Genomic DNA, 144,179 nt, shown 5'->3' on the forward strand with positions numbered 1-144,179 from the left:
GATATCTTATAATTTAAGAACATACCCCATTAACCTGGGGAAGAACTACATATAGCTGCGTATGATCATGACTATTTTGGTGTGAGTTTATTGGTTAAAAACAACTTATTTTCGGTGTTTGTCGCTTAAATATTTTTTTCTGAAATGTCTTACAGTTTTTATTGATTGATTTATCACCACTTTTTTTTTTTGTGACTCAATGAGCCGTGTTTTTATTGCCAATTGAGGTTTTAGCATATTTTAAGAGGCTGTGTCTCGGAAACAATATGGGGTATGGATTTAATTTTTGGTGTGTGTTCATTTTAGCCATAGTGGAACAGTTTCATGTAAATCTGAGCTGATTTGACTGCCGGTTAATTTCAATCCATAGGTTTGTACGGTAAATATTTGGGGGAGGGGGTGTCTGGCAGGCCTAATGCAGCAGACAATTTGTCTGGCGGTTGATATTTTTTACTAAGTATCATGTTAATGACCATTTCCACTTGGTTTCATGTGGTACCTAGAATGTTTGAGACCTGCCCCCTTCGATAAAATGGAATAACCCCATTGAGGATATCAATGAATATGACTCCCGAACCCCAGGTCATTTAAAGCCCGGCATCAACCCCTGCGAAACTTTCGCAGCGAAAACAGGGCTGTGACGTCATTATTCGTATCGCATTTGCATTCGCAGGAAGTATAAACTTGGCTTCACACTAAACGGAGAAATGGCTGAATTAGTCATAACAGGATTAATAGGGAGGTTTAGCTGCACATTACTCGAGCAAAAACGTGAACGTACAAGTCAAACAAATTGCTGTAAAAATCTCATGTTTTAAACATACGTAAAAGTATCATTCCTCAACTCAGGTATGTACTTGCAGACGTCATACATGAGCATGAAATAAGCCCAAAGTGGTGACGTCACCTAGATACGACACAACTTTCTGACGCTCACGTAACGTGCAGCTAAACCTATAGTGGTCTACTGTATACATGGGTCTAAGCGCACACAAAAAAAACAGTTGACTTGGTAGTTCCTGCACTATAAATAGCACAGTGCATACAGAACGTTTGCACTTATTTATTCGCTAGTTCACAGAGCCGGTGTGGCAGGAGATTCGGTGCCCCCCCCCCCCATCCCATACGGCAAACTGTGTACAAACTTCGTCTGAAAGCGCCCTCTTTTGAGTCCTCCTCCTCTAGCCAATGTTAATTTTCCATAATTATATGGGGTACAGAATCTCCAGTGGATAGATTTCCCCAGGGACACATGTCCTTAGATGCCATGTCTTTATCCGCAAGGTTAAAGGGAGGTACTTGCTTTTCAGAACCAGTGATTTTATTGGACGATCACTTCATTGGATAAACGTGCAGTGACGTAACCTTTCTATATCTGTGTTTTTATTGGTCCGAGGTGACGTAGGCAGCCGCACTTCGTCTGCATTATGAATCTAGGTGAAAAGGTGCAAATGGACGGGGATTGACCGAGGCTATAGAGGACTAACCCTAACCTTAACCCTTACCCTAACCCTAACCCACTCTCTGGCGTTATTCACGAGCTTCGAAGTCTGACGTCGTGTTCAGGCAAACCTTTCCCTAGCCTGAACGTCTGACGTCATTCTTCGAGGCACGTTGCGGATAAAGACAGGGGCCCAGTCTAACCTTTCCTTAAAGTTTAAGGAGGGTGAATCAAAAGAGGGCGCTTTCCCAGATGACTACACAGTTTGAAATGGGGGGAGAAGGAACATAATCTGTGAGGGGGAGACAATCATGTCCTTAGGCAGAAACAGTGTGAGAAGCCGTTGCCCAGAAAATTCTGCCCGCCGAAGATTCTGTCCCATATATGAGAAATTAACATGGGATGATGATTCACAAGAGGGCGCTATCAGAAGAGGTTTGCACACACAGCTCGCCATATGGTGTGGGGATGGGGGGGGGGGGGGGGGGGGCGACACCGAATCTCCAGGGGACAGAATCTCCAGCCGGGTTGGTTGGAGATTTGAAGGGTTTGGGTTGTTTAAGAGTTCAAGGGTCAGGGTTAGGGTTAAGTTAGTGTGGAGGGTCGAGGTTGGTTATGGTTTGTTTGAAAGGATCGGTGTTGCTTAGGGTTAATTTTGAAGTTTCAGGTTGGTTAGAGTTAATATTAAGGGACTGGGGCGAGGGGTCAGGGTTGGTAAGTTTTGATGTTTTTGATGTTTAAGTATTGGGGTCGGTTATAACTTCGCACAAGTCATTTGAGAAGTTGAGTAAAATATAGTTGTTTGTGCATAATATAGTTTATTGTAAACTTGCAGTGCTGAGAAATAATTTTAAAGCATAAATATCATAAATATTACATATAATTATATTTTTACATCAATTAATTATTACTAGTCCATTTTGGCTGACGGATACCCTATGTAATTGTCTCTTCTTGGAAACTTGAGGTGATGGCTCTGCGAGAGCCGGTTGGTTTATTCAATGTATAGTGTGCTCTAAAGCAGTCGTTATAGGAGACAGTGACAACGACGAGAGTACAGTTGTCGAAATGTTGAGACTAAACCAACTGGCTTTTCCAGGGCCATCAAATTGTTTAACTTGGGTACCCGTAAGATTAAACTAATTTGCGCATTCTTGTGTAAAGATTCAAATTTCACATAATTAACCCCGTTCGAATATTTATAATGCAATATAATACATCTAGATTATCTTAACTTATCTTAACATTTGAAACGTTTTCAGTTCATCGTTGAATTTCAACACATAACATCCCCATTAGGTCCGCATTCACTTATTATTTACTTTTCGCTCCCTCTTCCCGTTTGGGAATTTGTCTTTTGTGTTCCCAACCTCCTGTGATAAAAACAATCCCCTTCCCGACCCCGCCTCTGTTGTTACCCTCCCCTGCTTTCATTTCCTTCGTCGCTATTGTCGAATTCCACTTACAATGACTGTTTTTGTTGAAGCCATTATACACTTTCAGAACAGAAAAAAAAGTTCACAGATTTACAAATAGGGTTTACAGAAGATAGTGGTGAAAGACTTCTCTTGAAATATTATTCCATGAAACGCTTTACTTTTTGAGAAAACATTGAAACAATTATCAATTCTCGATATCGAGAATTCCGTTTTTTTATTAAACACATGCTCATGACACGGCGAAACGTGCGGAAACAAGGGTGGGTTTTCCCGTTATTTTCTTCCGACTCTGATGACCAATTGAGCCTAAATTTTCACAGGTTTGTAAGCTGTGATACACAAAGTGTGGGCCTTTGGACAAAACTGTTAACCGAAAGTGTCCAATGGCTTTAAACCAGTATACCTGGGCCCAATTTCATGGCTCTGCTTACCATAAGCGAATGTTGTGAAGACGGTAATTCGCCATCGATTTTCATAAAAAGCATTGGTAAGCCATTTGTACTGTTGGTAAAACATGGTTAAACGTGCGTATTGTGCAGTATTGTATATTGGTAAAAAGGCGTTTATGCTACTCTCACACTAGGGAAAATATGCTAGCAAATGGGCTTACGAATGGAATTATTTGACAATCGCTCAAACTTCGCAACATTCGCCGTGTTTCGTGAGCGTTGGTAACAATTTCGGAACGTTCACTAGTCATTCTCCACCTCTTTTCGAAGATCACTCAATCAAAATGTGGCAAATATTCTTGCGATTATGAATAAATTATTGCGAATAAAAATGTTTACATTCGCGGTGAATTCGCCAAACAATTGCGATTGGATGGTGAATATTTTCATCTTGGTCACCCCTCGGTTGTCCCTCGACCTCTCCTTAACAATATGTGACGAATGCTTACCAACGCTCGACAATGATAGCCAATGCCTTACAAATAGGCAACGAACGTTGCGCACGTCGCGACTGAGCTTACCAACAATTTCAAACAAATGAAGCGACTGCTAGCGAATGTTACGAATGCTTGCGAATGCTTACGAAAGGGCTTACAAACGTTAATAATGCACTTAGGAATGTTACGAATGTCTTACCATCTTTGCCAATGTCTTGCCATTTTCTGACTAATTTCCGAACGATGGATTACGCGGCCGCGATTGCTATAAATACCGGGGCGAATCTCGCTCTGGCCACTTGTTCGTTTGACAAACAGCAACACCACATTTGTAAGAAAGGGGACCCGCGAAGGTTACAAACGCCTTACAGGTGCCTTTACGAACGTTGCCAACGCTTACGTATGCTAAAGCAATGGCTTACCAATGCTAACGAATGTCGAGGCGAATGACCGTCTTCGCAGCATTCGCTGAAATTAACAAACCGGCTTGTAAATTGACCGATCTTCGTAAGGAGATTGGGCGTGACGGGTAACCGCTCCGAATTTGTTACGAACGCTTACGAAGACACGGCGAATATTGCAAAGTATGAGCGATTGTCAAATATTTTCATTCGTAAGCACATTCACTCTAATATTATTCGCAACAGTGTGAAACAGCATTGGAAAGCGCTTTTTAATTTCAGCGAATGTTGCGAAGACAGTCATTCGCCGTAGATTTTCGTAAGTATTGTTAGCCATTAATAACGTTGGTAAAGCGTGCGTACGCGTTGGCAACTTTCGTAAGCTATTGTAAGGCATTGGCAATCATTGGCTAGCATTGTTAAGCATTCGTAAAAATTCGTAACACATTGGTATGGACAGGTCGAGGGGTGACCGAGGGCGAACGTGAAATTATTCACCATCAAATCGCAAGTTTTTGGCGAATTCATCGCGAATTTCAATAATCATATTCGCAAGAATATTCGCCCAAGTGTGAGAGTAGCATTAGCAAAGAATTGGCGCTTGCGGAAGCATGGAATTCTGAACTTATGTCAAGGGTATTTCATGTGTTAGTGGAGAATTTTGGCTTGAGGCGTGCGTACTCCACGTTACTAAACATTACTAAATACGCTTACACATCTAAGGCAGAAATTTGGCGCTTGCACCACAGTAAGCGGATAACGGTGATCGTAAGCGGAGAATTCAGCGGTAAGCAGAGCCATGATGTTGGGCTCTGTTCCTGTTTGTGTGTTGTCATTAGATTTCGAGAAAGACTCTGCTTTAGGGTTGAAATTACCTTTTTTGAAAGATGGTAGCTGGAGAAAAAAAGTCGTAAACAAATCATTTGCAAAAACTTAGCATTTTTAACAAGTTTTTTAACAACTTCCAAAAGTGACCTTTATATGGGCCTAACTTTGAAAAAATTGGTGCTCCTTTGAATCAAAAAAAAAGTTGTCATATTTCATACTAAAAGTTGATCATGAGAATGCTTAAACGTTTGTGTCAACGTTTGACGCCATATCAGTTTATCAGTTAGTAACATGAACTTAATTACAACTAAAATGTTGTGCACTTGTTCTGCATCTTCTGCACTTGACGAGCCGAAATCCCAGAAAGGAGGCTATTGCAAAAATCAAGATGACACACTACAAAAGCATGAATCAAGCGTTCTGTAGTGTGTTTATCTGTCAGATTGCGAATTTTTCACAATTTTGTGAAGTGCAAAAGATGCTGATCTACGAATCGACTGAGCAATTAGCAGCAAACTTTCAAGAGATTTTAGGGCAATGTGCCCGAATAATCTTCATAGAAGTAGTTTGGCCAGAATATTGAGCAACCTTTAAAATTCTGGAGCTACGGGACGCTGACATATTAACGTGCGTGTTGCTCCACAGCCCCAATCGTGCCAGCCACCAGCCGAGCCTTCTGCACAACCTTCATCACCGCCGTTCGGCTCACCATCCTGCCATCTCTTGTCTTGCACGTCAATAGTACCTTCACCAAAACACACCCAGGTACCTGGACAAAGTCAATCAGAAACGAAAAGTCTCATAACATAAATGTATTAAAAAATATTTTAGCTTGACTTCAGAGTAAAAAATTCCCAATCATTATCTTCAAACTGTGTGAGTTTGTTACATCAAACTCACACAGTTTGAAGATATTGGTGGTAGAAAGCTTCCCTTAAAGGGACACACCGGCTCACCGTTTACGCAATTTAGGGGTGTAGAATCATAAATAATGTTTTTATAGATGGTTGATGTAAAAAAAAATCATCAAAATGTCACGTATTTAGCGAAAAATGGAGAAAAAAAAAAGCGGCCATATAACAAGCTTCCGTTACACGGACTCTTTGAATGTGAATCTTACGTTAGATTTTTCACCATTATTTAAATTTTGTAGCGATAATTTGAATACATGATCTTTTTCGTCAATTATTCGTAAATAGTTTTGTAAAAGAAATATTTAAATTTGGTTAAGTAAGTTACTTTTAGACGGCTGAAAGTAAAACTAGCCCGGAAGGTCACGTGATTGTTTGTACCACTTTTTGGTTAGAACAATCACGCGACCTGCGTTTTTGTCTTAAAATGCTCAAAACCGGCTAAATTTGATGATTGTTTTTAAGGACTGTTCTTCTTCATTCCTGGAAGACCGTTGAAGTCATATCTTAGTCTATTTTGTAGCCCAAATAGCCCAATTCGGCCGGTGTGCCCCTTTAAAATATTACTTGCTGAGGTGCTTTAGTTTTTAAGAAACGAGAAAACAAGTAACGACAATAATTTTCTTCTCAGGAGACGAACATTATTTTAGCATGCAAAACATGACATTCACTCATTTTTACTCATTGGTACCTCAGCAAGTAATATTTTAAGGGAAGCCTTCAACTGTCATAATCTTCAAACCGTGTAAGTTTAATGTAAATCTATGGATAATGTGTTTTGTGTTACAAAAAGTACCCCAATCCTTGAATCAAGTCTAGAAATGTAACAGTTACGTTGCGTCCCTCGACCCCGGAAATGGTTTCCGATTTGAAAAAAATAAACGTTGTGGGTGTTTTGCAAAACAGTTTTATTTCAATGATACATTAGAACAAATGTTTGTATCATTGGCAAATCAAAATTATACTTGAAACAATTTGCTGTGAGCAGGGTAGCATTGAGTATGTTATTTTTGAGAACTTTGAAATAAAATCTTTAAAAGAAAAATTTATTATTTGCAAAATATAGTATTCGTTCAAGTTTTTGTTTCATTTTCGAGACACACAAGACTTCCAGAGTCTCTTTATACAGTTTCCTGTAGCTATATCCACATTCCATCTTCTTTTAACACAGATTCACGCCTCTTGTAGGCCAACCGCTACACTTTAACTCACTGCCTTCAATTTTCCGCCTACTCTGTCCAAGTTCAAGAGAAAAGTCAACAGATAGTTACTCTTACCTTTGATATGTCCTTATTTTCCTTGTAGCCCCCATCCTGGGTAGCATTTTGGCCTTTTGCTGGCAATTTGTTATAAAGATATGTTTATAGAGCTGTGTACAATTACCTTCAGCGTCAAGGTCGTTACAACCAATCCAGAAATCACTGCGACGGAACATGATGAGGATGTGTTGTAAATCTTCTTTGGATTGAGGGACAACCATCACCCCACCCAACTCAACACAAATCTGCTTGCCCTCTTCCCATGTAACGTCGGCACCATGCATCTTGTAGCATTTGTCTCGCCACTGGCTCCAAGTAGGAGGGCATGGCTTCCAACACCGCCCGTTTACAGCAGCGTAGTCTGCCATCATAAGTACACCAACAACACCCAGCAGTTTGCTCGCCAACATTTTGCAGACCATCTCTTGACAAACTGAAACTGCCAGGTGTTAACCAAGAAGGTGTAACCGTCACAGAACGGAACCGTGCCAAGATCCTAAATTTCCCAATAAAAACATGGCTCACTGGGTCACAAAGAAACAGCGCAACAGTGAGTTTCTCAAAAACCACGATAATTCAACCCAAATATAGTATATAAAATGTGTAGGGAAAAAACTCGTCTTATTATAATTTTGAGTTGTGCATAATAAGCTGTGCCGTATAAGTCATTTAGATGAAACCAAAAATCAAATTGTCATGGAAATTTTCTTGCAAAATGTTTTCTTGAGGACTTAAAATTTATTTCACTGACTGAAGATATTGGCGCGAGTCCGAGTGCCCACTTGGATATGGCGCACGCGGCGGCGGCACCCCAAGATATCACGCCCGCAAAAAAGACATGCACGAGCGGCGAAGCCGCTAAGCGCCTTTAGCAACTCGTTTATCTAATTAGTTATTCATATGAGCCTTCTATGTTGACCTCAGCACGTGACTTTTTAGTGCACCATTATGTGTGTGTGGGTCATGGGGCGTGCATGCGGCGTGTGATCTATGACATTGCGTCTTCTTATTAGCCAACATTTATCACGCACATGCATTATGCATTAAATTTCTTCAACCAAAGAACTGTGGCAAAAAGTTTTTTTAAACACTTTAAAAAAATATAAGGCCCCAAAACGAGTTGCTATTAAAGGTGCTTCGTGGCTGGGGTCGTGCTTGACATCTGGGGATGCCGCGTGCGCCTTGACTAAAGGCTACTAGGACCCCGGTTCGAATCCTGCTAGGGGCACTATGTGTGTTAGGTTTCAGTCCATACTGGTAAAAATTTCAAATTGTCAAGAGATGGTTTGCAAAAAGGCGGCCAGCAATTTATTGACTGTCGTTTGTATACTTATTAGGCACAACCTTCACAGAACGGAACCGTGCCAAGATCCATAAATTGGCAATAAAAACACGGCTCATTGAGTCACAAAAAAAAAACAGCCCAGCGTAGAGTTCTCTAAAAGTGGTGATAAATCAATCAATAAAAACTATAGGACATTTAAGAAAAAATAATAAAATATATAGAATTTGAAGAAAAAAATGTACATGTAGACTTGTTAAGATGTTGAGTTTGCATAAAAAGCTGTGGCGTAGTACGTAATTGAGTTGAGATGGAAATTAAGAATTGCAGGGAAATAACTTATTTGTTTTCTCAAAGACTTGAAATTTATTTGAGCGACAAACACAGAAAAAAAAGTGTTTTTAACCAATGATTTTACAACCAATTAACAATTGGGTGGCCTGGTGGGTGTAGTGGTATCTCTTCTCGCCTTCCTTCTTTAAGACCCTATCCTGTTTGAATCATGTTCGAATCCTGCTGGGGGAACTATGCGGATTGGGTTTTCAGTCAAAACTGATAAAAATTTCAATTTGTCAAGAAATGGCCTGCAAAATGGCGGCCAGCAAGCTATTGACTGTTGTTTGAAGCACAATCGTCACAGAAACACGGCTCATTGGGTCACAAAAAAAAAGAAACAGCGCAGCGTGGAGTACTCCAGTAGTGGTGATAAATCAATCAATACAAACTGTAAGACATTAAGAAAAACATATTTGAGCAACAAACACAAAAAATGAATATTTTTAACCAATAAACTCACACACCAAAATAGTCATGATCATACACAGATATATGTAGTCCTTCCCCATGTTAATGGGGGTATGTTCTTTTTGGATAAAATAATAAATCAATTATTGTTTTTATCACATTGAAACCAATGTGCTTTATACATGCTAATAAACTCTGATGATTTGGGGTTGAACAAAAAAAAATTACTACAGCGGGGTTTGAATCAACGACCATTTGACTCATTGTTCCTATATTAGCAGAATTCGCACTTGCATCTTAAAGGCAGTAAACGCAATTGGTAATTACTAAAACTTTTTTTTAGCATAACAACTTATTTTGTAACAATGAATGGAGAGCTGTTAATGTAGGTTTTCTCGGTCAAATTCGACAAATGAGCAGCCAATTCCATTTTCATGCGTTCGAATTAAAGCTATTTTGCCTCTCCGGTTTTTACTGCGTTTGAAATTCAGAATTCGGCCATTCAATTTCGTTTTGAGTCGAGTCAAATTCCTTTAGCACTCTGTTCAGTTTAGCATACCGTCATTCTTTTTCGTGACACATATGCCCCAAGAAGCGTCTGCGAATTTGAATGCTGCTTTGATTGAAGGTTAAATTAAATGATTATTTTGTTAAATTGAATGACGCAACATTACATTTGACTAAATCATAAAACGAAATCGAATCATCCTTTTCAGTAGCATTCGATTTCATGCGAAATAGAATAGGCTGGTGGTTAAATTGGCTGCTCATTTTCTGAAAACCTATAGTATAAAACATTGCGAGAAACAGCTCCCTATGAAGTAACATAGTGCGAATTTCTGCTAAGTAACAATGAGTCAAATGGTCGTTGATTCAAACCCCGCTGTAAATTTTCTTTACCCCAAATCGTCAGAATTTATTAGCATTTATAAAGCACATTGGTTTCAATGTGATAAAAACAATGATTGATATCTTATAATTTAAGAACATACCCCATTAACCTGGGGGAAGGACTACATATAGCTGTGTGTGGTCATGACTATTTTGGTGTGTGAGTTTATTGGTTAAAAACAACTTATTTTCTGTGTTTGTCGCTCAAATTTTTTGTTCAGGGTTGGTAAGTTTTTTTCAAGGCTCTGGGTTGCCTAGGGTGGATGTTTAAGTGTTGGGGTTGGTTATAACTTCGCACAAGTCATTTGAGAATGTAAGTAAAATATAGTTTTTTTGTGCATAATATAATTTATTATAAACTTTCAGTGCTGAGAAATCATTTTAAAACATAAAAATCATAAATATTACATAAAATTATATTTTTACATCAATTAATTATTACTAATCAATTTAGTCTGACGGATACCCTATGTAATTGTCTTTTCTTGGAAACTTGAGCTGATGTCTCTGTGAGAGCCGGTTGGTTTATCCAATGTAGTGTGCTCTAAAGCAGTCGTTATAGGAGACAGTGACAACGACGAGATTACAGTTGTCGAAATGTTGAGACTTAACTTCCTGATTTTCCTAGGGCCATCCATTTGTTCAAATTGTGTACCCGTAGGTTAATGATACTGCCTTCATGAACCCCGTTCAAATAGTTATAATACAATACATCTAGATTATCTTAACCTACATTTGAAACGTTTTCAGTTCACCATTGAATTTGAAAACATATTGCAATGCGAAATCAAAAAAGTTATTTATGATAGAAATGCGTTATAAGTTTTGTCTTTGCATTCTCCTTTTAACAACATAATTTTGGTCTTCCGCAATCAGTAACTAATTACTTTTCGCTCCCTCTTTTCAGTTTGGGAATTTGTCTTTTGTGTTCCCAACCTCCTGTGATAAAACACTCCCCTTCCCGACCAAGCCTCTGTTGTTAATGCCGAAACGGAAAAAAGACGGACAACGTTTTCACAATGAAAGATTCGTCTTAACTTAGGATGGGTGGTTTGCCACAGTGGTTTGTATTGTGACTCTGCCCAGTCACTTTAACCCTCCCCTGTACACAACGTACACTTGGAGAATTTTATACGTAGAGTTTTCGAGCGGACTTGCCGCGCGCAGCGCGGCATCCCGCTAGTAAATATTAAGAGGGGCGTATACGCTTACAAAGCTAGCGCAGAAATTCGGCGCTTGCACAGTAAGCGGATTACTGTGATCGTAAGCGGAAAATTCGGCGGTAAGCAGAACCATGCAATTGGGCTATGTTCCTGTTTGTGTGTTGTCATTAGCCTTCAAGAAAGACTCTGCTTTAGGGTTGAAATTCCCTCTTTTTTTAAGATGGCGGATAGAAAAAAGATGTACACATAATATTTGCAAAACCTTAGCTTTATAAAAAGTGAATTTCCAAAAGCGACTTTTATATAACTTTGAAATAAATAGGTGCTCCTTTCAATTAAATTAAATAAAATAAAATTGTCATATTTTATACTTTTGACGGTCATAGAAATTGCACCCCCCCCCCCCCCATTATTTTTGTTGCACTTACTTATTACGTAACATTTAATTATTCAAGAGTAGCGCCCTCTCTCGAGAAGCGTTTCAATTTCGCGCACTTCCGCCACCCTCATAATGATTCCAGCGAAGACGTAACAACATGTATTTGTCTTCGTCTGCTTATACAGGTAATAATCTTTTGCTTTATTTTCATACATGTTCCATTTAAAATCATCATTCATTGTACATTATTGTAAACTGGTATTTATCTTCAACAACTATTGATTCTATTTTTATAGACTAAAGATTTATCCCGGTTTAGTTTTCTGAAGACAAGTTCATTTATTTATTTATTGAATTATACCCTTGTATACTTATTTTACAAGTATTTGTTAAAATTTCCGATCAGGACATCGGCCAAGTTTTATTTGCATTTTGTTGTACTCCATTGATTATCTAAGATGGCGCATGATGTTAAAGTCAAATGTCAAGATCTAGAGCAAAGCTGTTTATTTCAAGCATTTACGATTTCCTTTAATATTCTTTGTACATAAATATTGTTCTGTGATTATTTGTTTTGAAAGTTAATTAATATAATGATTCCAGCGAAGACCTAACAACATGTATTTGTCTTCGTCTGCTTACAGGTAATAAAATGGTACACCGTGTAATGAAAACAACTTGCCGTCAGCCTCCATCCTTAAAGGCAGTGGACACTATTGGTAATTGTCAAAGACTAGCCTTCACAGTTGGTGTATCTCAACATATGCATAAAATAACAAACCTGTGAAAATTTGAGCTCAATCGGTCATCGAAGTTGCGAGATAATAATGAAAGAAAAATAACCATTGTCACACGAAGTTGTGTGCGTTTAGATGGTTGATTTCGAGACCTAAATCTGAGGTATCGCTGACAGATTGTCTTGCGTGTTGCTCCACAGCCCCCATCGTGCCAGCCATCAGCCCAGCCTTCGGCGCAATCGTCTCCGCCGTCTGGCTGACCATCCTGCCATCTCTTGTCCTGCACGTCAATAGCACCTTCATCATCCAGACACACCCAGGTACCTGAACAAAGTCAATCCCAAATAAAAAGTTTCATTACATAAATGTATTAACAAATATTTCAGCTTCACTTCAGGGTAAGAAATTCCCAATCATTATCTTCAAAATGTGTGAGTTTGTTGCATCAAACTCACACAGTTTGAAGATATAGATGGTAGAAAACTTCTCTTGAAATGTTACTTGACTGATGTGCTGTAGTTTCTTAGAAATGAGTAAAACAAGTAACAATATTTTTCTCTCAGGAGACGAAATTTGTTTTAGAAGTAAAACGTATTTTCTTGACATTGTTTTACTCATTGCTAAAACAAAAACAGCACCTCAGCTTGTAAAGGAAGCTTTCTACTATCATTTACTACTTTGTGTTTTGTGTAATAATAAGTAACCCAATCCTTCAATCAAGGCTAGAATTGTAATCGGTTGTGCTCCTCGACCCGGATATGCAACGAAGGTGATCATAACTTACTTTTCCGATTTGATAAAAATAGCGTTGTGGGTTCTTTACAAAATAGTTTTATTTCAATGATAAACTAGAACAAATTATTGCATCATTGGCAAATTAAACTAAAATAGTCATAAACACCTTAGACAGTGTCCCTAGTCCTATTGGTGGAGAGCGCGTCACGTGGGGGTGTATAAACCTTTGCTAGTAGACTGTGCAAGTCTCGCGCGCACGAAGCGAGAAAACACGACAACAGAAGAACTTTATTTTTTTATGAATCAAATCTTTGCTTTAATTTATTCTCAATACTGAATCTGAACAACAAAAATACTCTATAGAGCTTGTTTAAATTAGTTCTAGCTTTTTAAACAAATACACAATTATCGGTTAAAGTCTATGTATAGACAAAAGTAAATCTCTGGGACAAGGATGTTTATTTGATCATAAATTTTGTGAAACCCCTTTTGTAAATCTACGCCCGAATGTGAAACAACTCAAAGTTGGTTTATACGCGGACGCACGATGGTCGCCAGGGCGTTAGATAAACGCGTGACGCAGTTTAAAGAGGAAGCCGACACCTAAACGACCAATGAAAAAGCTTTTAACCCCGCGCGACCAAAACAAGCGTCTGTGTACGTTTTGTGATCGGAGATGGGCACAAATTCTTAATTTTTACCAAGTAACCTGACCTAAGGTCAAGTTTAATTATTGGTTTTTCTTCGTTATTATGTTGACTTTATTTTTTACTTTTATACATTATGTTAATTAGTATTACATTTTTAACAACATACGTCATTTTTATGGTCATAAACTACATTAAACTAAAGTAATGGACGAAACAAAATCTCCCCAACGTAAAACTCATTATAAGGTTGGGACCACAATGGTCCCGCAAGTTCAAATCCGCGAAAGACTTTCACAGTCTATGACCTGGGGTGGATTTCACAAAGGTAGTCCTAACTTAGGACTAGTCCTAAGCAATGCTAAGAGATAGGACCAGTCCTAAGTTAGGATGAGTTACTGGTCCTAATTTAGGACTGGTCCTATCTCTTAGCATTGCCTAGGACTAGTCCTAAGTTAGGACTACCTTTGTGAAATCCACCCCAGTATTTATAACCAGCTGGCTTCCGCGTGTCGGGCGCGCAAGATTATCACGCGGAACGCAATTCATAGCTATAGTAACCAAATATATATAATTAAATTCTATAGTAACAGCGCGTAGTATTCTCTTGGCAAATTGAGTTGTTGTCTGGTATTGTAACAAAAAGGTGCAACCTTCGCAGAACGGAACCGTGCCAAGATCCTGCTATCGCCAATAATACACGGCTCTTTGGGCCTCAAAGAACAAGGCGCAACAGGGCGTTTTGCAATTAAACAGCGATAATTTAATTAAAAACAAGTAATAAACTTAAATACTATATATAGGCCTAGCATTTTTAGAAGAAACAAAACAGACTTATTATAATTTTGAGTTGTGCATAATAAGCTGTGGCGTAGTCACAAAAGTAGATGAGACGAAAATTACAAAAAACAGTGCAAATTGTTTCTAAAAGACTTGAAATTTATTTCAGCGACACTACAAGATATGCCCAGCATTTAAGACACTTATATATCGTTAAATATCATTTTACTATTTCTTCTTTGTTTTGTAATTTTTTTGTAAAATCACACGGGGTCTATCTTAGACATGGCGGCCTTACACTTTTGTATTACATACACTGTTCACATAATATGCATCTAGAATATCTCAACTTACATTCGAAACATTTTCAGCTCATCGTTGAACTTGAAACCATAATCATAATGTGAAATCACAAAACTTTATTAGAAATGACTAATACTTCTTTGTCTTTGCCTTCTCTTTTTACCTCAGATACCCGCCCCCCCCCCCCCCCCATTCAGTCTGCCTAGTTCAATATTTAATAATTTGCCTCTTCCTCATCCGATCGTTAACTTTGTATGTTCATGTTCCCTTTGCCTCCTGTGGTAAAGCAAGCCGCCCCCTAACCTTCACCCTCCTCTTCAAACTAATAAACAATCTGGTTTATAGCGCCCTCTAGTTGAAACACCTTCGGCCCTTCAACATTTGCATACCGCCCTCTATCAACAACAAAAAGATTCTTAAATTATGAATAAAACGACTTGAAAAATAGGCCTAACGCCCTCGTGTTAAAAGCACTTTCGGAGATTAAAAATCTGCTAGCATGCTGAGCTGAAACATCTGACGTCACACTTCGAGGCTTATCGTTTACTTCAGAAAGCTCCCTTGAGCCTACGTCAGGATCCTTCCAAATGCACCTTTGACCTCGCATTCATTTCACATTGAGATTCGCAGTCAAATCACAGTACGTACAAATATACACCAAAACAACATCCCATACCATACAGTCTAAACTTGGTGTTGGTTGATCACTAGCCATTGCAAAAACAAATACAGGTCCAATGATATCAATTGATAAACTTGCAGTGACGATGGCTTTCCGAATTATACTATGCGGTAGATAGAAAAGTCTCCAAACTCAAAAAATCTGCTCCGCAGTAGTAAAATATAAAGCAACACACTGAACACTCAAATTAATAGACTTCAACATCTTCAGAATTGGGCTTCTAAACATGATCATGCAACTCCTTTTCTCAAAAAGCTACATTGGCTCCCGGTGAAAGAGCGCATTCAATTCAAAATATTGGTGCATGTGTATAAATGCTTAAATGGACTTGCACCAGCATATCTTTCATCTTGTTTTTCTTTTCACATTCAAACCAGGGCTGGGCTTCGCTCAGCATCAGACAAAACCTGTCTTGCTGAAAATAAACTAAGCAGCAAATCTCTTCAATCCGCTGCATATAAATCATTTTCCTTAGCCGCTCCAGGACTGTGGAACCATCTTCCCATTACACTACGCACCTCAATTTACTGCCTATTTTCAAGAAAGCACTTAAAAAACATCTTTTTCCTAAGTGTCTGTTTATTGCTTTATTGTTCATTTGTTGTATTATCTGCATTGCTATTGTTCGTCTAAAGCGCTGTGGTCTAAATGAAATGGCGCTATATAAAAACCCATTGTAGTGTATTGTATTGTATTGTATTGAACAAATTCTATACCTGGCACGTAGTTACTCACATGGGGTTACCAAAAAGCAAATAATATCTGTTCTAATCCCACCCGAGTACCATGCCTGTGATATTTTTTCACAGGACTCGGGAAAGTACTGAGTAGGCCTATACAGTGCTAACACACATCGATGTATGGGCAAACAACCCAAATTAATCGAATTGCCTCGAGCTACCGGGCAACCTCGGTAGTCTAGTAAGCTCTAGAATTGCAAAGTTCGTGTGTTCGAATCCCACCCGAGTAACATGCCTGCGATATTTTTTTCACAGGACTCGGGAAAGTACTGAGTATACAGTGCTAACACACATCGGTGTACAATGTATGTGTAAACAACCAAAATTGATATTCTTTATCTCCGATGCAAATTTAACATCTCTTATAATATTTGTTTGGATTATCAATTTATATTATAAATTGATAAATATGCAATGCCTTAAATCCTATATATAAAAATTCTTGTTTTTATATTACTGGTATGTGATGGTAACGTCTGTAAACACAGAGCATAGTTGTTGTTGTATCTTATAGGTTTACGGCGCATGACTATTTTACTGTAAACATGATCACGTGGTGTATCTATTTTAGATCTTTCCCAAGGTTCCATTGTTACATAACTTTACCCAAAAGACTCTAAAATCGATACATCACTCCTCGTGATATCGACTACCAATAATCATGACCCGTGTACCCCTTGCAACACGGCAAACTGCCTCCCTTTTTCGCCAACGTTACACCAGAAAACACTTAATCCCCTATTAAGAGGTCTGTCCCGCTTTGTAACCCCCAATCTAGGATCGATAAAATAGCGGCCCTTCTTAAGAAAGATACAACTCTCACTCAGTTCTCACTAGAGTAATATTCTCTTGACGCCATTTTGGATAAACTCACCAAAATATCTCCTTATTTCCTAAGTAGGCTTATTCGGAAGTAGTTCTAAAACTAATTTCATCTTCATGTATGCCGAGTTGGAATTGCAACCGGGGTTGCTTGCCGTCAGTGGGAGACTAAACCAAATCGTGGATTGTGTTTTAGCTGAGCTTGGTTGCAAGGATGAATAAAAAAGCAACTTTGCGGCTGATCGGACTGGTAAGCAAACATTATAGGTTTTCTCTGTCAATTTCGGCAAATGACCAGCCAATTTAACCACCAGCCTATTCTATTTCGCACGAAATCGAATGCTACTGAAAAGGGTCACTCGATGTGTTTTATGATTAGTCAAATGTAATGTGACGTCATTCGATTTAACAAAATAATAATTCAATTTCGCAATTCATCAAAGCAGCATTCAAATTCGCAGACGCTTCTTGAGGCGTGTCTGTCATGGAAAAGAACGGCGATACCCTAAATTGAACAGAGAGCTAAAGGAATTTGATTTGACTCAAAACGAATTTGAATTGCCGAATTCTTGAAGGCAAAACAACTTTAATTCGAACGCTTGAAAATAAAATTGGCTGCTCATTTGCTTGCCGAATTTGACCGAGAAATTAGTTTTCAACAAACTGTATGCTATTTTATTATTGTATGGAGAAATTTAATTCAAGATTTTTGAACCTATAGTATAGGTTTTCTCGGTCAAATTCGGTAAATGAGCAGCCAATTTCATTTCCATGCGTTCGAATTAAAGCTGTTTTGCCTCTCCAGTTGTTACTGCGTTTCAAGTTCAGAATTCGGCCATTCAATTTCGTTTTGAGTCGAGTCAAATTCCTTTAACACTCTGTTCAATTTAGCGTATCGACATATTTTTTCGTGACACACACGCATCAAGAAGCGTCTGCGAATTTGAATGCTGCTTTGATGATTTGTTAAATTGAATGATCAATTTGTTAAATCGAATGACGCAACATTACATTTGACTATCATAAAACGAAATCGAACTACCCTTTGGAGTACCATTCGATTTCGCGCGAAATAGAATAGCTTTGACCGAGAAATCCTGTATAACTACAACCCGATATACTTGTTATTGGGATGTTTTCCCCCGACATTTACTCCATTTACAGAATTTTGCATAAAGAACATTTTACCTCTATGGTTGTTTCTTTATTTTTTAATTCGTGCTTATAAACTTAATGATAATAAGGTGTGCTTTACACATTTACGCAAATTGACAGATTAAAGTTAAATTATACAAAGACAACTTTGAACAAATTAATAAATACGTCATGGCCATCGTTTTTGAGAGTTCGGCTTACGTAACCTCATGAAGTCTAAATTAAAATCACCTCCAAGTGTGCAATTCTTGCGCTTGTATCTTTCTTGTATATTCTACACTGAGTATGAACCAAATATTAGCATCTTTCCTAAAACTTGTGTTAAAATTGTTTTACCTGTATATGATCAACCACAGCTTCTTTCATATATTTAATTAATACATTGTAAAGCAGATTAAGCTTTTAGACTCTTCAATTTCACAGTCAATGACATGATGTATGTTTGCTTTCTCCATTGCAGGTTCTTTGCATGACGTTTGGCGAATCCACGGGTAAGCTTTCATAGGTTTTTTTCTCATTAAAGGCACAGGGGTGGATTTCACAAAGGTAGTCCTAACTTAGGGCGAGTCCTAGGCAATGCTAAGAGATAGGACCAGTCCTAAGTTAGGATGAGTTACTGGTCTTAACTTAGGACCAGTCCTATCTCTTAGCATTGCCTAGGACTAGTCCTAAGTTAGGACTACCTTTGTGAAATCCACCCCAGGATATCCTGGTATTGTCAAAGACCAGTATTCTCACTTGGCATATCCCAACATATTGCATTAAATAACAATGACATTTTGAACTCAATTTGTCATCGAAGTTGTGAGAGAATAATGAAAGAAAAGAATCCCTTGTTGCACAATTTGTGTTCTTTCATACGCCAATAATAACAGCTTTTAAGGCCTGAAGTCTTTTATTATTTGAGAAAGAAATTACCTCTCTCTCAAAAACTACGGTACTTCAGAGGTAGCCGTTTCTCTTAATGTTTTATACTATCAACGGCTCTTCATAGACCTTTAGCATGCTGCCTCCATCTTGATCATGTTCCTCGCATCGAAAAACAATAATGATTGCTAATAATCATTTTGCAAATAGGAACCAGACCATTTTGTTCTTCCAGCCTCGGTTTGGTAACATTGACATCAATAGGAGAAAGTCAAGATGGCTGTCTATTGCCCGTTACCAAATTTGTTTATGCTAACAATTGTTAGTTTGAGTAATTACCAGCAGTGTCCAGTGCCTTTAACGAAACGCATGTCTATTATGTAGTTCTAAACACATAGTCATAAACAGAAACCTATTATAGGCATCTCGGTTGAATTCGAACTCGCGGCATTTCAATTCTAAAGCGTATAATGTTAGACTATTCCCACGAGGTGACAGCAATATGAATACACAATTAGCATTTTTATTATAAATCACCTTTTCCCCTTTTCCATCAGCGTCGGGCAAAGTTAATACAGCTTGACCTCTTCATCCTTAAAGCCATTCGACACTTTCGGTAAACAGTATTGTCCAAGGCCCACACTTTGTGTATCACAACTTATATATAAAATAACAAACCTGTGAAAATTAAGGCTCAATCGGTCATCAGAGTCGGGAGAAAATAACGGGAAAACTCACCCTTGTTTCCGCACGTTTCGCCGTGCCATGACATGTGTTTAAAATAAATCCGTAATTCTCGCTATCGAGATTTGATATTGTTTTAATGTTTTCTCAAAAAGTAAAGCATTTCAAGGAATAATATTTCAAGAGAAGTCTTTCATCATTTCCTTCTGTAAACGCTGTAAATTATTTGTCAATCTGTGAACTTTTTTTTCTGTACCGATTAAAGTGTACAATGGCTTTTATGAAATATTAATGTTTAAATTGCCGATAGTAGAACTGATATATATATATTTCAGCTACTTTTAAATAATAAATAGACAGGGGGAACAAAAAGAGAGTATCTATGGTGACAATTTGTTGATTATTCTAAAGTATGAAGATTACCAACTGTAAATAATTTAACAATCTCCCGGGTTAGGAAACAATGTATTTCAATCAGGGGCATAGTCATTTGGCTGCTTCTCTGTACAAAATCAGATAAGCACAACAGAAGTGATTTTTGGGGTTGAACAAATAATTGACTAGAGTGGGATTCGAACCAACAACCTCCGGATTAACGTGCCGGCGCTCTACCAACTGAGCAATCTAGCCCTATATTGGCGGTGTCCCTATTTTGTCAATATCTTTGTTCGGGGGTGCCAGTCGGAAGCCATACAACCGTTAACTGCCGTGTAGCCAGGGATCACACCCAAATTACGATACAACCTGGGAAGCGGCAGCTAGGGGATCATCTTAAGGGGATGCGACTTTTTGTTTCAGATATCAATATAAACCACAAAGGAAACTGACTGGGTAGATTTTGGGGGTTGAACAAAGAATTAACTAAAGTGGGATTCGAACCAACGACCTCCGGATTAACGTGCCGGCGCTCTACCAACTGAGCTATCTAGCCCTAGAACAGAAGTGCTTACCAGAAAATGATAAACAGTAAAAATACAAGGTTATTTGTGTACAGTCTGTGACTGATATCTTGCTACAAATGCTAAGCAGAAATTCACTGAGGGATTCATGTCATGGCAAACAAATCTACAGAAGGTATAATCAAAACCCTTTAAACACAAAGTAGCCAAGCACAAAACAATAAATAATGTTACTAATGAAATGCCATGTATTGTCTATGACTGGCTTCCTGCAAATGATTGGCCTTCAAAAAGCTAGTAAACAAAATTTTAATTAAAGGCAGTGGACACTATTGGTAATTACTCACAATAGTTATTAGCGTAAAACCTTACTTGGTAACGAGTAATAAGGAGCTGTTGACAGTATAACACATTTTGAGAAACGGTTCCCTCTGAAGGAAGTATTTTTCCACGAATTTGATTTCGAGACCTTAGAATTAGAATTTGAGGTCTCGAAATCAAGCATCTGAAAGCACACTGTTTCGTGGTGACAAGGGTGTTGTTTTTTTTTGTTTTTTAATTATTGACGACCAATATTGAGCTTTAAAAAAATCACAAGTTTGTTATTATATGCATATTGAGATACACCAAGTGAGAAGGCTGTTCTTAGAGTGTCTTTAACAAATAGTGACAATGAAAACGTACTCTGTAAAAATTAATGCAGTTGTTGACAATGTACAGTATTTTGAGAAACAATTCACTTTCGATGTGGTTATACAGCGAGTTATTTAAAAACATTTCTAATATGAGAAACGTTTCTGCATGAAACGTTTCTCAGATTGTGTATTCCAATGGGAGGCTTTTCGGACGCTTGGTGGCAGCAGACTTAACAGGTAAGTTCCATTGTTCTCGGTCATGAGCGCATGCTCAGATCTACGTAAACAATTGAAATTTACCTGTTAAGTCTGCTACCACCTAGCGTTCCAAAGTCTCCCATTACGGATTATTCTTCATACATGCCTGGACATCACCGCTCTAGATTGTCAGCAATATCTTAAAAACGTTAATTCTCCTTTTAGAAATGAAACTTTCACAGGTTGTTTTATTGTATAATCTACTTCAGGATTAAAGACACTGCACACTATTGGTAAGTGTCAAAGACCAGTCTTCTCACTTGGTGTATCTCAACATATGCATAAAATAACAAACCTGTGAAAATTTGAACTCAATAGAATGTCGCAGTTGCAAGATATGGAAGAAACAAACACTCTTGACACACGAAGTTGTGTGCTTTCAGATGTTTGATTTCGAGACCTCAAAATCTTATTCTGAGGTCTCAAAATCAAATTCAAATAATTTAGTGGAAAATTTCTTCTTTCTTGAAAACTACTTACTTTAGAGGGAACCGTTTCTCACAATGTTTTACAGCTCTACATTACTTGTTACAAAATAAGTTTTTATGCTAACAATTTGTTTTTGAGTAATTATCAATAGTGTCCATGTGCCTTTAAAGGCCTGGACACCTTTGGTAATTGTCAAAGACCAGTCTTCCCCTTGGTGTGTCTCAACGTATGCATAAAAAAACTATGAAAATTTGAACTCAATTGGTCATCGAAGTCGCGAGATAATAATGGAAGAAAAAATACCCTTGTCACATGAAGCTGTGTGCTTTCAGATGCTTGACTTGAATTATATGGTCTCGAAATCAAATTCGTGGACAATTCATTCTTTCTAGAAAACTACATCTCTTCAGAGGGGGCCGTTTCTCACAGTGTTTTATACTATCAACAGCTCTCCATTGCTTGTTACCAAGTACGTTTTCGTGCTACAAATTATTTTAAGTGATTACCAATAGTGTCCACTGCCTTTAAACCAATCAACAAAAACGGTTCAAAAAATCAAAGGCACTGAACACGTTTGGTAATTGTCAAAGACCAGGTATTCTCTCCAGTATAGGTGCATCCCAACATATGCATAAAACAACAAACCCTGGAAAAATTTGGTTTCAATTGGTCATCGAAGTTGCAAGAGAATAATGAAAGAAAAAACCTGGTTGCACACGTTAATTGTGGTGTGCTTTCAGATGCTTAATAAAAGGCTTCATGTATGAAGTCTTTTACAATTTGAGTTAGAAAAAATATCTTCCTCAAAAACTACGTTACTTCAGAGGGAGTCGTTTCTCACAATATTTTAGACCAACAGCTCTCCATTACTCCTTACCATGCAAGTACATTTTTATGCTAACAATTATTTTGAGTAATTACCAACAGTGTCCGTGCAGCAACTTCTCTTAATTACGCCCTCGTGTAAATCAATGTAAAACACCATTTGCCTGGTCAATTTGTAAGTATTGCGATGCAATGTTAAAGAAGTTTTTACTCACGATACGGGATTGTGTCCAAAGTGATTTTGTAAATGTCCATCTAGAGGTGTCCTTTAATTCTATGTTCAGTCTTAGAGCAAATACATGGTTCAATTGGAGAAATCTTGAGATATCTGCTTCGCCTGTTCATAGTTTTTTTCTAGAATTGTTGGTGTTTAGTGTTGGGTTTTGTCAAAAACCTCTCAGCCATTTGAAACTACAAGTCAAAGTAGTAACAATTTCCCATCGAAGAGTTGGTTGTGTCACCAGATACTTCTCCACGTGTTGCGTTGTTCAATTGGCAAATGTGTTTGCCCCGTCCTTGCATCAAGAGATTGAAGGAGTTGCAGAGTGGCTCTGCCCAGCACGCCTTACCACACTGAGTAACACCTTGGACTGCCATGCTGCTTATGGTGTGACCGATGAGGCACTGTGACTGAAGGTGCCCATCTGCACCCATTGGCAAGCAATATACCGGCTCCGTGTAGCGCAGCTCACACATTGCAAACAGCAAACCAAGGCAATTGAGATTACCCCAATTACCAGCATTCACATGCAATCTGACACATCGTTGGTCTCTACTCTGTGTCGGTTCATTTCCAGACCAGTTGGTGTAATTTGGTGCTTTGCTCTCCTCACCAAAGCATTCCCACGAGCCATATTGGCTAAGATCGTTACACCCAATCCATACTTTAGATGTCGGTATAGCATCTTTGTAATTCTCCAGCAATCCTCTGATGAGGTTGTTTTCATCTTCGGAGTCTGGTATCACTAAGTGACTACCGGGACGACGGCAGGTTTTGTAGGCTGTATCCCATTCCATCTTACCGTCAAGGATGTAGTAACAAGACCCCATCCATTGATGCCAACGTCTTGGGCAAACATCAAGTGAAACCTCATGTATCCAAACCATCATCAAGATCAATATGTTCATGTTTAGCTTAGCCATCACCAAAACTAATATTAATGTCTCTCTTAAGTTTTCGCACAATTCTCAAAATTTAACAAACTTTGGAGATAAAATTTGCCACGTTTAGTCGACTGATTTAACAGTTTGCAGGTAACTATTTGAAAAAAATGTTGCCGCACTGTGTGGGCAAACTTTCAGTTATGATGGATGCATTTATATCAGCGACTGCCCAAAACTGACTGAACCACCGTAGTTCGTCTTCTACACGTCTAGTCAAATTCCATGGAAAATAAGAATTCCTTCAGCTAAATTTTACAGGAAGATGCGTCGATTGTAAACTAAAGGGGCGCAAGGAATATCGTAAAGGGGGTGAGATTGTATCCTTAAAAAAAAAGCTTTTTCAGGCTCCGAGAGAAAGTCATAACATTTCTTTCGTTTAGCATTCAATTGAAAAATAAGATCATTCGATTTCAAAAGGTTGTTTGGATCCATGTGATGTATTTTGTAAATTTTAATGTAGTTTTTGTTTTCATAACGAATCCAACCGAATAAGGTTGTAAATAAAATAATATTCACCTTGACCTTGCAAACCGTTGAGCGAGAATGCTGACATATTGTAGTTAATGTTTTGTGTATGGGATCTGAGGCATTGCATGATGATGAATCAATACATGTGTGTTTATCTGTTAGATTTTGATGTTCGTATAGAAAGTGTATTGCTTTATATTCTAATACCGCGGATAGATTTTTTTAATGTAAGAGTTTTCTCAGTTCTGAATTGAACTTTCCTGCTAAATTATATGTAAAAACACAAATTTATAAATGGAGAAAGCAAAATGACTGTCTACATATTAATTGTGTAACGACAAAACACAGTTATAGGTATTACATTTTCAAAACAGCACCTTTGATGTTGTTCAACCCAATACTTCCACTTCCCTGAACTACCTGTTGTTTTATATTAAGCTTATAACAACTTGATTAAAGGTACTGGACACCTTTGGTAATTAATAAAGACCAGTCTTCTCACACGGTGTATCTCAAGATATATGCATTACATAACAAACCTGTGAAAATTTGAGCTCATTTGGTCGTCTCCATTGCTCGTTATACCAAGTAAGTTTTTATGTTAACAAATATTTTGAGTAATTACCAATAGTGTCCAGTGCCTTTAAGATAGAATCCTTGCACGAATGCTCGCCTAATATACCCCTTCCATATACCACAACACTGCAGTATCGATTACCAGTACGCTACCGTTGATTATATTAAGATTCGATGAATCTCGGAGTATACGTGTGACTTTTTCTCACCATTATCTTATGTCACAGGTTTTCAAGGACTAATTTTGGTTGTGTCTGTTTTTCATTGTTCTGTTTTTGTTTTGTTTTGTTTTGTTTGTTGTTGGTTTAACTGCACCAGCATGTTTTAAATTGGGTTTCCCTATTTTTATTGAATGGTATTTTTTTCTGTGTCTTCTTCGTCTCACCGAACCTTCTCCAGACGAATTCGCAACAAGTAAAATCTCTTGAAGTGTTGTACAAAATTATTTTCATCTCATAATTTTTCATCTTAATTGCGTCTGCAGAAAGTCCCCACTAAGACCGTAAATTGTACAAGAGTGTTTCGTAGAGCGAAGATGGTTTTTCACAAATCCATCCCGGACACCGAACCTAATTCCAGTATGATTTTAATTATGATTTTTGTATACATATTATTTTGTGAGTTGTTGATACCATAGTTATTCCTTGAAATAAATGGAATGTGAAATGCTTTGTCTTCGCTCGTAGAAGCAGACAATGTTCATTATCGGATATATGCCAAACTGCAGCTTATTTTGAAACTGCATACAAACAATTATAAATTCAGAATTGTTGCTGTTTATTTAGCCTTGTTTATTTTGGTAATGTTGGTAACTGTGGCTGAATACATGTGTGAATTTCTACTACATATATGCAGCGAGTAGTAGACTTGTGGACAAGTCGTTAAGTGTATGTCGCGGTGATAGCGTTCCGGCTCTCCCAGCGATTCCCGCGGTGTTTTCGCGAGACTGCTGGCCCCGCGAGACTACTGCTCTTACGACTACGGTCCTATTAAACGAGGAGTAGAAGTCGGCAACCAGCAGTTGCGCTAGAGCAGTGATCTCGCGAGAGCACCGCCACAATCTCACCGCGTGTGACCATTAACGACTTGTCCACAAGTCTAAGCGAGTAGTGGAGACACGAATTTCTAACCGTACACCCGATTCCTCCATGACCCGATGGGGTGTCCCTGGGCGCATCAATAGCACTCGTGGTTATGATTAATTATCCATACTTGGAAAAGGGACAGTACCGGTATGTACGGAGGCCTAGAGATGCCATTCGACATGTTGAGATCCTCTTTTATTCCATGATGAATTACATCATAAACGTTGGATGACGACATTTGAGATGATTTATCTTGGGATGACGACATCCAAAAGTAAGATGTTGCCTTCCATCGGGATTATTTTTTTTTTTTTTTTATGCAAGTCGCCAGACACACAAGGCCTGAAGGCCACTTCAAGGTGTGGGCTACATTTGTTTGGGTTTTTTCAGAGGCCGTTGCCACTTCCTAGGGCTGATACAGGGTAACCCCTTTTAGAGTTTATACGGATGTGACTTTGGTATCACACCAATCCGAAGATCATCTTGAAAATGCCGAGAACCCTAAGTATCTTTGGAAGACATCATTCTATCTTCAGGATGTTTTCATCCACAGTTGAATTATCTCAGTAATTCGTAATCTCACCATAATGACGTCACCATCCTGCCTCGATTGACGTCACAAAAGGGGTAGGCGGAGTCACCCCACACAACTTTTTTTGTTCACATATTATCGTTAAAAGCAATTACTAAAAAAATTATTTTATTGTCCAGACACTCTAATGTTTAAAGAAAGAACAAATTGTTTTCAGGTCACTTTAAATGACAATACTCGGGCCAATTGTCGGAGGTGTTCAATGCATTTAAATGAATCGTCTGTATGGTTTTATCGGCAGCAAATAATTTCAAATGTTCGGTTAACAAATTATTTTGGACATCAAGTTTATTCCAAGTTTTGTTTCTTTTCATTCTATAACATGTATGATATAGTTCACCTATCATTCCGATAATCAAAAACTGAACTTTATCATGTAATTATAGGCAAAGTAGATAACATTGGTTGGTATACGAAAACCTAACATGCACTGTGAACATTTAAATTTCAATAGCTTGTCGCGTTTTTTAGATACTACCGAATCTCTGAACGTCCACGTAAGAAGAAGAATTCCTTTCGGAAAACATAATATGAGAAGCGTTACTTAAGTAACGATTCTCAAATTCATTTATAAAGCCACATTACTTCGAAATGAAATGTTTCAGCTGATGTGTAGGCTTCCAACCCGAAGTTGTTTTTGCCATTAATTGCACTGGACCCTATTGGGAATTACTCAAAACCAGTATTAGCATAAAACTTACTTGGTAGCTAGCAATGGAGAGCTGTTGATAGTATATAACAGTGTGAGAAACGGCTCCCTCTGAAGTAACTTAGTTTGAGAAAAACAAAGTAGTTTTCCACGAATTTGATTTCGAGACCTTAGAATTAGATTTTTAGGTCTCGAAATCAAGCGTCTGAAAGAACACAACTTCGTGTGACAAAGGGTGTTTTTTATTTTATTCATATCTCGCAACTTTGACGACCAATTGAGCTCAAATTTTCACAGGTTCGTAATATTTAATCCATATATTATTGAGATACACCAAGTGGGAAGACTGGTCTTTGACAATTGCCAATCGTGCCCAGTGTCTTTAAGAGTGATTATGCCATAACTATGTCGTGGCCGAGCGGGTCCGAGCACCGAACTCCAGCAGAGTGTTGGTTCGAGTCACAGTCGTTAACTTGTGTCCTTGGGCAAGGCAATTGCTTCTTTCCACCCATGGGAGGATGGTACTTGCGAGTGATTAGCTTAATATTGGGTGCGTTCGTTTAGCTTTCCTGGGTCGTCCCTGGACTGCCCCGGTGCGTTCGAATAGCTTTGACGTCATTCCGGGGGCTCACCAAGGGGCCAATTTCATAGAGCTGTTGAAGCAACATAATTGCTTAAGCACGAAAATAGCTTTCTTATTGTATACATGTTACTGGCCCAACAATTATGTCGTATGTAATGCTTGTGACTGGTTTTTAGCTGTTGTTTTACTTAGCATAACAATTGAGTGGAGTCTTGGCCGATAATCTGATTTTACTAAGCAAGGATTTTTTGCTTAAGCAAAATTAAGTGCTTAAGCAGCTCCATGAAATTGGACCCATGTCAGCCCACATTGCCCTGCTTGTGGAGTGGGTCACTTGGGGGCTGGCTCCAGGTAAATGACGTCAATACGAGAGCGGTGAGTGGTCGTTCGTTTAGCTCTTGTCAGGGGCTCACCCGAGCGAGCACCGCGGAGTAGACCAAGGGCAGCTAACGAAAGCACCCATTATTTGGCAGTGCGGTACTCCCAGGGGAGCTGAGATGGTTCAAGGAATGAGTTAAATGACCCATCAGTGACCAGTGGTAGTAGAGTTGGAAGTGCTTTGAGACGCCCTTGGGGGAGCGCTTTTATACAAACCGATTAGCAATATTATTACTACAATTAGCGATTATGTTCCAATAGTAGCCGTAAGAAAGCAATGAGCCGCAAACGTTTGAGGACAAGCATCAGACATAAAGCAACCTTGAAATGAAGTAATTGGCATTTCCAATGGAAAGATGTGTTTTATTACCGGTAGTGACGATAGTAGGGACTTTTCGTTTTCGACGACGGATGGTTCTGCGACGGTTGTTCAGCTAAACGTTGTCGTTTTCAGCACAGCGAAGATTCATCCTAAGTACTGTCGTAGAAATTGAGGGACGACCGTCCTCAAAGCCGACGCATGCGCAGATGACGCCAAATGTCATCTTTACCGTCGCAGAACCATCCGTCGTCGAAAACGAAAAGTCCCTATTGTCGTGTTGATACAACATACCTTTTTTTATAGTGCAGCCATCTTGATATACAATGTTACCAAATAGGCTGGAAAAACAAAATAGCCTGGTTCCTATTTGCAAAACGATAGCATTTATTATTGTTATTCGATATAAGGAACATGACCAAGATGGAGGCAGCATGATAAAGGTATAGACCTTTCTTTTGTTGATAAACAAATCGCCTTGGTTGGCATGGTCAGCCAAAAGTTAGTAAAACACTTAATCGTGTAAACAGATGTTTTAACCAAATTCAACATTTTCTGCAAACTTCCAATACCTCTCATAATTAGTTGTTTTGTTTTAACAAATTCAACAAATTTGGTTACATTGTTACCAAAAATAGCGATATATTCTTGATTTGCACTTATGGTTTTCCATAGTTTTCCAATCTGGGTTGGCAAAAACTCGGGCTGTGACGTTGCAAAAGAAACGTCTATATAGATCCATCTGCCAGAGAACGGGGAAACATAGACTTTGTACACAAAATTTCTTGTGGAGCACCGAGGTCTTTAGAATTTCCCTATAATGGAGTCCTTTTATTCTCCCTTTGTTGTTGTTTTCCTTGGTCTCCAGAACAAACAAACAAATATATACATGCGCAGTGCAATGGTGATTGCCCGAAATTTTGCACATAATGAGTAACCAACTCACTTCAGTTTTTCCTTCTCGCACCGATTTGTTTCATTTATTTTGGCAATTTCCTCCCCGCCAAACTGAAAGGCCCTGTGCGCACATTCTCCGTGCTTCTAAAACAATCTGTGCTGGTACCAAATTCATCGAAATGGCATACAAGCTCTACCCAAGTTTTTAACTTTAAATTGATTAAAATTCTGTAAAAAAAAAATGGAGCTGCCTGTCTCCCTGATGACTATGTTTTATTTACCGTAACAGTTATTATTTCTTTCTTTTACAATTTGGTGCAGTTTATCCTGTTTTGTTTTGTATAATTGCAACCGGCATATCAATCACAAGCCTCGGCTTCTAGGATGATACCTCCATGTTCAAATGAGGTATGTTCTAATTGAATTGAATTGAATTGAATTGATGATATTTGTTTGCCTGTTGTTGTCATAGTTACAGATACTGTCCCCACTACAGTTGATTTTGGTGGATTGTCCGTCACCCAAGATGCTTCCACAGCTAGCCCTGGTACTGATCCCGAAGTGACGACCGTGGATGATGGCTTTACATTATTCAGCAGCCAAAACTCCAGTATTGGTGAGTCTCAATTCAAGTAGAGAGGTTTCGCAAGCGTGCAGATACAGATACAGATACGGATATTATAACCTTATCCGGAGCCGCGTGTTTGGATTTTGTTTCGCAAACTATAGGTATATGTTTCACTTGAGTGTGCTCGTATTTCATCATGAGTGTTTTTCTGACAAACATGACCATATATATAGAGAGAGAGACCCCGTGTTTTATACACTGTATTTTCTCATCTCTTTCTTGCAAATGGCTAACAGTTTTCCATATTATATCAAGCACGATACCAGTGAAAGCAATTCACTGGTAAATGTTTTTGATCTGGGACAAAAATAAAAATAAAAGTCTGCAAAACCGTATCCGTTTATCTAAGACGTGTATGAGCTCCCGTATCCGTTGCTAACGTGAATATGCAAAATACGATAGTCGCGGATACGCGTCACGTGAACACACAAAGTGTTGACGTATCGGTATCTGTATGTGTATCCGTACACTTGCGAAACCTCTCAAGTTCCAACCTTCAAACTTCAGAATACCAACTATTTTTCTGTAAAAGGCCTAAAGGTAGGATTTTAATAAAATAATAATAATAATTTGGGGGGCTAATCATCCTTACTCGCAGCTAAGAGCTGAATTGCGAAGGGTGCGGCTTCAACGTGTTCGAGAAGCAGGCATGCAAGGGCGCATTCAGCTGCCAGCCACATCAACCCATTCATTATGACCACGGAGCACAGCCAAAGATCGAAAATGTTTGGTTTTTCCCGAGGGAGGAAAACCGGATGTCTGGAAAACCCTCGTGGCACAGCAGAGAACCAACACACAACTCAACTCACAAATGTCCCTGGCCGGGAATCGAACGGGGTCACCTTGGTGAGAGGCGAGCGCTTTACGCACAAGTCAACCATGCCACCCATAGCATTTGAAAAGACAAATAAGTTATAATGTTTTGGCTAATTAATTTGCTAATTACAGCCTGCAAGTGTAATGATATATATGTAAAAATGTGTTTTATCTTGAAGTGGACGGATCTTGGTCAGAATGGGGTGCGTGGGGAGCCTGCCTTCAGTCTTGTGCAGGGGGGATGCACGGTCGATTCCGTAAATGCAATAACCCCGCCCCTTCAGGAGGAGGTTTAAATTGCACTGGGTATGCGTTCCAGTCAGCTGCCTGCAACACTCAACCATGTCCTGGTAAGTCGAGAGAAAATGGTTTCAAATCTTGTCTTCGCTGTTACCATTTATTTTTGTACAATACATTGTTGTATGATCAATTATGTTTTTATTTCAGTTCACACTACGGGTGCGTTCGTTTAGCTTCCCTGGGTCGACCCTGGTGTGTGGCGGGTTTTTTTTCCAGGACGTGGGTAATTATCTGCACACGTTTGTCCTGGAAAAAAAACACGCCACACACCGGGGTCGACCCAGGGAAGCTAAACGAACGCACCCATTATTCTGCGACTGGTAACGGGCCGACTTCACTCTGTAAACGTCTGGGTCAGAAAATAGACTGGTCCCCTGTCTTTATTGTGCAAAGACTGCCCCCAGTTGTTACTAACCGTAGCCCATATAGAGCACCCATTATCACCTTGAAATTGGGCACGCTCACTTTGTTAGAAAAGTTTCGGGGCTGGTAATCGCTCAATATCGTTTTATGTGTGCCTGTCGGAGTCTGGATTGGTTGGGGTTTATTTTCAGAGGTCGGGTTAGTTAGGGGTTATTTTGAGGGGTTGGGGTTGTGAACGGTCGGGGTTTATTTCAAAGAGATGGTGTTGGTTCGGGTTAATTTTTCACACTATTCATTTACAAGGTTGAGTAAAACATGTTTTTGTGCATAATGTAATTTATTTTGAGCTTACAGTGCTGAGAGAGTAATGTAAAACATAAATATCACGAATATTATTCAATTAAGTATCACTTATCAGTTTTGTCTGAGGGATAGGCTACGTTACGTAATTTTCTCTTCTTGAAAACTTGAGATGATGGCTCTGTGAGAGCTGGGCCCAATTTCATGGCTCTGCTTACCGCGGAATTCTGCGCTTACGATCACGATTCCCCGCTTACGTGCAAGCGCCGAATTTCTGCATTAGCCTTGTAAGCGTAGAATCCCTAGTAACGCGGAGTACGCACGCGCAGAAGCCAAAATTCGCCGCTAACCCGTTAAAAACGTTTGCCGTAAGCACGGATATCCCTGCTTCTCCATAAGCACCGATTCTGTGCTTACGGTAAGCAGAGCCATGAAATTGGGCCCTGGTTTGTTTATTCAATGTAGTGTACTCTTAAGTAGTCAGTTGCTGAAATATTGAGACTAAACCAACTTGCTCTTTCAGGCAGGATGAACACATTTTCAAAAGTGTTTTCCCCGTAAGATTTAACTGGGCCCAATTTCATGGCTCTGCTTACCGCCGAATTCTGCGCTTGCGATCATTATTCTTCGGAAATTCCATGCTAACCCGTTAAGTAAGCTTGCCGTAAGCGCGGAATCCCTGTTTCCGTAAGCGCCGATTATTTCCTTACGATAAGCAGTGCCAGGAAATAGGCCCTCATAAAGATGTTAAGCAAGGAATTATGCTTAACAAATTGTTTGGCTAAATGCAAGCAATGACTTGGGTACCAGCGTAATGGTAACTGTATTGTGTTCTGGCTGGTAGCCTATTTTTGCTTAGTAAAGTTGTTTTTGTGTGCTTTCAGTTGGGCCCTGCGAAGCACAGATTAAAATCTCACACGATCAAAGCTATTAACTTAGGACATTATTTACAAAACAAAAAGAATGTCTCAACTTATATTTGAAACATTTTCAGAATATTTAATGTAAAAAGATAACCTTAATGCGAAATCACAAAACCAAACGTCATTCGAGACCATTATCAAGGTACGGCCATCTTTATGTCCTCCCGTCCATATACCAATGTAACCAAACCGAGACTAGAAGGAGAAATAATCTGGTTTCTTTTTGTACAGTGAATATTAGCATTTAGTACTGTTATTGTATACTAGGAACATGACCAAGACGTTGGCAGTATGATAATGGTCAGAAACTTTAAACCTAAAGTAGTTAAGGAAGTCATTCATTCCTGTGATTTTAATTAGAATGTTGGGCGTTTAGAAATACAGAATACCTTCAATAATGTATGTCATTATTTTTTTCTTTTTTGGGGGTTGAACAAAGAAACCAAGCGTCTTAATTCTTTGACCAACAAGGGACTTGTTCAGGAGTTTCCTTTTTGATGACGTGGAGTAGATTCTGACAAATGAAATCATTTTAGCTTTGGCTTTCCAACCGAATTAATATTATTGTTTCAAAACGTTTCTGAACAACGTCAAGTGTTTCCAGTACACGGCGTATACATGGAATGCATATGCTCCATGTTAGAAGAAGTATTTTATTCGTTATGGAGTTTCCGGAAAAAAAATTAAGATGGCAGCCGGAGAAAAGAGTTTCCGGAAAAGATTAATACAATAATCTGCAAAACCTTCACATAATAAGTGAGCTTCCAAAAGCAACTTTTAAATTATTATTTTCAAATTCATAGGCTTTCTTTCAAGAAAGGAAAACAAAGTTGTAGTAATATTTTATTCTAAAATTTGAATATAAAACAAACATTAGAAAACTGCCTTCTTGTTGAACTTCTTTTAAACAATGACGTCATTTCATTCTATCAAAATTGTAACTTTATCAACTGCTAAAGTTATCTTTTACACAATCATAAAGTTATTATTATAACCAAATCTAACAGTTTGTTAGCTCTTACTGCACAATGAACTTTATAGCAAGATTCAAAAAGGTAATAAGCGAAATTGTTCTGAGAGAAACTGGACTTTAAATAGTGTTTTGTGCATGAACAACTCTTAAAAAAAAAATGAACAATTTAATCCAAACTGCAACATTTTGAGAAATTTGAAGGCAATGTGTCCTTTCAACAAAAAAAATACTTGCCCAGAATAGAATATTGGGCAACCCTTCGTGGGAGCTACAGTGTTGCTCATACGGAACGCTGACATATTAAACTGCGTCTTATGTCACAAGGAATATCATTCCAGCCTGCAGCCCAGCCTTCAGCGCAATCTTCGTTGCCGCCGTCATTATTTGGCTCACCTTCCGCCCATATCTTGTCCTGCACATCATTAGTACCTTCACCATCCAAACACACCCATGTACCTGCAGCAAGTCAATCACAAATAAAAAGTTTCGTTACAGCAAACGCTTGTAAAGGAAAGTACACATTGTTTTTGTTCAGCAATAGATTCAAGTTTCCACCCCACTAGTAAACTATTTGCATCGCCGCCATCGCACAGTGCTCTAGATTCCACATGGGTTTAGGTATGGGTATAAGCGATTTGCCTCCTAACCCCGGTACCTCCCACATGATACGGCTACTATCACCCCAATACTTGCCCCATATCTCACCCATCCCTCACCCAAATACACCCTCTAGCTACTCCAATACTGGGTCCAGCTGCGATGGGGAAGCCCTCACCGCTCTAACAAAACACGCCAGATCAGCCGTTGGGGATTTGAGTCTTTCCTCGTCACCGCGTCGCGAAGCAGCTTCACGGTGCCCTGCAACCATGACACATTTTCCACCTCCGGGTAGTGTCTGAATGATTTTGAGAGGCACACCTGCAGAGGTCCGTGACCTGCGGTTTAGTAGCGCCCATGGTTTTTAAGGTGGCTGCCACACCAGCCCTGTTTCCATGTGACCCAATTACATTGGCTCCCAGTTAAAGGCACCTGGAAATAGGATTTTTTGTCTTCTTTTAAACATAAGAGTATATGTTTATTAACAATAAAACAATTTTTTGAGTAATTGTTTGTCACGATTTATATGTTAAAAAAATGAATTAAGTGCTTGGGGGGGTCGACTCCGCCTACCCCTTTTCGATCAAACATAGACCCCCCTCGATGCGTAGATAAACACACGTGCAAAAGTACATGTAATTCTAAGACGTGAGTTTGTACGCTGCGAACAAGTTTTTTTTTCTGGCATTTTTCCGGCAATGCCGACCAGGTGTATTGCTGCTGGATGCAGCAAAACAACTAAAGATGGGGTCAGTCTTCATCTGTTTCCTGCAGATCCCAAGTATAGGCGGTTGTGGGCTGCGAAAGTCAGATTAACTAGAGCAAAGTGGTCCGGTCCGACGTCTTTTTCAGCACTATGCAGCGAACACTTCGAGCCGTCGTGCTTCGAATCCGGGATACACCACTCATTTGACATGACGAGAAGAGCCATTCTTAAACACGACGCCGTCCCAACAATTTTTCCAGCTAGTGGGAAGTCGAAGAAGGTATCTGAAAGACGTGACGAACCCAGAGGAGCATTTGCTAAACGTAAAAAAATTCGGGTAAGTTTGAACTTTGAGGGTATGTTTTTAGCTTTTACCAAGTGACACGATTTTTTGTTGGTACCGCATGCGATTCACCGTGCGTGCAGGTCCTATGTGACCGTCCGCACATTATACAGCAGCCATAGTGCGTGCGTGCAGTCTGCTCCGTGGCCGTATTTCTATAATAATACGTAGGCAGACCATGGGCAGACCCACATCTTACAACCCATTTGGTCACTAAAAAGTCGCATAGTTAAATAAAAATAGCAGCAATAGCTTTTGTAAAAACCACTAGGCGTTCAACATGTTCAAGTTTCAATGTACGTATGTGTGTAAAATCGTGTCTAAATTTGTTTTGATGTGCCATGTTCCCAGACGTAATGTACGGGGGCCTGACTACAAATTTTCTCTTCAAATATCGCGCCTTGAATTACGTCACGAACAGCGCCCTCTCGGGTCGGGGCCTACTCGTAAACTTGTAAATACAATCAAAACTAATATTTTTAAACCTTAGTTAACTTTTTATTCACATTCCTCTCATAAAAACACATATTTTAGTGACAAAAGCTTTATTTAAAAAAAATACCACTTCCACGTGACTTTAAGTTTCGTTCAGTTTACACAATTCTTTGTTAACTTTCAAGGCTGAAACATGTCAAACTCCTGCTTATTTATCTCAACTTGTCACCATAATTCACCTACTCTGACGATCATCTCAACAGTCATTGCTATCAACTAATTAATAGAGATTATTCTATTTTTTGTATAGCCGCAGATGTGGTACATATGCCGTACCGTTGCTTAAACATTTTCAGTGGGACAACCTTGAGCCTTCCCTACGCTCTGCAGGTACAACATTAAACATTGCCATTTTAAGGACCTTGGCAGATTATTCAACATTATTTTATGTGAGTTCCCCAACCTTGAGCCACACGCTCGGCAATTACAACATTAAAAATCGTCATTTTTATGACCTTTACAAATTATTCAAACATTCTTTCATTTCGGACCTTTAAAAATTTATTCAAACAAACATTCTTTCATTTGAGCAACCCCGAGCCATCCGCTCGGCAGGAACAACATTAATTTTTTAACATTGTCATTTTATGACCTTTGCAAATTAAACCAACATTCTTTCATTTTAGCAACCTAGAGCCATTCGCTCGCCAGGTACAACATTAAACATTGTCATTTTATGACATTTGCAAATTAAACCAACATTCTTTCGTTTGAGCAACCCAGAGCCAGTCGCTCGCCAGGTACAACATTAAACATTGTCATTTTATGACATTTGCAAATTAAACCAACATTCTTTCGTTTGAGCAACCCAGAGCCAGTCGCTCGCCAGGTACAACATTAAACATTGTCATTTTATGACATTTGCAAACTATTCAAACATTCTTACACAGACCAACCTTGAGCCAACCGCTGCTAATGAGGCACAGCATTTAACATATTCAATTTTATGACCGTTGCAAATTATTTAAATATTCTTACAAATGACCAACCTTGAGCCATCCGCTCCGCAGGTAAAACATTAAACGTTGTCATTTTCATGACCTTTGCAAATTATACAACCATTCTTAAATTTCAGCAACCATAAAGCCACCCGCTCATCAGGTACAACGTTAAACATTGTCATTTTAATGACCTTTGCAAACTATTCAACTGTTCTTTCATCAACCTTGAGCCATCCGCTCATCTGGTACAACTTTAAACATTGTCATTTTTATGACCTGAAAATTATTCAACCATTTTACATTTGAGCCATCCATGAGCCATCCGTTCCGCAGGTAAAACATTAAACATTGTCATGTTTTATGACCTTTGCAATTTATTCAAACACTCTTTCATTTCAGCAACCTTGAGCCATCCGCTCATCAGGTACAACTTTAAACATTGTCATTTTTTATGACCTTTGCAAATTATTCAAACATTCTTTCATTTCAGCAACCTCGGGCCATCCGCTCATTAGGTACAACTTTAAACATTGTCATTTTTATGACCTTTGCAAACTATTCAAATATTCTTTCATTTCAGCAACCTTGAGCCATCCGCTCATCTGATACAACATTAAACATTTTCATTTTTATGACCGTTGCAAATAATTTCAAACATTCTTTCATTTCAGCAACCTTGAGCCATCCGCTCATCAGGTACAACTTTAGACATTGTAATTTTTTATGACTTTTGCAATTTATTCAAACATTCTTTCATTTCAGCAACCTTGAGCCATCCGCTCATCAGGTACAACTTTTAACATTGTCATTTTTTATGACTTTTGCCATTTACTCAAACATTCTTTCATTTCAGCAACCTTGAGCCATCCGCTCAGGAGGTACAACTTTAAACATTGTCATTTTTTATGACCTTTGCAAATTATTCAAACATTCTTTCATTTCAGCAACCTCGGGCCATCCGCTCATTAGGTACAACTTTAAACATTGTCATTTTTATGACCTTTGCAAACTATTCAAATATTCTTTCATTTCAGCAACCTTGAGCCATCCGCTCATCTGATACAACATTAAACATTTTCATTTTTATGACCGTTGCAAATTATTTCAAACATTCTTTCATTTCAGCAACCTTGAGCCATCCGCTCATCAGGTACAACTTTAAACATTGTCATTTTTTATGACCTTTGCAAATTATTCAAACAATCTTTCATTTGAGCAACCTTGAGCCATCCGCTCAGCAGGTACAACATTAAAAATCAATATTTTTAAGACCTTTGCTAATTATTCAAGCATTCTTTCATTTTAAGCAACAAAAGAGCCAACCGCTCGGCAGGTATATCATTAAACATTGCCATAATTATGTTTTATGACCTTTTGCAAATATTTTAACACACTTTCATTTGAGCAACCTAAAGCCACCCGTCCATTATGTACAACATTAAACATCGTAATTTTCTGACCTTTGCGCAAATTATTCAAACATACTTTCATTATTGCAAACCGCTCTTTGCAAATATTATTCAAAACGTCTTACATTTGAGCAACCTACATTTGAGCCCCATACGCCCGGCACAAACATACTTATTGATTTTAGGGCAACATGTGGTTTCCCCACACATGTCTTTGAACTGTGTTTGAACGTCACCCCTTGTAAAGCATCTGTTGTTTTAGAAATCTTGTAATTGTCGTTGTGCAGAGGCCCCGTAAAACCTTTGAGGATGATTCCCAACGTCGCCGTAAACCCGTTCATGCTCTTCTATGATTGCATTTTGGCCCCTCATCATAGATGAAAATTGCTTTTGAGCTAGCCTAAGTTGAAAATGTGCAAAAGTCGACAAGAGCATTGTACCAAAGACAAAATGCAAGGCCTGTATGGTTTCATAACGGCATTGCACAACTGTGCGTAGGCCTATACATTCTTTAAGAAAGCTAAAGGCCGAAAGTCCTTTATTTTGAAAGAAGGTACTGGAATAATTGAAAGCCGGGCTCTATGGCTTTTGACCGCGATCACTCGGGTAGGACGAGTATCACGCAAACTCACCCTGGGGTTGCCACTGCAACATTAAAACTGACAAAATACAGGCATTATCTATACTAAACCTTATGCTGATATACTTATACGTATACTGATATCGAACCTAAAATCTAGGCAACAAAACAGTTTTGTAACTCTTGGTACGCATTTGAAATTTCTCAGCGGTCCACCCTGCTGCCGTGAGTAATAATTGACAACTGTGTATTCCGTATAGACCAAAGATAATATAGCGCCGAAAGGCGCAAGATGCGGAACTCGGGCTGGAATGTGAAATCCCACTGGACGCCATTTCGGCAAGTAACTACTTTGTATGGTGGCCCTGAAGGGACATCGCATATCGCGAACGTGTGCGCATACGTATGCAATGTCGTGAACCAATTCGCGAATATGTGCGCACACGTATGCAATGTCGTGAAACAATTCGCGAGTATGTGCGCACACGTATGCAATGTCGTGGAACAATTCGCGAATATGTGCGCACACGTATGCAATGTCGTGAAACAATTCGCGAATATGTGCGCACATATGCAATGTCGTGAAACAATTTGCGAATATGTGCGCACACGTATGCAATGTCGAGAAACAATTCGCGAATATATGTGCGCACATGAATGCAATGTCGTGAAACAATTCGCGAATATGTGCGCAGACGTATGCGAATTTGTTTGCAATGTCGTGAATTTTATTGAATACCTTCATGGATCCGGAGGAGAATTCCGACTCTTGCAAATCGATGGTGGGTTATTTAAACAAAACTAACGTTGACGTATGGCCCTTACGGTAGGCCTACGAGGCCTGACGTTATAGTTTTACTAGTACTTTAGTAGGAGTAGGCTATCCTATGTTAGGCAATAAACGTTGGCACTTTCACTCTTCAGATAAAACATAACGTTATATGTCACCCGAGGTAAATTTTACAAACAACCCAATGATAAGTTTAATTATAATGTGTTGACAATTTCAGCAAATAAATTTGACAATTTTTACCTGAAATGTTAGAGCAATTTGCGTTCTTATTTCCAACTTTGTTTTTTCGAACTTCGATAACAATTCTACTGGATAAAACATGGGCCCCATACACATAGCTGAGTGGCTACAATCTTCATAGCTTGGCTCTCTACGCGTGCCGTGTAAGAATTACACACTCAAGCTACTGAAAAAATATTTACGACTAGTCGCGAATTTATTCACGACTAGTCGCAGAATTATTCACGACGTCGTAAAAAAATTTTGCAACTAGTCGTGAAAATATTCGCGACTAGTCGTGAAAATATTCGCGACGTCGCGAAAATATTCGCGACTTGTCGTGAATAAATATACGACGTCGCGAAAATATTCGCGACTTGTCGTGAATAAATATACGACGTCGCGAAAATATTCACGACTGGCTGTGTCCCTTCAGGGCCACCATAAAATAGCCTATAGTTTTCAATGAACATTGTTCAGTGAACGTTTTATTTAAAAAAAAAAATGAATTTATGATCATGATTCAGTGAAAACAAACAAAACCAAGGTTATTTGTGCACATTAATAAATACCTTTGACAGTTTCTAGACTCTGATTGGTCAAAACCCGATCACGTGGGTATGTATTAACGGATATTACTATACCTCATACATATTCACGGTCCGAGCCGGAGGTCCATGCGCTGTTATTTCCTTCTAATTCATCGTGGTTTATAATGATTGTGGCTATCAAAACACAAGACGATCATACCGTGGATCTTCAAAACACAATGTCTTCAACTTTGAATTGTCTTGACACCTTTTCAGGTGTTTTTTATGGAAGGACTTTCTAATTAATGGTTTAAAGTTTTCATTTGAATATAATCTTCTTATTTTGGTGAACACCAATTATTTACTTTAAAAGTAAATAATTATTTCAACATTTAGGCAAGCATTTTCCCATTATACTTCGTTTCTCTTAAATTTTTAGTTGAATTGTAATATCGTTAGTTGGATGATCATGTGTCCCTCGAAAGAAGATTAAGATTTCATTGAAACAATTAGTCTTCGTTCCAGTTGTTTTCTCGTTTTCGATACACACAAGTCTTTCAAGATTTGAACGCAGATTTACGTCTCTTGTTAACAATACAATATGCCAAAAGCCGCTGCACTTTGGAACTCCCAAACAAAGGAATGCCAACTATTTCCTCTTACTTTAGATTGTCCTTATTTTACCTGTAGCCCTGAACCGTGTGTGGCATTTTAGCATTGTATTGTTAATTTGTCAACAAATAAAGTAAACATAAGGACTACATCATAATTGAACATTATTTCTAGAATTGTGAACAAACCTTCAGTTTGAATGTCGTTGCAACCAATCCACAACCAGGAGCAACTGCACATGTTGATGAGGTGTTGTACCTCTCCTTCGAATCGGGGGACAACCATCACCCCACCCAACGCAACACAAATCTGCTTTCCCTCTTCCCATGTTACGTCGGCACCATGCATCTTGTAGCATTTGTCTTGCCACTGGCTCCAAGTAGGAGGGCATAGCGGTGTCCCTCCGGTGGGTGTCCCTCCGGTGGGTGTCCCTCCGGTGGGTGTCCCTCCGGTGGGTGTCCCTCCGGTGGGTGTCCCTCCGGTGGGTGTCCCTCCGGTGGGTGTCCCTCCGGTGGGTGTCCCTCCGGTGGGTGTCCCTCCGGTGGGTGTCCCTCCGGTGGGTGTCCCTCCGGTGGGTGTCCCTCCGGTGGGTGTCCCTCCGGTGGGTGTCCCTCCGGTGGGTGTCCCTCCGGTGGGTGTCCCTCCGGTGGGTGTCCCTCCAGTAGGGGCCTTCTTCCAACACCGTCCGTTTACAGCAGCGTAGTCTGCCATCATAAATATACCAACAACACACAGCAGTTTGCTCGCCAACATTTTGCAGACCATCTCAAAAATACTGTATTACTGCCAGCCAAGCGAGGTACCCAAAAACTAAATAATTATGACAATATGTAACCTTTTTGTTGTATTTGAGTACAAACAGATTACTTCACATTCGAAGGTGATAATTTCCAAAGGAAAAATAAGTGCCTCATATTAACGGCTACCAATTTTTTTTATGGTGATTGTTTTTCATCATGTTAAAATGAACACAATAGGTTTGAAGTCTTTTAACCTGGCACCAATTGCTCATACTGATTAATTGCCAAGGCGATAGTTTCGGACAGTATCATCTTTGGGCTAGTCATTTATATGAAAGAAATGACAGGTTTATCGGTTACAAATGGGCGTGGTCTTGGTAAGAGCTCAACAATGCAACCCCCATCTCTCAAAGAATCATCTTCAAAGTTATTATCCTAAAGTATAAAGCGTACCATAAGCAAGCTCCTGGGCCCAATTTCATAGAGCTGCTTAAGCACAAACTGCTTAAGCAAAACAATCCTTGCTTAGTAAAATCAGATTACCGGCCAAGACTCCACTCAATTGTTATGCTAAGTGAACAACAGCTAAATACCAGTCACAATCAATGTATTATGACATAAAAATGTTGCCAGTAACATGTGTAAAATAGGCGAACTGTTGTCGTGCTTAAGCATATGCCCCTGGATATATCACGGACATGCTCGAATTGAGATCTCAACAAAGACATCTTCGTTCGTCTACCTCTTGCTCCCTTTCTGTTGTGCCAAGAACTCACTATTCAACTTTTGCAGAGAGAACATATTTTGTATATGGCCCCAATATGTGGAATAAGCTTTCTACCTAGATCAGAAACGCCATCTCACTCACCTCATTCAAGCCTTCAAGGCAGTGGAAACTATTGGTAATTACTCCAAATAATTATTAGCATAAAACCTTACTTGATTACGAGTAATGGGGAGAGGTTGGTGGTATAAAACATTGTGAGAAACTGCTCCCTCTGAAGTGACACAGTTTTCGAGAAAGAAGTAATTTTCCACGAATTTGATTTCGAGACCTCAGATTTAGAACTTGAGGTCTCGAAATCAACCATCTAAACGTACACAACTTCGTGTGACAAGGGTGTTTTTTCTTTCATTATTATCTCGCAACTTCGATGACCGATTGAGCTCAAATTTTTACAGGTTTGTTATTTTATGCATATGTTGAGATACACCAAGTGAGAAGACTGGTCTTTGACAATTAACAAAGGTGTCCAGGGCCTTTAAAGCTCACCTGATCCATAAGCAGGTTTACTAACCATTCAACTGTGCCTCAGCGCCTTAGAACTAAATACAAATCATTATCAATTTTCCCCTCCACAGAGATGACTTGTTAAACGTTAACGATGATGACATAAGCGCAGTGTCAAAAACTAATGACTTAGCAATCAATCAGTTTGACCATTATGTCAAGTAAAAGCCTTCAAAACTATTGTGTTCATTCTTGTAAAAAATAATCACAATCCATTGAAACCGTTGTCTATCCGTTAACGAGAGACATGTATTGTTCCCTTATAGTGACTGATCTATGAAACCTGAAACAATCTGTCATTGACAACATTAACGAAAAGGACGATTATACATAAATAACAAGCCATGGGTATCTATGATTCTAGCAATTTACTGCAAGAGTCTCGAAATTTAAACATCTTTTCAGCGAACTAGAGCGTTAGAGATGGAGTCGAAATAATCAGCAGACCTTATTCGGACATTGATTGAGTGAGCATTAGGTTGACTATGTACTGTGTGGTCACATTCAATGATGGGAGAATGGACCAGTAGGCCTAACCTTGCATTTATCTATAATGCAAGTCAAACAACCCGTAACTATGGAAGTTTTGCACCACCGAACACACCCCAAGCAATACGTTATACAGACCTTTGTCACGCTGCCACCATCTTGGTCATGTTCCCTGTATCCAATAACAACAACGGGTGTTGTAATTCATTGTGCAAAAAGGAACCATACCAATTCTCCTTCCAGCCTCAGTTTGGTTGCATTGACTTAAATGAGAGAAAATCAAAATGGCGGCACAAAGGTCTTTAGGACTCTTCCTCTGTGTGTTTCCATGAAAGTTTTGGGGGTCGGGTTGGTAAGGGTTAATTTTGAGGGGTCGGGGTTGGTTAAATTTTGAGGGGTCGGGGTTGGTTAGGGTTAATTTTGAGGATTCGGGTAGATTAAGAACTACCAGTTAATATTCCACCCAAGACCTTGCCTTCAATTCTGCAAAAAAAAAACTGTTATTAATTTGTGAAAACTACCAGGTCAGAACTGACATGGATTCATCGGCCCCAGGGGACTGAAAATTTTTCATCATCCCGCCCCCAAAAGGGAAATAATATGCATTGGTGTCTCTCCGTGTGATTCTGTGCTTGAAAAAATCCATGCACCCCGCCTTGCGAAAGAAAATTCTCATGGTTTGGCTCGGGCCTTTATCGCACGGCCACGCCCTGCCGGTTTTAAACGGCAGTTCCCAGTTGATGGAGCATTCATGCATGGATGTATTTCTGACTATAATTTGTTGATTATCTTGTAGTCGGACCTTGCTGGTGATACTTTGTTGATCTTGTAGTTGATGGGAGATATTTGTGATTGTATCTTATTATCTTGCATCGGAGGTATTTTTGATTATACCTTGTCATGATCTTGTTGATGGGTGATACTTTGTTGATATTGTAGTTGGTGGGAGGTATTTCTGATTGTATCTTGCAGCGGGGGTATTTCTGATTATACTTTGTTATGATTGTCTTGTAGTTGATGTATTTTTGCTGATGTTTAGTTGATTATCTTGTATGAAGGTATATTTCTGATTATACTTCGTTGATTATATTGTGTAGTATGATGAAGGTATCTGATTATAATTTGTTGATAATAATTATTCTTGTTGATGGAGGTATTTCTGATTATTGTTGATTATCTTGTAGTTGATGATCGGTATTTCTGATTATACGTTGTTGAATTTCTTGTTGATGAAGGTATTTCTGATTATACTTTGTTCTTGATAATATTGTAGTTGACGAGGTATTTCTGAATATACTTTGTTGATTATCTTGTAGTTGATGGAGGGTGGACAGACTTTGGTTCGTGGGAGCCCTGTAGCGTCTCTTGTGGAGGTGGTATAACATACAGAAGGAAGAATTGCACTAACCCAACTCCGGCACATGGTGGCGCTAACTGCACCGGTATAAGTGTAGAAAATGCAACATGTGGAGATGTCATCTGTCCTGGTGAGTGATTTTGTGCAGTGCATTTATATTATTGTAGTCTCACAGGTTATAGTGCGTTAATAATGAGCACTAATAAGCTAAATTATTTATCTCATTTATCATAATCTCTCAGTCACTGAAGAACCGTATTGGTAGGACCATACATGATGTAGGTATCACGGAATTATGAGCAGGAGAGCCCCACGTTCCCCCAGTGCAATTGACTTTGTTGAGTTGAATTAGATTTATTAGAGCGCCATATTATCACTGATCAGCAGCGGAACAAACCTCATGAGTAGAGCATGGAGGATGAGAGTAGGAAAGGCATACAATTATGGGCACAATATAAAATGATCACTAAATCTTTAGTTAAACTGTGATGAGAGGGAATTAGGATTCTACATTTATTCAACAATTACACAATTTGACGACAAGTCCATGCCATGTACTATACCCTGTAGTATAGAGTACTTATTGTTTTGGAATACCATGATCCACATTTGCGATCTAAGCATGGCAATTACCAATGGCCTTGTGAGTGAAAGAGCCCATAATCAAGTCATTTTTTAACCTGTGTAAAGTGTGGCCAAATGATACTCATAGACCTAGCTAGACCAAGACATTTTACAACTATGATGTTCGTTCCGTTATTGCCTCCATGAACAGTGCTTGAGGGCAACATGTTCTCTTGATTTATGAATAATTATTAGGCATACCTTTTCAAGTTCCTTGATCAATTCCAATAATTATTCAAATTTTGTGCAGGTAATTATAAGTTATATATAATAATTGTGCCGGCAAATATGTAGCGCACTATAAGCTTAATCAATCACAAGAAACATCTTCTTCCTTGTCGTGTGCAGCCTTCAATTGATTGAAGCGCATGGGTTCACTTTGGCAACAGGAATTTGTGTCAGATGCAGATAGAATTATGTACAGGTGCGGGTAAAAAAGCTGGAGATGAGGTTACTTCAGTCGGGGGTCCCTTAACACCAGTTTGAAGGCGTCAAGGGACGGGTACGCCGCAGGATCAACTGGGAGGTTGTTCCAGTCCCGGATGGTGCGTGAGAAGTAAGAGCTGGCGTACGCTGAAGAGCTGGTATATACGTGGGGTTGTGAATCAGGAGCCATGACCTCTTGTTGATGTGGTTGAATGTGTCAGATGGGTGCTCCAGGGCATGTCGACCAGGTTAAATCTTATTTTGTACACCATTTGAAGGCGACTTTGATGACGACGTTCCTGTAGAGAAGGCCATTCGAGGTGATCTAGCATGGCGGTAACACTGCTTGTTCTTCTGTAATCTCCCATGACAAATCGAGCTGAGCTTCGTTGGACTTGCTCTAGCTTCTTGATGTTACGTTGCGTGTGGGGATCCCATGAAGTTGCTGCATATTCTACGGATGGTTGAGTAAAGGTGGTACAGACAGCTTGTACTGTGGCTCAGATTACGGGAGAAGAAGGCCTTTGTGCAAGTGGCTCTTTTTGTGATGTTGTCAACAGGGTGTTGAAGTTTAACCTCGGGTCAAGGTGGACTCCCAGGTATTTAGCAGAGTTGACAGCCACCAAGGTATGCCCGTGAATGGTGTAAGAGGTAGGGACACTGTTCCGCTGTTGGTAACGCCAACAACTTGACACTTTAATGCATTGCAGCGTATCAGCCATTTCATTTCCCAGTCTTGGAAGGCGTCGATATCCTTCTGGAGGCTGATGGCATCGTTGGTTGTAGAGATGTATCTGTAAACAACACTGTTGTCTGCAAATAGCCTGCACGTAGTTGTTGAGCTTGAGAGACAGTCAGGCAGGTCATTAATGTACACTAGGAAGAGTAGAGGGCAGAGTAAGCTGCCTTTTGGGACTCAAGATGTGACGCTAGTTTCGCTGCTCTTCTGACCATCGACGAGAACATTGACTGCGGGAGTGGAGGAAGCCTGTAATCCATTCCAGTGTCTTGTCTCTCTAACACCGTAATGATGGACTTTCTTCAGCAGGTGCCGATGAGACACTTTGTCGAATGCCTTCTCGAAGTCCAGCAGTACCACATCGATTTGCGACTTGGTGTCCGACCCCTTAGCAAGGTCGTCCAGCATGCAGATTACCCATTTACCCATATTGGTGGAGAGAAGCAATTATACTAGTTAAGTGTCTTGAACCCACACTCTGCTGAGCAGAAAGCAGCAGACCTTGAGTTCGGTGCTCTTAACCACTCGGTCACTTCTTACTAAGCACGTTTTTAACGTCTTCCCTTTAACAAACTCAGCTCATCCAGAGCCATTTATTTTCTTTACTGACAGTTGATGGTGGTTGGGGAGCCTGGGGAGGATGGACTCTATGTAATACAGATTGTTATAAGTATCGGTATCGTACATGTGACAACCCTGTACCCAAGTATGGTGGTAAGGAGTGCCCTGGAGACAGCCGTAAAACTGCAGCATGCAGCCTCGTGGTGTGCCCTGGTAAGTCAAGTCTTGGTCTTTGTATGTTTTGTCGTGTTGTCATTGGGTGCGTTCGATAAACTTCCCTGGGTCAAACCTGCCGTGCTCACATGGGTGAGCCTCTGACAAGAGCTAATCGAACGATCACACTCACCCTCTCGTGGTGACGTCATACACCTCCGGCCAGCCCCAAGTGACCCACTCCACAAGCAGGGCACTGGGGGCTGACCCGGGTGAGCCCCTGGAATTATGTCAAAGCTATTTGAACGCACCGGGGGCAGACCGGGGTCGACCCAGGTAAGCTAATTGAACGCATCCTTTATTAGAGAGGTTTCGCAAGTCTACGGATACACATACAGATACAGATACCTCGACAACTATTGAATTTTGCACACACGTTAGCTACGGATACAGGAGCTCATACACGTCATCGTACACATCATACTGTTTTGCAGCCTTTTAGCTGTCTTTTTGTCCTAGATCAAAAACATTTCCCATGGAATTGCTTTCACTGGTATCGTGCTTCAATTATGTATGGCAAAATTATGTCATTAGGCTAGTTGTGATGATTGTAACCCTCCATCCTCTGGACGATCGTAGACCAGGGCCCAATTTCATAGAGCTGCTAAGCATGAAAATTTGCGTAGCATGAAATTTCTTCCTTGAAAAAAACAGGATTAACAACCAAATTTCCTTTTCTTGCATATCGTTTATTACTGGTGTTCAGCCATTGTTTGCTTATCCTGAAAACCATATGGAAATTTGTTTGGTAATCCTGTTTTTTATCAAGGCAACAATTTCATGCTAAGATAATTTGTGTGCTTAGCAGCTCTATGAAATTGGGCCCAGAGGGTTACAACGGTGGAGTATGCACAAGATTGTACCACATCCCGACACACTGTGCAGTTTCTACCAATGTTGACAGACTAGTTACAGATTTGACAAATTTTTACCAATTTCGAAAATCATGACACAAAGACTTGATCTTCAATGTCTAATGAATCTTTTCGTAACACTCAAAACATCATTGAGGAAATATTTTGAAGAAAAAGGACAGAAACTTACCAGAGCCCAGACTAATAAGCTAACGAATTGAACACAGACCATGGCTTGTCCATTTGTAAAGTGTTGCCATAATAGTACTAAGTACTTCTTTTAGTTATTGAGTAGACTTGTTGACAAGTTGTGTAATAAAACGCTGGAATTTAAGTCCAGGTGGGAATGCGCATGGTAGAATTACACCAAAGCCAGTCCTGGTTACTTTCCACGTGGCAGCAGAAGAAAACGCCCAATGGGAACATGGCTTAAAGGAACACGTTGCCTCGGATCGGACGAGTTGGTCTATGAAAAGCGTTTGAAACCGTTTGTTATGAAATGCATATGGTTAGAAAGATGTTTTCAAAGTAGAATATAATGATCAACACAAGTATCTCTCAAAATTGCACGGTTTCATTTTACGTCGTGAACTAACACGGTCGGCCATTTATGGGAGTCAAATTTTTGACTCCCATAAATGGCCGACCGTGTTTGTCGACGAGGTAAAACGAAAACCACGCAATTTCGAGGCATATTTGTGTAGAGCATTGTATTCTACTTTTACAACATCTTTCTAACCATATCGATTCTATAACAAACGGTTACAGAACGCTTTTCAAAGACCAACTCGACCGATCCAAGGCAACGTGTTCCTTTAAGTTAAGAGTTATGACTCCCCATTGGACTTGTCAAGTTTGTACGATACCAAGTCTTTTTCTTCCTTGTTCTGTTATAGTTGATGGGCAGTGGAGTGCATGGAATGAGCATTCCTGTGATCAGACATGCAGGGGGCGAAAAACCAGACGCTGCACCAATCCTCCACCGGTAAGAGGAGGCCAGCCATGTGAAGGCGCTCATGAAGAGATATATGGGACCTGCAGAGGCTTTGACTGCGTGCACAATGGTACGATCAATCAATGAGGCAATACTACATTAAACCCTGACACTAAACCCAACACTAACACTAACCCTCCACCAGTCCTTAGGTAACAAGCCATGTGAGGGGGTTCATAAGGAGATATATTGGACCTGCTGAGGCTTTGACTGCATGAACAATGGTACGATCATTCCTTGAGGCAATACTACATCCCGGTTCATACTTTCTGTGTATGCGAATTCAATACAATGTCACAAATTCCCAATAATTAATTCAGAGGAGTAGAGATGTTCTCATATTCTGCGAAACATCCGCAGCGAAAATAGCCCTGTGACATCAAAATTCGCTTTGCATTTCGCAGGAAGTATGAACCAGGCTTAAAGAGAGTGGACACTATTGGTTATTGTCAAAGACCAGTCTTCTCACTTGATGTATTTTAACATACATGTATGCATAAAATAACAAACCTTTGAAAATTTGAGCTCAAGTGGTCGTTGAAGTTCAGAGATAATAATGAAAGAAAAAACACCCTTGTCCTATGAAGTTGTGTGCTTTCAGATACTTGATTTCGAGACTTCATACATGTAATCTAATTTTGAGGTCTCAAAATCAAGTTCAGGGAAAACTATGTTACTTCAGTGGGAGCCGTTTCTCACAAGGCTCTATACTATTAACAGCTCTCCATTACTCATTACCAAGTAAGGTTTTATGCTAATAATTATTTTGAGTTAACCAATAGTGTCCACTGTCTTTAATACTAACGTTCCACTAGTCTCGACACCCTGAATTGTTGATAAATTGTATAAAATTGATTTGATGTATTGATTTATCTTGAAGGTGAGTGGTCCGACTGGACACCTTGGAGTGAATGTAGTAAGACATGTTCCAGAGGGAATCAGACAAGAGTCAGGACGTGTACCAATCCAAGACCAAGAAATGGTGGTAAACCCTGCCCAGAAGATGACGAGACGGAACAGTTCCAAAGCTGCTTCAAACAAACATGTCCAGGTAAAACTTTTCGGCATCAAGTGGAAAGGGAAGCTTTACAATTTGTGTGTTATGTGTCACATAAAATGTATCAACGGGTGTGTTCGACAGCGTACTGAGTTAGACCCAAACTGGTTTAACTTTCGAGGTGGTTGTTGAAAGTTGTTCCCCATGCGTTCAGACAGCACTAAGTTAAACCCAATACGGTTTATCTTTGGTTTGAAGAGGTCAAAGCAAACGCGACCCCGTTACTCTAACATCCGATGTCTGAACGACGTCAAAAAGGTCGTTCAGCTCTTTGAGTAAATTCCTACTGGAGCATATCAAGGGCACCAAGGCAATGGCCAGGGGGCATCGAGGCAATTACCTCCGTTGCTCATGTGAAATATCAGGCCTGTTTTAGTTTTGAGGGAGAAGTGTATCCAACATTACTCCGATTGTTCTTTGGTTGTGTTAACAACCAATTCCCTAAAGGAACACGTTGCCTCAGATTGGACGAGTTGGCAGTATAAAAAGCGTTTGTAAATGCATATGGTTGGAAAAAAAATGTTTAAAAGTAGAATGCAATGATCCACACGAAATTGCGTGGTTTTTCGACCGTGTTAGTCGACAAGGTAAAAGGAAAACCAAGCAATTTTTCCAACCATGCATTTTATAACAAAGGGTTACCATGCATCTTACAACAAAGGGTTACAAACGCTTTTTATACTGCCAACTCATCCAATCTGAGGCAATGTGTTCCTTTAAAAGGAATAAATCTAGAATAAATAGATTCGGCCTAGAAATATTCAATGTAGGTCTTTATAAGTCAAGATTTTTTAATTATCTACTTCGCGGTAGTAGAATAAAGAGAAACTCTACCTGGCAAGTAGATACACATATGGTGTTACTGCAAACCAAACATATATCAAGTTTGTTTATGTTTACAATATTTATTTACAGAGAACAAACCAATAAATTGGCTTTTCGTTTTATTTTCAGTTCCTTTGGGCTATGTCCGTAAGGTGGTACGACCAAGCATGAACATCCCTTTCGGTACAATCCTTGGTATTGTGTTTGGCTCAATGGGAGGCTTTACATTACTCTTGTTGATTGGTTTAGGTATTCGTAAACAACAGCTCCTCAGGAAGCGCAACAAACTCATGGTAAGCTCATTATTCACCATTAAAGACACTGGACACGTTTGGTAATTATCAAAGACCAGTATTCTCACTTGGTGTATCTCAACATAATACAATAAATAACAGCTATGTGAACATTTGAATTCAGTTGGTCATTGAAGTTGCAAGAAAATGATGAAAGAGGCTTCTGGCCAGAAGTCTTTTATTATTTTCGTTAGAAATAATTTGCCACAATGTACAATACACAGGAACACACATGGGCTTCTGATTTAGGGCTTATCCAATGTTGTGTAGTTCCATTGCCGTCCTCAAACATATACCTGTTCTGTAAAAATGTTCCTGTACATGTATAGTAATAATATTTATGATATATTTTTGTTATCACAATCAGTTTGGATGATATTTTTGTTTCCAACAGGAAGAGCGTGAGAAATCTAAGCTTTACAAAGATGCTGCTGACATGAGCATTATTCCGGTAAGTGGAACTTCTGTAATAGTACTCTGTATATTAGAGAAACAAGATAAAAACAACTGATGCAGGCACAACTCGGTGGATCAAAAGAAGGTAGATAGCTCATCAGACAGTGAGTTCTGGCACAGACTCGCTCATGAGAGATGAGACCAATTCTTGCAGTGATTTGTCGTCCACATAAATGACATGAGAGTGTCTTTGGCCTTGTGCACCCTTCATTTATTCATAAAGAAACCATATCATTTTTGTACCACATAATTTGCCTAATTATTGTGTTATGTTGTAGGAAGGGAAGAAGAGTGCTCTAAATAAGCAACGTCGTCAGCAGTTGAAGGCAAGACTGAAGAAGAATGGACGCTTTAGTGAGACGGAACCCTTGCTGGACTATGGAGTAAGTCAGTTATCAAAACATATTGTGAATAGTGTTCGAAGCTTTGCATGGTGTGGATAATAAGAACAACTATAAATATGAATAGTTGACTTGCAGGTACAACTATGAGTGAAATCTTTTTTGAGGGAGTGCTGGCTCTGAAAAGAGCCAGTTTGGTCTCGACGTTTCGAACAGTATACTCTGCTCCTCTTCAGGAGAGTGTAACATTACCTAATAGATGTTAAATTTGCAATGGGGATAAAGAATATTATTTTTGTTTTTCATCTTATACACTGATCATGATATGTGTTAGCACTGTATACTTAGTACTTTTCCAGGTTTTCCAGGTCATAATTTCCCGAGTGGGAACCTTGCATACGGCATGCCCTACAATTATGGCCGCTTTCATAACAACAAAGGGGTTGTTTGACATGGTCTATAGTAGAAATGAAATGAAATTGATTGAGGTCGTCTGTGGTCACTAAGAGAGGTTATAGGTTTAGGATCTCCTCCAGAGGGATCTTATCCTGCTTGTCTGAGTTCCAAATCATAATTTGATTCACTTTGCAAATAGCTATAATCTCATTATTATTATGGTTGCGTTCGATCAGCTTCCCTGGGTCGACCCCGGTCTGCCCCCAGTATGTTAGAATAGCTTTGAAGTCATTCCAGGGGCTCACCCGGGTCAGCCCCAAGTGCCCTGCTTGTGGAGTGGGTCACTTGGGGCCGGCCCGAGTTGCATGACGCCATCACGAGAGAGTGAGTGTGATCGTTCGATTAGCTCTTGTCAGGGGCTCACCAGAATGAGCAGTGCGGGGTCGACACGGGGAAGCTAATTGAACGCATCCAATAAAGTGTTGTTTTGTAATATGTATCTATATGTATGCACACTTAATCCAGTTTTGAAACTTGAGTATGTTTGTTTTTGTAAATAGTTTGAACTGGACGACCGTGCCTTTTCGTCCATGTCGTCTCGCCCCGGCAGTTCCATTTCCCGCCCCGGTAGTGCAGTCTCTCGCCCCGGTAGTGCCGTCTCACGCCCTGGTAGTGCAGTCTCACGCCCCGGTAGCGCTGTCTCACGTCCAGGAAGCGCTGTGTCCCACCCCGAGTCTTCAGTCTCCCGCCCAGGTAGTGCCATCCGAACCCCGACATCACCAAGCTCCACAGGCAGACCGGGGACGGCTGAGAGTAGACGTCTCAGCAGTGAAGCTGCAGCTACTCCTGATAACTTCGCTAGAGTACCTGAAATTACAGCAGCTGGCAGAGAGAACTCTTCGGTCGGAGTGAACGCTGCAACTAAATCCAATCAGGGTCTTGATGTACCTGGACAGCAGGTAGCCGGTGCACAGCGCTCTTCATTGCTGCGTACACCACGACCAGAGAGTACCAGGCCAGACACTTCTCTGAGAGTTGATACACCGATGATGATGGCAGGCCTCAAACAGGTACAAATGAAAGCAGCTTGGAGGAATAGATAGATTGCACATGACGTCGTTGACCACCATCTTTGATAAAACTTACCCGGAAAGGCTATCATTTGCTGAGAGCTGTGTGCAGCGCGTACTTGCGTGCACTTTTCTACTGTTTATCGTCAAATATGGCGGTCGTTGACACTATGTGCAATCCATCTATTAAGTCTAGCTCAATATATGGTACATTTTTCCATCAACAATGTGTACCTTTTGATTGCCAAAACCTCTGTGCAATGAGCAGCCATGATGGTGATTTTGGTCGGAAAAAAAACAGAAGCGTGAAATCTTGACGTGTACTTTTCTCATAATGGCGACCCCCTATACAATACATACCATTGCAATGCTTGGTAAACAAGCAACCTGTCTATATAAACAACAGAGGGCGCCAAACAAAAATAATACAATCTCTCAAAGGCAAGGCTTTTTTCTGTCGAGTTTTCTCGACATTGGGACGGAGCAACTACACGACGCACGGTCGAGTAAACTCGACTTTGGTAAGGAAGCGCTTGCATTGCGCGGTACTCGACAATGGTATTGAAAGGGTTAACCACTCGGCCATGACACTCTAAAAATTGAAGGATGTTTTATGACATTGAACGTTGATTTGATGTATCTTTGATTGCAGCTTGATGCCCAGTTGAGAGAGATGGCCGGTTGTCAAGCTGAGTACAGTAAGGGCGGAGTAGCCGATGGTGGTTTTGACGCTTTAGGTCAATTGATTGGAACGGCTGGTGATGCAGTAGCCACTGGTAACCCTGAAGCTGCATTAGCTGCACTCACACAGGAAGCTATGATGGCACAGCAAAAGACAGGTAAAACATCATCAAATACTAAAACAAAATGTGACCCACTCTGAAAATGAGTCAGATGTCGCCCAATGCATTATTATGTAATGGCCAGTATAATGTGGAAAATATCAGAACAATTATTTTTAGGCAATAAAGCTTTGAATACAACATTTTTGTGATAATACTTTAGTCTAATTTTCATCCTTTTGCGCGAAATGGTAGTTTAAAACATCATTTAAAAAAAAGATAAACTGTCTAATTTCAAATGGGAGTAACTCAGCAACACGATACACCCCAATACTTAGACATATTCCAAATAACTGCTGCTGGTACGTTCTTTCCTGCCAATTCTTTAAATTGTCAACATCTGACTCATTTTCACAGAGCGGGTCACAAACGTCTTGAAGGCACTGCACACCTGTGGTGATTGTCACTTGGTGTACCCCAACATTTGCATCAAATGTAACATGAATCACTGTGGATCACCTGATATCATTTTCTTTAAAGGCACATGACACAATTGGTAATTACTCAAAATAATTGTTAGCATAAAAGCTTACTTGATAACGAGCAATGGAGAGCTGTTGATAGTATAAAACATTGTGAGAAACAGATCCCTCTGAAGTAACGTAGTTTTCGAGAAAGAGGCAATTTTTCACCCAAATACTAATTGTCTTTAGTCTCGAAGCCCTTCTGAAAGCACAACAATTTGTGTTACAAGGTTTTACTTACTTTCATTGTTCTCTTGCAACCTCGACGACCAATTGAGTCCAAATTTTCACAGGTTTGTTATTTTATGCATATGTTGGGATACACAAAGTGAAAATACTGGTCTTTGACAATAACCAAAAGCCTTTAAGCACTATTTGTATTATTTGTGGCATGTGATGGCCTAGCGACTATTAAGAGCACCAAATTCAAGCTCTGGTGTTTGATCAGCAGAGTGTGGGTTGGAGTCACGATTGTGGTACTTTTGTCCTTTTAAAGACATTGGACACTATTGGTAATTGTCAAAGACCAGTCTTCTCACTTGGTGTATCTCAACATATGCATAAAATGACAAACCTGTATAAATTTGAGCACAACTGGTCGTCGAAGTTGCGAGATAACAATGAACGAAAAAACACCCTTGTCACACAAGGTTGTGTGCTTTTAGATGCTTGATTTCGAGACCTAAAAATCTAATTCCGAGGTCTTGAAATCAAATTTGTGGAAAATGACTTCTTTCTCAAAAATTACGTCATTTCAGAGGAATCTGTTTCTCACAATGTTTTATACTATCAACCTCTCCCAATTACTCGTTACCAAGTAAGGTTTAATGCTAATAATTATTTTGAGTAATTACCAATAGTGTCCACTGCCTTTAAGCAAGACACTTACTTATTACCATGATTTGCTTTGTAAATGTTGGGGAGGTATTGCTTTCTGATCTACCAACCAGGCTTCTGATGGATGATACCAAAGCCTACATCCGTATGGACTATAAAGGGGTAACCCTGTTTTAGCCCCGGGAGTAGGTGGCAACGGCCCCTGGAAAATAGTTGATTTGAAGCCAACACCTTAAAGTGGCCTTCAGGCCTTGTGTGTCAGGCAACTTGCAAAAAAAACGTGAAACCCTGTATTGACCAACATTGATTGTTTACCACTAGGCCTAGCACCAGGAGCTCACAGAGCTACTGGGGGAGGTGTCGCATCACTCAATGATGCCATGAGGAGTAAGAAACCATCGACCAATGCTCCTCAACCTGGTGCTGCTGGTGGTCAATCACTTAATGAAGCAATGGCTAGCAGGAAACAAGGAGCTAGACCTAAAGACAAAGGACAACCTACTGGTGCAGGTAAGAGTCTTCACTCGTGACTAGCGCCTTGCATTAACCATGGAGGAAGGAAGAGAAGGAGCTTAAACGAAGGGACTTCAAAAGTCGAACCTGTGGTACCGCGTTCGTTTATTGACGCCTCATAATCACCCACATACCTTATACAGACAATTGGCGACCTGGCGTATGTGAGTTTGCGCGTGCGCACTTGGTTTTTCACTCAACTATGGTGTCGTATGTTGTATGAATATATTTTGAGACCTGATAAAAATTGTGTACACTTTCGCCCACCAAATCGAAAAACACAATTGAATACCAACCACCCTCGTGTGTTAATACCCAAATTTTGAACCACTGCTAGTGACCGGAAAGTCACAGAAAAATGTAAAAACATGCCATTATGTTTCCGTGAAACACCACAAACGGTAAATGAAAACGTGTATATTCACAATTCTTGTCTCCAATGATTGAACTTTACGCGAAGACAACGGTGCAGAGCAGCGGTATCACGGGTTCTGTACAAAGAGATCTAATCCTGCTCGTTAATCTGTCGTCCAGCTGCAGGTCTCCTATCTTTTTCGACTGGTCAGACAGGGGCATTGTCAGGGTATTCTTTTGTTACTCTGCGGTTTTCCGGGTCGTTCGAGGTCCTTCTCTTCCTTCCTCCATGCATTAACCAAAGGCACTAAGATGGGCAAAGGTATTAAGTACGCTCATTGGTTAAGGCAAGGCCCTGCTCAGTCCCATCATGCATCCCACTCACACTGCATCATATTTCTATGCACTGCATATATGACATACTTCCTGAACAAAAATCTGTGCAAGCTGATTAGCCCATCCCAGCAGTCCTGGATAGACTGGCCGCTGGGGCCGAGAGAAGTAAGAGTCTAGAATGCTAAAATTAAATCCAATGGGGACGCATGGTAAACTGACCTCCCTGTCAACTTACTGCGACTGTGATGTAAAACCTTAAGGCCGAAATAGGTGCCGGAAGACTTCCGCGCAGCCACGGTAACTTCTGATGGGAACAGCTCGGCGCTGTAAACCTACCTGAATGAGCAACGCGGGGTCAACACAGAGAAGCTTTGAACGCACCCAATATAAATAAATATAAATGTGTTTCATTATATAGTAGAAGGTGTAACAATGCAGCAAGCCACAGCAGGCAAAGGAGCACGACCTCCACCCCAGAGGAGTCCAGCAGCTGGGGTAACAGTACAACAAGCTATGGGCGGTAAACCCTCGGCTAAACCTCACGGCCCTCAACCCAATACTGGGGCAGTTACTCTACAACAAGCCATGACAGGGGGCAAAGGGGCAACTAGGCAGGCTGCTGCCGGTGGTGGTGTCACTGTGCAACAAGCTATGGGTGGTAAGGGAGCTGCTGCTGCACAGCAACATGGAGCGGCTGGAGGAAAGACTATTGATCAAGTGATGGCAGGGAAGGGTGCCCAAGCAGCGGCTGGTAGAGGAGGCTACAACACATTAGAGCAGGCAGCAGCGGGCAAGAACAAGGGAGCTGTTCCTCGGTCCCAACCACAACCCACACTCAAGCGTGAGGTATGAAGCTTTCATTTATTTGTCCTATCCAAACCTTGCCATTAGACACGTTGTACCAGTCTCTCCAGCTCTACTCAAGATACCTGAGTCCCATCAAGACCACTTATGTAATATAGAGCATAGAAATAGAACCCGGAGAACACTGAGTGCGTTATTGTGCATGGGATTTCTTTGTGAGACCATTATTACGGACGCGCATATGCCACACGTGTGTCGTGGATGGAGCCTAATGGATTGATGTACTGAACAAACTTATGATTATTGGTTTTTGATTGTACCTTGGTTGTCATCCTACCCTCTTGCAGAGATCTAAAGTGGAGCAAATTGATGACAATTTCTGGGAGGTGCCCAAAGAGAGTGTTCAATTAGTGACTATGATTGCTAATGGTACATATGGCGCAGTGTGGCGTGGTAAAGCTTGGGACATCAGCGGCAAAGATGGCATGACAGTGGTGGCTGTCAAGGAACTTAAAAGTAAGTCATAAACTATGTTCTTATAATTAACAAATCCTGTCATACCAACCGGTCAAAGTCCAATGAACAAAAAATTTAAGAAGAACAAATCTTACATTACGCAGTAAAATAATGTCAGCGACGACAATGCTGTATACAATGTACAGTACATGTACTGAACTACAAGCTCATGCACAAGCATGCAGTTTTAGGGAATAACCATTTTTCCCATGCATGCGCAGACACATCAAGTCTGTTCTGGCGTTTGTTGCTGGTTCAAGTAATTTGACCAATAGAGAGTGTTTAATCTCACGCTATCGCATTGTTCCGAAACTCCCCCTAGCGTTTGAACAGTGTAAATTCTCTTAAATTCACCTGTTTTCAAACACTTCAAATTGAATTGACCAAAAGGCTTTGCTTTAAATGATTATTTTTACTCTCTTAATAATTTATATAATTCCTACATGTAGAAGAAAAAGGAAATGCTTGGAGATAAAGCCCCATGGCTCAAAACAGTAATAGACCATTATCAATTAACATTGATGGCATGTTTTGAATTCTTTACCCAGTCTTAAATTGCTGTTTAAGACACAGCTTGAGCTCTTTAAAACAGGTTGTTTTAGGACCTTGCCTTCGACTCGGGCCATATCCCTGCAGAGACCACTCTCAGGCCTCGAAATTACCGACGGCACCGACGGCAATTGCCGTCGGTGCCCTGTGCCATTGCCGTGATGCCCTCAAAATTACCGACAATTCACGGCAATATATTGCCGTGCCCTTTTTATCCAACTGCCGTCGGTTGCCTTTTATTAAATTGTAAAATTTACATGCATATATTAAATGTCAAAAGACTCGTTTCGAAAGACGCAATTAGGCGAGAAAAAACAATCTTTTCGCTGTTGTCAAACATTTAAAAAATCTACCCGAGTTGATTTCGCTAACACTACAGTCACACTATACACATAAAAGACGTGCGCATAAGATCCTGGCCCCAAGATCGACAAGAAAATTGGCTTATCGTTGGTGCCCGTAACATCATGATATTAATTTTAGTAAAATCGGTTCACAGGTCCCCACGTTGCAACCTACGTAGCAGCTTAGTGCACACTGCATTGCACTGCATTGAAAAAAACCTAAAATTAAACCGCCGGTGTCCACGGTGTGTGTTGAAGTGCACGTTCAATGGTACCCGTACAGTAGAAGTTGGCCAACACACATACACATGAACAAGATGGCGGCGCACCATCTGTGTGTTTAGTAGCAAGTTTGACAGTCCCTCACGTGCGTTTGTTGATGCACGGCTCGATGCCTCCATGATGTGGGCGATCGACGAAGAGTGATTTAAAATGAAGTTAGTGTCACTTTCATCACGAAGTGCAGCGTGGAATCAGAAAATCCTTAGGTAACGTAAAGCATGCGTATACATGTAGCAAATAAATGAAGATGATGATTTGTACAGCATTTAAGTGCTAATTAATTTTCGTCATCGAGAGGAAGCACAAAGTTTTAGCCTCAACTTTTGTCTTTCATGTAGTTTCTCACCTGTCTTGGTAAATTAAGTTTTTGCCATGGTGCCCCCCAAATTCAACAAAATTGCCGTGGTGCCCTTTTTACACTTACAAAATTGCTGTGATGCCCTTCAAACTCTAGAAAAAGCAAGGCAATTATTGCCGTGCCCTTTTGAACACGAAGTTCGAGGCCTGCACTCTTTTCTTCCTGCGTTGATACATCAAGATAAAGCTTTACAATAATTTGCCTATTCGTTGAAACTTTGTGTGTTTCCTTCACTTATGTAGAAACAGCAGGGAATGTAGCCAAGCAAGCATTTATGAAGGAACTTGAGGTCATGAAGTCACTTCAGAAACATCCATATGTACTCAACCTATTGGGCTGCTGTACATTCTATGGTAAGATAATAATAATAATAATCGTTTTTTTTATCTAGACCTTTATACACACGAAGGGCGTCTCAAAGCCTTTCCAACATTACTGCCCCTGGTCACTGGGCCATTTAATTCATTCCTAAAACCGTCTCAGCTCCCTGGGAGTATACAGCCTGTGCAACAAATGAGCTAAATCAATCACAAGAACCATCTCTTCCCTCATCACAGGTGCCCATTTATCCCTGGGTGGAGAGAGGCAATTATAGTAAAATGTTTTGCCCAGGCCACAAGTGTCAGGACCGGGACTCGAACCCACATTCTGCTGAACAGAAACACCAGAGCTTGGGTTCGGTGCTCTTATCGGCTCGGCCATGACACCCCAATATAACCCGAAGATCACAGTCTTACAGCATGTCACCCAAAAGGGTGTTCTGGGCGTCACTTTAACAACAACAACAGGAAAGAAAGTGTCAACTTAAGTGGGAACAACTAAAACATCGGAGGGCCATCCAATGTTTGTCACTCCTTTACAAATCTGTTCACTAACTCATTACCATAGACACTGATTCATACCAGACCAAATCGCACACGGGAAAGGTTGGAACTAGACAACAGGCTGCAACTGCCGTCATCAAGCCTTCTGCAAACAAAGACTGTTACAAATTCTCCTTCCTCCCAAGATCATTTGCAGAATGGTACAAATTACCTCAGGATATTCGCCAAGCACCAACTATTAGACAATCTGCCTTTAGCACCAACTATTAGACAATCTGCTTTTAGCACCAACTATTAGACAATCTGTGGACAGTTCTGCCTTTGATTTGGGTGTCCCTGTGTCTTTCTATAATTTCCTCAATTCCACATTGCTCCCCTCCAACGTATACAGAACTCAGCAGCTCATCTAGTTTCTTGCACAAAGAAATCAGATCACATCACTCCTGTTCTGTGCTCCTTACACTGGCTCCCTGTGTCTCAAAGGATCCAATTTAAAGTTCTCACTCTTGCCTACAAAGTTAAACATGGTCTGGCCCCTAAATATATCTCAGAATTACTTATTCCCGTCTCGTGTTCTCCGATCATCATCCACCGCCCACCTGGAATTCAACTCTGGTCTTATCCCCTGCACTCGCTATGGAAACCGCTCCTTCTCAATCGCCACTCCAACTCTTTAGAACAATCTTCCCGTTCACATCCGTGCCTCATCTACACTGGACTCATTTAAAACCGCTCTAAAAACACACTTATTTAAATCCATCTACCTATTCAGTTTCTGCTATTTCATTCCACTTTTAATTGTAATTTTTTTTTATCTTACACTTCCTGTTCAGCGCTTAGAAACCTTGTATTATGCGCTTTACAAATGCATGTTATTATTTCTAATTTGTGTATGTCATTGCTGTTTAGATCCAGTGACTATGGTTCTAGAATATGCTCCTCATGGTTGTTTGTTGAACCACCTGAGGAAGAATCGTCCACATACACCAGGAGGTAAACCACCATCGTCCCCTGAGCTAGTCACTTATGCAATGCAGGTTGCTAAAGGAATGGCTTACCTCAGCAGACAAAAGGTTAGTAATACCCCTCACTCTATGGTGGTGTGGGTTTGGTGTATCTGTGGTGCATTTTTGGTGCAGGTCTCTGGTGTACACCACATACAGTGGTGTAGTTGTGGTGTACCCCTGCCTGAAAATAAGGTGTGCTTAAATTAGCACCAGAGCTACACTACTAGTGTCCTTCTGGTGTATACTATAATCTGGTGTACTTCTGTGTATACAATAATCTCGTGTACTTCTGTGTATACTATAATCTGGTGTACTTCTGCTGTATACTATAATCTGGTGTCCTTCTGGTGTATACTATAATCTGGTGTTCGTCTGGTGTACACTATAATCTGGTGTCCTTCTGGTGTATACTACATATAATCTGGTGTACTTCTGTGTATACTATAATCTGGTGAACTTCTGTGTATACTATAATCTGGTTTACTTCTGGTGTATACTATAATCTGGTGTACTTCTGGTGTATACTATAATCTGGTGTTCTTCTGGTGTACACTATAGTCTGGTGTACAGTCTGTGTATACTATAATCTGGTGTATTTCTGTGTATACTATAATCTGGTGTACTTCTGTGTATACTATAATCTGGTGTACTTCTGCTGTATACTATAATCTGGTGTCCTTCTGGTGTATACTATAATCTGGTGTTCGTCTGGTGTACACTATAATCTGGTGTGTATACTACATATAATCTGGTGTACTTCTGTGTATACTATAATCTGGTGAACTTCTGTGTATACTATAATCTGGTTTACTTCTGGTGTATACTATAATCTGGTGTCCTTCTGGTGTATACTACATATAATCTGGTGTTCTTCTGGTGTACACTATAATCTGGTGTACTTCTGTGTATACTATAACCTGGTGTACTTCTGTGTATACTATAATCTGGTGTACTTCTGGTGTATACTATAATCTGGTGTCCTTCTGGTGTATACTATAATCTGGTGTTCGTCTGGTGTATACTACATATAATCTGGTGTACTTCTGGTGTATACTATAATCTGGTGTCCTTCTGGTGTATACTATAATCTGGTGTCCTTCTGGTGTATACTACATATAATCTGGTGTACTTCTGTGTATACTATAATCTGGTGAACTTCTGTGTATACTATAATCTGGTTTACTTCTGGTGTGTACTATAATCTGGTGTACTTCTGGTGTATACTATAATCTGGTGTCTTTCTGGTGTATACTATAATCTGGTGTACTTCTGTGTATACTATAATCTGGTGTACTTCTGGTGTATACTATAATCTGGTGTACTTCTGGTGTATACTATAATCTGGTGTACTTCTGGTGTATACTATAATCTGGTGTCCTTCTGGTGTATACTATAATCTGGTGTCCTTCTGGTGTACACTGTAATCTGGTGTCCTTCTGGTGTAAACTATAATCTGGTGTACTTCTGGTACGTTCAAAAAAATGTAATTAGCACCAGAGCTAACCACGCACTGGTGTACTTCTGGTGTACACTATTCTGGTGTACTTCTGGTACAATAAAGAAATTGAAATTAGCACCAACCTTTATATATTTGTTTTATGATAAACACCATGTGTGTATCTACTTACCAGGTAGAGTTTGTTCTTAGAGAACTGTCTTTCTTTATTCTACTATTGCGGAGCGGAGTAGATTTATCAGGTTTTTCGGGAGACTTCTCAGTTCTGAAATGAACTGTCCTGCTTTTTAACTACTACCCGGGCAGAAGGTATAGAAAATTGGCTGGGACTACTACTTTAGCTTATTAACTGCACTACCGGGAAGTGAGTTTTTGAATTGGTCTCAACTAGCTGGCTCTAGTCATCGCCACGAGACTGAGGGGATAAGAGAGAAGTGTAATACCAACCGTGTTATCTCATCTCAACCTTGCTCCCTCGTGACCCCTGAAATTGGTTCATTAAAATCTGGCACATTTTAAATAGGCTTGTAGTTGATTCACACAAGTATGGTAACCCGCAAAAGGGGCATCAATTCAAAGAGCAACTGGTGCCCTCTGGTGCACCAATGGGTCACTTGGTCACATTATTTTACATTGTTATTTATTTGTCCTCCTCATGTTGCCAAGCTATTTTGTTTGTAACAATTTTGTTTATGTTTGTTTACCAGGTTGTCCATGGAGACCTGACCACCCGGAATGTCCTTCTTGGCCAGAGAATGATCTGCAAGATCTCCAACGCCGCTAGAGTCCGTAATGTCGTGGAGAATGTGGCTGAGGTATGAACCCATTCAACTCTAGGTCAAGAATAATTGCTCTTGTCTAATGTCATAGCATTGACCTCAGACCAGATGTCCTACCATGGACCTGTCTGTTGACCTCCCCTTTGTAATGTATCATAGAATTTCCTGTTTTCAAGGTGTTCCTAAAATCGAGGCAAATCTTTTACCTCTGCGCGTGATGTCCCTAAATACAACTTTTGTGGTTTGACTTACCAAGCAAAGAGTCTCCTCTCTCTTGACCAAAACTTAGAAACATGTAGGCCTAAGGCTCCACTGGTAAGTATCGCTTTTAAAAGCAAACAATTTTGGTATTTTAGGCATTTCTACAAGGTGCAAAATATGTCATAATGTTGGGGCCATATACAAAAATTTGCTCACGAAAAAGTTTTCATCAAACACTTTTTCAATTCACAATTCACGATGATCAAATCATGAGACTGAACATTCTTGTGAGCCTTCTGCAAAAATAAAATACAGAGGCTTAAAGAAGCAAATAAAGTTTGTTTTTTTTCCAGATTTTTTTTTTTTATTGAACATAGGGTTTGTGTTTAAAAGTGAGTCAATGACATTACAGATTCAAAAAAAAATCAGTATTAACTTGTAACTCTATAGTTTAGTTAGCTTTGGTTCAAATAACAATTTTCATTAATAGAATTATACTTTCAATATTTACATTGGAACAATAAATATGCACATATTGGTTCGAGTTGAAAGTGATTTTGTGTTCACTCAAGAGATATTAAACTACAGCAACCAAGTAAAGAAAATGACAGTAAATTTGGCAGAAATCTAAGCAATTTTGTAGACACTGGACACTATTGGTAATTGTCAAAGACCAGTCTTCCTACTTGGTGTATCTTAACACATGTATAAAATAATCAACCTGTGAAAATTTGAGCTCAATCGGTCGTTGAAGTTGTGAAATAATAGTGAAAGAAAAAAACCCTTGTCACACGAAGTTGTGTGCTTTCAGATATCTAAATCTGAGGTCTCAAAATCGAATTCTTTCTCAAAAACCACGTTACTTTAGAGGGAGCCGTTTTTCACAGTGTTTTATACTATCAACTGCTCCCCATTACTTGTTACCAAGTAAGGTTTTATGCTAATAATTATTTTGAGTAATTACCAATAGTGTCCACTGGCTTAAAGAGTTATTTCTTCTTGTTTTTTTTTACAGGGTCGTCTAGGTATTCGTTGGATGAGTCCAGAATCTATCTGTGCAAGTGTCTACACTACAATGAGTGATATCTGGTCATATGGTGTACTCATATGGGAAATCACTTCGTATGGTAAGTATGGACTCATGACTCAAATGAATAAATAATGGTAGATACAGGAAGATTAAGCATCATAGATGAAATCACTGCGGCCGATTTCACAAAACGCTAGGATTAATCCTTTCTTGAGTTAGGACGAGTAACTGGTCCTAACTTAGGATGCGCTCAATTTGTCCTTACGTCTATGGATACTGCCACCGATTTCACAAAACTCTTGCTAACTTAGGATTAATCTTAGGACGAGTTAGTTTCCGTATCCACAGACATTATGACGCATTGAACCCATCCTAAGTTAGGATGGGTTACTCGTCCTAACTCGAGATAGGATTAATCCTAGCCTTTCTTGAAATCGGCTGCTGAGCTTAACTCGTCCTAAGTCCTAAGATAAATCCTAAGTTAGGAAGAGTTTGTTGAAATTAACAGCAGGAGTCCCCACAGTGTTCTCCCTTAACACTGGTTGCTGGCCAAATAAGGGAATCAATGTGTGGTGAAGAGGTTTTCAACTAGTGGTTTAATCCCAACGAGGCCTGGTTCTTGATAATTTTACTGAGACGAAGTCGAGGTAAATTATAAAGAACCAGGCATCACTGTACTATAAGAACCGCAATTAATTTTATAATGTGACAACAATGTACATGTAACTGTTTTACACATGTTAGTTTGTGTTCCTTAAAAACTTTTACATGTTAGTTTGTGTTCCCTAAAACTGTACACGTGCTAGTTTGTGTTCCCTAAAACTTTATACATGTTAGTTTGTGTTCCCTAAAACAAGTTGTTTGGTTCTTTGAAAATGAGTGCAGTGGGCTATCAGATGTTTGATATGTATGGCAGTTATAACAATGATTGCTCTTTCTGATTGGCTAGGTTCTACTCCCTATCCTGGCATGTCTGCACGTGATGTTAGCAATAGACTAAAGGTTGGATACCGAATGGACAAACCGGAACATTGCTCACAGGAATTGTAAGTTAATCTAAATCATACCTTGCTCCAACATGATCAGAGTTTAAAGGCAGTGGACACTATTGGTAATTATTCAAAGTAATTATTAGCATAAAACCTGACTAACAAGTAATAGGAAGCTGTTGATAGTATAAAATATTGTGAGAAACGACTCCCTCTGAAGTAATGTAGTTTTTGAAAAGAAGTAATTTCTCACTAGAATATTTGAATTAGATTTCGAGACCACAGAATTAGATTTTGAGGTCTCGAAATCAAGCATTTGAAAGCACACAACTTGTGTAGCCTGGGCGTTTTTTCTTACACTATTCTCTCGCAACTTCGACGACCAACTGAGCTCAATTTTCACAGGTTTGTTATTTTATATATATGTTGAGATACACCAAGTGAGAAGACTGGTCTTTGACAATAACCAATAGTGTCCAGTGTCTTTAAGAAGGATTTGAAACATTGCATGGTGGAATTATGATATTGTAAAGGTTTGCGGTAACACCATGTCATGATAATCTCTAAATGAGTTGGGGTGGTTCTGAAAAGAATGGTTGGTTTCAACTTGAAGTTTCGATCAGTATGCTCTGATTGTCTTCTGGAGAAAGCTGGACTCTGATGCTGCATGCTGCTTTAAGTACTGTTGATGCGGATAAGCTTGGTGATGCATGACGGTGGGAAATGGAGCTCGGTGATGCATGGGAAAACTGGATCCTACTCAGGATCCTGGGACGAGTGTGGGGAGTGTGTGCTCACTGAACGGTGTCAGTAGGAACAAGCACACAGGGGATAGTGAGGGTGTGGGGCCTAGAGGACTGAGGGTATAGATGACCCAAAGCAAAGAGAGGGACACTGAGGGAGGGGCCTAGCGGACTGAGGGCGGGGAGTGTGTGGGGGGTGTGTGCTCACTGAACGGTGTCGGTAGGAACAAGCACAGGGGATAGTGTGGGGACTGGGGGTGTAGATGACCCAAAGCAGAGTTTGATAAGTGCCTGGCAGAATGGTGACTTTTAGGCCAGTGTGCCTTTAAGAGCTGAATATGCAAAGTTGTGATTAGAAAAACTGTTTCACATTTGAAAACTTTGATCACACATTGCCTGTTTGTTAATATTTTAGTTTTTTTTTTATTTCAGGTTCTCTATTGTACAAGCTTGCTGGGCAGATAATCCCAAGAAGCGACCCTCATTCCGTACACTCAGCCTTGATCTGGAGAAACTACTGGCTGATAATAAGACGGTAAGCTCAAATAAACAAATCTTCTTACACCCATTTCAGACTTGCATGCCATGAGTAACGCCGAACCAAATAGATTTAGGAGCGACTCTCGGTTCATGACAACATCAACTTCTAAAACCAAAGCACCCCAGAGCCGTTGCAAACGACTGCAACAGACGATCTTTCGACTTCTAGCGCTTCCAGTCACTACTAACTGTTTCATGTAGTAAAATCAGAGTTTGGTTTGGCGCTACTCTGGAGCGCCTGACTGAAATGGATGTAAGAGACTATTTTATCTTAGTACAGCATGGATAACTGTCTAGTTCAAATTCAAACCTCCAATCCGAAGGATGAAGCATCATGGTTAAGTGTCTTGCTTAAGGACACAGGTGTCAAGACTGGGATTCGAACCCACACTCTGCTGATCAGAAACACCAGAGTTTGAATCCGGAGCTCTTTACCGCTAGGCCATGACATGCCACTTATCTTAAAGTGATTGAAAAGTTCTCCTTTAAATCTCTTTTCCTTTGTTCTGTTTTCAACAGGTTCATGTTGACTCTGCAAAATATGACAAGACCAAATATAAAGACTTGGATGACCTTCGACCTCACACCCCTGGCACTGTAGCTCGCTAATTTCATACGAGATGAACACAAACTTTACAGTTTAACTATAATAGTTCTAAAATCGAATTCAAGTGCCAAATAATGTAAACTAACATGAAGTTAATTTTGGGGGGACATTTATTTTTATTTTTATTTTTATTATTGTTATATTTTAGAAGAAAGTTAAACAAATAAGCAAAAAGCAAGAAATAATTTATTATTATGTTTTTTTTAACGAGTAGTTAGAAACAGACTCCATTTTAAAACATCTATTTCTTTTGCAATCGGTTTTCACATTTTGATTTGGCATATTTTAAGCATTTTGGAGTGATTGAATTAGTTCCACTTGAGGAGTTTTCACGAAGAATCGTTAGGAAAAGTTTGCTCAATATTTTAAATATAGGTGGATTGAACGTAGTAAGGTTTTTTTGGTTTGAGAATTGTACAAAATATGAAAGTATTCTTAGAACACACCAATGTTATTTTATTTGATGATAATAAATTAGAAAATGTGACCCTGCCTCTAACCACAGACAAACATTTAAAAACATAACAAATAATCTTACCTCAGTTGATTTGTGATGCTCTGCAGAATTAGTATTCTTCTAATTTGAAGCAATCGCACAACATCGGTAAACAGTATTGTCCAAAGGCCCACACTTCATGTATCACAACTTATATATAAAATAACGGGAAAACACACCTTTGTTTCCGCACGTTTTCGCCGTGTCATGACATGTGTTTACAATAAATCCGTTATTCTCGATATCGAGAATTGATAATTGTTTTAATGTTTTCTCAAAAAGTAAAGCATTTCATGGAATAATATTTCAAGAGAAGTCTTTCACCATTACCTTCTCTAAACCCTGTAAGTTATTTGTCAATCTGTGAACTTTTAATTTTTGTTCTGTTTAGAAAGTGTCCAATGGCTTTAAATCAAATTGTTGGTTCCGGTTATTTTCCCTAAACAATCAGTGGGTTTGTGAATGTGACTGACCATTAAGAGATTCATAAAAGAATAAAAATGTTTTGAGGGTGTGCCCCAGGGCCCAAGTACATTGAGCTGCTTAACACAAAAAGCAGCTCAGCACAATAAAATTATGCTTACCAGAATAAGGTTACCAGCCAAACTATACCATGTCACATGTACAATTGGTGACTGGTATCCTGCTCATTTCTGCTTATCAGAAATGAGTTGGGCAATATTTTCTCCCCAATTTGATATGCACTTTAACCCCCTTGCAATTCAAATGAGTCCCTGTAAATAATTATTATAGGTTTCAAGTTTAATTCGACAAGTGTCCTACAAAAGTGACATACTTTAAGTTTATTTATTTATGATTTTGTTTGATTTACAACTTTACTTGTTTTCAGGTTGGTTTGATGTAAATATGCACAGATATAAAGTGCTTTCTACGATGCTGTCATAATCAGTTGACATTAAAATTCATAGTTTTGAAAATTTATAATTTCACATAGTGTTTTTTAAATTTGTACATCAAATAAATTTAAAGTGTTTGCAAAGCTTGAAAACCCATTTGTTGTTGAGAGTGCTACTTTAATGAGAACGGTCAAAGGTTCAACATCTGTTATAGCTGGATGACTGACAAAACTTGTATACTGTAAATATTGTGACACATATCACTGGTTCCGACCAAGGACAATACTTTCTTTGTAAGCTAGTTGATCGCCCAGGCTGTACCACCGGGTCTGGGGTGCCCAGCTACTCCTTTGACACCGTTCGTCGCCGTATGACCTAGCTGTCTAGTTGACCAGACCCAAGCTCTGGGCCCTATTAATTTTCATAGAGCTGCTTAAGCACAAAAAGTAGCCGCGCACAACATAATCATGCTTACCAGAACAGGGTTACCAGCCAAAATACCATGTCATCAGATGCTCAATCTGTGACTGGTATCCTGCACATTTCTGCTAAGCATAAAACTGTTAAGCAGTATTTTTTGCTTGAGCAGCTCTATGAAGTTGGGCCCTGGTGTTGTCAGCAGCAGAGTGTGGGTTTGAATCCAGGTCCGGACAATATGAGGGAAGGTAGTTCATTGTGCTCTGCCGCCAGGCTCCTATTGACCAATCTCACCTGACGTCATGCGCCATTTGGTGGGCAATGTCACTGCGTTATTCAGTGAAGCAGTATTTACATGTAAACCTATTGCCCACTTGCGTGTAAGGGGTCAATTGGATTTTACTGTAACAAAAATTAGTTTTGGTGATTTTGGTCCTTTTTGCTGTCCATCATATTTACACTAATTTGTTTTTGTTGTGGTGTTTTTGTTTTGCTAGAATTGGCTGCCCACAGCTGACCAACCAGTTGACCTTAGTCAGGCCTTTTTTTTTTGCAACACATGTACATAATTGGTCAGTGTGCAAGAATGTAGCATGCCACACCCCAGAGGGAGCCATGCTTTGTTAGGTCTTGTTTTGTTATGGTCTTGTTCTGTTATTTCATTCACCAGCTGAGCCTCTATAGTTTTCTTTCTTTAAACATGTACATTGTGTTTACCTGGGTCTAAGAAAGTTTAAAGAGCCTCTTTTCATTTCCCATGTTTTGTGATTTATATTGGTGCTTTTGAATGCACCATCAGCTGACTTAAGTTTTGGTATAAAATCATTGTGCTCAGTTTCACATTGAGGACTTCGTGACTGGGTCACCGGAGTGTGAGCATCTTGAATTCAAAGTCAGTGTTTTTATGGCTGGGTTTTCATGTGGTGACATATGCTTGCCTCTACTTGGTGATGATGTGTAGTGTAGCCACGCCTTGGTTCTGTATGTACATGTAAGTTTACATTTGTATTCCTTTTTTTACCCTGGGTCCATTTCAGCCGTTCCATTTCATTGCCTATAGTTATATTTTTGTAGAGTTATAGGGCCCTTGGTTTTGACAGTGATTTCTGTGGCATGCGGCAGGGTAACATTACGGGGGTTTAATTTTGGGGAAAGTTGTGCGTTACAAGCTTCTTTAAGCCCTCCAAATTCAACAGCCAATTCGCCCTAATTGACCCAAATTTAATGCTTAAAACAAATGCTGTTTCTGATACCATTGCTTCCTCCCTCGGATGGGACGTAAAGCCGTTGGTCCCATGTGTTGTGTAACGCATGTAAAATAACCTAATGTGAATATCAAAAAGAGAAGGAGTTCGTCCCTGTGGCTGCTAAATGCGCCGTACTGCAATAATCTTTTTGTATAAACGTTAAACTAAGTGCCTTCAGTCCCTTGTTGGTAGATACGTGTGCTAAAAGACTTCAATATTATTATTATATTAAACAGCCAATAAAGGATTATCTCAAATATATAGATATGAGTTTTCTAATAGTTAGAATCTTTAGGAAACATAACAAACAAATAACGAGTCTCTTACCTCGCGTTTTAACCAGAATGCTCCAAGCCTAATTTCTAAAAAACGCGGGGTCAAACATACCCGCGCGACAAAGGAATCGTGACGCCAGTGGCGGCTATTTGTTGTGGAAAACAGTGCCCTCAGTTTGCGCTGGAGAACTTTGACTTGAGTTATTTATTGCTAAATGCAAATTTTGAGAGTGATATGGTTATTAACTGGTATTTACGATGCCTATTTAGCCATAAAAAGGTAATAATTGAAACATTGAGATCATCCTTCATTGGCTCTTTAAGGGACTCTGAGATTTCCTCAAGACTGCTAGATCAATGTATTATGACATCACTACTATACAGAACAGACAAAAAGCCAAGTAAGGTTTATACACAGCGCAATTCAACAAATATAATCTTGCATTTCATGGAAATGGCACTGTACAATTTTGTCTATATTTAAAGAAAATTGTACATCTCAAAAAGTGGTGTAATATCAATGCTCAAAAGAAATATTTCCATCTGAAATACTGTCAAATACCAACAAACAGCTTTTAAAACTCACAAAACACTTGTTTATTTTGACTGCAACAATTACAATAAAATTTACAAAGATAAATCTGTGCACCATTGTTCAAAGTTCAACCACACACACTACAGTTAAATGGTCCTGAATGGTTGGTCATATCACTAGCAAATATAACAGATGTTAAATTTGCACCGGTGATAAAGAACACTAATTTTGGTTTTTCACAGATACACCGATGTGTTTGCACTGTATACTCAGTACTCCCCCCCCCCCGAGTCCTATGAAAATATATCACAGGCATATTACTCAGGTGGGATTCGAACCCACGACCCTTGCAATTCCAGAGCAGTGTCTTACCAACTAGACTACCGAGATTGCCTGGTAGCTAGAGGCTAACACACATCAGTGTATTGGTAAAAACCAAAATTAATATTACTGGCAAATATTATGGATTCAATAGGATGCATAAATCACAGCTAGTATGGATGTGAAATGCACAAAATCCAAGTATTTATTCATATAACATCGTTTCTTAAAGTCATCCCTAAAACAACCTTCCGTAAACAATTCACTTCATTTATATCTAAAGTGAGTTTCTGACAAAAGTAAAATAACGGTTCTCATTGGTACAATCACTTACTTAAAGGCAGTGGACACTATTGGTAATTTCTCAAAATAATTATTAGCATATATAAAACCTTTTTTGGTGAAGAGTAATGGGAGCTGTTGATAGTATAAAACATTGTGATAAACAGCTCCGTCTGAAGTGCCATAGTTTTCGAGAAAGAAGTAGTTTTGCACGAATTTGATTTCAAGACCTCAGATTTAGAACTTGAGGTCTCAAAATCAACCATCTAAACGCACACAATTTCGTGTGACAAAGGTGTTTTTTCTTTCATTAGTATCTCGCAAGTTCGATGACCGATTGAGCTCAATTTTTCACAGGTTTGTTATTTTATGCATATGTTTAGATACACCAACTGTGAAGGCTAGTCTGTGACAATTACCAAAAGTGTCCACTGCCTTTAAGCCCGGTTCATATACTTCCTGCGAATGCGATACGATTGTTGACGTCACAAATTCGCACTGAATAATTCGCAGCAGTTCTACTCTGTTCAACTCACTCGCGAACAAAGCTGCAAATGGGGTGTTGTGATGTCAAATTCACGTCAAATTCGCTTCGCATTTGCATGAAATATGAACTGGGCTATGTATATTCTTACACATTATAAACTCTTTGTAAAATAACAATTTGTAAAATAACAACTTGATGTTTATGGATTGTTTAGAAGCGAGACAAGAACTGGCTTGACAAGACTAATGAGACAGAAACTGTGAACTGCTTTTCTAAAATTACAAAGCTTTAAAACTAATACATTTCCGTTGTATAAATAAATTTCAGGATAAAACAAGATAAAATTTACATACATTTTTTAACACCAGTGCTGAACTATAAAATGTGCAGTAGCACACATTACAGTCACCACACACACAAACTCAATACAAAGCAAGAATTATTATTTCAAAAGAAAAGCCATATATCCCTAATATCATCAAGGGTACCAAGCTGTCATCTAAAGCTCCTTTCCCAATATCTCTGTTACATATGTAAACTATTTGCACCACTGTGAACAAAGAGGGCGCATGATTCAAACCATTCGCGTTTCTGCTGGCGCGTGCTCGCAGCTGGACGTGAACTGGTTCGTCTCCGTTGGAGGATCGAAAACACACGGGGGCTTTATTGAGCGCTTTATTCTGAAGGCATTTCGGGTGAAGTATATCCTCCCCTACAAGTTTTCACGCTATTATGCCTTTTTCTTTGAATTGGGAAAAAAATAATGATGCCTTATATCAACCGATGCCCTAATTACCTTCTTTTGTTAATATGAAGTATGCAACATATATTAAAACTTGATGGACATTGAAATGTTCACACTACACACCGATCTTCGATGACTTCAACTGGCCCCATTTGTTTTGAGTTTTTCCTGTTTTCACGGCAAACAAGAAAGCATGGTTTCCCGGTGAAGCCATACATGGAAGAAACATCTACAGTGTTCTTTGAGACTCTGTGTATGACTCTGTAGCCAGCAGTTGTCTTCGTTTTATTTAAAATACTTTTTAATGAAATTTTAAAATTACCATGGTAATTTGCAAAAAATAACAAAAATAAATAATTTAATAACAAGTGTGAATAATTATTGGCTTTCAGTTCTGATTTTTATTTATTTTTTTCCCCTTTTTTTTCTTAAAATTTATAATAAAGCGTATAAATAAACAGTGATAATTGAATCAACAAGCTGATCGTTTAAATTTTAATATTAATAATAATATTGATCGGAGGGTTAAAAAAAAATCTCTAAAAATATTAGAAAATGATATAAGGCACATGGCTTCTTTAAGCCTCTGTATTTTTTTCCCAGAATGCTCAGCAAAATATTCAGTCTTATGATTTGATCATCATGAATTGTGAATTGAAATAGTGTTTGATGAAACTTTTTCGGTGGGCAAATATTTTTATATGGCCTCAACATTATGACATATTTTTGTACCTTGTAGAAATGCCTACACAATTTGTATCTAGGGACTGTTTACATCGCGCACAGAGAGGTAAAAGATTTGCCACGATTTTATGGACACCTCGAAAACAGGACCTCCTACGATACATGTAGTAAAGTAACTAAGGGTATAACCCCGAAAAGGTGAACATGTTTTATTCGGGGTATTTCCGCCGTGTTACAGCCTTAAGTTTGCTGGCACAGGCGAGGGGTTAGTTTACGAAGAAGGATCGTCGGTGCCGCCTTGGTGTGTCTCTTTGCTCTACTATTGTAAAACATGCCCCATGGCACAGCAGTGCGGTTTTAGAGCAGAATGGTTCATACTGGTACACATCAGGGAGTATTAACGTATAGGGGGCACACAGGGAAAGTTTTCCTTCAGGGCTGGTAGTAGATACCGTCATTCCTTTTCGTATTTCATTGCTTTTTCATAAATTTTTCAAAATATTCCACGTCAGCCGGCTCAAATAAATTGCGGCCTTTTGTATACATCGGGTCCTCCCTTCAGGAATCTGCCGAGTAATCAACGTAAACGAAAACGTATTAAAGGGAGCTCTAGTCAAATGCAGAAAGGAACCCCCTTAAAGTAATAATAAAGTACCCACAGTTTGCACATTGCATTTTCGTTCACAATTTTCGGTACCATGTTTACTTTGGGGCAATTTAATTTAAATGTGCTTATATAGATGGCGTGCAAAGGGACTTTTGTGTACGCTGGTTGTGCCTTCTTGAACCTCAGACCATGAATAGATCACCGGTATTTAAATCCTGAATGCACTGAACCGTTTTCAATATGCTTTGCGAACGCGGCTTTTCAGCTCGCCTACACCGACCGGTCATCAGTGCTTGTCGATTGTGTGGTCACTGAGCCATGGACCTAACTCGAAAGAAATGTGTCAGAGATTGTCCAGGTGAGCAGTATTTTAAAGTCACTAGCTTCTTTGTTCGAGTCCCACACATTCGCTGTGGGGTTAAACAATGGTAGGCCTAAGTAGGATTTGAAACTTTGCATAGTGCAAAATACGATACGGAAAAGTTTGCGGCAACACCATGTAGTGACTAACTCTAATGAGTTGGGGTGGTTCTGAATAGAACTGTTGGTTTAATGGTAAGACTAATGGTTTGGAAAGCAGTATAAGATAGCCACCGAATTAAGGCTGGATCAACACAATTGAGAGGAAATCCGACCGTGGACCTATACGGCTAGCCTTGGTTTTGAGCAGATAGTTCAGGGTTCGGCATTTTGTACGTTCCTAAAAAGACCAACAACAGTCAGTGCCGGTCCTTTTGTTTGTTTTTTATTACAAGCCTGCTTATCCAAACGGCTTATTTTATTAATAACATTTATGTTTACTGTTATAAACTTACTGACATTTTGCCTGATTCCGTTGCACATGTTACTGTCGATATTTCTCATGGAAGAATGGAAATACAAGTGTATTTGACTTGAATTGAATTGATTTCTTCCAGGAAAATGCGGAGGCATAAATGGGGCCGCATGTGAGCCATATGGCATAAGCTTCCGAGGAGTGCTTTGGCAATTTAGAGTCGTCCCCGGTGTTTCAAAGGTCTGGTAGACGACTCTCTGGACGAAGCCGATCAACTTTGGGAAGCGAGCCATGTAAAAAAACTTTGTAACAAAATTGGAAACCTTGGTACATGCCCCTATTATTATAAAGTTGTGTCATTTGCCGCTCAAAGAAACACTTCATGGTCATGTAAACGTTACGTCATGTAGCCAACACTGGGCTCGATGGTGACCATTATGGGGCGGCCAAATAAGGGGGCCGTCTACATGTACATATGTAACAACATTTACAAATTAAAGTTGGATGGATAAAGCGGAACGGGCCCAGTCAGCTGGGAATCACTTGTGGATGTAGCCTAAAAAATAAAAATAATAAAACAAATAAAAATATATATATATATATCTTTGCAAATTGCCAAATTCCATAAGCCTCTCAGGGCATAAAGATATAAATTATGCAATGAGAAAAAGATACAATTACAATTAAGCAGATTGCAAATCAGCAGTTTCAAACAATGAGTTTAACAGTGACTTAAAACAGTGAAAAGAATTAGCCTGGCGAATATGCTCAGGAAGACTATTTGAAAGAAACTGTGCGGCATACCAAAGATTTTGGCAATTTAAAATGGTAGACGCTCTTATTGATAGCATTGACTGCATTCGTACTGGTATAATATTGATTTAGAATTAGTCATGAGTGTGCAAAAATCGCTGTAATGTCATGAGACAAGCCTGAGTAAGCAATATGTATTAATTATCCATTGCCTGAAGAGTCATGGGATATAAATATCAGTTTGAGTTGTAGAGATCAGGCTGAGATGACAACGATGGGTATACAATATGCCTATACATAAGTATTAATACGCCATGTAGATTAACACACGAAATACATAATTTTTTATTAAAAGGATTAAGGCCAATCCTTGATAAAGACGCGGGAGATGTGGGCTTTGTATTTTTGTGGAATTGTACATGTCAAACAACCGTTCTTATCAATCCAAAATATTCAGTATCAATCCAAAATATTCAGCATAATAGTGCGCCTCCGCCGTTTAGCGGCGTGCATCAAAGGGCAATGTTTTGCCATCATAGTTGAAGGCTGCTTTGTTTTACTTTTACCATAGTGCAACAAAGCGGCTATACAAAACGGTGAACCACAATGTGGTAACATGCCTGAAAACGGGCTTTGTGGCCCTTTCTAACTTCGCAAGTTAAGTACGTCACCAATTTCCACGATGTAGGCCTAAAGAGTATTATAACACCCCTTGCAAGTATTCTGCCTGCTCATTGGTTTAGAGCGCGTCACATGACATGTCTTAGTTTTGCTAGACGACGGCCGTGTGATAGTGCGTCGGTTTGCCATGCGCTAGTCCGAAGACTAGCACATGGCGTGCAGTACCCAGACGTCCGTTGCGTGTACGAGGATGATAAATTAATAGTCTGTAACTATTTCGGATTGCACGACACTACATGCAGCACAGTAAGTAAAAGTGTCTGCAATCTGTATTCGCGTCGTCCGTGGATTATAGCATTCAGGTCTGTAACTTAATAATAATAGTACAGTATTTAGAAATGTTTGGGGTGTTATAAAACAAATATTGACTGCTTTTACTCGTGCAATGGTTAAAACTATGATTCCTTTGGTGATCCCCGTAGCGTTCTATTTTCCCTCGGCTTCGCCTCGGGAAAATAGAACGCTCCGGGGATCACCTCGGGAGTCATAGTTTTAACCATAGCACTCGAAGCAGTCAATATTTGTATACTAGCCGGGGCAGGGTCCCGACATAGTAGGATGGTTTGACCTCACGAATGAATAATAATAATGGGCCCCGAGAATGTGAGTTGATCTGGCCTCACAGAAGGTTTAATTATGATAACAATGATGATGTTTATAATATAGATAACAGTCAGTTTTTATATATATCTATAATTTTGGTCTCAAACACGAAGTTTTATGGGGATGGGTCCCGAGAGAGTGAGATGTTTTGGCCTCACAGAAAGTCTTAATTATGATATAGTAATGTTTTTATAATAATAATTAGAGTCAGTTTGTAAATAACTTGGTCTCACAGACGAAGTGTTATGGGGATGGGCCCGAGATTGTGATATGATCTGGCCTCGCAGAAAGTATTAATTATGATAATAATAATGATATACTTATAATACAAATAACAGTCAGTTTGTATAATTTGGTCTCAAATGCGAAGTTTTTGGGGGTTGGGCCCCGAGATTGCGAGATGATTTGGCCTCACAGAGAGCTTTAATTATGATAATAATAATAATGATAATAATAATTATAGTCAGTTTGTATATATATTTATAATATTGTCTCATGGACGAAGTTTTATGGGTTTGGGCCCCGAGATGTGAGATGATCTGGCCTCACAGAAAGACTTAATTATGATGTTAATAATGATATTTATAATAACAATAATAGTCAGTTTGAATATAATTTGGTCTCAAAGCCGAAGTTTTATGGGGATGGGCCCGAGATTGTAAGAGGATTTGGCCTCACAGAAAAAGTATTATGGGGTTGGACCCAGAGATGGTGAGATGAAAACTTTGCCTCATAGATGCAGTATTATGGGGATGGGCCCGAGATTGTGAGATAATCTGGCCTCACAGAAAGTATTATTACGATAACAATTATAATATTTGAAATACTTATGACAAAAGTCAGTTTTACCCTCTTTTTTCTTTCTTGAAAGAAAAAAACATTCATTTCACAATAACAATTTAAAGGTTGTTATGTGAAGGTTTTGCAGATTATTGTATTGATCTTCCGGAAACTCTTTTCTCCTGCTGGCATCTTTGTATTACTATTTTTGAATCTTGCTATAAAGCTCTCTGTGCTGTAAGAGCTAACAAACTGTGGCAAAGTTAGATTTGGTTATTATACTAATTTCATGATTGTGTGAAAGAAAATTTTAGTAGTTGATAAATTACTGTACTATTGGTATAAATGTAATGACGTAATTGTTTTGTTTTAAGAGTTTTGTTTGTGTTTTCATTTTGGGGCGGACTTTTTTATTATTATTATTTTAAGCGGACTTTTCTGGGGGAACTTGTGGGGGGAGTGGGGGCGTCCGCCTTCCCCCTAGTTACGGGCCTGTTTAAGGGCTAGGGAGTGTGTAGGGTGGAATGGTATGGCGCCTGACGAGAACCGTCAAATCAGAAAAGATTTTACAGTTATAGGTCTGCGGGATCATTAGCGAGATTTTCGCAAATGTTCAGTTTAAACATTATTTTGAGGTGAAATTTGCAGCGGTCAACAAGACTAGTTTTAAAAGCGATGTTTGAAGCTTTACATGGTGTGGAAAATAAGAAACTGTAAATAGCAAACTTGCGGGTCCAAAACCGATTACTAGTTAAAGGCAGTCGACACTATTGGTAACTAGTCAAAATAATTATCATCATAAAACCTCATTTGGTAACGAGTAATGGGGAGAGGTTGATAGTATAAAACATTGTGAGAAACGGCTCCCTCTGAAGTGACGTAGTTTTCGAGAAAGAAGTAATTTTCTACGAATTTGATTTCGAGACCTCAAGTTTAGAATTTGAGGTCTCGAAATCAAGCATCTGAAAGCACACAACTTTGTGTGACAAGGGTGTTTTTTTTTCTTTCATGGTTATCTCACAACTCCGACGACCAATCAAGCTCAAATTTTCACAGGTTTGTTATTTTATGCACATGTTGAGATACACCAAGTGAGAAGACTGGTCTTTGACAACTACCAATAGTTTCCACTGCCTTTAAGCATTGTTTAACTGGTGAATTGTTTATGTTCAGAAACGTTTTGAAACAATAATATTTATTCAGTTGGAAAACCCAATTTAAAATTATTTTCATTTGTCAGAATCTGCTTCTCGTTATCACTAAGGAAACTACAGAAAAAGCCGCCTGGTGGTCAAATTATTAAGACGCCATGTTTGTTTTAATTGTTTTCGTATATTACATAATAATCCCATAAAAATAATGACATATACATTTTCTATGTTTGCAATTATTAAATCACAGAAATTAATGACTTTCTTAAGTTTCTGACCATTATCATACTGCCACCATCTCGGTTATGTTCCTGGTATCCAATAATAGCAATAGTTGGGTGATATGATGAGAGGTTTCGCAGAGTCACCGATACTCTTACGTGAACGGATACGTCATAATACGTCATCACTTTTTGAGGTCCATGTGACGTATAACCGTTGTACATAAGTTAGAATAGTCGCTCAAAACGGGAATCTGTCGCCAGACACGTATATAAGTAAACAACAAGTATATTTTGTTCATGTTTTGTAGCGGATTGTTATTTTTTAATGTACCAGGTTTTCACCATGTCTATTGCAGGTATTATACATGGATGTAGTTGGACATTTGTTAACAACCATGCTTCAGAAAAAGAGAAATGGCGATTGTCCATGGGTGCAGCCATTTGGTTAATAGCGCCCTCTCTTGAGCCTCAAGTTGAGGGTATTCGTTAGTATTTTGCGAAACAAAACTACACAGCTCACCTGACAGCTACCCGCGACTCTGCGAAACCTCTCTATTCATTGCAGGAACTATACTATTTTTCCTTCCAGCCTCGGTACGGTTACATTGATTTGAATGGAACATCATGATTGCCGCACCTTGATAAAGGTTTAGAATTTTGTTTGGTTATGTGATTCCACATTGTAGTTATCTTTTGACATTCAATAATCTGAAAATATGTTTCAAATATAAGTTGAGATCGTCTATTTGTGTTATAAATAATATCCGTATAGTAAATAGCTTAAATTGATTGTGTGAGATTTGAATATGTGATCGCAGGGCCTAACTGAATAAAACCTGTAATAAGCACCCAACAAAATAACAATAATAATAATAATAATAATAATAATAATAATAATAATTAGAGATTGTGAACAATCACAAAGCTGTTCCAGAATATTTTGTTAATAAAAGTATTCTATGCTTTAATAAAACCCACACATAACAGCTTTATGACATGTGGTTACCTTGTCTTTTATCTGATACTGAATCGAAATGAGCTTTAAAACCAGAATTAAAGGTCAACATGGCATCATGGTCATTATTTGGAATAAATTTAACCAAGGTTAAAAAATCGGTTGTGTAGTTCTTGAGATATGATCCCACTTCCGGTTAACCCGGAAGAAGAGGTCAACTTGGGGTCACGGTTTTACAAAGTTTATTTTAAATGCCTGAGGAGTCTATAAGAGTAACAAGTTTGAAAATCGGTTGCGTAGTTCTTAAGATATGGTCCCACTTCCGGTTGACAAGGAATAGAGGTCAAATTGGGGTCACGGTTGTTTTAATTTAATCTTTGATGCCAAATGGAGTCTAAAACTGAAAAGATTGAAAATCGGTTTTGTAGTTCTTGAGATATGGTCCCACTTCTGGTTGACCCGAAAGAAGAGGTCAACTTGGGGTCACGGTTTTACAAAGTTTATTTTAAATGCCTGAGGAGTCTATAAGAGTAACAAGTTTGAAAATCGGTTGTGTAGTTCTTAAGATATGGTCCCACTTCCGGTTGACCCGGAAGTAAAGGTCAACATGGGGTCACGGCTAGCCAATGCGAATGTCCAATGTCAAAGGAGTTAATAACCAAAACAAAATTGAACATCGGTTGTGTAGTTCTTGAAATAAGGTCCCACTTCCGGTTGACCCGGAAGAAAAGGTCAACATGGAGGTCATGGTTTTCAAAGTTAATATTTAATGCCTAAGGAGTCTATAACTGAAAAAGTTTAAAAATCGGTTGTATAGTTTTTGAGAAATGGTCCCACTTCCGGTTGACCCGGTAATAAAGGTCAACACAAGGTCACAGTTTTTAAAGTTAATATTTAATGTCTAAGAAGTGCAAAAATGAAAGAAGTTTGAAAATCGGTTGTGTAGTTCTTGAGATATGGTCCCACTTCCGATTGACCTGGAAGAAGAGGTCAAAAAGGGGTCACGAATTTTCTCCAACAAAATTTAATGCCTAAGGAGTCTATAACTGAAGAAAAAAATTAAATCGGTTGTGTAACTCTTGAGATATGGTCCCACTTCTGGTTGACCCGGAAGTAGAGGTCAAATCGGGGTCACGGTTACCCAATGCAAATCTATCATGCCTAAGGAGTCTATTACTGAAAAAAACTTTGAATTCGGCCGTTCACTTCTTGAGATATAGTGCTGCAAAGAAAAACTCATTAAAGCTTCTAATTATCATAAATTATCACGTGATGACGTCACAGTTTTAAAATTGTGTTTTTCGTACTAACAAATTTCATAAGGTACACGATGGTGTGTAACTTACCCCAATCCAATGCCTTTTACAAAAAAACCTATTAGTACGTACATTCGTTTTAACGAATACCCTGAACCATCGTAGGATTCCAGTATATGCCTGTTGGTTGTGTACAAATCCAATGAAGTATGTCCAGAACACGGTTAGAAAAAAAAGAATACAATGGGCTAACATCAGGACAGCGTCGTAGACTCCCCTCAAGTAAGTCCTCAATGCAAACAGGTCCACACTGTATTGCTACCACTCAGAGAGAAGTGTACAGCCACATGTTAGCGACTGCACCCAGTTTAGTGACTACATCCAGAAGTACTACGTTGTACCCATGACGGCAAGATTTTAATTTATTCGTTAATGATAGACGTCCCTTGATTGGTTTTAATGGACGGAAACCATTATTTTTAGAATCAGTATATTTTTTGACACAAAATATCAAATTTAGGAAACAAACAGATAAATATTTTTGAAGTTATCAAGTTTTTGACCATTTAAATGTTGACATTTGAAGAGCCATTGTGTTTGTGCACAGACACAAAACGTGCAATACATGACGTCATGGTGACGTCGTCCGGATTTTAAGGCCATGGAATAGTTAAACAGTACCAAAAAATTACAAAATTGAAAAATAAATTGCGATCGGAAGTATAGTTTGTGAGATATGGCAGTCTAAAGATTGGCTAATTAAATATTCATGTCGTTATAACTTAGTTAATTAATTATTTAATTTATGCAAATTACATTTAACTGAAACTTCAAGACCTAAGCTTTAATATGATATAGGGTCTGACTCTTTTATACTAAGCCAAGTATGATTTTTGGCTTTAACAAAATGCCCTGGTTAAACCTATGGGCTTTTGACGGAAACAAATAATAACTAGACATTAGGTGTTTGTGAACAAACACAAAGCTGTTCCGTGTTGTGTAGTTCTTGAGATATGGGGGTCACAAAGTTTATTTTAAATGCCTGAGGAGTCTATAAGAGTAACAAGTTTGAAAACCGGTTGTGTAGTTCTTAAGATATGGTCTCACTTCCGGTTGACCAGGAATATAGGTCAAATTGGGGACACGGTTGTTCTAATTTTATTTTTGATGCCTAAGGAGTCTAAAACTGAAAAAGATTGAAAATCGGTTGTGTAGTTCTTAAGATATGGTCCAACTTCCGGTTGACCCGGAAGTAAAGGTCAACATGGCGTCACGGCTAGCCAATGCGAATGTCCGATGTCAAAGGAGTTAATAACCAAAACAAAATTGAAAATCGGTTATGTAGTTCTTGAAATAAGGTCCCACTTCCGGTTGACCCGGAAGGAAAGGTCAACAAGGGGGTCATGGTTTTCAAAGTTAATATTTAATGCCTAAGGTGTCTATAACTGAAAAAGTTTGAAAATCGGTTGTGTAGTTATTGAGAAATGATCTCACTTCCGGTTGACCCGGAAACAAAGGTCAACATAAGGTCACAGTTTTCTAAGTTAATGTTTAATGTCTAAGTAGTCTATTACTGAAAAAAGTTTGAAAATCGGTTGTGTAGTTCTTGACAAATGGTCCTACTTCCGGTTGACCCGGAAGAAGAGGTCAAAATGGGGTCACGGATTTTCCCCAACAAAATTTAATGCCTAAGGAGTCTATAACTGAAGAAAAAAATTAAATCGGTTGTGTAACTCTTGAAATATGGTCTCACTTCCGGTTGACCCGGAAGTAGAGGTCAAATCGGGGTCACGGTTACCCAATGCAAATCTATCATGCCTAAGGAGTCTATTACTGAAAACAACTTTGAATTCGGCCGTTCACTTCTTGAGATATAGTGCTGCAAAGAAAAACTCATTAAAGCTTCTAATTACCATAAATTATCACGTGATGACGTCACAGTTTTAAAGTTGTGTTTTTCATACTAACAAATTTCATAAGGTACACGATGGTGTGTAACTTACCCCAATCCAATGCCTTTTAAAAAAAACCTATTAGAACGTACATCATTTTAACGAAAACCCTGAACCATCGTAGGATTCCAATGTATGCCTATTGGTTGTGTACAAATCCAATGGAGTATGTCCAGAACACGGTTAGGAAAAAAAATACATCGATGCCAACATCAGGACAGCGTGGTAGACTCCCCTCAAGTAAGTCCTCAATGAAAACAGGTCCACACTGTATTGCAACCGCCCATACAGACAGTGTACAGCCACATGAAAGCGACTGCACGCAGTTTAGTGACTACATCCAGAAGTACTACGTTGTACCGATGACGGCAAGATTTTAATTTATTCGTTAATGATAGACGTCCCTTGATTGGTTTTAATGAACGGAAACCATTATTTTTAGAATCAGTGTATTTTTTGACACAAAATATCAAATTCAGGAAACAAACAGATAAATAATTTTGAAGTTATTAAGTTTTTGACCATTTAAATGTTGACATTTGAAGAGCCATTGTGTTTGTGCACAGACACAAAACGTGCAATACATGACGTCATGGTGACGTCGTCCGGATTTTAAGGCCATGGAATAGTTATACAGTACCCACAAAGTACAAAATTGAAAAAAAAATTGCGATCGGACGTATAGTTTGTGAGATATGGCAATCTAAAGATTGGCTAATTAAATATTCATGTCGTTATAACTTAGTTAATTAATTATTTAATTTATGCAAATTACATTTAACTACAACTTCAAGACCTAAGCTTTAATATGATATATGGTCTGACTCTTTTATACTAAGCCAAGTATGATTTTTGGCTTTAACAAAATGCCCTGGTTAAACCTATGGGCTTTTGACGGATACAAATAATAATAATAATAATAATAATAATAATAATAATAACAAATAAAAATCTTGACGATTTCAATAGCTGTTCCGACCACTACGTCGGAACAGCTAATAATAATAACTAGAGATAGTGATTGTAAACAATCACACAGCTGTTTCTGATTTCTTTTTTATAATAGATTTATTTTCTACAATAAAACACACACATTACAACTCTTTGACATGTGATTACCTGGTCTTGTATCTGATACTAAATCAAAAGAAGCTTTAACACACAAAAAAAAGGTCAACATGGCGCCAAGGTTATTATGTTGAATAAATTTAACCCAAGTTCAAAAATCGATTATGTTGTTCTTGAGATAGGATCCCACTTCCGGTTAACCCGGAAGTAAAGGTCAATACTGGGTCACGGAAAGCCATGCTTGATTTCCATGGCACAAAGAGTTCATAACTGAGAAAAAATTGAAAATCTGTTGTGTAGTTTTTTAATTAAGGTTCCACTTCCGGTTGACCCGGAAATAAAGGTCAACATAGGGTCACACCTACCCGATGCAATTGTCCAATGCCAAAGGAGTCCATAACTGAAAAAAGTTTGAAAATCGGTTGTGTAGTTCTTGAGAAATGGTCCCACTTCCGGTTGACCCGGAAGAAGAGGTCAAAATGGGGTCACGGATTTTCCCCAACAAAATTTAATGCCTAATGGGGTATATAACTAAAGACAATAATTAAATCGGTTATGTAACTCCTAAGATATTGTCCCACTTCCGGTTGACTCGGAAGTAGAGGTCAAATCGGGGTGACGGTTACCCGAAGCAATTCTCCTATGCCTAAGGAGTCTAATACTGAAAAAAACTTCGAAATCGGCCGTACACTTCTTGAGATATAGTGCTGCAAAGAAAAACTCATTAAAGCTTCTAATTAGCATAAATTAACATGTGATGACGTCACAGTCTTAAAATTGTGTTTTTCATACTAATAAATTTCATAAGGTACACGATGGTATGCAAGTTACCCCAATCCAATGCCGTTTACAAAATTTCAATTGTGTATTGCACTAACCATAGGGAAGATGTATCAATGCAATGAACAATGCATATCACGTTGTACCCATGATGCCAAGATTTTTAATTAATCATTAGTTATTGAAGTACTTTGACTGATTTTAACAAACTGAAACATCTCTTATTAGAATCAATAAATTTTTCAACACAGAATATGAAATTTTGAAAACGAACAGATAAATTATTTTGAATTTACTGTCAATTATTGTGTTTTTGACGTGTAAAACGTTTCCACTTTTAGCTCCATATGTTTTGTACACAGAAAATAAAACGTGCAAACGTATGACGTCATGATGACGTGACTGAAAGCGTTAGGCTGGAAGTCTTATCTACACTTCAAGACAAGTCCATAACCGAAAAAATAAATTGGATTGGATGTTAAATTCTTGAGATATGATGGGAACAATATTGCCTAATTAAATATCACACGGCTGTAACTTGAATAATTAATTAAGAATTTTAGTCTAATTAAATCTAAAAATTAAGTTAGGCCATAAACTTTCATACGATATATGATATGTCACTTTCTGATAATTATAATTTGACATTTGACAATTTTAAAAGTCAAGTGTTAAGTCAATACGATTTTGAGGAAAGAAAGAATAATAATAATAATAATAATAATAATAATAATAATAATAATAATAATAATAATAATAATAATAATAATAAAAAAAATCTCAACGATTACAATAGCTGTTCCGACTAAAGTTCGGAACAGCTAATAATAAAAAAAATAAAAATCTCGACGATTACAATAGCTGTTCCGACGGACAGTCGGAACAGCTAATAATAATAAAAATTTAAAAAAATCTCGACGATTACAATAGCTGTTCCGACGGACAGTCGGAACAGCTAATAATAATAATAGTAAGACTTGTAATGCGCACATATCCACCCTGCTGGGTGTTCAAGGCGCAGAAGGCCTATAACTGAAAACAAATCGTGTCAGAAATGATTATCTCTCTGTTCTAAATGAGCGAGTTTAAGATCAACAAGCAAGACATTATGAACTGCCCTTCTATCCTGATTAGTCAAGGCCGGTTAATTAGAACATCACTCGGAGAGCGAGGTTGAAACTAGCTCCCCGCTCTAACTTCAGTATGACTGCCCTTTCGAAAACTCGGCAACCTTTCGTGTTGGTTGGGTTGCGGATTTAGTTCCACCAATGTTAATTCTTTTCGGAAACTGTGAAGTCAAGTCAGAGCGTTTTAGGCATGCAGATGTTGTGAACACCATGTACGATTGACAGACACGGTCATGCCCATTATGGCAAGATTTAAAGGGTTTGAAGGGGATAAGAAAAGTGGAAAGGACAATGTTGTTAGAATTCAAACCAATCCGGCTGTTACACCTTTCTAAACGATCAAACATTAACTGTTTCTAATTTTAGCTTGTGGACATTTTAAAGACACTTCGCACTATTGGAAATCACTCAAAGTAATTATTAGCATAAAAACTTCATTTGTAACCAGTAATGGAGAGCTGTTCATAGTATAAAACATTGCCTCGTATTATAATACATTAGTATAAAACACACGTCTCCCCCTGAAGTTACATAGTTTTATTTTTGAAAAAGTTAATTTCTCACTAAAATGTTTGAATCTGATAAAAAACTTTTTGTGTAGGCACTGAAAGCACACAAATCTGTGCAACAAGGGTCATTTTCTTTCATTATTCTCTTGCAACTTCAATTACCAATTGAGTCCAAATTAATGTTTACGGGTTAGTTATTTTTTGCATTTTTTTTTGGGGGGGGGATAGCCCAAGTGAGAATCTTTGACAATTACCAGCGTCACTGTCCAGCCGTCGATTTAACTAAACTCTGTCTAACTTAGGATCAATCTCAGGACTTAGGACGAGTAAAGTTCCGTATCCTAAAACGTTTGGACGCCCATTGAACCCGTCCTGACCTAAGTTTGGGACGAGTTACTCGTTCTTACTCGAGATAGAATTAATCCTTCGCTATCATGAAATCGGCTGCTGTGCCTTTAAGCAAAACAACCATCGGAACCTATAGAGGATCGCCGTCCATAAGTTCAAGTCAAAGACCACGATGATGCTTTTGACAGGCACATGACCTCATCTCACCATGCCATTTGATTTGTAATTTTGTACAATTCGATGACTACTGTGCAGCAGTGGGCGGCAGTGAACCCTTTAATTTGGAACAGTCATAACTACTGTGTATTATTTGAAACTATCGCCAAACTGAGGGTGTTGAACACGTGTATAAAACCTCTGAGTAGACACAAAACATGACAGATTATGTGAATTTATTGGATTTGATTGAGATGTTACTATAGTTATAAATATTATGTCTACCATCTTTCTATAAACTTACATAATTTCCAAATGCCCAAAGTTCTCAAGACTTAATTAATTAGTTCCCGCCTTCGCGCGCCATCGAGCCAAGCCCAGCAACATGGCCCAATTTGCTTAAAGGAGGAACACGTTGCCTTGGATCGGACGAGTTAGTCTATAAAAAGCGTTTATAACTGTTTGGTATAAAATGCATATGATTGGAAAGATGATTTAAAAGTAGAATACAATGATCCACACAAACTTGCCTCGAAATTGCGTGGTTTTCCTTTTACTTTGCAAACTAACACGGTCGGCAATTTATGGGAGTCAAAAATTTGACTCCCATAAATGGCCGACCGTGTTAGTCGACGAGGTAAAAGGAAAACCGTGCAGTTTCGAGGCATGTTTTATAGATCATTGTATTCTATATTTTACAACATCTTTCTACCCATATGCATTTTATTAAAATTGGTTACAAACGCTTTTCAAAGACCAACTCGACCTATCCAAGGCAGCTTGTTCCTTTAAAGGCAGTAGACACTATTGGTAGTTACTCAAAATATTGTTAGCATAAAACCATTCTTGGTGACGAGTAATGGGGAGAGGTTGACAGTATAAAACATTGTAGGAAACGGCTCCCTCTAAGACCTCAGATTTAGAATTTGAGGTCTCGAAATCAAGCATCTTCATGAGTGTGACAAGTTTGTTTAATTTTTTTTTATCTCGCAACATCGGCAAAAGATTGAGCTCAGATTTTCACAGATTTGTAATTTTATGAATATATTGAGATACACCAACTGTGAAGGCTAGTCTTTGACAAATTACCATTAGTGTCCAGTGTCTTTAAGCAGACAATATTGCTTAATAATGGTTTGCTTAGCAGAAATGAGCAGGATACCAGTAGCAAATTGTAAATGGAATACCATATTGTTGTGCTTAGCTATTTTTTTGTGTTAAAACAGCTCTATGAAAACTGGTCTAAAAGACGATCGGCGCATACTGATCGAAATGTTGAGCTGTTAACCACAGGTTCTTTTCCGAACCAACACTACCTCAAATAAGATTTACACATGGTGCTATCGCAAACTGCAGCTGAATATCTCCCGCCATGCTAAGTTTCAAATCCTACCAGTTAACAATGTTCTAAGAACCATACACTGATCTTTCTATTTACGTCCATTATATTAAAATATCCCAAAGGACCCTCAGACACAACCCCCAGATCGAGATAATTATTGCCAGTATGATCCAGCGTTGTTATATGTAAGGGTGTTTTTCTAGACTTAATTTAGTAGGTTGTTCTGTTGCTGATTTTTGGCTTCCCTTTCCAGCCCAGTTGGCACACCTACACGCTTTCCCCTCACACCCACACGAAAACCCTAAAGGAAATAAAACATCCTTTCTTAACTTGAAACATCACAAGATAAAATAACATGAAAGCAAGGAAATATCGAGAGAGTGAGAGAGAGGGGAAGGGGTTGGGGGTTGGAGAGGGAGGTACATTAAGGTGTAGATGTAGATCAATGCCTAGACCTTAAAGGCAGTGGACACTATTGGTAATTACTCAAAATAATTATCATAAAACCTGTCTTGATTACGAGTAATAGGGAACGGTTGAAAGTATAAAACATTGTGAGAAACAGCTCCCTCTGAAGTGACGTAGTTTTCGAGAAAGAAGTAATTTTCCACGAATTTGATATCGAGACCTCAGATTTAGAATTGAGGTCTCGAATTCAAGCATCTGAAAGCACACAACTTTGTGTGATCAGGGTATTTTTTTTTATTTAATTACTATCTCGCAACTTCGACGACCGATTGAGCTCAAATTTTCACCAGGTTTGTTATTTTATGCATATTATGTTGAAATATACCAAGTGAGAGAAGACTGGTCTTTGACATTTACCAAAAGTGTCCAGTGTCTTTAAGGTGTATATGTAGATCAAAACCTAGACCTTAAAATAAGTGGCCTTTATTTCGGTGAAACTAGACTTAATCTGCATCAGCTGATGGTGCGTGATTTGCAACTGAAGTAATTACATGGTGACTGCTCTATATTCTGACATCCTATTATTCTGACACACCTATGTTCCGACAAAACCCTCATGAATTACACTGGTTAGGGTGTGGTTAGGATTAGGATTATACTCTCTTAATGTAAAAGAGTGAAAAAGCACTCTTTCAAGAGCCATATGAAGGACAACTCTTTTTAGAGTGGTCTTCCACTTGTTTAGATTGAAGATTGCATCTTTTTGAGTGATTTTTCACTCTGTCCTGGAGTGAAACCCCTCTAAAAGAGTCAAATAACCACCACTCTTTTTGAAGAGCCATGATGAGGGACAGCTCGAAATGTATACAGTGGTGTTTTTCACTCTTTTACATTTAGAGAGTAGGGTTAATGTTAGGGGTTAGGGTTAGGTAGGATGTCTAGGGTACGGATTTAGGATTAGGGTTAGGGTTGGGATAAGGGTAGGGCTGTAGATATATGATTAGGGTTTAGGGTTAGGATTACTATGGTAAGGGTTGGGATTAGGGTTAGGGTTAGGATAAGGGTAGGGTTAGATATAGGATTAGGGAGAGGGTGAAGATTATGACAGCACACTCGAAACATAGGTGTATCAGCACATGTGTGTAACCGATTTCATTCTCTACATGAAATTGTCGACTTTATAAAGGTTGAACTTAATTACATCTTGTCTGAGTGAGTCTAACAGATGATTCAATCATCTAGGAATTGATCCTTGTCATTTGTTAATGTCAAACTTAGTGTTAATGGGTCATTCAGCCCACGCCTTTCTGAATATAGGTCTGATTCATCAGTGGTCCATCTGTAGGGTGATAGTTTGGGGACATTAATTTACGGACTGAGCTTCGTTTGTACTTCAATCTATGTTTATAGTTACTGGATGATCACAAACACATTTCCATTCAAATAGACATGGCTTAGATTGGATGGGGGTGGCATGGGGGATTGTTTGATTATAGACCTTTCTATCCGCAACGTTACAGCCCGAGATTATTGCCAACCGGGGTTGGAAAACAATGGAAAGCCATAAATGCAAAAACAAAAACAAGGAGGCCAGAGTCTGAAACAATGCAACACAACTATTAAAAAAAAAAAGTTGAATTTGTTGTAAACAAAGCAACCAATCATGGGATTTATTTATTTAGTTGCAAATTTGCAGAATATTAAGTTTTTGTCAGATTATCTGTTAACACTGTTGGACACACCTCTTGGTGACAGAGCAGGCACTTTTGTCAGTCCTAGCAAACCTGGATTGTTGATGTATTTCTGTTGTCCTCAGTCGTGTATTACTTTGTTTTCTATTTTACTGCCTGCCCTCCTTTTGTTATATCTTGATGTACCCCCCCCCCCCCCATTTTACTGTGTTTCCATTCCAGATGTATATTTTTATATATTAAATGTTTTTAAGAGTTTTATCCTTTTCGTAAAAATTGTTAGTAATTATTTTGTATTTTATGTGAATTGCCAAATAAATAACACGAATAAATGTTTCGCTAGCATTCAGCCGTCCATACGAGCTCGGTTTGTTTACCAACAATGGAAAGTGCTCTAGCAGGGTGTTCAAGAAAACAACTCGGCAGCCATTCTTTCCCTCTTCAGGCTCATCGTTCAGCCTAAATTTACAGATGGGAAGTGCCTTTAAATGACTCATTGAAAACAAGCATCCTCACCAACAAACCTGGACAAGGAGGAAGGCCAACCTGGTTCTAAATTACCACACCCCCACCCCTCATCTTTCAAAAAATGTGTTTCCAATTCTTGAAAAGTTCAAAGTCATCGACTGAGGAAGGGGAAATTCCTGTAGCGTGAGTGTTGGCAGGTATTTTAGGTAAAGGTCTCGAGGTGGAGACTAGCGTAGCGTCGATGACACTGCTGATGTTGACAGAGTCTGGTGCCGTATACGGAGTCTGGTGCCGCACCTGTGATGAAAACCCCCTCCTTCCTCTACTTTATCCTCCGCATGAAAGTGGAATGAAAGAAAACTACCACTTGCGGTTAAAGGGAAGGTTGGTAATAACTCAAAACAAATATTACCTTAAAAACTTGGTAACTTGGTAATAGGCATTGGAGAGCTGTTGATAGTATAACACATTGTGGGAAATTACTCCCTCTGAAGTAACGTAGTTTTTGAGAAAGAGGTAATTTCTCACTAAAATAAGAAAAGACTTCTAGCTAGAAGTCTTTTATTCTTATCTGAAAGCACACAAATTCGTTCAACAAGGGTGTTTTTTCTTTCATCATTTTCTTGCAACTTCGATGACCAATTGAGCCCAAAGTGAGAAGACTGGTCTTTGACAATTACCAAACCTGTACCTTCCCTTTAAGGACTAATTTCCCACATTATTGGCAATAAAGGTATAGCTGTGGAAAATCTAGAAGGTGTTAACATAAAAATTATTTGTATTTAATAAGAATGTAAAGCCATTAGAATGATTTTCAGCATCTATTCAGATTGAAATGAAATTATTAGCATCTAAATATATTATTTCATTCCGAAATCAACCTACAACGATTCTTTTTGTAATCGAAGCTAATTAATGTTTAATAATGTCAATTTTTTTTTTTTTTAATTCTTTTTTTTTTTTTTACAATTACGCAGACTACATAAAAGATCACTTTGAATAATAAAGCCAAGAGTTCTTTTTCGAAACTACATAAACACCATTGGGAATAAATTCAGTGCTGTGTTATCTGTCTCAACAAGTAAACATTAAGTTACATTTACCTAACAGGTTCCCAAACTGGATTAAATAAATATCGACCGAGTAAAGTATTTTTTTGTCTATTTGAACAGCGCCCCCTTTTGCTTTGCTTGGTATCACATCTAAGCATTAATCTGTCCATCGCAAGTGGGCGTGGTGTCATATTTTTAAAATGACTTTGAAAGCTCAGACACCACAGCAAGGCTCCCTCATAAACATGTTTGGATTGAGCTTAATAAAACAAACGAAGGAGAAATAAGAAACATAAAGCAAAGGAAAAAAAAGCGTCAACCTCAGTAGGCCTTTGTCACGGTGATTTTACTCCATTCCAACTCATTGTAACCAAACTGAGGCTGGACGAAATAACAGTCTGGTGCCACGTTTGCGCAATGAATGTTAGCATTCATTACTGTTATGGAAACAGGGAACATGATCAAGATGGTGACAGTGTAGTAAAGGTCTATAATGTCGGCTCTCAAAATATTCTAAAGAGTTTTTATTGAATATTGCATATTGATTTAAAGACAGTGGACACTATTGGTAATTACTCAAAATAATTATTCAAAATACCTTTCTTTGTGACGAGTAACGGGGAGAGGTTGATGGTATAAACATTGTGAGAAACGGCTCCCTCTGAAGTGCCATAGTTTTTAAAGAAAGAAGTAATTTTTCATGAATTTGATTTCGAGACCTCAGATTTAGAATTTGAAATCTCAAAATCAACCATCTAAACGCACACAACTTCGGGTGACAAGGGTGTTTTTTCTTTCATTATTATCTCGCAAGTTCGATGACCGATTGAGCTCAAATTTCACAGGTTTGTTATTTTATGCATATGTTGAGATACACCAATGGTGAAGGCTAGTCTTTGACAATTACCAATAGTGTCCAGTGTCTTTAAGGGCGCCCCAAAAGGGTTTAAATGTAAAAACAATGCCCAATTTTGACATTGGGCTTGCTTGTTTACTTTGGACGATATAGCGGTATCCTTGTACCAACATTATAAAAAGATTCGACCTTACTATCAAACTATTATTAGTTGGCCATGAAAGTTTTTTGTTTCAGAGGGGATGGCGTCCACTCAAGACACCTTTTTTAGGTCAGGAAAGAGTTTTAAACTGAAAGCAGCCATCAACATGGGATAATGCGATACTTCAGTTACACCGACACATTTAGAATATTCCACCATGATAAAGTTAGTTCAAGATAGATGCATTAATTCTTAACCTCAGTGTAATTGTCTAAACCCCTTGACGTTATAATACAATACTGAATTTATGTTTTACTTCATGTAAACGACCTTCTCTTCACAATGGACACACACAATAAAAGCTGGCTCAACATTGGGAATCAGTGTTGAATAAAAAAAAAAATGCTAAGGGACTTGAAACAAATCTGGATGCATGTTTTTTCTTTAATCCGTAAACGGTACATCAAGACAAAATTTCAAGGGTATTATTTCAGAATCTTTGACATCTAAGAAATAGTATAGAAACAGACAGACGACTGCAGTTGTTTAAAAGACACAAGATCGCTACCGTGAAGTCATAACTCTTCAGCGACGGACCATCAAAGAAACTTGTCTGTTGACTCTGGTTATAATGTAAACTGAAGTTTTCACCTCAACACTTAACAATAATCCCAGAATCAGAGAAGTAGTACTGTACGCAGTTTCCAGGCCACATCCGACATCTATAGTCGAGCGGTACGCTATGCTGAACTAAGCATTGCGCGTTATTCGACCCTCGGTGTTCTATTTATCTTCGCAAGATGAAAAAGTTGATTAAGTTAATCATAAAATAAAACTTTTTATTGACTGTTTTTCTGAAAGTAAATTTTAGAGAAACCTGTTTGTTCCCGTTTCTTATTTAAAAACCCGCTTGTCTTTTAAAACAAAATAAGTATTTCACATTTTGCTGGGAAAGTATGAAAAAAAAACAAATTAGAGAAACAAAAGAAAAAACCTAAGTCAATACCCAAAAGAAGGATAGAAGAAAAAATGCAATACAGACAACTAATATTAAGGAAATGGCTGGACCAAAATGACAAAGCAGGAAATAGGTATGAATTTAAATGGGAATTTCTGGGCACAAATAAAAGGTGAAAGTTTGAACAAAATGTAATAATGGTGAAATAATAAATAGTGCACAAGATTTTTAATATAGGTCTGTACTCGTCAAGAATGAGTTGAATATAATAAAAATTAAAAAAAATCCCAACTCTATGTAAACGTTTTATGCAACGGACATTTAAGCGTCGAGTCGTTGTGTAGTTTCAATTGATACTCGTCAAGAATGAGTTTAATATAATAAAAAACCAATCCCAACTATATGAAACGTTTTATGCAACGGACATTTAAGCGTCGAGTCGTTGTGTAGTTTCAATTGATACTCGTCAAGAATGAGTTTAACATAATAAAAAACCAATCCCAACTATATGCAACGTTTTATGCAATAGACATTTGAGCGTCGAGTCGTTGTGTAGTTTCAATTGATACTCGTCAAGAATGAGTTTGATATAATAAAAAACCAATCCCAACTATACGTAACGTTTTATGCAACAGACATTTAAGCGTCGAGTCGTTGTGTAGTTTCAATTGATACTCGTCAAGAATGAGTTTGATACAATAAAAAAACAATCCCATCTATACGTAACGTTTTATGCAACAGACATTTGAGCGTCGAGTTGTTGTGTAGTTTCAATTGATACTCGTCAAGAATGAGTTTAATATAATAAAAAAAACAATCTCCAACGTTTTTGCGCGACAAAGATTTCAGTGCAGTCCCCATGCACAGTGATCCATTACAAGACAGTGGACATTATTGGTAAATGTCAAAGACCAGTATTATTTACTTGGTATATCTCAAAATATGCATAAAATAACAAACCTGTGAATATTTGAGCCCGATTGGTCGTCGGAGTTGCGAGATAACTATGAAAGAAAAAAACAGCCTTGTCACACAAAGTTGTGTGCTTTCAGATGCTTGATTTCGAGACCTCTAATTCTAAACTTGAGGTCTCGAAATCAAATTCGTGGTAAATTACTTCTTTCTCGAAAACTACGTCACTTCAGAGGGAGCCGTTTCTCACAATGTTTTATACCATCAACCTCTCCCCATTACTCGTCACCAAGAAAGGTATTATGTTAATAATTATTTTGAAGAATTACAAATAGTGTCCACTGCCTTTAAGTGCCCAACAACAAACTGAGCAAAATAATTGTCGACCCACTTCGCTTGAAATATCTACCAAAGCCATTGCTGGCAACCATTACTCCAGGTTAGCTGTCGCCGTTTGCGCTGCGCACGATCGATTATGAAACTGTACAAGATGAAGTGGATTGGATCTTCCCAAGGGAAGTCTACACCGATTGTTATAAAGACAGTGACTTCAGTGTTCTTCAGTACTCTTCTATAAACTGAGCTTAGATTTATGAGTTTGGTTTCCTCGAGAGGTATCAAAAGAGAAGACTTCCGTAAGACAGTTGATGCAACCAGATGAAAAACTCTTGAATGGAATTCTATGAATACATAATTTCTGTCTTCAAATTGTGCTGACTCGGTAAACGATGGCAGTGGTTTTACACTTCACTTTCACTGCATTGTTTCTTTGGTTGACTCTTGCATCACGCGCACACAGTGATGTAGTCGAAGTTGATGTTGCTGTATTTCTGTCGAGATATCCAAACCGTATCCCTGTTTCCAGTGACACTCGTTTACTACCAGCCCTTGAGATTGCCCGTGAAACCATCTCACATCGTGTCCAGAGAGGCGAGTATGCTAACTTTACTCTACGGTGGGTTGTCACTCATGATAACTGTAATTGGAGAGAAGTAAACGACGCGTTAAAAGTAGCTGCTACACTATACTTTGAAGGGAAAGCATTGGCTTATTTCGGACCGTCCTGTGCAAGTTATATACTGAGTGTAGCGGATTTTGCTGCTTCGGTGAATGTACCAATTTTTTCGGGCAGCGCTGATAATCTTCTTGAACTAGACAATAAAGGCAGGTATTCAACCGTAACCCAAACAGTTTACAAAGCAACCCCACTGGCGCATTTCTTGAGGGAAGTGTGCTTTATCTACGACTGGGATTCCTTTAGTTTGATTGGGCAAGGTTATGCCAATCTTCGCACTGCATACTCGATACAATCTGGGTTGGACTTATCAGCTGGTATTCAAGTCTACATTCTGTATATAGAAGGGGATGACAGAGACTACGAGAGTCATTTAAAAAGAGCTTCTCTAAATAGCAGAAGTAAGTATTACAAACAACATTTGTCGTTTTCGCCTACAGCTGTTGATGTCCCAAACAGTTCTGGAGATAAGGTTGGCTCAGTGGTTTCTTTCGCTGCCTTTCACCTCTGTGGCCCGGTTCACATCCCACCCTAGTCTTGCCAATACATCAGTTTCCTATACTCATAACGTAGCGTAACGTAACGTAGCGTAACATAACATAACATACGCAACATAACGACTGTAACATAACATAACGCAAAGTAACGTAACGTAACGTAACGTAATGTAACGTAACGTAACGTGTATAACGTATCATAACGAACATAAAAATGTAACGTTACAAACGTAACGTGATAACTTGGCAGATGGCGCGCTTCTTTTGGGTTCCATTTCGGTTGAGGACTGTCAGTCTGGTTGACGTAACTGGAAATCGAACCAAGAATATACTTACGCAAAGCTAGCGGGCGATACGGCGCGTTGCACGCAAAGGTCTTGGAACCTCTATGACTTGTAAGGACTAAGTTAAGACTATCTTTGTGAAATCGAACCAGGGGACGATTTCACAAAGCATTAACATTCATTACAAAACGAATTGTCAGTATTACCATAGTGATTTGTATTGTGACATCACACTTTACTACTGAGCAACTACGATTGAACATTAGCTCTTTGTGAACTTGGTCCCAGGTCCACCAAAGTTTACAGCAATATGTTTGTGTTCCTTGCTGTGTTTATTTTTGTTCAGTTATTATGATGTGTGCCGATGGTAATGATGTCCGTCAGATCATGTTAAGTGCTTACGAACTTGGTATGACAGACGGCGACTACGTCTTCATCAGCTACCATCCCTTCAACAACACCAAGACATTTGGAGATGACTCGTGGAACCAGGTAAGATGACGTACCAGCTGAATCAAGTAAAACACTTTTACTGTGTTGTTCTAAACGCTCTAGGTTTTTGCACAAAAGCTTCCCAGTTCCCAAAGCAACAAGGAAAGTGGCGATGTTGAGTGCATCTAAATACAACCTAGGCATTAAAGGGAAGACATATTTTTGTTTTTTGCTCTTATATAAAGGAATACAAAACCATTGTAGATAACTCATGGAACCAGGTAAGATGACGTCACAGAGGAATGAAGTGAAACACCTGCACTGAGTTTGTTTTATCCTTCCATAAAGTTCTAGGTTTTGCACAAGGTTGCCCAACTCCCAGAGTAACAAAGTAAAGGAGCGATGTTGGGTGCCTGGAGGTGTAACAAAGCAAACTCCCACACATGACGTCAAAGTGTTGTCATTTTGACGCACGCAGTCAACGGCAGAAGTGTTTCTAGTTTTCCAAAACTTTGAGGTTGGGCCTGAATTTTTAATCGATTATTACAAAAAAATGTACATTATCAAAATTACATTTAAATGGCCAGTGCAAACAAACACGCTGTAAACCAAATTCGCCCAAGTACTTCTTTAAAGCATTAAAAGTTGTTGATTTTATTTTATTATAGGGTGACGAGAATGACGCCAAGCTTAAAATCGCTTACAAAGCCCTAATGACAATCCGACTCTTTGAGCCAACAACTGATGAATACATCAATTTCCAAAAGGAGATGAAGCGTCGAATGCTGGAGTCGTATAACTTTACCCCTACAGCTGGGGATGAGGTTAGAACAAAATAATTATTGAATTTCAGTCAGTTTTGGTTATCTTGAAATTTGATTCAAAGTTTTTTTTGAAGGTTATAAATAATTTGTGAGTATTGAAAACCTATTATCAACAAACCTAGTAATTAATGAAATTCGCATCCCCTTAAGTTGATCCCCTGGCTGCCGATTCCCAGGTTGTATAATTAACTTGGATGTGATCCCTGTCTACACGGCAGTTAAACGGTTGTATGGCTTCTGACTGGCACCCCCGAATTTACGACTAGGGAGAGCCCGCGACCATTAGGGCTAGATAGCTCAGTCGGTAGACGGGCACGTTGATCCTAAGGTCGTTGGTTCAAACCCTCACTCTAGTAAATTTTATAATTGTTTGACACCCTTTAATAATGAACAAACATGTGTAATAACTGAACCTACTTGTTATTATTATTCAATATTTACATGTGGATGACAATTTGAGTAACTGATTGTCTTTTATATCTAGACCAATTTCTTTGCTACATCTTTCCATGATGCTTTAATCTTATATTCTCTGGCCATTAACGAGACACTTCATGAGGGAGGAGACATCCGGGATGGTCTAGCTTTAAGAGATAAGATGTGGAATCGTACATTTCAAGGTAAACCACAGACTACGTATGGATGCATTAGGATTCGGTTTTATCTGAGTGTACTATTCAAAATAGTTATTAGCATAAAACCTTACTTGGTAACGAGTAATGGGGAGAGGTTGATAGTAAGAAACATAGTGAGAAACGGCTCCCTCTGGTGTAAAGTAGTTTTCGAGAGAGAAGTAATTTTCCACGAATTTAATTTCGATACCTCAGATTTAGAATTTGAGGTCTCGAAATCAAGCATCTGAAAGCATACAACTTCGTGTTATGAGAATGGTGTTTTTTCTCTTCATAGTTATCTCGCAACTTCGACGACCAATTGAGCTCATACTTTCACAGGTTTGTTATTTTATGCATATGTTGAGATACACAAAGTGAGAAGACTGGTCTTTGACAACCACCAACAGTGTCCAGTGTCTTTAAAGCAACTTAAATACGTTGCAATGTGTTGACTCGTATCATGACAGAGCATGGGTTTTAGACGGATTTAGATCCCTTAAACTAAAACGTTATTTCAACCTTTGCGATTACATTGTAGGTATTGCCGGTGATGTTTCTATCACAGAAAAGGGCGACCGAGTTGCAGTGTATTCTCTATGGGATATGACAGACACTGAGAACGGTGTGTTCGAGGTTGGTCAATGCTCAATTTTTGAGGAGTCAGTAACTGCACTGAAAAGGAGTCCAGTTTACTCTAAAATTACAATCGTTTCAAAATGTGTTTTTTGGGTTGCAATTTCATAAAGTTTGACTGACTTTGCCTTTCTATAAAGGTGGTTGCTGACTATTATGGAGTTTCTAATACAATCCAATGGTACAAAGATATTGTATGGCATGGGAGACCAGACGGCAGTGCACCGCCTGACACTCCACCCTGCGGATTCTACAACGAGAATCCAGAATGCCAAGACAAAGGTACATTTGAGTTCGTTGTTTTTCAAATATTTAGATGTTTAATCACCAACACAAAGCCCTCCCCTTATTTCGATGACTGTTCCATGTTTACAATTTCCATGACCAGACTATTAATTACGTCGACAACTGCATGACGTCATAGTTCTTACGCTGTAACAACTGTATGTACAGTAGAATGTGCATTACATTAATGAATGTATTATACTTACGGAGGTCTACCTCCATTAAAACTTTTGTTGGGAAATGGCGGACGTCACATGACTGCACAGACAGGTTTGTACTTCTATGGACAAATTGACACATAACACATCTAGTGCTCTGTTCACCATACCTACTTTTGGAATATTACTACTTGATTGTGCATCATCAATAATTACCTCTCAAAATGGCGGACATGTATGACGCTTGTTATGATTGTGCATCTTTAAAATCAAACACTCTTTTTTCTGTTGAACTTCAAACAGCTGATTACACAATGGTGATGGTAACGTCTATCCTAGCTGCATGTGTAGTGATCGCCTCGGCATGTGCTATGCTTTTTGTCTACAGGTAAATCCTACTGCATAAAAAATCATGTAGTATATAGTGTATATGACGCGTGAGTCTTACGCATCCCTATACTAATTAGACTAGCGGCCAATATCCAGAACCATGGAGGCTCCACAATGGAAGTAAAATGCTTAGCTTGTTACCTTGGATTAGTGCGGTAAATAAAAAAAACAAATCGGGAAGTTGTGACAAATTGTTGTCATTACTCAAAGTATTATGAGGTTTTAACTTTCCGTCCTCGAGATGTTTTGTATATGTAACCGCAAATTAAACAAAGGTTTAAGCTTCCGCACAAATCAAATGGGAAAATACATGTATACAGATGCTACCTTGTGTTTTAGAAACGTGTTGCTTGATGACGTAAAGTTAGTCTGATATTGGATAATGTCCAACGTCCAATATCGAACAAAGTAACAATACCATTCGCAGTACAAGCTTAGTGCGAATGTTCAATATCCAATATCAAACAAATTTTAATGGCATGTAACTTGTGCTTCTTGATTGACTTTTTGGACTGTGGCAAATTTACTGAAAGTTGTGTCATGGCCGCTGGCAATCTTACCAAATGATATGCCAGCTGGACACTAAACATGCATTTTGCTTTCTCTGCAGGAAAATGAAATTGAATTCGGAGTTGATGAACATGTCTTGGAAAATCCGTTATGAAGATTTGATTTTCAATCATACTTCCAAATCGGTATCATCGTCGATTCGATCACTGTCAATGGTATGTGTTTTGGTTATCATGGAGTGATCGATAAATACAAATAATCAGACTGAGATGAGTTTAGTTCTATATGGTTTGATGAGAGACATTATACAACAAAGTGTCTTCATAACTTCTCTCCGAGAAAGAAGACAAAATCTATTGCACAGTTTTGGAAAGAAAATACTCAACTCCAACAAATTTCGTTATCTGCCCCCCCCCCCCCCCCCCCCAATTAGGAACAGTACAAGAGTCCTCAGGTATAGTGCAAACGCTTCATTAATCATTCCCTTTTGCAATACCGACCGATACAAACACTTCACAATACATTCTCTAATGAAACTCATGAAGGCCAAAGTGGGGGCCTGGTTGTGGTTTAAAACAGAAACCATGTTGCTCGCTCCTCGTTTGTGTTTTTCTAGTCTAAAGTTGAGTTTATTTTCATTTTGCTGTAAATTGCTAAAGCCCACTTATTTTGTATGCTTGTTGCATTTTTGTTATTTTAACTTTGAAGCGATATTGGCATTTGGTTTATCTCTTTCAATGTCATGTGTCGAAAATAATAAATATACCAGAATACAAAACATGTCATGTTCTACCAAAGAAATATGAATTGTTTAAATATTTATATTAAAATGTGTTTGCTTGGATTAAAAAAGCGTATTTTTTATTAATTTTGTTTCCAGACCGGCTCAGTTTTAGATGTTAACAACAAACGACAGATATTTACCAAAGTCGCCCAGTAAGTAAGTGAAACTAGACCCGCTCGACACTATTGTGACATGTGTTTTTTTTTTCCTTCTTTCATCATTATCTCGTAACTTCAACGACCAATTGAGTTCGAATGTTAACAGGTTTGTTATAATTCATATAGACCTATGTTGGGATACACCAAGACTGGTGAAGACTGGTCTTTGACACTTACCAAATGTGTCGTGGGGTGGATTTCACAAGAGTTGGGATAAGTCTTATCTCTAGTTAGGACGAGTTACTCGTCCTAACCTAGGACTATCCATGCAATTTGTATGTCTCCTAGATCTAACTCTTTGTGAAATCGACCCCTGTGCCTTTACGATGTATAGTATGTTGGTGTCGTGGTCATTGTTTTGATGTGTTTGTTGCGTCTGTTGGTGTCGTGGTTCGTTTGTTTGTTCGTTTGTTGTTGAGTTTCTTGTCCCTTCCTCACATAGGATTTTGGTCGGAGTTTGTTCGCACTTGGTCTCTTTGGTCTCATGGTTTGTCAGTGTTTTATTTTCTCTCCTTCATTGAGTTTTCACCTTGTATAAACACCTTTTTTTTAATTTTATTTTTTAAACTCCCAATAGGGTCGAATGGTTGCTCTTAAACAGATGAATACAACCAAGATAGATCTGAATAGAAAAGTACTTCTGGAGTTCCGTAATGTAAGTTTTGTTGTATTGCTCGATATGCATTAGGCTTTTGTCAAGGCGTGTGTGGTCTCCCATTCCAGTCGTTGATTGCGGTTCTCTAAACCCACAAAGGCCTTATTTAACAAAAGGCTGGTACGCAGTTGCTACAAACATTAAATTATTCTTTGGGTATTATCTTTTAAATATATTGAAAAACATCAATCGATTCAATGGAAAGGAGAATCGGAAAACTTTCTTCCAAGGTTTCCTCTCAGACATCTTGTGCTCATTCTTGTTGAGATTGCCATTTTAAGATCCATTATTTCTACTTGAATTTGATCGACAGTTACGTCGTCTGGAGCATAGTAATCTCGTCCGATTCGTTGGTGCATGTATTGATGGAATCGATGAAAACAAACAAGTGATCATCACAGAGTATTGCCCCAAAGGAAGTCTTCAGGTTAGAGAAATAAGATTCATTTGTCAATGCGTTTACAGAAAAAATATGATTTGTGGATGAGAGTATGATTTTTAAAAATGAGTTTTTTTTTTGTTTTTTTTAACTTGGGATTGCTCCAATTGTTTTTTTAACAATCTAAGGCAGTAGGAACATACTGTGTTTCTTATTCTTACTATGACTTTTTAACTTTTCAGGATATTCTAGAAAAAGACGCCTTGAAGTTGGATTGGGACTTCAAAAGCTCCCTCCTGCTTGACGTCATCAAGGTAACAACGATGGTTTAAATTGCCTTGTGTTGTAATCTCTAGTCGAGTTGGTTGAGTTGGTAGTAACGGGGTATGGTGTGTGTATCTTTAGTTGGGTTGGTCGAGAAGGTAGTAACGGAGTAGGGTTTGTGTAATGTCAAGTGGGTTTGGTTGAGTTGGTAGTAACGGGCTGGTGTTTAATGTAAAGTTGAGTTGGTCGAGTTGGTAATCATGGTGTGTGTAATATCGGGCCGAGTTTACCGTAGCTCAATTGATAATAAATCAATGCCTAACTCGACACTCTGGTTGTTTCGATGCATGCAGGGATTGAGTTTTCTTCATCACAGTGAGCTTGGTGTTCATGGTAGAATGCGCTCGTCTAACTGTGTAGTGGACACCCGTTTTGTTGTCAAACTGACCGACTTTGGACTCCATGCTTTCAGAGACTCTTCATCTGAAGACAGCGACAATCAGACCAAGATGAAAAGTAAGGAATCTTTTTTGATAAGAAACTTTTGATAACGAAATCCCACAGAAATCCCGGAGCTGGGGCTTGGTAAATTCTGACATATGAGTTGTACGTTTTACTCATTCTACAGAGATGCTGTGTAAAGCTCCAGAACAACTGAGGAACCCGAACAAACCACTGACCAAAGAGGGCGACATTTATGCTGTTGGCATCATCATGCAGGAGGTAGTTATGAGGGGGTCGCCCTTTGAGAATGAACGCAAGAATGACGTAGATGTCAAAGGTTAGCACCCTGCATAATATTATTCAGCCTTGATTTTGTGGTCGGATAGTATGTTAAGTTATGTACAAGTTAGACACCATCTGGAAAAAAAGCCTAACGCTTGTTAATTCACGGTGTTCTTTGTGTTCCTCCTCTGTGCAGTTATTTTGGAAAAGCTTGCTGCTAAGTTACCTCAGCCTTTCCGTCCTCACGTCCCAACTGATGACTGTAGTCCAGAGATGCATGTCATTATGGGGCAGTGTTGGCATGAACTCCCAGAGGAACGGCCCTCTGTTGACAAACTACTGTCCAGCTTGAAGAAAATATGCAAGTAAGTTTTTGTCAACGTTTGTTGTAGTCTGGTAAGGAGAAAGACGGCACTGGTCTTTTCGCCCCAGTGATTTCATTTGACACAATGATTTCATTTGTGAAACGTGCAGTGACGTAGTTAAGCTTTCCATATCTGCGTTATGATTGGTCCATCCAAAGTGACATAGTTTGTCAGCTTGCACTTTCAATCGTTTGCACGCAGCTTGTGCATAATTATCCTAGGTCAAAGGTAAACCTGACAGCATCCGGTCAGGTAGGTATCTAGCGTTTTTCACGATCCTCAAAATGTGACGTCAGCTGTAGAGGCGATCGGCATACGCTTGTTGCAACTTGAAATTCTTAAAACTACTACACCTCTCTCCGACAGTAGAATTTGTACATAGTAGCAATAGTTATGGTTGTCATTTTGTATACACCAATGAATGTTCTTTGATATCGTGACCACGTTCAACTTGATATTTCTCATGAAAGGAATGTATCTGGAGGTATTATGGACAACCTTTTGTCTCGTATGGAGTTCTACGCCAGTAACTTGGAAGGTCTTGTGGAGGAGAGAACCTCGGCCTTCTTGGAAGAGAAGAAGAGAGCTGAGACGCTCCTTTACGAAGTCTTGCCAAAGTAGGTCTTCTTGCATTCAAAAGTGTCTTTTCAATCCCAAAAACAATGGAAATGTTCAGGGTTTTGTCTTAACAGATATGCCATGCCATTTTCTTTCCATCATCCATCTGTGTTTGAACTTACTTCCCAGGTCTGTTGCCGACCAACTGAAAGTAGGATCCGCAGTTCATCCAGAGACATACGACAACGTGACCATCTTTTTCAGTGACATTGTCGGTTTCACTGCACTGTCTTCTAGCAGCACGCCTATGCAGGTACAAAACTAACCATTACTGTACATATTTGTGTAGTCTGTACATTAAGTATACAATTGGGAATGGTTGTTATGTCTTTGTTTTACGTGTGCAGTAAAACCTATCAGATGTAACTTACTTTTTACAAATATGTATCATTTTCAAAAAGGTGGTGGCTCTGTTGAATGACTTGTACACCTGTTTTGATGGAATCATTGGATACTTTGACGTTTACAAGGTAAGGATAACTTACATCCATACGATTATAAAAGTATGATTCGGGAATACAGAAATAAAGAGGGTATAACACTGGGTCTTTTGTCATTCTAGGTTGAAACTATTGGTGATGCATACATGGTGGTGTCAGGATTACCCATCCGTAATGGAAACAAACATGCTAAAGAAATAGCCAAGATGTCTCTAGCTTTACTGGAAGCTGTGGGGTCATTTAAGGTCAGGCATAGACCTGATCACAACTTGCTCCTGCGGGCTGGTGTACATTCAGGTAGGTTTATTTGGAAATAAAGATAACATCCAACTGTCGTAGGATATATCAGGTTTTGGAACTAAGATAACATGCAACTGTCGTAGGATAGTAGGATACCAGGTTTTCAAGTACTAGATAACATCCAACAGTCGTAGGATATCAGGTTTTTGGAACTAACATGCAACTGTAGTTGGATTTCAGGTTTTGGAACTACTCCAACTGTCGTAATAATAATCAGGTTTTGTAACTACAACTGTAGTTCTATATAAAGATAACATCCAACAGTCGTAGGATACCATTACACGGGTAAACTGCTTGGTCGTTGCATCTAAACTCGCAACCAATACAATGAAATGAATGTGTGATGGGTTAAGTTTTCTCTGGTTGGTGAACCATTCTCAGGACCTTGTGTGGCTGGAGTGGTTGGTCTAAAGATGCCTCGATATTGTCTGTTTGGTGATACCGTAAACACAGCGTCTAGAATGGAATCCAATGGAGAAGGTAAGCAATAAAGATATAATCTGTTTGTATCTGAGGAATAAAGATATATGTTGGTATCTGAGGAAGTATAGGCCTCTACCGCCTCAAAAACGGCAAAGAGATTTTTTTTACAAAAGGTTTTGGGTTTAAACAAAGACTGGAACCAACGACCTCGATTAATGTACCGGCGCTCTACCAACCGAGTTTTTTTTTTCTTTTTCTAGAGAAATTTTGAGTTCATAAGAACTAACAGTTTCCATCCTTTTTTAATAATTGTTTGTGTAGCTCTCAAGATTCACATCAGCAGTTCAACCGATGAGATTCTGAATGAATTCAACGAGTTTGAAATCCAGTGTCGAGGAGAAATTGAAATGAAGGTGAGTTTGGCTGTTGGAGCTCACTCTTGCAGCAGGTATATTAAAGACATTGGACACAAAGGTACACTGGTAATTATCAAAGACCAGTATCCTTACTTGGTGTATCTCAACATATGCACAAATTTATAAACCTGTGAACATTTGAACTCAATTGGTCGTCGAAGTTGCGAGATAAAAAAGGAAGAAAAAACACACTTGTCACACGAAGTTGTATGCTTTCAGATGCTTTACTTCGGGACCTCAACTTCTAAATCTGAGGTCTTGAAATCAAATTCGTGGAAAATTACTTGTTTTTCGAAAACTACGTTACTTCAGAGGGAGCCGTTTCTTACATTGCCTTTAAAGGCAGTGGACACTATTGGTAATTACTCAAAATAATTATTAACATAAAACCTTTCTTGGTGACGAGTAATGGGGAGAGGTGGATGGTATACAACATTGTGAGAAACGGCTCCCTCTGAAGTGCCATAGTTTTCGAGAAAGAAGTAATTTTCCACGAATTCGATTTCGAGACCTCAGATTTAGAACTTGACGTCTCGAAATCAACCATCTAAACGCACACAACTTCGTGTGACAAGGGTGTTTCTTCTTTCATTATTATCTCGCAACTTTAAAAACCGATTGAGCTCAAATTTTCACAGGTTTGTTATTGTATGCATATGTTGAGATACACCAAGTGACAAGACTGGTCTTTGACAATTACCAATAGTGTCCACTGTCTTTAATGATGAATGTTCACTTCAAACAGTGATCAACAATACTTCATAGATATCTCATTATTGCATAATTCTTCAATCATTTACAGGGAAAAGGAAAGCAGACAACATACTGGTTGCTAGGGAAGAAGGGCTAAAATGTCTAATGCCGGAAGATGGAGAGAAAATGTTGTCTCTACATGACTTTGCTCTTCACTGTGGACAATTACAGTGTGATTACTGCGTAATGTTTAATCGACGACCTATCTGATGAACTAAATACTAATCATGTTACATAATAAAATTCACTTCGATGTTTACTGTTTGAAACACTTTAACTTTACGAGCGCAGCAGGACTTACTGAAGACCGTATTTACCTTATGCTGTATACATCTCTATATATTTATTACGTAATCACATTTCTATCCATTTGGTTCATAGTTTGTAATTTTTCACGAGTATTTGATATCTGTACGTTCATCAAGTATCCATGTTTCAATAATAAATGTATTAAATTCATAAATTGAACTGTGGCGCACTTATTTGAAGAGAATAGAACGGGTTTGAACCTATAAAAAAAAATTTAAAAAAAACACATATATATATGTTTAACTGCATCTGAGGAAGGGGGGCGCTTTTGTGATTCATCTCGTTTTACAATCCCAGGAGTCCCGCTACACCCGATTATGGTTCAATTTTTTTCACGGCTACCTCCAAAGGATTTTTGTTTGGTAATTGCTGACCGCTATAGGCCCTCTAACTGCTTGAGTGTGTCAAAGATATAATAATATTAAAGCGCTCGTATCTACCAAACAAGGTACTCAAGGCGATGAATATACAAACTTTAAAGGCAGTGGACACTATTGGTAATTGTCAAAGACTAGCCTTCACAGTTTGTGTATCTCAGCATATGCCTAAAATAACAAACCTGTGAAAATTTGAGCTCAATCGGTCATCGAACTTGCGAGATAATAATGAAAGAAAAAATACCCTTGTCACACGAAGCTGTGTGCGTTTAGATAGTTGATTTCGAGACCTCAAGTTCTAAACTTGAGGTCTCGAAATCAAATTTGTGGAAAATTACTTCTTTCTCGAAAACTATGGCACTTCAGAGGGAGCCGTTTCTGACAATGTTTTTTACCATCAACCTCTCCCCATTACTCGTCACCAAGAAAGGTTTTACGCTAATAATTATTTTGAGTAATTACCGATAGTGTCCACTGCCTTTAAGAAAGATAGGTCATTGCAATGATGAATTCTGAGACCCAATTATTTAGCACCTTATAAGGGTTTACAAGGTGCTACGGCGCATAAAGCAGCCATAGCCACGAACACCGGGACGAACCCCTTCTCTTTTCGATAAGTGCACTGGGTTCTTTTACACGTGTTACACAACACATGGGGCCAACTGCTTTACGTCCCATCCGAAGGACGAAGCAATGGTTAAGTGTCATGCTTATAGTGTCACGGCTGGGGATTCGAAACCACACTCTGCTGATGATATCAAAGTGGATTATGTGTTTGTATTAATTTAAGTATGTACGTAATAGCACCGTGTAAGACACATCTTTGTTATATACTCTGTGAACATTCCTTTGATCTGTGCACTTACGACAACAAGACACATTCTTCATCACTGTAAAACCACTGTGTGGACGTGTTTTAGTCCACTTCTTAGTGTTTCAAGTCTCTATTCTACATCATTATATCATTATTATTGTTTGATCTAAAACGTTACGGTTCAATATTTGCGTCATTAGTTAGTATTGATTCACCACGTCATCACTACGTCAACAAAACTGCTGTTTTAAATGCGCCCTGTAGCGGCCTCTCAGACGGATTGTTACAGTGTCAGTTATAAAACAACTAACGCCTGGGAGAGCAGGTTATGTACCCCTTGACTTGGTTCCAACACTGATGGGCGATCTCAAATAAAGTACTAGAGATTGTGAACAATCACAAAGCTGTTCCAGAATGTTTTGTTAATAAAAGTATTCTATGCTTTAATAAAACCCCCACATAACAGCTTTATGACATGTGATTACCTTGTCTTTTATCTGATACTGAATCGAAATGAGCTTTAAAACCAGAATTAAAGGTCAACATGGCATCATGGTCATTATTTGGAATAAATTTAACCAATGTTCAAAATGATAATGATAATGATAATGATAATGATAATGATAATAATAATAATAATAAGAAGAAGAAGAAGAAGAAGAAGAATTATAATAATAATAATTGCTAAGCAAATAATAGGCTACCAGCCAGAGCAAAATACAGTTACCAATAGACTGGTACCCCAGTCATTTCTGGCCTTTAGCCAAGACATTCCTGCCTACAACATCTTTATAAATTGGGCCCAGGGTCCTATTTCCTGGCACTGCCTATTATAAGGAAATAATCGGCGCTTACGGAAGCAGGGAATTCTGCGCTTACGGCAATCTTACTTAACGGGTTAGCATGGAATTCCCGCTTGTCCACGTTACTAGGCATTCTTCGCTTACACAGCTAGCACAGAAATTCTACGCTTGCCTTAAGCGAAGAACAATGATCACAAGCGCAGAATTCGGCGGCAGAGCCATGAAACCTTACGGAGAAAGCACTATTTGAAATTGTGTTCGTCCTGCCTGAAAGAAAGAGCAAGTCTTAGACTTGTGGACAAGTCGTTAAATCGGCCCCACGCTGTGGGATAGTCGAGTTGTGGCGGTGCTCTCGCGAGATCACTGCTCTAGCGCTCCCCGATTTCTACTCGTTAATGAGGAGTAGGAATCCGGAAGCCCTCAATTCGCGCGAGAGCAGTGATCTCGGGGGAGCACCGCCACAACTCGATTATCTCACCGCGTGGGGCCGATTTAACGACGGACAAGTCTAGTTAAGTCTCAACATTTCAACAACTGTACTCTCGTCGTTGTCACTGTCTCCTATAACCAACTACTTTATAGCACACTTGTTGAACAAACCAACCGGCTCTCACTGAGCCATCATCTCAAGTGTTCAAGAAGAGACAATTACATTACGTATATAGCCTACCCCTCAGACAAAACTGAGTAGTAATATATAATTTGAATAACATTAACGATATTTATGTTTTAAGGTACTCTCTCTGCACTGCAAGTTCAAAATAAATTACGTTATGCACAAAAAGCCATGTTTTACTCAACTTGTGAAATTTATAAGAAAAAAACCTTAACCATTTAGCCACTGTACCGCCCAGCCGCCTCGTACGAGGAAACCTCGCTAGCTTGTGTTTGTAGAAAAAAACGGAACATCAAAATAAAACTCGATAGTCATTAGTAGGTCTACGCATTTGTTAATATATTTAGTTGTTATAGATCGTTATTAATTCTCCCTTCACAGTTGACTTGTCGAAGCTAATGATGATGAAATAATTTAGCTCTTACGAGAAAAAAACGCTCATTAGTAAACAGGAAATTGTTCATCATTTATGATGATATTGTCGAAAGTTAACGCCTTCGCATTTAATCAGTATGAGCATTGAGCCAGATAAAAGCCTTGAAAAGCTATTGTGTCCATTTCATCTGTGCACAAAAATATTCGCCATAAAAATTACCGTAGCCGTTTAACGAGAGGCATTTATTGTTCCCATGAGAACTTGGACTTTTATACAAATATTACCGAAAGGGTAAACAAATGTGCATACATATTAAGCCATGGCTATCTTTTAAAATGCGAACTACAATTCCAGTAGTTTACTGCAAGAATCTTGAGAAATTGGTTTTGCAACAAACTCGGGCGGTGCAGGGACTAAAGGGTTAAAGGCACTGGACACCATTGGTAATTACTAAGCATGCTTGGTAACGAGCCGATAGAGAGCTGTTGATTGTGAGAAACATTGCGAGAAACGGCTCCCTCTGAAGTAATGTAGTGTTCGAGAAAAAGCAATTTCTCACTTAAGTTTTTGAATTGAGTTAGAGACCTCAGCTGAGGTCTCGAAAATCAAGCATCTGAAAGCACACAACTTGTGCGACAAAGGTGTTTTTTCTTCCACTATTCTCTGGTAACTTTAACGACCAGTTGACTTGAAAATTTCACAGTTTTGTTATTTTATGCATATGTTGAGAAACACCAAGTGCGAAGACTGGTCTTTGACAATTACCAAGGTGTACAGTGCCTTTAACCAACCCCAAACCCAAACCAACCCGACAAATCACAACCCCGACTGCAAATTATAGGCTTACTAACCCCGACCCCTGAAAATTAACCCTAACCAACCCCGACCCTCAATATTAACCCTAACCAACCCCGAACCTCAGTTAACCCTAACCAACCCCGACCCTCAAAGTTAACCCTAACCAACCCCAACCCTCATCGGTGAGGGTTAATTTTGAGGGTTCGGGTGGATTGGGATAAATTGTGAGGGGTCGGGGTTGGTTAGGGTTATAGAGAAATGCAAGGTTACTGGTCCATTCTCCCATCACTGAATGTGACCACAGAGTACATAGTCTACCTTTTGCTCACTCAATCAATGTCCGAATAAGGTCTGCTGATTATTTCGACTACATCTCTAACGTTCGAGTTCGCTGAAAAGATGTTTAAATGTCGAGACTCTTGCAGTAAATTGCTAGAATTATAATTCAAAATACCAAAAGGAACCCAAGGTTATTCTTTTTAGGTATAATCGTCCTTTTCGTTAATGTTGTCATTGACAGATAGTTTAAGGTTTCACAAGGTGATAAGTCAGGAGGGAACAATAACGTTAAAGGAACGTTACAGAACTGGTAAGAAACAAAAATCGCGAAGATCACAGATTTACATAAAACTTACACGGTCTAATGATGATGATAGTAGAAAACATCTCTTGAAATATTTCTGTCTGAAATGTCATATTTGATGAGAAATAAATAATCTAACTTCGCGTTTGGAGTTTATCGCTCAGTGAGCGTTTTATTCATGTTTATGTTGGCATCGATGCAACGCAAAATTTGTAATCGGTTATTCACTATTCTCTCGTGACTCAGATGGCCGATCGATCTCAAACTTTTACAGGTTTGCCATTTTATGTATATTGTGTATTACATAACGTGCTTACACTACCAGCAACTGTTTTGTCAGCAAAAAAACAATTTTTGTAATGTTCCTTTAACGAATAGACAATGATTTCAATGAATGATAATTATTTTTTTTACAAGAATGAACACCATCTGAAAAAGAGTCCTAGATAAGGTGATTGAGGCATTTTGTGGTAAAAGCGAGGAACCAGACTTTTTTATACAATTTTGGTTTGCTGATTCCGAAAGCGAAATTTTGAGTTTTTGACCATCTAATTTGCATAATCATATTTTTGAATTTTTTAAACCATTTTAAGTAAACCTCTGTAACATGACAATACAAAATGACACCATTTAATAGTACATAAAGACAGAATGGCGGTGATTTTTTTTATCACCACTCTGCATTTATATCGTCCGCTTTTTTGTCAGTTGGGGCCTACCTTCTTTTTTGCTTAAGCAAATGATCTAAAATCTTGCGCGCGCAGTTTGTTTACGTGCATAAGCTCGTGAAATAGGCGTACGTTTAGCGTGGAGGTAGAATGGTTTAAGCAAATATTTTTGCTACATTAAGCAACAAAAATTTGCTTACCGTTAAGCAGCTCTATGAAATTGTGCCCAGTATTTATTTATTAATTGTTGGGTCCTATATGTGATCAGAAATCCAGCCAGTTGGCGTAAACCAACTCAATTTTACAAAACATTTACAAAACAAAGACGAAATAGTGAAAAGATATTTAGCGATACATGCACTAAGTGTGTACTTAAATTTTGGGCATATCTTCCAGAGTCGCTTGAAATTAAGTCAAAAACTTGACTCACATAAATGGCCGACCGTGTTAGTTCGCGACGTAAAAAGAAAACCACGCAATTTCGGGGCAAATTTGTGTGGATCATTGTATTCTACTTTAAAAAAATCTTTCTAACCACATGCATTGTATAACAAACGGTTACAAACGCTTTTTATAGACCAACTCGTCCGATCCAAGGCAACGTGTTCCTTTAAAGGCAGTGGACACTATTGGTAATTACTCAAAATAATTATTAGCATAAAAACTTACTTGGTAACGAGAGTAATGGGGAGAGGTTGATAGTATATAACATTGTGAGAAACAGCTCCCTCTGAAGTGATGTAGTTTTCTCTGTGAGCACAGGCCTTCTCGATCTGCCGGCTCCAAATCTTTTTCTCTGGCTGGGCCGAAGGAATGGAACAAATTACCCAAACTCATCAGGGAATCATCTTCAACTGCCATTTTCAAAACAAAACTCAAAACCTACTTCTTCAATCAGCCTCGTCATTAATCCTTTTTGTTGTTCTGTTTTTTCTCCTTTCTCGCTTTGTTCTTGTTTTATTCACTGTTCATCGCTTTGATCTTTGTTAAAGGCGCTATATAAATACCTATAATATTATAAAGAAGCAATTTTCCACGAATTTGATTTCGAGGCCTCAGATTTAGAATTTGAGGTCTCGAAATCAAGCATCTGAAAGTGCACAACTTCGTGTAACAAGGGTGCCCCAAACAGTCACTTTTTCCAGAAATCCCACTAGACAGGAGCTACTGTGCTGGTGCTACGGGACGCTGGCAGAATAAGTCTTTGCGAACATTACAAGGCAAATCGTTCCAGCCCGAAGCACGGCCTTCGACGCAATCTTCAATGCCGTTACTTGGCTCACCATAAGCCCATCTATTTGAGCCCCGGCCAAAAGTTTCTCCACCATCCAAACACTCCCAGGTACCTGAACAAAATCAACCAGAAATAAATAGTCTCATTGCATAAATTTTGGAACAGGATCGTATGGAAAGTACACGTTATTTTTGTTGAGGATTAGATTCAAGTCCCCACCCTCTAGTTTTTTAATAAAAACACACCATTCAACCATTCAGTGAATTACACGATCATGTTTCAGTCAACCCGCAGGTCACTAAATTTTGTTTCCTTTTATCTGCAAATTATTCATCGTTTTTCGTGCGTGACCTCTGTGTGAATATTTAATAAGTCTAAAGGGCTTCTGGAATTCGGTCGTTTTCGGCCTTTTCTGAAATGTCTCAACCAAAAGAATGTACCAGTAAATTGAAACGAAGAGCATATCTGTCGTTATGTATGAAGAAATCGGTGAAACTCAAATTTTAAAAAGATAAATTTGTACGTAAAAAATGGCTTCAAAAAGAAAGAAAACAAGTTACAAAAACACCGCAAATTTTCAGCTAGTTCAGTCAGGATACAGCGATTTCCATCGGTAGTCCAAGACTCCCATTACGAAAAAATCAACCATTATTCCTTATGGTTTACCTGCACGGTGATTGGCTGACGATGACATCATCCATTGATATGACAGCTTGCTGTTTTTTGTGGGTATGGTGCCCCGACCGCCAAGCCAGCGTTGGTCAATAACAAAAGACCCTGTCTACAATGAGCTAACCCCCCAGATTCAGCTCATTCAGCTGATTGTAGACAGGGTCTTTTGTTATTGACTAACGCTGGCTTGGCGGTCGGGGCACCATACCCACGAAAAACAGCAAGCTGCCACATCAATGGATGATGTCATCGTCAGCCAATCACGGTGCAGGAAAACCATGAGGTTTAAAGCCGTTGGACACTTTCGGTAAACAGTATTGTCCAAAGGCCCAAGGTTCGTGTATCACAACTTATATATAAAATAACAAACCTGTGAAAATTTAGGCTCATTCGGTCATCGGAGTCGGGAGAAAATTACGGGGAAACCCACCCTTGTTTCCGCACGTTTCGCCGTGTCATGACATGTGTTTAAAATAAATCCGTAATTCTCGATATCGAGAATTGATAATTGTTTCAATGTTTTCTCAAAAAGTAAAGCATTTCATGGAATATTATTTCAAGAGAAGTCTTTCACCATTACCTTCTGTAAATCCTGTAAGTTATTTGTAAATCTGTGAACTTTTATTTTTTTGTCTGTGCCGAAAGTGTCCAATGGCTTGAATGGTTGATTTTTTCGTAACGGGAGTTTTGGACATCCGGTGGAACTCGCTGTATCCTGACTGGACTAAGATCACAGATTTACAAAAAGAATACACTGTCTATAAACATCCCTTAAATATTTCTGTCTGAAATGTCATATTGATGAGAAATAAATAACACTTATTTATTTCCCGTTTGGAGTTTATCGTTCAGTGAGCGTTTTGTTAGTGTTTTTTTTTAACTCTGTGTAGGCCTAATTATGTAAAGAGTGTGTTCGGTTTGTCACTATTTTTCTCGTGACCCATATGACCGATCGATTTAAAACTTGTACAGGTTTGTCAGTTTATGTATATGGTGGTTTTCACATAGTACTTACACTGCCAGCAACTGTTTTGTTAGCAAAAACTAATTTAGTAATGTTCCTTTAAATCAAGGCTAGAACTGTAATGCCGTGTTAGTTGGATGGTAAAGTGACCCTCAGCCACGGGGCACAAATTATTATGTAGCTTTATAAAGTAACACACTTTGCAATATTGTTATAAAACAATATCGACCTCAGTATTTTATATAAAAAATTAGTTTTTGTTAAGATTTGATTTCAAAGAAAAATATATAGTCTTCATTCGAGTTGTTATCTTGTTTTCAATATGCATGATTCTTTGAAAGTCTAGTTAACATACTGTCTGTAGCGGGTTTTAACAAAACATCAGTCCTGATTTAGAATACAGATTTACGACTGTTGTTAATTATAATACGGTAAGCCACTCCATACCTGTATGATGTAAATTGGGAAACTGTATCTTGTTTTCCACCAACTCTGTCATAGTATAAGAGGAACGTCAACAGATATTTCCTCTCACTTTAGATTTGTTCTTATTTTACCCTTTATATAGCCCTGAACCGTGTGTTACATTTTGGCATTGTGTTGTCAATTTGTCACAAAAAGGGGTAAAAATAAATGTAAGACTATATAGGTTATCATTTCTATAATTGTGTCAGACCTTCAATTGCCATGTCGTTGCATCCAATCCAGAACCTTCCACTGATGCACATGTTGAGGATATGTTGTAACTCTTCTTCTTGAGGAACAACCATCATCCCACCCAACTCAACACAAATCTGCTTGCCCTCTTCCCATGTAACGCTGGCATTGTGCATCTTGTAGCATTTGTCTCGCCACTGACTCCAAGAAGGAGGGCACGGCGGTGTCCCTCCGGTAGGTGTCCCTCCGGTAGGTGTTCCTCTTGTAGGTGTCCCTCCGGTAGGTGTCCCTCCGGTAGGTGTCCCTCCGGTAGGTGTCCCTCCGGTAGGTGTCCCTACGGTAGGTGTTCCTCCGGTAGCTGTCCCTCCGGTAGGTGTCCCTCCGGAAGGTGTCCCTCCGGTAGGTGTTTCTCCGGTAGAGGTCCCTCCGGTAGGTGCTCCTCCGGTATGGGTCCCTCCGGTAGGTGTCCCTCCGGTAGGTGTCCCTCCGGTAGGTGTTCCTCCGTTAGGTGTCCCTCCGGTAGGTGTCACTCCGGTAGGTGTCCCTCCGGTAGGTTTCCCTCCGGTAGGTGTCCCTCCGTTAGGTGTCCCTCCGGTAGGTGTCCCTCCGGTAGGTGTCCCTCCGGTAGGTGTTTCTCCGGTAGAGGTCCCTCCGGTAGGTGTCCCTCTGGTAAGTGTTTCTCCGGTAGAGGTCCCTCCGGTAGGTGTCCCTCCGGTAGGTGTTTCTCCGGTATGGGTCCCCCCGGTAGGTGTCCCTCCGGTAGGTTTCCCTCCGGTAGGTTTCCCTCCGGCGGGGGCGTTCTTCCAACACCGCCCATTTACGACAGCGTATTCTGCCATCATAAATATACCAACAACACCTAGCAGTTTGGTCGCCAACATTTTGCAGACCATCTCTTGACAAATTTACTTTACTGCCAGCCAACCGAGGTACCCAAGACTAAATAATTACGTACATTTTTTTGCCTTTTCAGATAATTTCAATTTCAGACGTGATGAGTCCCAAGGGAACAATAAGTGCTTCCCATTAACGGCTTCCGGTAATTTTTATGGCGATTATTTTTCATACGGTAAAAATGAACACAATAGTTTCTGAAGGCTTTTAATTTAAAACTCCGGGTATCAAATGCTCGTAATGATTAGATGCAAGGCATTAGTTCTGTAGGATCACAATGATGACGGAAAATTACGCGATCACATCCGTTCATCTGTGAAGGGGGGAAAGGGCCAGGGAAATTCAACACGATTTACATAATAGCTAGACGATTGCCATTGACTTGAACAACACGTGTATAAAATACCAATGTCTATATCAATTTTTAGTTTTATATTTTTTTCTACAAACACAATTACACCATGTTAAACTATTTCTGTGACGTCACTCTATTGTTGAAAGTGTAGATTATTTTTACGAATCGACACTTTGTTACGAATCGACACTTTGTTACGAATCGACACTTCGTTACGAATCTACACTTTTTCGTAACATAATCTACAGTTGAGTGTAGATTCATTACATACTTAAGTAAATAGTTCAACTTGAAAATAACTGTCTTTCCAAACTGAAAGATAGCATGAAGTGCAACAAAACATAGCTGAAAATATGTTATCTTTCAATTTACAAAAACATTTTGCAGTAATTAAAATAATTATAAAATTTCACCAACCGTCGTTTGAAAACGTATACGAAGTCAAAGATAGACTAACTAGTGTTGTTTCTATTGAGAACTCCAATAGAGCGATCCAGTAGGCTCCGCCCACGACACACGTGTGAGCAAGAACACGTGGGGCTCTCCAATGCCTTTCTGCACAACTCTGTCGCGCGCGCCAATAATTTTATACGCGCACGCATGTCGGACCTTATTTGTCCGACCTTCGTAGCGTTGTGATTGGTCAACTAGCAATGGGGCGGAGCTTAGTGGATCGGTCTATTCATTGAAACTGCTTTAAACCCGCCGAGGCCTGGTTCTTGAAAATTTACCTCGACTTCGTCTCGGTAAAATTATCGAGTCCAGGCCTCGGCGCGGGTTTAAACCACTAGTTGAAAACCTCTTTACCACACATTGATTCCCTTAATTAATAATGAACGCCTACACAAATTATATGGTTCATCCCATAAAAGATAATCACCATCAAATTCCCGGTAGCCGTTAACGGAAGGCACTTATTGTTCCCTATGAACCTTTCACTACTGACCTGAAATAATCTGTTATTCAATTAAAAAATGGTTTATTAAAACACGTATCGCAGTTAAAAACTGAATTGCACAAGATAACATCAAATAATTATGTTAAAACATACATCAAACAGAAATTAACAATAAGAAGATTAAACAAGTAATTATGATTAAATACATTGTCAAAAATACATTGGTAAAACCCAGAAGGCACATATACTCACATAATTGTTTTAAAAGGCATTTAAAATACTGACGATTTGTAATTGTTCTTTTATTGTAACGAACTGTTCTACATTTGGACGAAAATGTAGATAAATATTTTTATAACAAATGTGGTACATTCTTAGCAATTTGAACCACGAATACTGCAATAGTTTTGAAAACTAAACATCTTTTCAGCAAACACGAGCGGCAGGGATGGGATAAAAACTATCAGACCGTAAAGGTAATTCGGACTATGATGAACGCAATAAGTTATAGACTAGGTACGCTGTGGTCACGTTCATTAGACCGGTGAGTATCGCGCGGGCAAATCCTGCAAGCACAACAACTCGCTTTAAAGCAGAATCAGGTTACTAGATGCCCAAATTACACTACTGCATGGTTCTGGCTGGTGCATGACTTGATTTTTGCTTGGCAAATACATTTTGTCCAGCGGTATTTCCAGCTTTATGGAACTGGGCCCTGGTCACCACTGCTTCCAAGCACCTCTGAGCCATCAGCTCTCAAGAGAAATTAATGCGGTGGAATTTTTGTACGATTTTTGTTTTTGTCACAGAATCATTTTCCACATCAACAATTTATTGGTGGAACGATTACAGTAGTAGTCCCAGCCTATTTCTATACCATCCCCCTGGTAATAATTAATAAGCAGGACAGTTCTTTTCACAACTGAGAAGTCTCCCGAACACCCGAACAATCTACTCCGCGGTAGTAGAATTAAGCAAGGCAGTTCTCTATAAGAACAAACTCTACCTGGCAAGTAGATACACACATGGTGTTACCGCAAACCAAATATATATGGAATGATTACATTTAGGACAAAAAATGTATGTTCAATAAAATCATGAAATTTGTAAAAATGAAGAAATCCTGCTCAAATTCTTATCGCTTTGGACACATTGGTGATCCAGTGGATACCTTTTAGCCACCGGACAGCCAAATCGCCTGAAGCAATACACTGTATATAGCATAGGAAAAAACATCAATGATAACTAATTAGATAGTCAACATTGATAGGCATACGTGTCCATGGCAATCCTTTATAATAGACCATTATGTTCATGCCATTTACAGTTGACTTGTTAAATGTTAATGATAATTTTAGCTTTAAAGGCACACTGGACACTTTTGGTAATTACTATAAAAAAGAAATTGTTATCATAAAACCTTACTTGGTAACAAGCAATGAAGAAATGCTCATAGTATCAAGCATTGTGAGAAACGGCTCATTCATTCATTCATTCAATGGTTTATATTGAATTCGCTGCAGCAGCAGAGTTTATAGACAGTAACACAATTAAAAATCTGTAGTAAAACATTACATTAATAGTTAAAATGGCATTAAAACTATAATTATATTACACAAAAAATGGAATTAATATTTATAAAATTGTTCACTCTAAATGGGGAGGTGATTAACATAATTAAGAATTCTCGGAGTAAAACCACACAATAATAATTAAAATGTCATCTAATCTGTTACACACAAAAACGGAGATGTTTATAAAACTGTTCCTTCTGAAGTAACGTAGTTTTTGAGAAGGAAGTATTTTCTCAGTAAAATATTTTAATTGAACTCGTGACCTTAGCAGAGCTTAGATCTCGAATGCAAGCACCAGAAAGCACAAATGACACGGGTGTTTTTTCTTCCATTATTCTCTCGCAAATTCGACAGGTTTTTTATTTAATGTATGTTGAGATACACCAAGTGAGAAGACTGGTCTTTGACAATTACCAAAGGTGTCTAGTGCATTTAAAGGGACATTGCAGAACTGGTTTTTGCTAAACATTTTAACTTGCCATTTTTTATTTTATTTTTTTTTTTTAAACCTCGAATTTTCAATTGTAAATGTGTCTACAATTGTATTTTTTAACGTTTTTTAACAAAAGGGCATTTATGAATGGGAATAAAAGATTAGTGACTCGTTCTTAAACGTCCGTTTAAAACCTTGCAGGGTCGTTGCCGTGCGATAAAGGCTCTCGCTTTCGGCTCGGGCCTTTATCACACGGCCGCCGACCCTGCCGGCTTTAAACGGCCGTTGAAGAACTCGTCGCTACCCTTTTATTCCCTTAATGATGGGGCCTAACTCTACTTCACAAACACCCTTTCTCTTTTTTTTCTCTTTTTTTTTTGAAACTATGTGAAACAAGTCACCTGAGGAAAAAAGTCATAGATAATAGAGTGTTTATTACGTTTTAGTGTTTTGCAGCACAATTTGTTTTGGATTTTTTCCCCACGTTCTAACTTCATTATTTTAAGGATGTTTAAATGATACTTTATTAAAAATGTACGTAACTTTAAAACACAATGTTTAACACAATTAATTAGGGGGAACAAAAAGAATCTATTATCCCAGTTAATATTTCATCCAAGACCTTGCCTTCAAAAAAAAAACTGTTATTAATGTAAAAACTCCAGCACTCCGCCTTGCAAAAGAAACTTCTCACGGTTTGGCCCGGGCCTTCCTTTATCACACCGGCCACGCCATGTCGGTTTTAAACGGCGTTTCCAGTTGATGGAGCATCATGGATGTATTTCTGACTATACCTTATTGATTATCTTGAAGTCGGACCGTGATACTTTGTTGATCTTGTAGTTGATGGGAAGTATTTATATTTGTTAAGTTGATTATCTTGCAATTGATGGAGTTCTGAAGTTGTACTTGTTTATGAGTATCTTGTAGTTGATGTATTTCTATTTATATTTAGTTGACTTGCAGTTGATGTAGGTATTTTTGATTTTAATCAAAAATACCAACTTAAAAGTTGTAGCATGATGAAGGTATTTCTGATTATACTTTGTTGATTGTTATTGTGGTATATCTGATTAAACTCATGTTGATTATACTTGATGTTGGTGGAGGTATTTCTAATTATACTTTGTTGATTATATTGTTGTTGATGAAGGTATTTCTGATTGTACTTTGTTGGTGATGGTATTTCTGGTTATACTTTGTTGATTATATTGTAGCTGATCAAGGTATTTCTGATTATAAATACTTTCTTGATTATACAGTTAATGAAGGTATTTCTGATTATACTTTGTTCTTGATTATATTGTAGTTGACGAGGTATTTCTGAATATACTTTGTTGATTATCTTGTAGTTAATGAAGGTGTTTCTGATTATTCTTTGTTCTTGATTATATTGTAGTTGACGAGGTATTTCTGAATATACTTTGTTGATTATCTTGTAGTTGATGGAGGGTGGACAGACTTTGGTTCGTGGGAGCCCTGTAGCGTCTCTTATGGAGGTGGTATAACATATTTGTCGGACCTTCGTAGCGTTGTGATTGGTCAACTAGCAATGGGGCGGAGCTTAGTGGATCGGTCTATTCATTGAAACTGCTTCAACACATGGGGCAAAAGTCAGAGAATAGACTCTTAAATGTAGATTCGTGAATACAATGTACTCGCCTTCGGCTCGTACATTGTATTCACGAATCTACACTTTCTCGTCCACTCTCCTTAACATATTAATTTTGGTTTTACCTTACACCGAAGAAGCATTATAAAGACTAGCGGGATGCCGCGCTTCGTGCGGCAACCCCGCTTGAAAGCCCTTCGTATAAGATGCTGCCGATGTAGCGTTGTGTTCGGGGGAGGGTAAATTGAGGGCAGGCAGGGTCACAATACAAATCACTCCACCCATCCTAAGTTAAGACGAATCTTAGTGCTTTGTGAAATCTTACACTTGCCCGTTTTTTCCGTTTCGGCATTATTTTGACGATCCATCTATATTTTCCAGTTTCGAGCGAGTCCCGCTAGGCCTATAGTGGTTCTTTCCCAGTCCCGTTTATACCCAATTTCGTTTATTTTGTTTCCGTTCAGTTTATTATTTTCCTGTCCTGTATCGTTTTCAAGTCTCTTTTCCTTTCCCGCTGACCTCATAATATCACTTTATTTTTTTTCACGTCATTTATTTTGCCGTTCCCCCACTCCCTGTCCCACCGTGTGCCCGAGTCCATCTCCCGTCCCATAATCACACCCGCGCCTCCGTGCCTCCCCGTCCAGCGATCCCGTGCGTTGGCATTGTTTTTTTGCTTGCCACTGTTTGGCCCATAACACTCATGTTTTCCAATTTCGCGCGGGTCCCACTATAGTGGTTCTTTCCCAGTCTCGTTTATACCTCGTTCTATAATGTTTTTTCAGTTTTGCGCGGGTCCCGCTTGTGGTGGTTCTTTCCAAATCTCGTTTATACCCCATTCCAATGTTTTCCAGTTTTTGTGCGGGTCCCGCTGATAGTGGTTCTTTATCCCCGTCCATGGTTTGATTTTTCCCCCGGTCAGTTTTATGTTCTCCTGTCTCCAATATCCCATCATCATAGTCCCTTTTCATTTTGTTAAATCTCCACCCAAGCCCTGTTCATTTTCCTCGTCAGTTTTTGCCGTTCCTCCGTCCCCCGTTCCACAGACGCGCCACGTTGTGCCCCTTCCTCCTGTCCCCGTCCCTAACTCGGCCTCCTTCCCGTGCGTGCGTGGATTATTATCACTGTTTCCCGTCCCCATGACTCGAGTTTCCCCGTTCCGCGCGAGTCCTGTCAGTGGTTCTCCATTTCGTGTATTTTTCCCCGTTCAGTTTATTATTTTCCTGTCCCATGTCATCATTATTCCCCTTTTCCTTTTCCCCTTTCTGTATTATTTTCACAGCCCTTTTAATTCGTTCCCTTTCTTTCCCCGTCGGCCGCCCCTTCCCACAGACGTACCACACTGCACGCTCCTTCCCCATCTCCCTGTCACACAACGTGCTCTGATGACCCCCTCCTCCGCCTGTCGAGTCGATCCCCGTTGTCATCCCGTTCTTTACTGTACGAGCGAAGTTACTGGACGCTCGCGCTATGACTGTGACATCACAAAGGGCGCCTGACGGAAACAATGCAGACCCCCTGACAACCATATGGCCACCATCAACCCCAAAGTTAGTACACACAGCTCGCTTTGACTGTGACGGCACAAACAACACATATCCCATGCCCACGGGTACCCCGAAGTTGACCCCAGGACGCATCATTATAGCAGGGTGCGGACACCACTTGACGTGAAAACAACATGGCGGCGCCCTAAAACAACATAGCGACGCCCATCGCAACCTCGTCCCCGAGGGGGCGAGGTAACCGAGCGCAAGCGGATAGTCGGATATCGCAGCGCCGCGGGTAGGAAGTTGGTCTCTTCTTTAAATATATAGATGTTTATTCTTGTGCCGTGTTTGTACAAAATATATCGGTCTCGTTATTGTAAAAAAAAATAGGGTTCGTTGTTTTACTGACTGAATTAGACATCAATATCTGACGAAGCTACTTATTTGCTATGCCAGCCAGCTAATGGTTGGAACTGCAATACATCCAATTTCACCCAACTACTTTCAATGGAATCTTCAAGTGTCGTGCGTATACAATTATTTGAATTGTGTTCTTCAGATACAAAGTCTGTTTAAATTCATGTCTATAAGAAAAAATAGCCCAACCTCGGGAAAAAACAACCAACAACACAATTGTTTTTTAATGCTTTTATCTGGCATCAAATTCTGAGTCATTGGTTTTTGTCATTATTATGATGATGAACGAACATTGCATTATTAACGCTTAATAGTTTTATCATCCTTGCGATGTACACGTCAACTGTGAAAGAGGAATTCATAAATACCTAAGACAGTTTATCCATTCTGATTGGTCGAGAGGGCATCACGAGGGGGTTGTTTAAACGGCTGATATAACGCTAGTAAAAAGTGTTGAAACATGGACGTGACACGCGAGCTTGCACCTGTGCGTATAAGACATTTTCTTCATTCCTATTGATCGAGAGCAACGGCAACATCACGGGATACGCACGACGCGCACAGCATCTCCTTATAAGGAGTTGTTTACCCGAGGGCCTTACCATTTCAAAGCTGGAGGGGTGTTGTGTTGAAAGAAATCATTGAACAATTATATTGTTTGCATTTACTTTACCTTTTGACCAAAAGGTGTTGATGTTTTTTGACCGAAAAGGTATTATGAATGGGAATCAAAGTGTGTTGAATCGGTTTTCAACTAGTGGTTTAAACCCGCCGAGGCCTGGTTCTTGATAATTTACCTCGACTTCGTCTCGGTAAAATTATCGAGTCCAGGCCTCTGCGCGGGTTTAAACCACTAGTTGAAAACCTCTTTACCACACATTGATTCCCTTAATTAATAATGAACGCCTACACAAATTATATGGTTCATCCCATAAAAGATAATCACCATCAAATTCCCGGTAGCCGTTAACGGAAGGCACTTATTGTTCCCTATGAACCTTTCACTACTGACCTGAAATAATCTGTTATTCAATTAAAAAATGGTTTATTAAAACACGTATCGCAGTTAAAAACTGAATTGCACAAGATAACATCAAATAATTATGTTAAAACATACATCAAACAGAAATTAACAATAAGAAGATTAAACAAGTAATTATGATTAAATACATTGTCAAAAATACATTGGTAAAACCCAGAAGGCACATATACTCACATAATTGTATTAAAAGGCATTTAAAATACTGACGATTTGTAATTGTTCTTTTATTGTAACGAACTGTTCTACATTTGGACGAAAATGTAGATAAATATTTTTATAACAAATGTGGTACATTCTTAGCAATTTGACCCACGAATACTGCAATAGTTTTGAAAACTGAACATCTTTTCAGCAAACACGAGCGGCAGGGATGGGATAAAAACTATCAGACCGTAAAGGTAATTCGGACTATGATGGAGAACGCAATAAGTTATAGACTAGGTACCCTGTGGTCACGTTCAATAGACCGGTGAGTATCGCGCGGGCAAATCCTGCAAGCACAACAACTCGCTTTAAAGCAGAATCAGGTTACTAGATGCCCAAATTACACTACTGCATGGTTTTGGCTGGTGCATGACTTGATTTTTGCTTGGCAAATACATTTTGTCCAGCGGTATTTCCAGCTTTATGGAACTGGGCCCTGGTCACCACTGCTTCCAAGCACCTCTGAGCCATCAGCTCTCAAGAGAAATTAATGCGGTGGAATTTTTGTACGATTTTTGTTTTTGTCGCAGAATCATTTTCCACATCAACAATTTGTTGGTGGAACGATTACAGTAGTAGTCCCAGCCTATTTCTATACCATCCCCCCTGGTAATAATTAATAAGCAGGACAGTTCTTTTCAGAACTGAGAAGTCTCCCGAACACCAGAACAATCTACTCCGCGGTAGTAGAATTAAGCAAGACAGTTCTCTAAGAACAAACTCTACCTGGCAAGTAGAATACACACATGTTGTTTACCGCAAACCAAATATATATGGAATGATTACAATAAGGACAAAAAATGTATGTTCAATAAAATCATGAAATTTGTGAAAATGAAGAAATCCTGCTCAAATTCTTATCGCTTTGGACACATTGGTGATCCAGTGGATACCTTTTAGCCACCGGACAGCCAAATCGCCTGAAGCAATACACTGTATATAGCATAGGAAAAAACATCAATGATAACTAATTAGATAGTCAACATTGATAAGCATACGTGTCCATGGCAATCCTTTATAATAGACCATTATGTTCATGCCATTTACAGTTGACTTGTTAAATGTTAATGATAATTTTAGCTTTAAAGGCACACTGGACACTTTTGGTAATTACTATAAAAAATAAATTGTTATCATAAAACCTTACTTGGTAACAAGCAATGAAGAAATGCTCATAGTATCAAGCATTGTGAGAAACGGCTCATTCATTCATTCATTCAATGGTTTATATTGAATTCGCTGCAGCAGCAGAGTTTATGGACAGTAACATAATTAAAAATCTGTAGTAAAACATTACATTAATAGTTAAAATGGCATTAAAACTATAATTATATTACACAAAAAATGGAATTAATATTTATAAAATTGTTCACTCTAAATGGGGAGGTGATTAACATAATTAAGAATTCTCGGAGTAAAACCACACGATAATAATTATAATGTCATCTAATCTGTTACACACAAAAACGGAGATGTTTATAAAACTGTTCCTTCTGAAGTAACGTAGTTTTTGAGAAGGAAGTATTTTCTCAGTAAAATATTTTAATTGAACTCGTGACCTTAGCAGAGCTTAGATCTCGAATGCAAGCACCAGAAAGCACAAATGACACGGGTGTTTTTTCTTCCATTATTCTCTCGCAAATTCGACAGGTTTTTTATTTAATGTATGTTGAGATACACCAAGTGAGAAGACTGGTCTTTGACAATTACCAAAGGTGTCTAGTGCATTTAAAGGGACATTGCAGAACTGGTTTTTGCTAAACATTTTAACTTGCCATTTTTTATTTTATTTTTTTTTTTTAAACCTCGAATTTTCAATTGTAAATGTGTCTACAATTGTATTTTTTAACGTTTTTTAACAAAAGGGCATTTATGAATGGGAATAAAAGATTAGTGACTCGTTCTTAAACGTCCGTTTAAAACCTTGCAGGGTCGTTGCCGTGCGATAAAGGCTCTCGCTTTCGGCTCGGGCCTTTATCGCACGGCCGCCGACCCTGCCGGCTTTAAACGGCCGTTGAAGAACTCGTCGCTACCCTTTTATTCCCTTAATGATGGGGCCTAACTCTACTTCACAAACACCCTTTCTCTTTTTTTCTCTTTTTTTTTGAAACTATGTGAAACAAGTCACCTGAGGAAAAAAGTCATAGATAATAGAGTGTTTATTACGTTTTAGTGTTTTGCAGCACAATTTGTTTTGGATTTTTTCCCCACGTTCTAACTTCATTATTTTAAGGATGTTTAAATGATACTTTATTAAAAATGTACGTAACTTTAAAACACAATGTTTAACACAATTAATTAGGGGGAACAAAAAGAATCTATTATCCCAGTTAATATTTCATCCAAGACCTTGCCTTAAAAAAAACTGTTATTAATGTAAAAACTCCAGCACTCCGCCTTGCAAAAGAAACCATGTCGGTTTTAAACGGCGTTTCCAGTTGATGGAGCATCATGGATGTATTTCTGATTATACCTTATTGATTATCTTGAAGTCGGACCGTGATACTTTGTTGATCTTGTAGTTGATGGGAAGTATTTATATTTGTTAAGTTGATTATCTTGCAATTGATGGAGTTCTGAAGTTGTTCTTGTTTATGAGTATCTTGTAGTTGATGTATTTCTATTTATATTTAGTTGACTTGCAGTTGATGTAGGTATTTTTGATTTTAATCAAAAATACCAACTTAAAAGTTGTAGCATGATGAAGGTATTTCTGATTATACTTTGTTGATTGTTATTGTGGTATATCTGATTAAACTCATGTTGATTATACTTGATGTTGGTGGAGGTATTTCTAATTATACTTTGTTGATTATATTGTTGTTGATGAAGGTATTTCTGATTATACTTTGTTGATTGATGGAGGTATTTCTGATTATACTTTGTTGATTATCTTGTATAGTTGATGGAGCTATTCCTGATTATACTTTGTTGGCGATGGTATTTCTGATTATACTTTGTTATCTTGTAGTGATGGAGGTATTTCTGGTTATACTTTGTTGATTATATTGTAGCTGATCAAGGTATTTCTGATTATAAATACTTTCTTGATTATACAGTTAATGAAGGTATTTCTGATTATACTTTGTTCTTGATTATATTGTAGTTGACGAGGTATTTCTGAATATACTTTGTTGAAATTATCTTGTAGTTAATGAAGGTGTTTCTGATTATTCTTTGTTCTTGATTATATTGTAGTTGACGAGGTATTTCTGAATATACTTTGTTGATTATCTTGTAGTTAATGAAGGTGTTTCTGATTATTCTTTGTTCTTGATTATATTGTAGTTGACGAGGTATTTCTGAATATACTTTGTTGATTATCTTGTAGTTAATGAAGGTGTTTCTGATTATTCTTTGTTCTTGATTATATTGTAGTTGACGAGGTATTTCTGAATATACTTTGTTGATTATCTTGTAGTTGATGGAGGGTGGACAGACTTTGGTTCGTGGGAGCCCTGTAGCGTCTCTTATGGAGGTGGTATAACATACAGAAGGAAGAATTGCACTAACCCAACTCCGGCACATGGTGGCGCTAACTGCACCGGTATAAGTGTAGAGAATGCAACATGTGGAGATGTCATCTGTCCTGGTGAGTGATTTTGTGCGTTAGTCTCACAGTTGCGTTAATAATGAGCAGTATAATGAGGTAATTTATTTATCTCATTTATCTCTCACTCACTGAAGCATCGTATCTGTGGTAGGACCGTGGTAGTACAGTAGGTATCACTGAATTATGGGGGCAGCGAGCCCCAGTTACTGCATATCTGATATGAGTTGACAGTAAGACATGCTTCAGTTGAAATGTCTATTTTTTAAGAGCCTCATTGGGATGTATGGAAAAGTTCCAGAACACGCTACCACTTTTTCATTAATTCTGAAATAATAATCTAATTTACCTCAATGATAATGAGATAACCCTTTTTTGTAAAAATGGGTGAAAAAGTGGTGGCGTGTAGGCACTTTGTTTAAATTAATACTTTGTTTAACATGGCTTCTGCTGGGGCGCTAATACGACCGATCGGATAATGACAAAATTTCGAAAAAAGGAGTACATCTGGGTCTAGATATCAATAAAATAGGCTATACATGTGTACCATGATGTGCATTTTAAAAGCTTAGCTTTACCAATGGCTGATGGTTCAGATGCATACTATGCGCTAGTCTTGGTGCAAGACGGTTCTCCTTAATTGCAATGCGGGTGCTGGTGGTGTTTTGGCCGCGCTGTGTGAGAAAGGAAAATGAGAAACGTCTTGCACCAAGACTAACTATGCACATGAGTGCATACATCTGAAAACTTTCTCAGTCATAAAATAAAATGCAACACACACGTAAAGAGCTCAAGGACGTCCAAAAACGGAGTGTCTTACTTTATTGGGCCTTTTAACCAAAAAGGCATTTATGAACATGGGAATAAAAGAGTAGTGACACGGTTTCGAACTGCCGTTTAAAACCTTGCAGGGTCGTGGCTGTGCGATAAGCCTTTATCGCACGGCCACGACCCTGCCGGTTTTAAATGGCAGTTTAAAAGAACTCGTCGCTACCCTTTTATTCCCTTTAGGCATTACCTTTTCAAGTTCCTTGATCAAATTCAATAATAATTCAAATTTTTTGCAGGTGCTTAAATAATTTATATTGTGCTGCCAAATATGTAGCGCTTCATGTAAATCAATCACAAGAACCATCTCTGCCCTCTACACAGGTACCCATTAACCCCTGGTCGAAGAGAAGCAATTGCTAAAGTGTCTTGCTCAGGGACACAAGTGTCATGACCAGGATTCGAACCCACACTCTGCTGAACAGAAGCACCACAGCTTGAGTCCGGTACTCTTAACCGCTTGGTCACTTCTAACCAAGTAAATTTTTACCGTCTTCTTTTTAAAATTGCCCAACAAACTCAGCTCATCCAGTGTAATTTAATTTCTTCTGACAGTTGATGGTGGTTGGGGAGCCTGGGGAGGATGGACTCTATGTAATACAGATTGTTATAAGTATCGGTACTGACATGTGACAACCCTGTACCCAAGTATGGTGGTAAGGAGTGCCCTGGAGACGGCCGTAAAACTGCAGCATGCAGCCTCGTGGTGTGCCCTGGTAAGTCAAGTCTTGGTCGTTGTATGTTTTGTCGTGTTGTCATTGGGTGCGTTCGATAAGCTTCCCTGGGTCAAACCCGCCGTGCTCACTCGGGTGAGCCTCTGACAAGAGCTAATCGAACGATCACACTCACCCTCTCGTGGTGACGTCATACACCTCCGGCCAGCCCCAAGTGACCCACTTCACAAGCAGGGCACTGGGGACTGACCTGGGTGAGCCCCTGGAATTACGTCAAAGCTATTTGAACGCACCGGGGGTAGACCGGGGTCGACCCAGGTAAGCTAATCGAACGCATCCTTTGTTAGAGAGGTTTCGCAAGTCTACGGATACACATACAGATACAGACACGTCGACAACTATTGAATTTTGCACACACGTTAGCTACGGATACAGGAGCTCATACACGTCATGAGGAAATGTTTTGAAGAAAAAGGACAAAAACTTACCAGAGCCCAGACTAATAAGCGCATGAATTGAACACAGACCATGGCTTGTCCATTTGTAAAGTGTTGCCATAATAGTACTAAATACTTCTTTTAAATATTGAGTAGACTTGTGGACAAGTTGTTAAATAAAACGCTGGAATTTAAGTCCAGGTTGGAATTCGCACGGTAGAATTACACTAAAGCCAGTCACAGTAACTTTCTGTGTGGCAGCAGAAGACAAAGTCCAATGGGAACATGGACTTAAGTTAACACTTATTACTCCCCAATGGAATTTTCAAGTTTGGACATATGATACACCAAGAAACCGCTAGTCTTATTCTTTCTTATTATATTATAGTGGATGGGCAGTGGAGTGCATGGAATGAACATTCCTGCGATCAGACATGCAGGGGGCGAAAAACCAGACGCTGTACCAATCCTCCACCAGTAAGAGGTGGCCAGCCATGTGAAGGCGCTCATGAAGAGATATATGGGACCTGCAGAGGCTTTGACTGCGTTCACAATGGTACGTTAAATCAATGAGACAATACTACGTCTAACACTGACACTAAACCCAACACTAACACTAACCCTCCACCAGTCCTTTGATAACAAGCCATATGTAGGAGTTCATGAAGGGATGTATGGGACCTGCCGAGGCTTTGACTGCTTGCACAATGGTACGACCATTCAATGAGGCAATACTACATCAAACCCAGACACTAAACCCAACACTAACACTAACCCTCCACCAGTCCTTTGACAACAAGCCATGTGAAGGCGCTCATGAAGAGATGGGACCTGCCGAGGCTTTGACTGCTTGCACAATGGTACGACCATTCAATGAGGCAATACTACATCAAACCCTGACACTAAACCCAACACTAACACTAACCCTCCACCAGTCCTTTGACAACAAGCCATGTGAAGGCGCTCATGAAGAGATGGGACCTGCCGAGGCTTTGACTGCTTGCACAATGGTACGACCATTCAATGAGGCAATACTACATCAAACCCTGACACTAAACCCAACACTAACACTAACCCTCCACCAGTCCTTTGACAACAAGCCATGTGAAGGCGCTCATGAAGAGATGGGACCTGCCGAGGCTTTGACTGCTTGCACAATGGTACGACCATTCAATGAGGCAATACTACATCAAAACCTGACACTAACACTAACCCTCCGTCAGTCCTTTGGTAACAAGCCATGTGAAGGAGTTCATGAAGGGATATATGGGACCTGCCGAGGCTTTGACTGCTTGCACAATGGTACGACCATTCAATGAGGCAATACTACATCAAAACCTGACACTAACATTAACCCTCCGTCAGTCCTTTGGTAACAAGCCATGTCAAGGAGTTCATGAAGGGCTCCGCCTCGTGAAATGGAACAGTCCAAATTTTACCTTGCGATAATATTCCTCCCATTCCACTCTGAGCCACTCATTATTTGTATACCATCAACCTCTCCCCATTACTCAATACCAAGTAAGGTTTTATGCTAATAATTATTTTGAGTTAACCAATAGTGTCCACTGCCTTTAACAGTAACGTTCCACCAGTCTCGGCCATGACACCCTGAATTGTTGATAAATTGTATAAAATTGATTTGATGTATTGATTTATCTTGAAGGTGAGTGGTCCGACTGGACACCTTGGAGTGAATGTAGTAAGACATGTTCCAGAGGGAATCAGACTAGAGTCAGGACGTGTACCAATCCAAGACCAAGGAATGGTGGTAAACCCTGCCCAGAAGATGACGAGACGGAACAGTTTCAAAGCTGCTTCAAACAAACATGTCCAGGTAAAAGTCAACTTTGGGTTTCCAGTGCCAAGGGAAGGTGCACAGTGGGTGCGTTTGATTAGCTTCCCCGTTTCGACCCAGGTGTGTGCTCATTTGGGTGAGCCCTGACAAGAGCTAATCGAACGATCACACTCGCCCTCTCGTGATGACGCCATGCACCTCGGGCCAGCCCCAAGTGATCCGTTCCACAAGCAGGGCACTGGGGGCTGACCCAGGGTGAGCCCCTGGAATGACGTCAAAGATATACAAATGAACCGGGGGCAGACTTGGATCGACCCGGGGAAGCTAATCGAATGCACCTAATGTTGATTTTTCTTGTATCACTTCGCAAAAATCTACATAATTTGTTTTATTTGCTACTCAAAATTGCCGTTCAGTGTAAACAAAACGGGTGCACTTCAATTATTTTGCCATTAGTAAATTGCAAACAAATCATTTTTGTGTGTACATTTATTCCAATACTTGTTCATGTCCGGGTAGAATCAACAAGTTAAACAAAAGCAAACTGTGGGCATCAAGTGGAAAGGGAGGCTGTACAATTTTTGTGTTATGTGTCACATAAAATTTATCAAAGGTCGTTCAGACACAGTACTAAAGTCGGTTTAACTCATGGTTCAACCCAATTGAGTTCAACTCTGTGTGTCTGAACTGTACTAAAGTTAGACCGAACCGAGTTCAACCCACAAAAGATAGACCGTCCAGCGAGAGGGTTTATCGTTAGACCGCTTCGGGTTTATCTTTGAACACTTTGTGTGGACAGAACAAAAAAGACCACATCCGGTTTAACTCTCAACAGACGACCCATTGACCTTCGTAATCATTACGTAAACACACGGTGACCAATGAACAGGACAATATACAGGATTTTAGAGTAACGGGGTCGCGTTTGCTTTGACCTCTTAAAACCAAAGATAAACTGTATCGGGATTAACTCAGTGCTGTCTGAATGCAAGGGTTTTTTAAACAACTTTTTACAACCATGACAAAAGTTAAACCGGTTCGGGTCTAACTTAGTAGGCTGTCTGAACATACCCAATGCCACTGAAAACTAAATTATCAGTTAAATTATTTTGCTAAATTTTACAAAATGCTTGACAAAATCCTTCCCTAGTGTACATACAGTTCAGTCCTCTATATTTCACAATATAAAAGAATAAGATAACAAATAACCTGTGATTCTTTGAACACAACAAGTAATGATAATTTTGCAGGCCTGTATGCTTCATTTTTGAAAGGGCACTTAGTTTTGAGGGAAAAAGGTACCCTGATTGCTGTTCTTTGGTTTTTAAGGAATAAACCTAAAATTAATAGATTCGGTCTAGAAATATTCATTGTAGTTCATTATAAGTCAAGTCTGATATAGAAGAGTTTGCGGTAACACCATGTAATAAGTATCTCTAAATGAGTTGGAGTGTTTTCACAAAGAACCTTTGGATTAACTCGACGTTTTGATCAGTATGCTCTGATCGTCTTCTGGAGATTCCAGAGCATACTGATCGAAACGTCTAGTTAATCCAAACGTTCTTTTCAGAACCACCCCAACTCATTTAGAGATAGTTATTACATGGTGTAACCGCAAACTCTTCTATATCTTATTTCCACCAAGAAAGTTTCAAATCCTTCAAGTCAAGTCTGTTTATGTTTACAATATTTCTTTACAGAGAACAAACTTCAATGAGGTTCCTCAAACCAATAAATTGGCTTTTATTTTTATTTTCAGTTCCATTGGGCTATGTCCGTAAGGTGGTACGACCAAGCATGAACATCCCGTTCGGTACGATCCTTGGTATTGTGTTTGGCTCAATGGGAGGCTTTACATTACTCTTGTTGATTGGTTTAGGTATTCGTAAACAACAGCTCCTCAGGAAGCGCAACAAGCTCATGGTAAGCTCATTCTTCCCCATTAAAGGCACTGAACATGTTTGGTAATTATCAAAGACCAGTATTCTCACTTGATGTATCTCAACATATGCAATAAATAACAGCTATGTGAACATTTGAATTCAGTTGGTCATTGAAGTTGCAAGATAATGATGAAAGAGGCTTCTGGCCAGAAGTCTTTTATTATTTTCGTTAGAAACAATTTGCCACAATGTACAATACACAGGAACACACATGGGCTTCTGATTAAGGGCTTATCCAATGTTGTGTAGTTCCATTGCCGTCTTCAAACATATACCTGTTCTGTAAAAATGTTCCTGTACATGTATATTAATAATAGTGAGACGGAACCCTTGCTGGACTATGGAGTAAGTCAGTTATCAAACCATATTGTGAATGGTGTTTGAAGCTTTGCATGGTGTGGATAATGAGAGCAACTATAAATATGAATAGTTGACTTGCAGGTACAACCATGAGTAAAATCTTTTTTTCTATAATAGAAATGAAATTAAATTGATTGAGGTGGTCTGTGGTCACTAAGAGAGGTTATAGGTTCAGTGGATCTCCTCCAGAGGGATCTTATCCTGCTTGTCTGAGTTGCAAATCATAATTTGATTCACTTGCAAATAGCTATAATCTCATTGTCATTATTATGCTTGCGTTCGATCAGCTTCCCCGGGTCGACCCCGGTCTGCCCCCAGTATGTTAGAATAGCTTTGAAGTCATTCCAGGGGCTCACCCGGGTCAGCCCCAAGTGCCCTGCTTGTGGAGTGGGTCACTTGGGGCTGGCCCGAGTTGCATGACGTCATCACGAGAGGGTGAGTCTGATTGTTCGCTTACATGTAGCTCTTGTCAGGGGCTCACTTGAATGAGCACTGCGTGGTCGGCACGGGAAGCTAATTTAACACATCCAATAAAGTGTTGTTTTGTAACATGTATCTACATGTATGCACACTTAATCCAGTTTTGAAACTTGAGTATGTTTGTTTTTGTTAACAGTTTGAACTGGACCATCGTGCCTTTTCGTCCATGTCGTCTCGCCCCGGCAGTTCCATTTCCCGCCCCGGGAGTGCCATCTCTTGCCCCGGGAGTGCCGTCTCACGCCCCGGTAGCGCCGTCTCACGCCCAAGAAGCGCTGTGTCCCGCCCTGAATCTTCAGTCTCCCGCCCAGGTAGTGCCATCCGAACCCCGACATCACCGAGCTCCCCAGGCAGACCGGGGACGGCTGAGGGTAGACGTCTCAGCAGTGAAGCTGCAGCTACTCCTGATAACTCTGCTAAAGTACCTGAAACTACAGCTGCTGTCAGAGAGAACTCTTCGGTCGGAGTGAACCCTGCATCTAAATCAAATCCCGGTCTTGATGTACCTGGACAGCAGGTAGCCAGTGCACAGCGCTCTTCATTGCTGCGCACACCACGACCAGAGAGTACCAGGCCAGACACTTCTCTGAGAGTTGATACACCGATGATGATGGCAGGCCTCAAACAGGTACAAATAAAAGCAGCTTGGAGGAATAGATAGATTGCACATGACGTTGTTGACCACCATCTTTGATAAAACTTCCCCGGAAAGGCTATCATTTGCTGAGAGCTGTATGCAGCGCGTACTTGCGTGCACTTTTGTACTGTTTATCGTCAAATATGGCGGTCATTGACACTATGTGCAATCCATCTATTAAGTCTAGCTCAATATTTGGTACATTTTTCCATCAACAATGTGTACCTTTTGATTGCCAAAACCTCTGTGCAATGAGCAGCCATGATGGTGATTTTGGTCGGAAAAAAAACAGAAGCATGAAATCTTGAAGTGTACTTTTCTCATAATGGCGACCCCCTATACAATACATACCATTGCAATGCTTGGTAAACAAGCAACCTGTCTATATAAAACCTAACAACTGAGGGCGCCAAACAAAAATAATACAATCTCTCAAAGGCAAGGCTTTTTTCTGTCGAGTTTTCTCGACATTGGGACAGAGCAACTACACGTAACACGGTCGAGTAAACTCAACTTTGGTAAGGAAGCACTTGCATTGCGCGGTACTCGACATCGGTGTTGAAAGGGTTAACGACTCGGCCATGACACTCTAAAAATTGAAGGATGTTTAATGACATTGAACTTTGATTTGATGTATCTTTGATTGCAGCTTGATGCCCAATTGAGAGAGATGGCCGGTTGTCAAGCTGAGTACAGTAAGGGCGGAGTAGCCGATGGTGGTTTTGACGCTTTAGGTCAATTGATTGGAACGGCTGGTGATGCAGTAGCCACTGGTAACCCTGAAGCTGCTCTTGCTGCACTCACACAGGAAGCTATGATGGCACAGCAAAAGACAGGTAAAAACATCATCAAATACTAAAACAAAATGTGATCCACTCTGAAAATGAGTCAGATGTCGCCTAATGCATTATTATGTAATGGACAGTATAATGTGGAAAATATCACAACAATTATTTTTAGGCAATAAAGCTATGAATACAACAATTTTGTGATCATACTTTAGTCTAATTTTCATCCTTTTGCGCGAAATGGTAGTTTAAAACATCATTTAAAAAAATGATATACTGTCTAATTTCAAACGGGAGTAACTCAGCATCACGATACACCCCAAGGCTTAGACATATACCAAATAACTGCTGCTGGTACGTTCTTTTTTGCCAATTCTTTAAATTGTCAACATCTGACTCATTTTCACAGAGCGGGTCACAAACGTCTTGAAGGCACTGCACACCTGTGGTGATTGTCACTTGGTGTATCCCAACATTTGCATCAAATGTAACATGAATCACTGTGGATCACCTGATATCATTTTATTTAAAGGCACACGACACAATTGGTAATTACTCAAAATAATTGTTAGCATGAAAGCTTACTTGATAACGAGCAATGGAGAGCTGTTGACAGTATAAAACATTGTGAGAAATGAATCCCTGAAGTAACGTAGTTTTTGAGAAAGAGGCAATTTCTCACCCAAATACTAAATGTCTTCAGTCTCGAAGCCCTTCTGAAAGCACAACAATTTGTGGGTTTGTTAATGTGACTGACCATTAAGAGATTCATAAAAGAATAAAAATGTTTTGAGGGTGTGCCCCAGGGCCCAATTTCATTGAGCTGCTTAACACAAAAAGCAGCTCAGCACAATAAAATTATGCTTACCAGAATAAGGTTACCAGCCAAACTATACCATGTCACATGTACAATTGGTGACTGGTATCCTGCTCATTTCTGCTTATCAGAAATGTGTTGGGCAATATTTTCTGCTTAGGCAGCGATGTGAAATTGGGGCATCGTCTCACTCTCCCCAATTTGAGATGCACTTTAACCCCTTGCAATTCAAATGGGTCCCTGTAAATAATTATTATAGGTTGCAAAGTTTAGTTCGACAAGTGTCCTGCAAAAGTGACATACTTTTAGTTTATTTATTTATGATTTGCAGATTGGTTTGATGTAAATATCTTTGATCAATTAGTTTATAAAGTGATTTCTACGATGCTGTCTCAATCAGTTGACATTAAAATTCATAGTTTTGAGAATTTATAACTTCACATAAATGTTTTTTAAATTTGTACATCAAATAAATGTGTTTGCAAAGCTTGAAAACCCATTTGTTGTTAGAGTGCTAATTTAATGAGAATGGTCCGAGTTTAAATTGTGTTATAACCCGATGATTGACAGAACTTGTATGACTGTAAATAATGTGATGCATATCACTGGTTCCGACCAAGGACAATACTTTCTTTGTAAGCTAGTTGATCGCCCAAGCTGTACCACCGGGTCTGGCCATCGGCTACTCCTTTGACACCGTTCGTCGTCGATGATGCAATCTGGATGCAAAGACATCCTGTACGAGGGAACCTCGTGGTCTAGTTGACCGGACCCAACATAATCATGCTTACCAGAACAGGGTTACCAGCCAAAATACCATGTCGGATGCTCAATCTGTGACTGGTATCCTGCACATTTCTGCTAAGCATAAAATTGTTAAAGGCAGTGGACACTATTGGTAATTGTCAAAGACTAGCCTTCACAGTTGGTGTATCTCAACATATGCATAAAATAACAAACCTGTGAAAATTTGAGCTCAATCGGTCATCAAAGTTGCGAGATAATAATGAAAGAAGAAAAAACCCTTGTCACACTGAAGTTGTGTGCCTTTAGATGGTTGATTTCGAGACCTGAAGTTCTAAACTTGAGGTCTCGAAATCAAATCCGTGGAAAATTACTGCCCTTCTCCAAAACTCTGGCACTTCAGAGGGAGCTGTTTCTCACAATGTTTTATACCACCAAACTCTCCCCATTACTTGTCACAGAGAAAGGTTTTATGCTAATAATTATTTTGAGTAATTACCAATAGTGTCCACTGCCTTTAAGCAGTATTTTTTGCTTGAGCAGCTCAATGAAGTTGGGCCCTGTTGTTGTCAGCAGCAGAGTGTGGGTTTGAATCCAGGTCCGGACAATATGAGGGAAGGTAGTTCATTGTGCTCTGCCGCCAGGCTCCTATTGACCAATCTCACCTGACGTCATCATCAGAATAATCTTGGATGCGCCATTTGGCGGGCAATGTCACTGCGTTATTCAGTGAAGCAGCATTTAGTAAACCTATTGCCCACTTGCGTGTAAGGGGTCAATTGGATTTTACTGTAACAAAAATTAGTTTTGGTGATTTTTGCCCTCTTTGCTGTCCATCATATTTACACTAATTTGTTTTTGTTGTGGTAGGTTTGTTTTGCTAGAATTGGCTGCCCATAGCTGACCAACCAGTTGACCATAGTCGGGCCTTTTTATTTTTGGAACACAAGTACAACATTGGTCAGTGTGCAAGAATGTAGCATGCCACACCCCAGAGGTCTTGTTTTGTTATGGTCTTGTTTTGTTATTTCATTCACCAGCTGAGACTCTATAGTATTCTTTCTTTATACATATGTACATTTTGTTTACCTGGGTCTAAGAAAGTTTAAAGAGCCTCTTTTCATTTCCCATGTTTTGTGATTTATATTGGTGCTTTTGAATGCACCATCAGCTGACTTAAGTTTTGGTATAAAATCATTGTGCACAGTTTCACGTTGAGGACTTGTGACCGGGTCACCGGAGTGTGAGCATCTTGAATTCCAAGTCAGTGTTTTTATGGCTGGGTTTTCATGTGGTGACATACATGTATGCTTGCCTCTACTTGGTGATGATGTGTAGTGTAGCCACGCCTTGGTTGCGATGTACATGTAAGTTTACATTTGTATTCCTTTTTTTACCCTGGGTCCATTTCAGCCGTTCCATTTCATTGCCTATTCTTATATTTTTGTAGAGTTATAGGGCCCTTGGTTTTGACATTGTTTTTCTGTGGCATGCTACAGGGTAACATTATGGGGGGTTGAATTTTTGGGAAAGTTGTTGTGTGTTACAAGCTTCTTAATAAGCCCTCCAAATTCAACAGCCAATTTGGCAAATTGACCCAAATTTAATGCTTAAAACAAATGCTGTTTCCGATACCATTGCTTCCTCCTTCGGATGGGACGTAAAGCCGTTGGTCCCATGTGTTGTGTAACGCATGTAAAAGAACCCAATGTGAATATCAAAAAGAGAAGGAGTTCGTCCCAGTGTTCCTTGCTGTGGCTGCTAAATGCACCGTACTTCAATAATCTTTTTGTATAAACGTATATACTATTAAAGCGCCTTCAGTACCTTGTTGGTAGATACTTGCGCTATATAATATAAGACTTCAATATTATTATTGTATTAAACAGCCAATAAAGGATGATCTCAAATATATAGATATGAGTTTTCTAATAGTTGGAACCTTTAGGAAAAATAAAGAAAATATTAAAACATGGTAAAAATGTGTTTTCACCAGAATGCTCCAAGCCTTATTTCTGAAAAACGCGGGGTCAAACATACCCGCACAACAAAGGAATCGTGACGTCAGTGGCGACTATTTGTTGTGGAAAACAGCGCCCTCAGTTTGGGCTGGAGAACTGCACTCAAACCCAATTATGGGAAAATCGTCACTGGCGTCAAGGGGTCATTATAATAGATAAGTTGTTTTTGACTCTCGGCTGAAAAAGTCGCCCGGCCAGGTGCATTTTTGACTTGAGTTATTTACTGCTAAATGCAAATTTTGAGAGTGATGTGGTTATTTACCGGTATTAACGATGTCTATTTGGCCATAAAAAGGAATAATTGAAATATTGTGATCATCCTTCATTGACTCTTTAAGGGACTCTGAGATTGCCTATAACCAAGACTGCTAGATCAATGTATTATGACATCACTACCATACAGAAGAGAGAAAAAGCCAAGTAAGGTTTATACACAGCGCAATTCAACAAATATAATCTTGCATTTCATGGAAATGACATTTTACAATTTTGTCTATATTTGAAGAAAATTGTACATCTCGAAAAGTGGTGTAATATCAATGCTCAAGAGAAATATTTCCATCTGAAATACTGTCAAACACCAACAAACAGCTTTTAAAAACTCACAAAACACTTGTTTATTTTGACTGCATTAATTACAATAAAAACTGCAAAGATAGCTCTGTGCACCATTGTTCAAAGTTCAACCACACACACTACAGTTAAATGGTCCTGAATGGTTGGTCATATCACTAGCAAATATAACAGATGTTAAATTTGCACCGGTGATAAAGAACACTAATTTTGGTTTTTCACAGATACACCGATGTGTTTGCACTGTATACTCAGTGCTCCCCCCCCCCATCGAGTCCTATGAAAATATATCACAGGCATATTACTCAGGTGGGATTCGAACCCACGACCATTGCAATTCTAGAGCAGTGTCTTACCAACTAGACTACCAAGATTGCCTGGTAGATAGAGGCTAACACACATCAGTGTATTGGTAAAAACCAAAATTAATATTACTGGCAAATATTATGGATTCAATAGGATGCATAAATCACAGCTACATTAGTATGAATGTGAAATGCACAAAATCCAAGTATTTATTCATATAACATCGTTTCTTTAAGTCATCCCTAAAACAACCTTCGGTAAACAATTCACTTCATTTTTATCTAAAGTGAGTTTCTGACAAAAGTAAAATAATGGTTATCATTGGTACAATCACTTGCTTAAAGGCAGTGGACACTATTGGTAATTTCTCAAAATAATTATTTGCATAAAACCTTTCTTGGTGAAGAGTAATGGGGAGAGGTTGATGGTATAAAACATTGTGAGAAACAGCGCCATCTCAAGTGTCATAGTTTTCAAGTAATTTTCCACGAATTTGATTTCAAGACCTCAGATTTAGAACTTGAGGTCTCGAAATCAACCATCTAAACGCACACAACTTTGTGTGACAATGGTGTTTTTTCTTTCATTAGTATCTTGCAAGTTTGATGACCGATCGAGCTCAAATTTTCACAGGTTTGGTATTTTATGCATTTGTTTAGATACACCAACTGTGAAGGCTAGTCTTTGACAATTACCAATAGTGTCCACTGCCTTTAAGCCTGGTTCATACTTCCTGCGAATGCGATACGATTGTTGACGTCACAAATTCGCACTGAATAATTCGCAGCAGTTCTACTCTGTTCAACTCACTCGCGAACAAAGCTGCAAATGGAGTGTTGTGATGTCAAATTCACGTCAAATTCGCTTCGCATTTGCATGAAGTATGAACTGGGCTATGTATATTCTTACACATATAAACTCTTTGTAAAATAACAATTTGTAAAATAACAACTTGATGTTTATGGATTGTTTAGAAGCGAGACAAGAACTGGCTTGACCAGACAAATGAGACAGAAACTGTGAACTGCTTTTCTAAAATTACAAAGCATTAAAACTAATACATTTCCGTTGTATAAATAAATTTCAGGATAAAACAAGATAAAATCTACATAGATTTTTTGACACCAGTGCTGAACTATAAGATATGCAGTAGCACACATTACAGTCACACACACACACAAACTCAATACAAAGCAAGAATTATTATTTCAAAAGAAAAGCCATATATCCCTAATATCACCAAGGGCACCAAGCTGTCATAAAAATGATATCTAAAGTTCCTTTCCCAATTTGATAAACTTGCAAAACAGTTAAATTTCCTAAGAAAATAATTCATTAGTTCAACAATGACAGTGGACCAGTTACAGGTAACACACATCAAATGTCATTCTGGCTGGTCAACAGTTTCTGCTAAGTGACTTGTTTTCTGCTGAGCAAAATTGCAAACATAATGGCTTTATAAGCTTTATGTGCTTTGAGCTATGTTTCATTGATCAGCCAAGCAGTTAAAGGCATTGGACACCTTTAGTAATTGTCAAAGACCAGTTTTCTCCCATGGTGTATCTCAACATAATATGCATAAAATAACAAACCTGTGAAAGTTTTAACTCAATTGGCTCTCGAAATTGCGAGAGAATAATGAAAGAAAAAAACACCTTTGTTGCACAAATTGTGTGCTTTCAGATGCTTAAATTTGAGACCTCAGTTGATGTGAGGGCTCAAATTCAGTTCAAATGTTTTAGTCAGAAAATACTTCTTTCTCAAAAACTAAGTTACTTCAGAGGGAGCCTTTTTTCACAAAGATTTATACTATCAACAGCTCTCCATTGCTCGTTACCATGCAATTGTTTATGCTAACAACTATTTTGAGTAATTACTAAAGGTGTCCAGTGTCTCTAAAGCATAAAACAATGGACAGGTCCTGGCAAGCTGTGCAATATTGTCAGCTCCGCCAAATGGCCCAGAGAATGTTAGTAATTTGCAGTGCAAATTAACTGTTATCCGATAAATTACATATGTACATAAAAAAACAACTAAAACAAGTAATAAGCTATTTTCTTATAATGGTACTACTAGCCACGTCTGATACGGAAAAAAACTAAAAGTATACTACAAAACTAAAATATGCATACATTGTATACATTGTAAATATCACATGTGGTTCTAGCGTAATAAACACTATAATATAACTGTCCATTTCCAAAAACAAAAACAACAAAACTAATGTCCTGAGATTCTTCGAAATCGTGAACAGTTTAAGAAGGAAGATGATCTCGGTACATGCAGAAAAAAAATAACTTGTGTGAGCACCAGACGTCAAGCTAAAACTATACAAATTACCAAAGAACACTTTGGAGGTTTTTAATCCAACTCTAAATTGAAGCATTCGGAAGAAAATTACCGTAGACCCTGACCTTAGAATTTGTATTCAATAATGTCCACATGTTGTTC

The 144,179-nt window shown here is 39.0% G+C and overlaps 5 protein-coding genes, 1 non-coding gene and 1 pseudogene across 7 annotated transcripts; 3 read left to right on the plus strand and 4 right to left on the minus strand.

Moving 5' to 3' along the window:
• Nucleotides 1-5,585: 5,585 nt before the first annotated feature.
• On the minus strand, nucleotides 5,586-7,575 carry LOC139952671 (C-type lectin domain family 4 member M-like). The gene is made up of 2 exons (XM_071951873.1): nucleotides 7,290-7,575; nucleotides 5,586-5,764 (listed from the first exon to the last, which is right to left on the minus strand). The coding sequence occupies exons 1-2, from the start codon at nucleotides 7,573-7,575 to the stop codon at nucleotides 5,586-5,588; spliced, it is 465 nt and encodes a 154-aa protein (XP_071807974.1).
• A 9,517-nt stretch (nucleotides 7,576-17,092) lies between these two features.
• LOC139952553 (uncharacterized) lies at nucleotides 17,093-69,567 on the plus strand. 2 transcript variants are annotated; one of them, XM_071951722.1, is made up of 23 exons: nucleotides 17,093-17,320; nucleotides 18,686-18,716; nucleotides 30,006-30,149; nucleotides 31,157-31,327; nucleotides 44,898-45,068; nucleotides 47,340-47,501; nucleotides 49,252-49,419; nucleotides 50,230-50,400; nucleotides 51,361-51,524; nucleotides 51,919-51,975; nucleotides 52,259-52,363; nucleotides 53,278-53,787; nucleotides 54,440-54,626; nucleotides 56,252-56,440; nucleotides 57,552-57,979; nucleotides 58,285-58,453; nucleotides 60,229-60,339; nucleotides 61,720-61,883; nucleotides 63,981-64,088; nucleotides 65,269-65,380; nucleotides 66,233-66,329; nucleotides 67,448-67,550; nucleotides 68,075-69,567. In XM_071951722.1, exons 1-23 carry the CDS (start codon nucleotides 17,285-17,287, stop codon nucleotides 68,162-68,164), a joined length of 3,648 nt encoding a protein of 1,215 aa, XP_071807823.1. In that variant the 5' UTR covers nucleotides 17,093-17,284; the 3' UTR covers nucleotides 68,165-69,567. The 2 variants fall into 2 exon arrangements, with proteins under 2 accessions (XP_071807823.1, XP_071807824.1); XM_071951723.1 differs by having other exon boundaries at nucleotides 30,012-30,149.
• LOC139952554 (C-type lectin domain family 4 member M-like) lies at nucleotides 34,117-41,814 on the minus strand. Its single transcript, XM_071951724.1, has 3 exons — nucleotides 41,742-41,814; nucleotides 41,250-41,462; nucleotides 34,117-34,292 (listed from the first exon to the last, which is right to left on the minus strand). Exons 1-3 carry the CDS (start codon nucleotides 41,812-41,814, stop codon nucleotides 34,117-34,119), a joined length of 462 nt encoding a protein of 153 aa, XP_071807825.1.
• A 2,737-nt stretch (nucleotides 69,568-72,304) lies between the features above and the next one.
• On the minus strand, nucleotides 72,305-72,379 carry Trnas-gga (transfer RNA serine (anticodon GGA)). Its single transcript has one exon. It is a non-coding gene; the product is annotated as a tRNA-Ser (tRNA).
• Nucleotides 72,380-98,204: 25,825 nt separating this feature from the next.
• On the plus strand, nucleotides 98,205-108,490 carry LOC139952343 (atrial natriuretic peptide receptor 1-like; annotated as a pseudogene).
• A 6,003-nt stretch (nucleotides 108,491-114,493) lies between these two features.
• Nucleotides 114,494-123,593, minus strand: LOC139952672 (CD209 antigen-like protein C). The gene is made up of 3 exons (XM_071951874.1): nucleotides 123,385-123,593; nucleotides 116,876-117,117; nucleotides 114,494-114,675 (listed from the first exon to the last, which is right to left on the minus strand). The coding sequence occupies exons 1-3, from the start codon at nucleotides 123,591-123,593 to the stop codon at nucleotides 114,494-114,496; spliced, it is 633 nt and encodes a 210-aa protein (XP_071807975.1).
• Nucleotides 123,594-129,303: 5,710 nt separating this feature from the next.
• Nucleotides 129,304-138,461, plus strand: LOC139952456 (uncharacterized). Its single transcript, XM_071951589.1, has 7 exons — nucleotides 129,304-129,367; nucleotides 130,709-130,869; nucleotides 131,653-131,820; nucleotides 132,931-133,101; nucleotides 134,822-134,985; nucleotides 135,982-136,470; nucleotides 137,129-138,461. Exons 5-7 carry the CDS (start codon nucleotides 134,860-134,862, stop codon nucleotides 137,336-137,338), a joined length of 825 nt encoding a protein of 274 aa, XP_071807690.1. The 5' UTR covers nucleotides 129,304-129,367; nucleotides 130,709-130,869; nucleotides 131,653-131,820; nucleotides 132,931-133,101; nucleotides 134,822-134,859; the 3' UTR covers nucleotides 137,339-138,461.
• Nucleotides 138,462-144,179: the final 5,718 nt, after the last annotated feature.

The sequence above is a fragment of the Asterias amurensis genome, chromosome 20 (genome assembly GCF_032118995.1).
Source record: "Asterias amurensis chromosome 20, ASM3211899v1".
In the NCBI taxonomy this organism is placed as follows: domain Eukaryota; kingdom Metazoa; phylum Echinodermata; class Asteroidea; order Forcipulatida; family Asteriidae; genus Asterias; species Asterias amurensis.

Bases quoted from the DNA above. Each gene is read 5' to 3' on its own strand.
- LOC139952672 (XM_071951874.1), bottom strand. From the start codon at position 123,593: ATGAAAAGGGACTATGATGATGGGATATTGGAGACAGGAGAACATAAA. The intron at 117,118-123,384 runs GTATAAACGAGA...GACACCTACAAG, and splicing joins AAAAAACATTATAGAACGAG to AGGAACACCTACCGGAGGGA. The intron at 114,676-116,875 runs GTCTGACACAAT...GATTTTGTTCAG, and splicing joins CAACGACATGGCAATTGAAG to GTACCTGGGAGTGTTTGGAT.
- LOC139952456 (XM_071951589.1), top strand. From the start codon at position 134,860: ATGAACATCCCGTTCGGTACGATCCTTGGTATTGTGTTTGGCTCAATG. The intron at 134,986-135,981 runs GTAAGCTCATTC...TTTTGTTAACAG, and splicing joins GGAAGCGCAACAAGCTCATG to TTTGAACTGGACCATCGTGC. The intron at 136,471-137,128 runs GTACAAATAAAA...CTTTGATTGCAG, and splicing joins TGATGGCAGGCCTCAAACAG to CTTGATGCCCAATTGAGAGA.
- LOC139952553 (XM_071951722.1), top strand. From the start codon at position 17,285: ATGAATAAAAAAGCAACTTTGCGGCTGATCGGACTG. The intron at 52,364-53,277 runs GTAAGTCAGTTA...TTTTGTAAATAG, and splicing joins AACCCTTGCTGGACTATGGA to TTTGAACTGGACGACCGTGC. The intron at 66,330-67,447 runs GTAAGTTAATCT...TTTTTATTTCAG, and splicing joins GAACATTGCTCACAGGAATT to GTTCTCTATTGTACAAGCTT.
- LOC139952671 (XM_071951873.1), bottom strand. From the start codon at position 7,575: ATGTTGGCGAGCAAACTGCTGGGTGTTGTTGGTGTACTTATGATGGCA. The intron at 5,765-7,289 runs GTAATTGTACAC...GACTTTGTCCAG, and splicing joins TAACGACCTTGACGCTGAAG to GTACCTGGGTGTGTTTTGGT.
- LOC139952554 (XM_071951724.1), bottom strand. From the start codon at position 41,814: ATGTTGGCGAGCAAACTGCTGTGTGTTGTTGGTATATTTATGATGGCA. The intron at 41,463-41,741 runs GTTGGAAGAAGG...CACCCACCGGAG, and splicing joins CGCTGCTGTAAACGGACGGT to GGACACCGCTATGCCCTCCT. The intron at 34,293-41,249 runs GTTTGTTCACAA...GACTTGCTGCAG, and splicing joins CAACGACATTCAAACTGAAG to GTACATGGGTGTGTTTGGAT.